Raw genomic sequence first — 138,464 nt, 5'->3', positions numbered from 1 at the left:
ATTTCAGTGACTGTTGTACTATTTTCCTTCTGGGTTTCTTTGGAGTCAAAAATATAAATAGCATATGTTTTGCAAATTAGAAGTTGGATTCACTTAGGGTTCCAGAATGTTGAGCTGCAATTTTCCATGGCATTTATTTATGATGATGCCTCTGTTCAATATATTTATATGTAATTAAAGAACGAGCACATTGAAATCAATATAATTCTCATTGATTAAAACTTTTTTTGTTCCTCAAAACTCCAAATTGCTTAACTTGTCAAAACCAATAATTTTATTTAATTTGTATTTTCATTTAACTTATGCATATGATGTGCCAGTAGATTTGTCCTTTTATGTGATCACTCATTCATTTTTTTTTCTTTGTTGGATTATGTACTTCATATAACCATGTTTATTTATGGCCGCAGAGCATGATTGGTCGAAGAATGTTAGAAATCCAACTTAGAAGGATTGGTGTTTTTGGTGCAGAAGAAACAATTAGCTCACATCCAAATTTTGATGAAAGCTTTAAAATATGTGAGTACATTCATATTTTCTACTTGCTTTTTGAGAACAATTATGAAGCTCACTAGTTATCCAGCATCTTTATAGTTGTCTACTACTGTTAACACAGTTTCTAATGTTCTACTGTTTTCTGCCTTCAGTGTGGGCCAATCATGGGGATGACATAAGCATTCAATATTCTGGAACTCCTGCTTTAAAAGGAGATTTTGTAAGGTACATTTCTGTGGTTCTATTCAAAAGTTTTGTATGCAAAATACATACGTATTCTTATGCCAAATTTACTGAAAACCAGTGGCACAAAGCTTTTTGAAATTTTCCTAAAATGGCATTTGCAGATGCATGTTGTTCTCATCTTTTGACTTTATTTATATTGGTGTGAGTTAGTGTTTGTATGCAAGTTGGTCAGGCTTATGCTGCTGTCTAGTAGAAGTAATTGTTCTATTCTCAAGCATTTTTTTTTTCATTGTCTATTGTAAGTAAATCTTCTGAGTAGAGGAAACAGAAAATTTAAATTTTTTTTTTCTTTTTACAAGAAACTGTAGATGTCATGATTAAAACATTTGGTTTGGTATATTGAGCTATTTTATGCATAATATCTAAACATAAGTTCAAGAAAACTTGCCAAAACGGTACTAGAATATTAATTAGATGAAACTTCATAGTGCTATAATAATGCAAAAAGTTCCTGTCCCTTCAGTGTCAAGGCATTAAAACCACATGATACTTTTCTACTCTTTTCGTCATTTCTCTTTGATGCACTATGTTGACTAGTGCAGTGTTTATGAGGTGCACTTACAGTTAATTGTTTATGGCAATTTTTCTATTTCATATAATTTATTCTATTATGTTCTCCGTTTTGGATATATATGTATTTTGTGCTTTATCTTTTCCTGCTATTAGTGTTTTTAGTCGTTGAGGAGTGATACTGAGACCTACTGGTATCATCAATATTCATCATTTAGTTCATGGATCTCTAAAAAATGTGGGAGACCTAGAAGTCTGATTTTTCTAAAATGCAGTGCGCCAATTTCATAATGACACCCTGCATATTCTCTTTTTGCTTATTGCAATTCTTCCTACTTTTGATGCTTTTGGTAAAAAAAGCTTCATTACATTCTTCAGTCTTTGCAGTAATTATGACGGCCATATTTGCTTGCATTGATATATTTTTTTTTCCTCTTATGCTTTGCTAAGTTTTTTTGCTCGTGTTGAATTGCAGATGTGGCCAGAGGACAGCCCAAGGGATCCTTAAAGATGGTTGGAATGCACTTGCTCGCTATTATTTCAATAACTTCTCTGATGGTATAAAACAGGTGGGTATCCTTCATTCAAATCAAGATAAATTGGCAATTGAAGAGATGCTGGAGCATTAATCATAAAATTTTCCCCTTGTGCATGTGTGTGTGTGTGACAAGTTAATTAAAGAAATGAAGCTTTTCTGCTCATTAATTGGTAATAATCTTTTGTGTTGAAACTCCGGTGAGCTAATTTTAATAATCAATATATTCTATTAACGTGCTTTGCTTGGATGATAATTTGTTTTATAAAAGCAGTAAGTTGTTTTAAAGCTTTGCTGGTCATTAGTTGGTTATTACCTTTTGTGTCAAAACTCCAATGTGTTCTATTAACAAGCTTTGCTTGATTGATAATGTATTTATTTATTTTATAGTAGTAATTTATTGTACTTGATTTTGGATTTCTTGCTAATGCCTAATTTTTAAATATATATATATTTCTTGGATGAAAGCTACCTTGAACTACAAGAGGTGTCTTCTGAATGGGATTATCTCTTCTATAAAATTCTCAATGGTTTACTGACTGATTTTCATTTTTGGCCTGCATGCGAAGGATGCAATTGATCTCTTACATGGACATTACATTGTTTCTGTGAGCAGAGATATGACCCCTCCATCTCAAACAGGAGGCCTTGAGAATATTGCTGTGAGTATAAGTCAAATTAATAATTTATTTTTGAAAATATATTTTAAACATCTCTTGGGATTTTCAGTATCCTTGTTAATAAAGCTTACAACATGGAACACATGAAAATATCAAAGTTGTGCTAAACTGTTGCATTTCATTGTTGAGCATATCCCAAGTCTGGAAACAAGTACAACATTAAGTTCACCTTGATGATGGACTATTAATTGCTCTCTCCCAAAATAGTCGTCATAACTTCCCTTGACATTTTTAGCCCATGCAGTCGATTCTGGATGTGGACAAGATTCTTATGTCTGTAACTTTAATAGAATGTGTATGTTGTTACTTAGACTACCTAGCTCAGACTATAACCTCAAACTCCCTTTGCAGTCTTTTCCGCTGGCTTTATCATTGGTCTTGGCTGGGTTCTTTTTTTCCATGATGTCACTCTGGCAAGGTGAGTTGACTGGTACTACTAGTCATATTTATTGTTTGTAGTGCTTTTGTGCTGTGATTCACATAAGAGGGTTGGAAGCAACATGCACCCAAAGGAGATGCAAGGTCAAAAACCAACTTAATTAAATCATGTGTATATATAGATGGAAGTCCATTATCTCAGTTTCAAGAAATTCTAGGGAAAAAAAAAGTTTCAAGAAGCTTAGTTATTGGATAAAATATTTAGTTTCACATTTGACCTTAAGCCTGAGAAAGGTTTCTTATAGATGATCTTCACCCATAATTGTGAATGGCCTGGATGCACCTTGCATGTAGGATTAACATTTGTGAATGTTGAGGTTTAATTCACCTTGCTTTTTCCTTTTGATAAATTTACCATAGTGACATGGTTGTCCCTAACTCCCTGTACATGCACATACGTGGGTAAGTGCAATTACACAGACGGATGAGGGGGGAGAGAGAGAGAGAGAGAGAGAGAGAGAGAGAGAGAGAGAGAGATTCTGTGAAATATGTATGCAGATTTAATGGTTGTGGGTGTTTACTTTCTGGTGTAGGTTTAACTTGTTTTCTCCACTTATTTCTTTAGTTTAATATTATTTCTATATCATCATAAGAATTATAAAAATCAAATAATTTTTTGTCCTTGCCATTGACGGTATCATTATTATAAGGTAGATTACAACCTAAAGATGATCTAGTTTTAAAGTTGAGGTATATAAGCTTCTAAATTTGTTTATTTTAAAATCTATCCACTCTGAAGAATGTATGTTATTATATAAATGTTTTGTTTACTGGTTTTACTGGAAATCAGACAAGTCAAAATGATGGAAAGTAAAAAAATGTTCGGATAGAAAATATAGTTGACATGCAATTTAAGGCGATATTTGTGTCTAAGAGAGAGAGAGAGAGAGAGAAAGAGAAAGAAGGGTATTTACATGAAAGTTACAACAAGAACTCTCTTGCATAGTTCCCAAACTTTATATATGATTTATTTTTGACAAATTAACTGTTGGATTTTATCTCTATTCATCTAGATGATGCATATAGAATTTTAAGTCAACTGATGGATTTATGTCCTTTTTTTATTGGCATAAATATTTAATGTTTAAATTTTACTTGATATATTTATGAATAAAATTACCAAAATATATAATATTTGATAAAATTTGAAATGCATAATCTACATAAAACGTGCATCAAATGCATTGCTCAATTATTAAATGTTCAAAAAGTTTCTGTTATTAAAATTTGTATATTTGTGTAAAATGGATCCCTTTCCTATATGTGTGTGTGCACATATGCACGCGTGTATAATGGTAAAAGTACCTTGGTTAACAGTTAGGATATAGATATGGAAAATATTAGTTTGATTTAGCCACTCAGAGAAGCAAATCTTGCTTATTGGTCTTTTTTGTCAATTATTTCTTCCCGTGAATAATAAGATTGTTGTTGGGCTTGGACTGAAGGAATATTAAGTTACCCATCTCTTGTGCAGTTCGATATGATCTTCGGCACTTGTTCTTCTCGATTATATGGGCAAGCATTACTGTTGCTATTGCAGCATTTGTGAGGGCCAATGGACGGATTTTCTGCAATCGGCCACGTCTGCATAAACCTCGGCATTGATTATAGGTTCAGAATGCTCTGGCATATATGACTTTCCTGTGAATTCTTAGGTGGTGCTTATTTTTTGTTCTTCCATAATTTTGTTTGGTCTCCTCTACATAGCTTTGATACGCGATAAATTCATGCATTTGTTGGCCTGAAAGGCAATTTCTTTTTTGTTGTATTTCATTTTTATTGTGTCATGTATTATTGGATTTTCTTTATGGTTCAAGCTCAAAATATTTAGGTGGTAGGGTTAGAGGAATTGTTTACAGCTTGAACCTTTCTGTATCAAACCTACCATGGCCAAAATTGGTAGTAATTATAACTTTGTATAATGGTTGGTGCCTATTTTATATTTAAAGCAATTAAGAAGTTTGAGCTTTAGCCCCTTTTTTTAATTGAATTTGAATCCATGAATATTTGGAAGTTCATCAGTGGCCTTGCTTTATTGTGCTATTTGCATTGTGGAAAATTTTATTTTGGGTCAGCTCTTTGACCAATGGATGACCCAGAATCAGGGGAAGAGAGAGATTGACGTTTGATAAATAATGTAATTATATATTTTCCAATTTCCATGCTAAAATAAAACAGAGTACAAAATGAATAATGGTGAACATGATAAGAAAAATACAGTCATTAATTATTTGAATATGTTGTTGATTTTGGATTTTGAGTTTGCCGTTTAGGCTGAATGAACTTGCTCTGCATATGGAGGCCAGTACAGGTGAAATTCAATCTTGTAGACAACAGTGAGGCCAACGAGATCCACCGGAGAAGATGTTACATAGCCTTGTACAAACATGAAGTCACCAGTGCCTCCCACAACAGGATGATCAGCAGGTTTGACATTATGCGTACCTCCAACGATGGAGATTGACCCTTTGTGGTTTTTCAAACTTAAAGTGATCTTAGCAGTAGAAATGCTGGTTAGCCCATCGAGACTAGATGTTATGGAATTTCCTTCTGCGATGCCAACGACTTTGGAAGTTCGGTTGGCTGTAACTGTCATGGGATCCTGGAAAACAAATAAGGTACCGAAAGGCAGTGCGAGTTGACTGAGGTTTGCTCCTGCAACACCATTCACTATGATATATCCAGTTTTGTTGATGGTTTCATGTTGGTAAAGTGAAAAATGGAGGGACTTGAGTTGGTGGTGGTGGTGGTGTGCGGCGGAGGTACCCTTCAGTGAAAGAACTAAAAGCAAAGCAGCAAGAGCATAGGGGCATAGAGATTGAGCCATGGCTGTGTCTTCTAGCCAGAGCTTGTTAATTAAGAGCAAGTGACTGGTGCAAGCAAGAGCATGAATGATCAGGTTCATTTATAGGGCTGTCTGAAAGACTTGACTGACTTTAGCCTGTAGGGACTTGGAATTGAGATGGGGACATAGATTACTTTGTTTAGGGAGAGAGGCTGAATCAGTCAACAACAAATCTACCCTTAGATATAGATGCATACAAGCATCATAAACGGACTAGAGTGGATGAAGTGTTTGAATGATCAAAATAGGTGAGACTTCATTTTCAATTGTACAAGTGTAATGAGGGGAAATTTATGCAGCAAACCATAAGTCCAGTCAAAAGCAACGCATTAGAAATAACTTTGCATAGACTCCGCAAATTCAGACCCCAAAATGTTAGAAGGGATAACATTTGGAAAGGTTGCAAGCAGCCCTTTTGATTGACTATTCTTCCTTTCACACTTTATCTTGCAGACAACATTTTAAATAATTTAGTTACATAATTTGAAGCACCAAGGAAAACTTCACTGAAATAAGTGTATTTTAAAGAAAATCTAAAATGAATTTATGCAACTTCGGAATTACGCTTCATCTGCTTTTGTTTCAAAGAAAATCTTGACGGACTGTTGTTTGTTCAGGTCCCAAGGGAATGCAACCATAATCTGATATATGCTACATTTGTACAAAAATTATTTTAATTTTTTTTTCTATTATACTTTAAAATTTTCAAATTCTAAACGATTTATGTGTTACCCATTCAAGAAATTTTATTTTGTTAATATTCAAGTCATTTTAATAATTTGGTTTTAAAAAAAAAGTAATTTTAATAATTTAATTGTTCAAATAAAGTTACCTACATCATAATAAAAGGTCAATAGTGTTACATATTTTATATAATATTGAATATATATTTAAGTTAATACTTTATTTAATCCTTTGAACCGATTCCAAAGTTAGCTGGACTGAATTTGAAAACCTTGATCATGGCATCGGATGAAGTTTCTCGATATGATTTGCAGCTGCTGTTTCATTTTAGCAACTTATCGATTGATTAATTAATTTATCCAAGATTTATTGGATAGCTGTGGAAAAGGCATCAAATTGGAATAAAATATGCATCTTTATTTACTGCTGCTCATTGGCAAAGGAATCTACTCTTCAAGTTACTCTACAACTTCATTTCAAGGCCCAATACATGCCATCTATAATCAAGTGGACAGATTGTAGAATATTCCAGGCCTGCAGGCAATAACGTAAGTTTCCAAAGAGCCTCATCCTCATTCTGCACAAAAGCGATTTGTGAACAGATGAGCCTGCATTTTTTAGTTCTAATCATATACGTAGGCACTTGAGTCTTCTCAAGCATCAGAGTTCTGTAGTTGTTAATACGTATACAGAGAAATGGTTTCTGATAGCTTAAATTCATGCCTTTTCCCCCTTAACATACACATATTTGATTGCAAATTCAAGCTCAAATTCAAGAATTGTCATGATAATACAAAATTAGTATAAGTTTCATCGAAGGAAGGTTCTTATCGTTTCAATGGTTAACTGGCCTGTGCTGAACTAATCCAAGCTTGATGCCCATGCTTGAAAATTTAAGCCTTCTGTCTCACATCCTTGAGCTTACCAGCTTCCGGAAGACTGTAGTGGCAAGTACACGATGACTGGGGATGAGCCCCATCGATAGAACGCAAAATATGCACAGAAAGATATGGAAGCAGTAGCATGATATTATGAAAGTGCTCAAATGAAAAATATAAACATATTCAGATGAAAATAATAAAACTGCTCCAATGTACAAGAGTTACGTGAAAGTATGGAAGTATTTAACTACTTTCAATATCAAGTTAAGCTTTTAGAATTATGTGTTTTGTTCTTTATTGCTAATCCTCGGATTCAATCAGTAAATGGGTCATAATATTGATAATTGATATTGTATCATAAATTATACAGTAGATTATGGACAGATCATTTAAGTAAGCTTAACCCACGTAACTAACTGCGGCAATGTAACAGATACCCGCAAGGATAACTTCAGCAACACAATTCTCAACCTCAGATCAAAAGTTACATCACTCAAAATTAAAATTTCCACCAACAATATATTGCAATGGATGAACTATCATAGGTGAAAGAAAGCATAGAAGAGCTATTATTCACAACAAGATTTCTGAGTTCAATCTAACCTTTATGCCCACAATCTGTCTAAAAAAGAAAAGAGACCACATCGGTGAGCCAAATATCTATGCAGTTAAGCATGTAGAGAGAGATGGAGATTCAAATTAGCTTTATCTTCAACCTCCGTCCAGTGAAATAAGATTGAATGACAAATAGCAAGTCATGAGCATATTTGGGTTACCTTTGATCTCCCCAGATTAAAGCAAACAAGGAAAGAATCAGTAATTCCTAGGCAACTGGACTTTGAAATCTGGGAATTTCATCTAATATCCGATACATATTGGTTTCATTAGCCACAAGAATTGATTTTAAAGAGCAGAAATGCCCATCAGAGTTTGGACAAACAGGGACTTGTTTAATAATTGGTAGTAAAGAAAACATAGAGTCGTAGACCTTCAAAAATATTGAATTTGAGGCTCATTTCTGGAATTGTTTTATTACTGTGGCAGCTGATGCGGAAATATCAAATGGGCAATGGTGTCTCTGTCAGAATTGCAGTGAAAGGAGAGACCTTTCCACCGTGGATATAATAGTGCCTTTGCCCAGCTCCTGCCAAGCCCACAAGTTTCAGGATTTGTTTTTCTGCTTCCTTTTTATTTTTTTTTAACTTTTTTTCGAAGAATACACTTTTTCTAGGACATTGTAGTAATTCAAATATATATATATCATGTAAATGAAATTTAAAATGATGAAATATTTGAATTTGAAATTATATTAAAATTATAATTTCTAACTTAAAATACATTTTTAAATTCAAATTTATTTCAAATGTACCCAATGCCTATCCAAATGCACCTTCATATTACAAGTCATTACTTCATTATTTCACATAAAAGTAACTTTTTACTTAGGTGCTAATCACGACAGTATTAATTCTGGGGGCAACTCTTGACTATTCCAAAATAAATATTTGTACATATGTTTTGCAAATTTGTGCATACAATATATTTTTGTAAATTACAACTTGCACGTATCCCCAATTATGATAGGAGGGGTATCACCCTTGTACAATTTATACTCGTGCATATATCATACATAAACGGAGTATTCTTTACAAATGATACATTATACATATATGATTCTTTAGATGGTACCCTATGATGATGAGATCATCAGACTATCGTTGTTATCAAATGGAATTGCTTTTGGACTTGGGAAGCCGATCACAATTTGCAGGCACCCACCCAATCACTTGCTTCTCATTATTGTAAATCACCATTCTGTCTTGCATTGATATGTCTAGCAGAACAATGAAGAAGAAAATCAGTTCAGATGCAGGGCTGAAATTTTCATTTCATCAAGTTATGCTTCAGATTATATAAGAAACATTTTTACCTCCAATGACATTTAGATCGCCCAGCCCTACTTCTGTACCATTTAGAATTCCCAAGCAGGCATTTCCCTTGGACTGGCAAACAGAAGCAGCGTTATTAGCAACCAAATAGCAAGTGTTCCAATTGCACTTTAAGTTACATTTGCTAAGATGTAATATGATGTAATGTACTTAATTCCAGGATCAAACGAATGATATGACGTAATGTAATACGATATAATTATCATTTTATTCTCATATTTTGTTTACAAAAATAAAAATGCATGTAATGTAATATAATGATAATTTTTATTTTAATATTTAATTTATTTATGGTGGTAAATGGTAATAACAATTGAGTGGTAGCAATGGTTGTGACTGACAGTGGCAGCGGCAGCAGTAGCTATGGAGGTGACCAAATGGTGGTATTGGTGGTGACAACAGTGGCAATGTTCGAGTGCTAGTGATGGCTGAATAGCATCAATTGTGATGGTGGCTACACGGTGGTAGTAACTAAATGGTGGTAATTGTGATGGTGGCTACACGGTAGTAGTAACTAAATGGTGGTAATTGTGATGGTGCCCAGGAGGACGTGGTGGTGATGGTGGTGGTGTTGGTGGCGATGACGAGGTGGTGGTAGTGATGACCGATTAGTGGTGGTAGTGGCAGTGAGATGATTGTGAATGGTGGCAGTGGTAGGAGGGATGATGACAATTAACACTTGCGGGTAGTGATTGTGACAAAAAAATTGTGATAACCAAACAAGCAAATATGATTATATATATTTTTGTAAGTGCGTCTATTACATTAGTCAAAATATAATTAATTATATAATAAATTATCATTTTATTATATTAAATTTTTATTGTGTATGTAAACAATGTAATGAAATATTCAATGTATTTGCAATTTTATTACAGTTTTGATTGACAAAATTGCAGAATAAAAGGTAGGAGAAAGTTAAAGGCTTGACGCCTTGACTTACTGATATTATCAGATACGCTTCTGGGGAGAATTCCAACTTTGTTTTAGTCCTGCCACCACTTGTGAAGCTCAATGCAAAGGTCTTGAAGTATTTCTTGACATCACGAATGCTTTTAAACGGCTTCTTCCCTTTCCAACAAAGAGGCAGTGTTTGGTCTGATGTTTCACTTAAGGGCTTTCCTGATAATTCTTTCTTCAACTATAAAGAAATATGCCATAAATGATACGAGATATTAAGACTTGAGAATGGTTTAATAATGGAAATAATTGATGTTTCAAATTAAATTTATAGTGTGAATTGTTTTAATCATGGGCAGGAGTCAATGAAGAATATTTCTTCTTTTTTTTTGTGCGTGTGCGTCTCCGTGCATGTTTGTGTTTTTCTGAGAGAGAGAGAGAGATATTCATGTGAGGAAAGAAGCATCTTTCCCCAGTACAGACGAATTTCACTGTTCATTACGATTATAGGTATAGACAAGTATTTTGCAAATGCATGATGCTGTCTGCTAGACATTCTAAGCCAATTTTCTTAGTTATTTTTGGCATGCACAATGAAGTTGCTTCCTACTCACCAAAAATAATAATCCTTGATATGCCTGTGAATTCAGGTAAGAATAAGAGCTCCCACTGTCAAAAACTGTAGGTAAATTTCTAATCCCAGTTGATTTCCCATCAAATATTAATTCCGCAAATCCAGGTGAATAGTATTTGCTGGCATAAGAGATGATTGGTTAAGTATAAAATAAGTAAAGTAAAGCTAGATTTTCAAAAGATGAATGGAAATTCGTAAGGTTTAATTACGAAATATCGCGTGACATTGGTGTCCAGGCCACTCGAGATGAATCATAGATATCATCTCCAAAGAAGAGAAATCCTCCACCACGCCCACTTAAACAGTGGCCGATTACATTTTGCACCAAACCTTGGCTACTAAGCTGCGATGGGATGCTGGATATTCCCTTGCCAAGGCCAAGTATTCCATCTAAGGGATGAAGATCTCTACCTGGAAGCTGATCGTACCCACATCTGTAAAACAAAAGAAAATAGAGGAAAGTACTAATTTAGATAAAAATGAGTAGTAAAGCGACATTAAGAATAATTTCTATTTACTAATTTTAAGTCATATGCAAATGATGCAGAAAAGAGATGGATGCAGTTACCTACATATTTTTCAGGATGTTAAAATGGGCTACTAAACTTAGAAGATAAGACTCTACTTCAGAAAAAAAAAAAAAAATGGCAACCGCCCTTTAATGTGAAAAATTGTAAGGACTAAAGCTTTAAAGAGTCATAGATGATAATCAGGCCCATCTTGATTGGTTCTCTCATACTGTCCCCTTGGTCCACCACTGCGTGGAGTTCGGCCATTATGCTTTAGCCCTGAGACATGGGTGTCCATCTCGATGTGGTGCCCCTGTTCCCCACCCCAGCTAACAACCATCTTCTTAGTCATTGGCTATGTCAATTGCCATAAGGGAAGGGGGGGAACCAAAGAAAATGTCCTATTGCTACTGGAACTCATTCATCCTCAAATTCAACAGGATCTCCGCTATTGCATCAAAGGTTTAATGTCAATCTCATCCAAAGGCTTCCATAAGACTATCTAAAGTCCTAAATACACAGCAAGCCATTAAAGAAAAAAAAAAAAAAAAAAAACCTGCATAGTCCAGTAGAACTAAGAAAATGAAGGAAAGCAAAGAAAAGAACCCGAGGGCCAGAAGAGGATTAAGCCGCTTTCCATTTGTAAAGTTCAGAAGAAAGACATCCTTGACAAGAACACCAAGAGATGATCCACCATCCGCATACTCAACCTCATAGTCACACTGCTCTGGGTCTAGACATTTGTGGTCACCAGGCGGCTGCAAAGATGCACAGAGGGGATCATTGCAAGCCACTAGGTTGTTGCTGGGTTGGTAAAGTGGATGAGGTGCCTGCAAAGACCACAGTTAACCTTAATTAAGATAATTATCATAGTGGCATTAGCAAATATGGTATTTTACCGGCAATAATATTCAGCTTTTATTTTGAGTGCATCAAAGAGAAATTATTAAAATGATTTGTAAGACCTAAAATTAAATTAACTAGGTATGACGTTATGTTGAGACTTTGCGAATGAACTGAAATGGGAAGAACAATTAGGGGGTCATATCCAATTATGATAAAAGCATTCTATGCCCTTTCAGGTTTAGATAAGGCATAATCACAGTTGTACTGGTTAAGAAAACTGAATTGCAGAAAACCAGTGATGATGGGTATACCTCAGTACAATGGTGACAGGGAGCATCACATTGGAGCCATGTGAGGTCACTTCCTGTGTCTATATCAAGAAAGTAGGGCTTTGGTGGCTGCCCAATATTTAGAGTAACATTATAATATCTGCAAAATGGAACTCTATGACATTAGAAAAGAAATATGCTCAGCAAAATTATACTATGAACGCTACAACAAAATCTCCATAGACTTATTGCATAATTAGCATCAATGGTGGTATATAGAATATAGAAACTTATGAAGCTTGACATAGAGCTAAAATCTGAGGCAAAGAATTAACAAGGATAATACCCCGCTTTTGTATCTTATGTACGTACCCAGCAGGATATACATTCCCATGAAGTGGAAAAACAATGGACGATCCAACTCTATTGAGCATCATTGATGACGACATTTCTCCTGATAGCATTGCTTTTCTCCACCTTTGCTGCCTATCATCACTAGAAGCAGATGAAGACCCCAAAATCAGACCTACTAGGACCAACAACGCCATCACCGAAAAGCCCACTTTCCCTTTTCCCATCTCTCTCTGTCTGATATCGATGTATCACTGAATGTTTTAGAATTTTTGGTTTTCAATGCAATCTAATTATCTAATGTATTATTCTATGCTGTGCTATGTGTTTGTTAAAATGACTGAATGGAGACGAAAAAACACCGCTACAATTTTTTCTAGTGTCTTGTTTGGGGAGCTGGGTTTGTTGGTTTATGAAAAGCTCATGTCTGTCCAAAATTGGTTTTTAATGTGAAGGTGACTTTGAAACCTGGGATTGGTATTGAGAATAGCATTGCTTCACAATTAAGCATTCGTTCATGGAGGAATTGACATGCACATTGCTTGGTTCTTTAAATGTCCCTTAATTGGTTTTCCCTTTCTTTTGCACTGGGATTACTGGGGAATCATCCTAACCTCCAAATTGAAGTTGAGATTTCTTCTAATGTTTGTGTAGTGAGATGTTTATTCTTTTCCTCCTCTGAGGTGGGAGGGATAAGTAAGTGTTCGATCAAATACACACGGAAGAGTAGTGATTAAACAAAAGAAACCCCTTGCAGGAGTATAATAATAATAATAATAATAATAATAAATCAAACCTGAGATTCTTGAAATGCTGACATACTCTTTTTTCAATTCCTTGGAAGTAAACACCATCTCAGTGCGAGTGTTTTGAGAGAGCAAAAACACTCCTCCAATCTATCCATACCCGGAAGACTTTTCACCGGAATTGTGTTGCCCCACGCGTCAGCCTCAGATAAGGTGGTCAAGGAGACCAGAATTGCTAAATACAGAAGATATCAAGGAAATTTTGCACCCAAACAAAATTGCCAATAGTCTCTTTTTTTTTTTTTTTTTTTTAAATGCGAAGTGTTTGTCGTTTCTACACTCATTCATACTATATATATAAAGGCTATTTTACTATTCCATCCTTGAATGTTATCTTTGTTAACACTTGTGTCCTTTAATTTTGAAAATTATAATATATCAACTTACAATTTAATTCTGTCAAAATTAAAGATCTCTCCATTCAATTTATCGTTAATCTTATTTACTTCAATGGTCCGAGTTCTGTCTCTCCTATTTATTTGTCTCCCTTTCTCTCGCTTTCGCCACTTATTTTTTCACTTCTCCACTGCCACCTTCCGGAGTAGACCGTGAACCTCCAGCCAACAACAGTCTCTGACCACCTTCCCTTCTTATTTATTACATCAAAATCAAATATTCAGCGATGATTAAGAATTAAAATGTAATTTAACATTCAAAGTTAACCAATCTCATGCACCTCTCTCTCCCCTCTGTATTATGTACAGCCAATTTTTGAGATAAATTGGCTCAGTGAACTGATGTAAATTTTATATTAAACTTTGTTGTCAAATTCATGAACAAATTGTTATTTATTTAAAAAAATATAAAATATTTAATATATAGCTCAACCACGATTGAGTTTATAATCCGATCGATATAATATAAAATTAAAATCTATCAAAATTAAATTAATCAAAATCGACAATGAATTAAATTAAAATTAATTAATTTAATCTAATTTTAGATAAAATAAATTTATTTGAATAAATAAAAATTTTTAATATTTCAGTCATTAAATTTAATTAAATCGAATCAAAGCTATATTAAAACAAAATTAAAACTGAAAGTGACCTTGTCCAATTTTTTTAAAATTTTATATCAAAATCATTAATTTCAAGTTAAATCAGGCTTATAGTTAGGGGTGAGCATTATTCGATTCACATTGAATAAATTCAGTCGAACCGCTTTAATTCGATTCGGTTCGGTTTTATATTATAAAAAATTAGATTATTTTAATTCGGTTCGATTTTGAAGAGAAAAAATCTGCTAAACCATATCGAACCGAATATGTTTATTAATTTTTGAATTGATTTATTTTTATGGGAAATTTATGAATTATATGTAATTATATATATAATTTGTTTAATTTCATTGATTAATGGTTATTAGGTTCAAACCAATATCAAAATTAAACCAAATAACTTGAAAATTAAGTTTAAATTAAAAAATCAATAAAAAATAAAACCGATCGATTTGAACTAAACCGAATCGAAATAGAGCTATTTGATTCGATTCGATTTTTCATCTTTTTCTGTTCAGTTTGATTTTTTAAAATATGTAATTCGATTTTCATGATTTGATTCGATTCCGTTCAGTTTGAACCGAATGCTTATCCCTACTGATAGCCGATGTTGCTACTATATATATATAGTTTCTTATTTAATTATAGAAATTTAATTTTTTGACTAGATGAGATATATCAATTTAAACTATTTTATAATTAAAATTTAATTAATTATTTTTTTTGTAATAATCATAAAATAATTATGTAAAGTGCAGATTTGCAAATTAATTTATACTAATTTATTTGTTTAAATTATTAAAATCATAAAATATTTTTTAAAATTACATTTTTAATAATATAAAAATGATATTTTATAATAATTTTTTTTAGTTATGAACCTTTATATTAAAAGTAATTTCAATGTAATTATAGTTTATAGAGATTTTTTTAAATAAATAATTTACACAGTATTAATAAATTAATATTAATAAAAATTTAATTATATTAGCTAGTATTGATTTAGTTGACAAAATTCTTATTAGATCGAAAATTCGAATCTTATTAACGGTCCTTAACCTTGAACTGAAAACTTACATCCTTTTTTTTTTTTAATAAAAAGTAACCACCTGATTGGTTAATAGAGACAGATAAATCTATATTTTATTACAAATATTAACTGGGATATAGAAGAGAATCTGCATTTATTAAGTTTAATTTAATTTAACAAAATAATATGAAAATAGTTATTATTTTACTAAAATATCAGAAGATTTTATTAATTAATAGAAAATTACAAAATGCAATTTTTAGATATATCTTCTTTTAGTAGGTTAATAAATATGCTAAATGTTTTTTAATTACTTCTCACTTCCTTATTCTATTTTTATTTAATAATAAAAGTAAAAAATAAAAATAAAAAAGTGCAAAAAACACAGAATAATTAAAATATAAATTAAATCTGTAGGGTGTTAGATTTCAATTTAAACCATATTATAATTTTTAAAGATTGTTTAAATTTTAAATCAATTATAAAATAAATCTCAAAAAGAGTTATTGAAATACTAAACCACCTAATCAAATTGGAAAAAAAACTAACCGTAAATACAACCCTACGCGAACGCTACACGACAGAGTGAATAGACAGCCTCCGTTTCGGTTATAAGGAGAGAGCAACATCTCGTCGTCGCAGCCGACACTGTCACTGTCACCGCCGCCTATTGATCGGAAATCTGACGTCATGTCCTTCAATACCCACTGCTGTAGCTCCGCCGGCCCTTTCCAGTGCTTCCTGCAAGCTATATCCACCGCGATTACCCCTACAATTTCCACCATTATCACCATCACGGTTCACTAAGAAAAAGTCGCAATCTTTAATCTATACGTTTCAGCTCTTGAAAGTTTTGTTTGGTATTCTGTGTTTCAGTAGAGGAGGAGAAAACATAAGATATGGCTGCTTTGAGTAGCAGTAGTATGTGCTTGAGGGATTCTACTTGCCAACTTCCACGTTCTGTTTCCACCAATTACTACAAGAGGTTGAATCTGATTTTGCTTTTAATTAATCTTTTTGTTTTGTGGCTCTTGTAGCCTTTCTTATGTGATATTAGTCGATGTATCTGTTTTGGCAATATTTTTTTGTCCAGATCTTCTCTGAAGGTGCTTCCCTATTTTCTGAAACAGGAGGAGTGCAAAATGGAGGTCTCCTCAAGCTGCTGTAATACCCAATTTGCATCTTCCTATGCGAAGTTTTGAAGTTAAAAACAGGTAGTCAATAGTATATGATGCACTCTTATTTGGAATGAACTATTCTTTTCTGGTTCCGAGTCATACCTGACTATTGCTTGTGTGCTATAAGATAGATTTTTTTTGTTGTAGTGCTATAGCTAAAGAAAGTGTTCTCTGTCTCTATTATGTTGGACGACTACGTAGGAAATTCTCAATTTCAACTATTGATGCAATTAGTGATGTTGAAAGTCTGATTTTATATCAATGATTGGTGCAATTAGTGATAGTTGACAGTCTGATATTTATCTGGCTTCTTGGTGAAGAGTTTCCTTCATTTATGGATAGACAAGCTAAAAACATGGAAAGAAAGGAAGCTGGTTTGTTCAGCGGAAACATGCAAGACTAGACCAATATATTTGAACATATTCAAAAGAGTAAAATCAAGGGTAGTCAGACACATAGTGTTGGTAATAAGTATACATTGTAAATGATTCCTAGGAAAGCTGGTTTGGTCAACGGAAACATGCAAGACTAGACCAATATATTCGAACATATTCAAAAGAGAAAAATCAAGGGTAGTCAGACACATAGTGTTAGTAATAAGTATACATTGTAAATGATTCATAGTGTTTGTTTTGATGGATGAATTAGAATGTTGAATTTAAGAGTGTGATAAGTAGCCCTAAGCTAGCTACTCGAAGTATAGATGATCAAACACTTTCATTTTGCTGGTAGGCATATATACAATTAAAATCTCTTTATATTCTTATTGTGGTTTGAGTGATAATGGCCTCAATAACACATAAACTATAGTTACAATGTCTTATTCCCTTGAATGTGGAAAGGCATGGCACAAATTAAAAAAGACAGAACCTAAAATATATTAGATAAAAGCATGAACTCTGAATATACTTGGTCCAAATAGCTGATGACTCAAATGATCTGAATGATTCCTTAGAAAGATTCTAAACCAAATGATGAGTGCCATAAAGATTGGTGGAAACCATTTTTCTGTGGTATAATATATCTTGATCAAGTGTAAAATATTTAGTTTGATGTCTTGGTGACGGTTTTTTTATATGTTAATGGATTGGTAGAACAAAGCTTGCCTCTTTAATGTGCACATGGCTGGTTTGATGTTATTTTTGGTGAGCTCAACTCGGTGTTGAGGGACTACTCGTTGATAAAGTGCTTGTTTGATTCAAGAATTGATGCTACAGATTATGGTTGTCAAAACCAGCCTGGCCTGGCTGGTCTGGTTTAGATAGAAAACCTTGTTTTTTCTAGAAATTAAGGTTGACCCAGTTAACCTGGCTGCATATAAATCAAGCGAATCATCTTATTAAAAAAATTTTAATGCATTGTTGAATAATGTACTTTAAAGTTTATTGCCATTTGATCTGCCCCATAAATTTGTCATATTTTTCTTCATATATATATATATATATATATATATATATATATATATATATATATATATATATATATATATATATATATATATGTAAACTATGAACATACGAGAATTACAAAGAAAATGAAGATTCATAAATTTCATCAACTTGTGACTTGCATAATTAATGATGTCAATATTTATTGTATTAGCATATTAATTTGAATTATTAATTATTTTCTATTTTATAATCTTTTATATTATAAAAAACATGTATAGTTTTCTCTGTTTATTGATTTATGAAATTTTAATATATCAAAACTTTTCTTTGTTGATATAAATAAATATATTATTATAAAAATTTAGGGCATGGGATGGGCTATGCTTTAAAATACTTTTTATTGCCACGTACAATTATATGTGCTCTTTTGGTGTTTGCAGGACATCACCAGAGGATATAAAATCCCTTAGATTGATAAAAGCCATCAAAACTCCATATTTACCCGATGGTAGATTTGATCTTGAAGCATATGATGTCTTGGTCAACATGCAAATTGTTAATGGTGCTGAAGGTGTGATTGTTGGTGGCACAACTGGTGAAGGTCAGTTGATGAGCTGGGATGAACATATAATGCTTATTGGCCACACAGTTAACTGTTTTGGTGGTTCAATCAAGGTAATTGGAAACACTGGAAGCAACTCTACAAGGGAAGCAATTCATGCCACAGAGCAAGGCTTTGCTGTTGGTATGCATGCTGCTCTTCATATCAATCCGTACTATGGCAAAACCTCTGTGGAGGGTTTGATTTCTCACTTTGATACTGTGCTACCCATGGGTCCTGCTATTATTTATAATGTGCCTTCACGAACTGGTCAAGATATTCCCCCGCGTGTGATACACACTGTAGCACAGAGTCCTAACTTGGCAGGTGTTAAGGAATGTGTAGGTAATGATCGGGTGGAACAGTACACAGAGAAAGGAATTGTGGTGTGGAGTGGGAATGATGATCAATGCCATGATGCTAGGTGGAACCATGGGGCAACAGGAGTGATTTCTGTAACTAGTAACTTAGTCCCAGGCTTAATGCAGAAACTTATGTTTGAGGGGAAGGACCCTGCACTGAATTCAAAACTATTGCCTCTCATAGATTGGCTTTTCAAGGAGCCAAACCCCATTGCACTGAACACTGCTCTTGTACAACTTGGAGTTGTGAGACCAGTTTTCAGGCTCCCATATGTACCTCTTCCTCTGCCAAAGAGGGTAGAATTTGTGAATTTGGTCAAGTCAATTGGGCGGGAGAATTTTGTAGGAGAAAAAGATGTTCAGGTACTTGACGATGATGACTTCATATTGGTAGGTCGGTATTAGTCACTTTTTGTGGTCCAAGATATTTAGCAGGGGTTTTCAATGACTAGTCTGTTTTTTCATTTTCAGTTACAGTTTACAAATAAGGCTCTTTTTTTCCCTCTTCAGTGAATGCAAAAATAAGGCGTTCTTGATAGTTGATACCTTGTTAAACATGGAGATGGGAATGTATTCTTTGACTTCTTGTTGCTGATATTATGCTAAATGTAGCGCGCTTTTAATGTTAAAAATATTTCATTTGGGTATGGCTGATTGCAAATCATTTAGCTCGTGGATGAGAAAAATTGGTTAAACAACTGTTTTTTCAAATTAAACAATTGTATGGAGTTGTAGGACCGTTGCTGGCTGCTGCAGCATTGCCACAAGACTGGAAGGTGACTCTGTTGGAATGAAAGTTTGCGTGAAGAATTGGAGTTCTGCAAATTGCGGTTGAAGTTGCTTAAGCAGTTTTATTTGTTTCCAAAGTTTCATGGAAATTGAAGTGCCCATTGTCTTCTGCTGAGGATGTGAGATGATTACTCCCATTTTCATGATGAGCAGAAACAAAGCCCAAAGTTTGGGTCCAGGGTGAGGTGGGATTAACGGGTTTGGGGAAATGAAAGTATTCACAAAGAAAGGTAATATTTCTTAATGACAAGTTGGAATATATATCACAATGGTTATAGTTTAGACGTTTTGTGCAATTACATGTAATTCAATAATAAAATAAAAAATATATATTGAAAAAAAAAAAATTTGCATTTAGTTCGATATGCATTTCTCTCTTAATAAAAAAAATGCCACATAAAAAAAAAAAACTATACTATGTATGGCTTTGGAGAGCTAAGTTCCCAGCAAGCCATGTTCAAATGGGCATGCAAAGAGAGCACGTGTATGTGTATGGAGATCATGTATGCTTCATGTTATGACTTGCAGCACTAATCATCTCAGAGCATAAATCACAACTATGACAAAATTTGCTACAAACTAAAAGAAATCACTAAAAAATGAAGATCATTTAATCACAAGTTCAAACAAATAAAAAATAACCGCATTTCATGATTTTGTCAAAGCACAGAACTTGTTGGATCCAACATATGTTTTACCTTCTCTTTTGTCACTCACAATGACATCCTGCTTACTACTAGGTGTCATGCGGCTTCAAGTGGAATGGAGAACGACGATGGGATGATTGGTGAGAAGCTGAAGAACCTAACGAACCAGAAGTAGTACTTCTGGTCCCCCTTTTTTTTTCTTTGATTGCATCTATTTGTTCCAATTCGTCCACAACTTCTTTCATGGAGGGACGGCTTTTAGGATCTGATTCCAGGCATTTTAAAGTAAGTTGTGCCGCTTGTAACATTGCTTTTGAAGAGTATTGGCCTTCTATTCTCACATCCATGATGGGTTTTAACTTTCTTTTCTGTGGAAGAGTAGGCTTCAACCAATCAACCAAATTTTGCTGCCCATTTGGACGCTTTGTATCAAGTGCCCTTAAGCCTGTCAGCATTTCAAGCAGCACCACTCCGAACCCATACACATCACTCTTAACATATAAATGACCTGATTAATAGTAAAAACAGCATGTCAGCAGATTCATATAGCTATATTTATGCATTGCTCTCAATGACAAAAACCAATTTGAACACCATTTTAAATATCCTATTCATTTTGTCTTGTCCATGAAACCCATAGTTAAGTATATAGACAGAATTCCTGATGCTCAATGAGCTCAACTTGATTCATGTCTTTAAGATCACTTACAATAGTAAAAATGTTCATTTCTTTAAAATGAAAATTTACATTTTCACTTGTATGAGGGTTAATTTTTGAAAAATTGATGCAGAATTGGTTTCAAATAAGGCTAAATGGTGAAAAATGATCCACCTAGCATAGCAAACCCCAACTAGTTTGGGATTAAGGCTATCCTGACCAACTATATATAATTTAACAATGTTTCTTGCAAATAGATTTGAAGTTTCACAATTTGCCACTTATAATATTACCTGTTGCAATGTACTCAGGAGCAGCATAGCCATATGTTCCCATAACTCTAGTTGTCACATGTGAGTCGCCACCTGAAGGCCCAAATTTTGCCAAGCCAAAATCTGATATTTTTGCATTGTAATTCTGTAAACAGACAGGAAACGAAGAAAAAGAAAATGCAATGTCACTAAAATATCCACATAGAATAAATATCAACGACAAGTAATAGGTGCCTACACCTATAAACAAAACTTCCTATAACTCCATGTTCCTTTACTCTTCTTGTTTAAACTTTGTAGTACATTGAAAGGAAAACAACCTTCATTTGTTTTTGGAGGCTCACTAAGTTCGGTCCTGTTGCTATTAAAGTATCTATATAGCAAGTCAAGTGCAGAAAGATTCGAGATCTCATCAAGTACCAAAAGAAAGAGAAGGAAACATAGAATCCTTGAAATGGCAGTCAAACTGCAAACTAGTCATCTGCAATTAAATAACAAGTATTTGCCTATCCTCTTTAGCACGATGCTCCATTTAGCAGCTTCAAAAAATTGATGGAAATGGAAGTTTAGATCACAAGGGTACTAATTCTATAGCATTCCATGGTTACAAAATAGCATATTTCTGTTTATTTTTATCATAAAATTCTAGTATTGAGCCCCAGTTGGTAGCAATAACAATCTAAAAGAAAAGGGAAATTATGAATCATAAAAGTTCCACCCACAATCAGTATGGCTTCCATATTTCTATAACTGTCTCTAATTCTTTTATCTTTTCAAGAAACAAATAGAGGATTTCAAATTAGGCCTAGATTTCTTTTGAAAAAAGAATAGAGATGACATATAAACTAACCCCATCAAGCAGTATATTTGAGGCCTTGAAATCTCTGTAAATGACTTTCTTATCTGAAGTATGAAGAAAAGCAAGACCTCGAGCTGCTCCAATAGCTATCTTGAGCCGTAAGTCCCAAGACAAGGGTTCAATAGCAGGATTCCCTGCACAAATAAACAATCCAATAATCAATTAATTTACCTAGGACATGGTTAAATCATTGCCTTTCTTCCTCTTCTTCTTCTTCTTCTTCCTTTATTTTTATTTTTTTCTTTTTTTCTTTTTCCCTCTTCTTACTCTTTTCCATCAATGCTTACTTCTGAAAAGATGATTCTCCAAGCTTCCCCTCTGCATGAACTCATACACAAGGAGTAGCTCTTTATCCTCCAAACAATATCCCAATAATTTAACCAGGTTGGGATGTGACAACCTCCCTAGAAAGTTCACCTCTGACTGCATTATCAGAAAAAGAAATGAAAGAAATGAAGATGGTTAGCATCAATAAGAAGGGCTATATTGCATAGAATTAAAATGTCACAAACACCAAGCTATTGGACTACTGCCAAATGGTTAAGCAACTGCCCCATTTTGTAGGAACTAAAGGTTTCAAACCCAGGCTTCTCCTTCCCTCTCCCATGAACATAAATAAATAAATAAATAAATAAATATGATTAAAAAAAAAAATCCAAGCACCAAGCTAGTGTCACTTTATTTAAGCTCGTAAATATGATCATTCAGGAATCATTGCAAAGCGGTGTCACTTCCCCAAAAGAGTTGTAATTGATATACAGATATGATTGCAAAGGCAACAATGTAGAAATGGCACCTTTTCTCCTTCAACTACCATGGCACCTGTATGAAGGTGACCTTATGAGGAAGGCACCTTCCATCAATTATTACACTAGTGGAATTCCGGTCAATAGCAAAAAATATGTCAGTAGGTGGGACCCGTCTCCGAAAATGATTGAAGCCAACAACAAACATAACTCTTGCTTTTTTTTTTCCCCCTTTCCCCTCCTTTATTCCTTCTTTTCTTTTTGTGGTCACAGACTCGGTATAAATAAGTTTCGTTTTTTTTTTTTTTTTAAAGGATAATAGTAGAATTGAAATTAGAAATCAATACCTGCCACTCTTGAAGCCCTTGCATACTTTCTGGGTTTAATTTCTTGATTGCAACGACCATCCCAATGCCAGTTTTGGAGGGTGCCAAAGTCTTTTCATCTATCCATCCTTTGAAGACTTTACCAAAACCACCTTCACCCAACAAAGTGTCTGGTTTGAAATTCTTTGTAGCACTCTTCAAATCAGCAAAGGTAAACTCCTTCAAGTTTGCCGCTTCCAAAATTTGACCGTTTAGATTTGCCTCATCATTCCCTTCGCTTACTGCAGCAGAGAATTGACTTTTACCTGCACTGCTGCTTGTAGCTGAGAAATCCATGGTGGTGTTGTTATTTGATGACCCTTTAGCACCAAAAGAACAAAATTCAACAGATCAGCTTCAAAAGCAAATAAGTAACATACAACTCTTGAAAACCCAAAACTAAGAAAAAGCAAACAAACAAACAAAGATACCTGGGGTGGGAGGATTGGTAGTGGTGAAAGAGGCGCTAGGAATAGAATCCTGAGAGGGAGATCCAAAGCAATTGCCCATGTTGACTTCTTTAAGTGTCTCTTCTCTTAGATGCTACCACAAGTAGTTAGATCAAGAAAACATGTTGTTGCAGAGTTATATATGTAGAAGCAAAAGCAGAGGAACTCATAGAGGGGAAAAAAAAAAGAACAAAAAAAAAAAAAAGAATTGCTTTAGCCTTTAAGCTTTGGGATGATGTTTTCTTTTTTTTATCTTCTTTAGAGTATTGGTGGGAGGACGAGGAAAGCCCGCAACTTTCTTTCCTCGCAGTTGCCAAGAGCCCACTTTTCTTTTTTCATATTTTGTCGCCTGCTTTGTATTTTCTTATTTGTAGGCTAAGGAATAGAGATTTTTCTTTTCTTTTAACAAACAAAACTCACTGCCTCTGCTATTTTGCTACGACACATGTTTAGTAGTGTATATAGTCAACAGCCGTGTGTTCTGTTCCCATCTCTTCTCTGCAAGGCTTGAACCATGGCCAGCCTAGTACGTGTAGCCCAGTGCTGATTACTTAAAAATACAGTCAAAATATAATCATATTTTTATAATTTTGCATTGGTATTAAGAAATTTCTTTTATTGAAATATAATTGAAACTACACTAGCTGAAAACGACTCAAGAAAATGCCCATTGACTGAGATGAGATAACAAATTTTAATGATGAAGTTATATTTTTTTAATTATATTTGACATTTTCATTGAATATTTCAAAAAAAAAATTGAACTAATTGAATCATTGATTTGATTGGTGATTAATTAAATGAAAGAGCTTTTAGAAATATTAAATAGCTATAAGCTTAATGTTATAGAAATACACTCGCAATTTATATTATAATTTATAAGAATTAGAACATATTTTCTAAAATTTTTATGGGAGTATATATAGTAAATCATAATATAAATCATCGTTGTTTAAATTTTAATGATTTTTTTTATAAAATTTACTTGTATATAAGAAATTAAAAAAATAATAATTTAAATTTAATTTTATCAGATGATTAATATATCGTTAATCTTGAAATAAATTGCACTAGTCATTACCCCTGATTTCTTAGTTGCTTGGAAGGTCACTATCTCTATACGTGAGAATTCATCATACAAATCACTATTACTTACGTAGTTATATCTCAATTTGGTATCCATGACGACTAATTCTGTGTTGAAAAATTCTCCAAATTCTGAAGCAAACGAACTACTCGATTGAACAATATTGACAATCATTCAATAATTAATTAAATTGTGATTTTTGCATTTAATTTGTAGAGAGGATGTTTGGAGAATTTTTTAGCATGGGCGTTTAATGAATAGTGGTGATGAGGAAATTGAAGATGATGGTCAAACAGGCCGTGTCACTCGGTTTTGAAGACCAACGTGTGGTGCCAATTTATTGTTTAATTGAACTTCCCTTCCTCCTTGTGGAAATTTATCAGATAAGGAATGCTGCGACTATCTCTAATAATATTCATCATATTATTAGTCTATATTAGATTAATATGATAAATGTTATTGGAGATGGTAGCTCGTATTCATTTTATTTGATATTTTCGGTACACTAATTTTTAGTATATCATATATCTATAAATTTTTAATTATTCTATGTTTTAAAGAGTGTGGATCCCATCTCAACGTAAGAGAATAAGCATATGCTCGACGACACCCAATAAAACCTCAGCTTCTTATTTCCTGTTAGGAAAGACAATCCTTCACATCTATTCTCAACAACCCTCTTCTTCATTGAATATAACACTCCTATTTGCATAGCCTGGTATATATCACTATTTCAGTGATCGATGTTGGTCCAGATAATTAAGAGAATTAGAATCACGTCTAAGACAGTTAGTTAAGCCTTAAACACAAATAATTAGTAATTGCCAAATAGTTAAGTATAAAGAAGAAAAACATAACACAAAAGTTAAATGAGTTGGGAGTCACAGCGATGGGTGACCTTCTCGGAAATGACTGCGAGGTCAGTCTAAACTCAAATTTCGAACAGTAAAATGTGACACCGCGGTCCTTAGGACCATTGCGAACACAGTGGAAAAGAAAAAATCATGAAAAAGAATTGTTAAGCAGGTCAAATAATATCGAATAACTAGCAAACCGAATCGAATTAGCGAGGGGCAATTTGATCAATTCACCCCTAAAGCTGACTCTTGACCTAACTGTCTAATAAAATCGGAGAAAAGAAAATTTTGGGATCAAGAATTAAATTAAAGAATTAATGAAAAAATAAAAAAAGAAAAAAAGAGAAAAGAAAAAGTTTTGTTACCTCATGTTGATGACATCAATTATGATGTCAAAATTTATTTTTAATTTCCCATATTTTTTGACCAATTCAAATGCACTAAATAAGACCTAAAATGACATTAAAAAAAAAAAAAGTAAAACATTCTCATCTTCCTCCCAAATCAGCCCACTCCCTCTCTCCTTCACTTCACCATTAAAATAACTTCCATGGAAGCTTGATCAAAGCTTTTCAAAACCTCACTTTGTCCCCAAAATTCTTATTAGACCTTGTTAACTTTACTTGAGAAGAAGCTTGAGCAAGAAAAGAAAAGAGAAAAAGGAAAGAATTGAGGAAGTGGAACTCCAAAGTTGAGGTAAGAATTTAAATTGGAATTTTTAATTTAAAACACATGTTTTGAGTTAATTTAACTTAGATTTCAACTTAAAAATCAAAACAAAACAATTGTTGGGGGAGTAAATAGGAAATTCGTCCAGCTAGGGTTAGGGTTTGTTATGAATGAGTTTGATGGTTTTGAATGCCTATTTGAGGTGAATTAGGTGTGTAGAACATGAATACACACTTTAAATTGCATTAGATTGAGCTTTGTGTGTAGTTAGGGTTTTGAGCATGTGAAAATTGAAAAAAAATTTGAGAATTGGCCAAATGATGTTACTGACCTTATTTGAGATGAGAAATGATCAATTGTGACTATTTGTGGTATGTATGAATTTTTTGAAATAAGTTTAAATTCGGATTAGAGAGGGTCAATCTATAGGTAGCATGACCTAAGTCCCTTTTAGGGACCAAAACTAAAAATTTACCAACCCAATTGGTATGAGGCCAATTGAAAATGAAACTAGACACAAAATGTCACATTTTTCATTTAGGAATCATGCCCAGAAAGTGACCATAATCTAGTGAACAATTTGGCCAAATTCGAATTGGGTAAACTGACCTGTACAAAAATATCCAAATGAATAGTAGTTACGTAAATGACCATAACTTGGTCTAGGAAGATCCAAATGACCTGAAATTTTACCAGTAGAAAGTTGAGACATAGCCCTACAATTTTTATAAAGAAAATAAATCCAAATTTTGACTATAACCTATTTGAAAATCTACTTGCAGTCAATCACAAAAATTACCAAAATCCAGAATTTGCCCAGAATTCTGGATAACCCCAAATCCGGCCAGCCATGTTCAAATGGCTATAACTTAGATTACAAAATTCCAAATGAAGTGATTCAAAAGGGAAAATAAAGTTAAGACAATAAGGAACAAATTCTATGAAGAAAATTTAGCCAAATTATCACAGCGACATGACCAATGGAACAGTGCAAAACTGAACATCAAAAGTGAAAATTTAAAATTTGTGCCTAAGGGACTTGAAGTTTGAGAAAACAACCAAAACCAACAAATTAAGTAACCAAAATGTGATATGTGGATAAAATTAGAATTTCCATACATATTAAGCATTAGAAAGTCAACAAATTAACTTAAACAGTATCATGAATAGTAACCCCGAAATACAAATTTTAAAGAACGTCAAGTTTAGCATATTAAAACTTGGTATAAATAGATTTAAATTTATTTTTGGACTTATGATAAATTGTGATACGGAAACACTGTGAAACTGTGTGTTTCAGTTGAAAAGAATACCGGGAAATAACCTGAAGCATCGAGTCAAGGCCAAGAGGCGACTCGCTTAAGGTTTGTGCACAACATCAATATTCTTTAAAATTCATTTACAAAGTTCATAAAATGAATTACTTATATTGCAAAATGTGTATTATGCTTTTATCTTAAATTGTTGAAAGTTTACTTGTATGTGGTTAAAATGGCAATAAATGTTTAGTAAATTGTTAAGATAGTTTTGAAACCATAGTGTCATGACCATATATTTGAATACCTCACTAGCATGACTAGTGTGAAGAAATAGTTTCAAATTTTGATTCCCTCTTTGGTTGAAGTGTTGAGGTGTATACCGGTAGAGGAAGAAATTGAATGAGTACCCATTATTTTTGCTAGCTAGTCTTGTGATTTCTCATAAGCCTCCGATTATTGAGATGAATATATTTCAAATGGCATGATATAACTGTGTGTTTTTATGAAATTCATTTTGAGACTTTCAAAATGAAATTGTTTGGACTAAAAGTTCATAAATCATATTTTGTATCTGTCTTTCATTTTCAGTATCGTATTTGAATAAGTGTGATTTAAATTATGCATAAATATTATTTTAGTATGTTGTACACCACTGAGTTATAGTACTCAGCGATGGCTGTTATTGCTGTCACAGATATAGAGACTAGAGAAGCAGCAGAGTGAGCTGCTGAGGATCTTGGAGCTAGCTCCCTGAAGTTCTGTCGGATATATTTTATACCCTAATTGTAATATTTATTTTGATGTATGTAAATGCATGTATATGTATAAACTAGTTATGAGCAGTTTTATAGAGTTTGTAATAATATTATTTTGGATTTGCTAATGTAAAGTTTGATTGATGAATGTAAATTGTTTTTACTTTAATGAAAAATGAATGAAATTATTGTGTATTATTTTGATGACAATTGAATTGAGAAATAATATTGAATTGTGTTGAGGTGGTAGTGAGCTTGATGAAAAAGAATTATTTGAAGTGTTTTTACAAGTTTTTGAAGAACTGTTTTCTTAAAATACAGACGGCTCTCTGCCGAAATTTTTCCAAATTTTGAATAAAAATAAAAATAGATAAAAATTTTAACTAGTTTTCAAACTATAATTAAATGTTTTTATTACCTATTAGAAAATGCTCACAATTTTCAAAAAGTAAGAAAATTGTTTTAAAATCCCTTGTAGGGTACTTAATGAGTTATCGGTAGGTGAAGTTCGGTAATTCATCAGGTATTCTACAAGATATGTTATGTCTTACAGAGGGATAAGGTGTGACATTGAATTTGCCGCCTTCATTTTTCTCACCTTCTTTGCTGCACATCATGTTTCTCTACTAGATCACTCCCTACCTCTGCATGTTACCACAAAAATAGTGAGTATAATCACACATCTATGTTTATTGAACACCTTTATGTTTGATTCCACCTATAATTCATAGTGTACATATATTGAACTCACCCTAGTTCCTAATTTGGAACAGGACACATAAAATCTCAACGTTTTATCAGTTGACCAAAATGTCAAGACATGATCTCAACAAACACTATGCAAGTGACTGCATGCAGTTGCAGTGCTGGTTGACATTCCAGGGGTGTGGGATAAACATGGAAGCAGGAAAAACCAGAGAGGAGAATTCAATGCCCATAGGAACTAAAACCACTTGTTGACCTCCAAGTTGACCTTGTATATTTATTTGTCTTCTCTCCATGTGCTTAATGCAGTCATTGGAGGATAAAAATAAAAATAAAAAAACACAGCAACTTATTCCATGAAATCAGTTAAAGTGCAGCTTCTTTTGAATCAAAATAAAAATAAAAATAAAAAACACTGCAACTTATTCCATGAAATCAGTTAAAGTGCTGCTTCTTTTGAATCAAAAAAAGGAGGACAAGGGTTAAAAAGAATGAAGGAAAAAGAAAAGATAACACCACCATGTAGATTTATAAGTAAAAAAAAAAAGAAAAAAGTTATGTCAAGTTTAGGGCCCATTCTACAAGCAGAGAAGACATACAAAACTGAGCTACAAAAGCCTACCAGATGCCTCAGATGGCATGACAATAGAAAAACCATAAAATGAGATTCCAACAGCCACCGTTAGCATTAGAAGCACAACTATACATATGGTATGATGTTTGTGAACTTTTTAAATAAATAATTTTGTTCCTGTAATCCATTTCTTCCCAATCCTCTAGGCTGAGAGAGACTCATAGACCCTGGTTTTTAAGAGCTCTAGCTCTGTGCCTTCTCTTGAAAACATCTTGCCTGAATCTCTTGGTCTCACTTTGTATTTCCATGAAAGGCTTCCTCTCTATAGTTTCTTTTTCGCTCTCCAGCATCCTTTGCCTCTTCGCCACAGCCATGGCAGCATCCTCATTCTCTTGCTTTTGACGTTCTGCCTCTTCCTACACAAAACTTTTCTGTTAACAAACAAGTATTCATGTGTGCATCAAATGAATGCGCACATAAATGCATATGTTAACACTGATCAAATGAAAGAGCCCTCCACAATCGTTCAGCAATCTATAAAGCTAGTAAAACATGATGCTGTCCACACAATGTGATATTCCACGCAGATACTTTGATTAGTTCTATCTGAAAACATGGAAGGAGGTAGCTCATATAACATGAATAACCTTCAGAAAATAGAAATCAGACCAAGCAAATATGATGATATTAAACTCACAAGCTATGCAGTGAAATTCGATATGGTAAAACACAGAGAAAAAGAAAGAACCTGGAGATTACGGATAAGACTGTCAAGGGATTTGATCTTCCTATGTGGCCAACGGGGAATACCAAATTCCCTACACTTCCTCTTCAGCACTGTTAGTCCAACTTTCAGATTTCTTGAAGCTTCAACAATAGGAAGATCAAAGTATTTAACAAGATCTTCTAAAGCAATTCTAGCTATGTCTTCTGTGGCTGCTCTTTTTTTCTTCTTTGATATGACAACTGCAATTTTCCACCGCATAAAGAATGGACGCTATAGTCAATTAAAGAAAACCATGAAGTTGAGAAGAAATTAAACATATATACTCTCTACAGCCAATAAAATAATCAGTTTCCTGAAATTTACTGAAAGAAAAAAGTAAAGTCTTTTAGCAAAATATAACTATAACCTCCAGGCAAAAGCAACTACCATTCTATTAAAATGAGTTTGTAGAGTCATCAATTAGAAAGTAATCATTCTTATAATGAGAAGACACAAATGCCTTTAATAAACATCTTTTTCATTATTATTATTATTATTATTATTATTATTATTATTATTATTATTATTATTATTATCTCATTATTGAAGAGGTTTCTCTGGAATAGAACCTGGTGCACATGGTTCATTTTGTTGACTTTTTGATAGTTCAGACGTAGCAACTGAATGAGGAAGACAGTTTAGATCCTGATCTAATACAGGCAGACTTTTCTTAGACTGATAGCGATCATCTTTGATCCTTCTATATTTTTCTGCGGATAAAAATTGCAATGGCTCTTCATCTGCTGTTCTGCTAATCAGCTTGAAAATAAATTGGAGATCATTGGCCAGTGTTGGGACTGACTTCAGCTTGGGGTTTCTGAAACAGAAAAAATAAATAGAGATGAACACATTGTGAGGAGTATATCAAATTTAAAGAGTTCTGAAACATAGTGTGAAGTTTAAGAGACTCAATACTCCTGTTAGTAGTGGTCTAACTCAGGTTACGGTTGAAATCCTTTCAGACATAACAAGCCAATTCTTTTATGACAAAAAGCATAATGAAGCAGGAACTGAATTTGAAATAATTAGAATAGTGTTAAGAATCAAACCATTTAGTAAACTGCTTTAATTTCCTTGAATGGCAGAATTTACTTTTTTTATGTTCTAATTAGCCATTTTACAACTTAGTTGTAGACTTGCACATGTGTCCCAAACTTAAGAATGTAAAGATGTACAGATTCAATTACATGTAACTAAAACATAATATTTTCACTTGATGTCCAAGCAAGCCCTTCTTATAGGGCATCTACCTACGATATGGAATCTAGATAGTCATAACATGAAAGCTGAACCATGAAAACAAGTCACCTAACTGGTGAAATGCATTACTCAAGTGTTTTCCTCAACAAAAGAAGCACAAATTTAATACGAATTCAATAAGCCATAGCAGAATTGGGGTAAATTCTTGTTGATGAGAAAGCATCAATCATCAAGGAGAAGAAGGCATTGGCACCCAAATTCCTGGGTGGAATCTTCACCGCATTGAAATTTAAAAATTCCTAGCCCTAAAATATACTACTTCAAAACCTTCAATTGTTAGTGTCTTTATCAACTACAGTTCTGCTGTTATTATTTAAAGAAATCCTTCAGAATAGGCAATCTTTTGCCGGAAAGACTATTGGTTTTCTTGGGGGTCATTGGATCACCCCTATACTTGCGTCCCTTCTCAAGCAGAAAGGGGGCTTCTAAGGCCTGTCTCTTTCCATAAATTCAAGCCAAAAGCAAAGTGAATTGACCAGATAATTGAACAAGACGGGGCAGTACAGGAGCCTATAACTTAGTTCTATCACTTCCTTTAGCCACTTAATCCCACTGTTCTATGTACCATACTATCTTGGACACCAATATACTTCTTGATCAACATTTTACCATCAAAGCACTTCTAAATTCAATATAAGCATAATCAAGTCAGTAAATTTCACCTTCTGAATGCACCAAATATCAAAATTATTGACCATATTCTTGCTTTTCATAGTTATAAGACAAAATGCCCTAGCAGCCAATCAATAGAATTTACATAATATGACCCTAGCACACATATTAATCCCAAATGAAGAGACACAGGACTACTAGAAAATGACATTGGGGATTGGAGGAAGTGGAAGAAGAATTGGAAAAGGTATAAGATTAAAGTAATTGGAAAAATGGGTTACCTAGAAATTGAGAGCAAAGAAGGAATGTGGCTCAAATGAGAGGAGTGATGAGCATGAAATGCAAAAATGCAGCGCCATAAACCGATCACTTGGCCTTCAAAAAGCTCCATACCCCGAAATCTGCCCAACCTAAGAAGTGACTTAGTTGCCATTTCAACATATGGACCATCCACAGAGAAGAGAAACTCCCTCTCAACCTCCCTGTCCTTCCCATCCTTTAATTGGTACACATGCAAACTCCTGATAAACTCTGCAAACTCAAAAAGAAAAAAAAAATTAAAAATAAAGAAGAAGAAAGCAAACATTAAGAAAGAAAAAATCAATCGCAGTTTTGGAATAAAGATGTATGTTTTTGAAAGGAGAACACTGGACAGGATTGCAGTTTGACCTCTGTTGATGGTGTTCTCAAAGACAAAGAGAGCTGTTAAGGAATAGTCTTGAGAAAAGTCCATGAGATCATGGTGAGAGAAGGGAAAGCAATAAACAGAAATCCAGTGGGAAGATGATGGAGAGTTAATTGAACGAAGCACAAAATGAGACTCTATAACAAGTTTGCATGATCTTTTGGCTGGTTTTCCCCCTGCAGGTCCAGCCAACTCAAAATAAATACCACTCCCTTTCTCCTTATTGAGCTCTCAATATATTTATATATTTTTTTCTTTTTCAATTTATATATTTATTTATTACGTTTTCTTAAAATTATAACTTTATAATCAATGGGAATTATTATTATTATTATTTTTTTTTTTGAAAAAAGAATTAACTAATTTCTTTTTGATCAAGCAGTTTCCAATATTAATTAATTTTATATTTAGATAAATTATATATATATTTTGTTTGACGAAGTGTTTAGGACACTAAGAGAAAATACTCAATAAAAAATATTTTATTAATCAAAACAAAAACTAATTAATTTTTAAAGAAAATAACTTCATATTTTGAAAAGAAAAAAATCATTTTCTAGGCATATAAAAACCCCTATACATATATAGTAGAAATATTATAATTAAATAATAAAAAATATTTTTATATTTTCTTTACAAATAATTTTTACAAAAAATATTTTTTATATATAAATTATTTTTCATAAAATAAATAAAATTTTGTGAATTTTAATTTTTAATTACTATTTTAATAGATAATATGGTATTTTTGTTTTGTGATATGAATTATTTTGTTGTGTTGCTTAGACGACCTTTAACTGCTTCCCAGCAAATCCATTTCAAAATTTCATTATTTTATTTAGTTTTCATATGCATAATACCATAAGGAAAGTGATTTTGCATATGTGCTCTTATATTAATTTGTCGTAATCATTTAATTTCACATATATAAATGACTACCATTTATGAGCATCACATTTATTTTTTTTTTCCCTATTTTTTAGAAGCCATAGTTGTACTGTATTGAAGGAATTTTATTTTTCTTAAATATGGCCTCGTTTTTTCTTTTATAAAAAAAAATTTATTGGCTAATTTTTTAAATATTTAATTATTAAAATATGTGAAAAATATTTTTTACTGAACAAACAGAAACTTAAAAAATTATTTGCCACCAGATTTACGCGCTAAACAGAATTATTCACCTTTTTAACTATTAATTTAAGAAATCTTTATTTTTTTTATAGAATTTTTAACTCAAAATGTGTTGTTAATTGAATACACTTTATTAAAAAAGAAAAAAAAAATCAAAATCTTCATTTTGACGCTCTTAAAGGCAAGCACTTTTTTTTTTTTTTTTAAAAAGAACACTTCTTTGATTATTTTATTTTTAATATTATAAGAAATCACATCCTCCAAATATAGTCACTGTCGATTGATTAAAAATTTAAATTACATACTTATAAGTTATTTTTCACTATTTATAAATATTTTAATTAAGCATATAATAACTTTAAAATTTTAAATATTTATAACTCAAATTTACTTATAAGTTATTTTTTTTTTTTTACAAGCTAAATGAAGCACAGTTTTGATCATTTTGGACTTTATTTTGAGTTAAATGGAAATTATTTGGATTAAAAAGGAAAAGGACGGGAGTGGGTTTTTTTTTTTTTTTTTTTTTGCAAAGAAGAGTGGGTTAGTTTGAGTTAGCTTTGTCAGGAGTTGCAGCAGAGACTACGAGGTTTTTAACTTTTTCCTATATCTTATTACACGCTAACTATCACTCTGTTCCTTTGGATTTTACTGCCCAAAAACAAAATACCTATTCTGCCACCAAAATACCCTTAAACACATGCGAGTTAGAAAGGGTGTTTGGGTCAAAAATCGAAAAGAAAAGAACAACAGGCGCACGAAAGCCTTACCAATGACCGAGCCGCATGTTTGAGAAGTGGCAAAAATAAGTTAGCAATGGGAAAAGTCACATTGGACTACCTCGTTTGAAGAGCTTGGACCGTTGGAATTTTCACTCAGTAGTCTTTCGTCTTGTATTGTAGCAGATTGTCGTTTTGCTTTTTTGGCAAAGGCGAAGGAGGGATGAGCATTGACATACACATACCCTTTCTCGTCATCTCACTAATCGGTGTTTTCGACCGAATTATGCTTTAAGTTACTTATGGGATTCAAGGCCCAACTTCAAGTGTCCAAACCCATCCAACATCCTCACATTAAAGAATTAATGTTCTCTTCTGCGAAGTTATGTTCAATCACGATAAGCTCCATATCAGCTCTTTTCTACTTTACAACAAAAACTGAAGCTTGGCCGGTGCTATCCAGCAAATAAAATAACCTCTGAAGTTTCTCACCCTAACCCTATTCAGGAAATGCATCTACTAAAGTAAAAGCATTGTTGCATTAGTAGACATTATGGTTGTATACTCTTTAACATTACAGGCAACAGGTAAAGTGTATGTTCCAGAAAAACACTTCCACCTCTACGTCTCCAAGCTGAGCTCATCATCTTGCTCACAATTCTCAGGCGAGGTTGTGTCTGGGAAGAACTCTTCATTTGGATACATCTTCTGATACAGCTGTGAAGTGCATGAACCACCAAAAATTATTGTCAGCACAAAAAAAGGTAGATAAATTTTCAATCTCAGTAAACACACTTACATGAAAACAAAAATGCAATTAAACCAGAAAGGTGCATGCACTAGTTTGTTCAGTCATTTTCATTCATTTTCCTCTTAAAAATATTATTGAAAAATGACACGATCACACACAGAAAGCTTGTTGATGGGAATACATTAAAGTGAGAACAAATATAAATAAAGATTTTTGCATAATGAAACCTTATTCATCATATAAAGTGAAACAGAAAATAAAGTACCTTCATAGCTGAATCTAAGATATCATTGTGGTCTAGATTTCCACTAGGCATGGGAGTGGAGCTGATAGAATCAAAATGACCCTGAAATATAAAAAGACTATCCAGGTCAAGCCCATATCAATTTCAGTGAAGCCAGATCTACAAACACTTCCAAGACTTCAGCAACGCTTATATATATATGAAGAGAGAGAGAGAGAGAGAGAGAGAGAGAGAGAGAGAGATCTGAAAGAAGATTCTCTTGTGCAATTAGTAAATAACTATATATTCCATACAAGTTCCCTGTTGTCATGTTGGCCCCCAAAATAATTTTTTAAGGGCAGTTAAATTGACCAATAATCAATACAAATCAGTTGAATGGATCCCCCGACTTACTAGAGGTACTGAGAAAAAAGAGGCATTTGTCAGTCAAACAACACACCACCCCAATACGCACCCATCCATACCGACTCCCGAAACACTGAGAGCTTCAACCACATAGAACATGTGGAAATAGAAAATGGTAAATAAGTGCATCATAGATAATGAGACAGAACAAAATTCTAGGTATCAAATTAGATTGCAGAGCCTAGGATAATAAAACTAGGAACCAGCAACAATCAGCAAGTTGCATAAGCAGAAGTCAAATGCAGGTACTTCAATCCAACTTAAAACTATAAGCTTAAAACAAATATACAGAAAGCCAAAGTTAATATTTGAATTTCAATTAAACCATTGAGTTCTTTTCATCCAGCTTAGAAATGATAATAAGATAAACTGAAAATAAGTTGAGAAAGACAAGATGTGCATAGCTGGTACTTGAAAGTTAGAGAATCATATAAACAATGGTTGACGTCACTTTGACAAGCTTCAACTACCCAAGACAATAAGAAATAACAATATTTTACTGACTTACTTCAAAAAAAAAAAAAAGACTACCTGGCAACTGAATCCTGACAACTAAGCTACCCCACTAACAGACAATCAAGTATATCAGGATCCTCATAACTATTAAGGTTCACCTCATAGTTACGTATATCTATGAATGTCATACTCAATACACACCAAGAACATATATGCCAAGAAAAGTCAAGAAGCAAACCATTGTAAGCTCCTGAATATACAATGCTCTCCAAAGTAAAGTGGATTTTGGTCCTGAATTCTCAATTTGATCTGTAGAAATACTTTCGGGATTTACAGAATCAGGACAAGTGAGAAGGGCATTCATGGCTGCATTTAATAACTTCTTCCCCTCATGGGCATCATCACACAAAGCTGAAACATACAGCACAAACCTGAAACGAAAGAATTATAAAGGGTAGAAAAAGAAACAGCAAATTGTCAAGTCAATCATCATAATTTTCTTGAGGAGATGAAGAACGGGGGGTCATAGCAAAACAAACAGTGGACCTCACCTAGTCCATTCTCATTGTATTAACTTAGAGGAAAAATAAATAAACGATAATGATTTTGTCTATCAATAAGTATAATTACTGTTCCCATATCATCTTTTCATATGTCCCAATGCTAGTCTCAGAAAGGGTAAATATTAGCTAGGCATTTCCTAAATCTCACAATCTTTTGGATGAAGCAGCCTACTCACAGGACTTAAAAGAAGAATTCAATATCATAAAAGCAGTTTGGAATCATAATTCCTTCTTTCCAGCTAAAATTTAAATATCACAGTTAAAAATATACGTAAGTGTATAAATTGAGGAAGGGTCAAGTCTTCCATATCTATTTTCAGATTTATATTTCTTGATTCATTTAATATAAGGTTAAAGACCCAAAAAAGAAAAGGAACTTTGGCATTTTTAGAGTTGTGTTTAGTTCTTTTAATTTATAATTTAGGTCATAAAATTCAATGGATTTTACAATTGTGTCCTCCATTAGCTTTTGCTCAAAACTATTGTTAATTTGTCAAAGTGCTACATGGGACTTCAGGAATTATGGGAGCACAAAATGTTGAAGAGTGATATGGCATAAACTCCACTTCCTGAAGCATATATGCCTCAACCAAATCAAATGGACTACCGCCAAGAACATTTTCCACTTCCAAGTCATGCGTGTTCTGAGTCTGTAATGTGGAGTTCATGCCACGTTAACTTCTTCTCAGCAGAATGTGAGCTCTATAGCTCTTGTTTAGTCTCCTTTTTAAAAAAAAAAAAAAAAAAAAAAAACAAACTTTTTTTTTAAAAAAAAAGGCTTGCAGGTATACAATTGCAAAACTAACTAAAGCTTATGACCGAAAATGATAAAATTAAGAGAATTGCAGATAATTGTAAAAAGTTCCATAGTTCATGATTTCTCTTCTATCTCTTCAGCAAGAGCCTTGCTTTTGGATTATGACAAATAATTGCCACAGCATATTTATTTAACCATACTACACGCTTAACTGTATAAACAGAAACTCAAAAGAAACATGAAAAATTTGGCACACAGATGGTAATATGAATCCTCCAAAGGACTACAAACTTACATGCCTGGAGGACAAACAGCTAAATTGCCACCTAACTGGAGAGCTCGAATTGATGTAATCTGCTCAGGATACAATGCTAAAAAAAAAAAGAGAAGAATTAAAAAGCAGAAGAAAACAATTTCTTTTATTCAAAAAACTGCATCAAACTAAAAGAGAAAAACTAGATATTAATCTTACATCGAGGTGGATATACAACCAGGAAATTTGATACGTCTGGCTTCAATGAACTTCTGATAATGCATATTCCCCTAGCCACCTTCTGTTTAACATCTCTCAAGCATAGAAAATGAAAACGTTCATGGAAAGAATCCAATGGAGAAGATGAGGCTGATAGAACTGTTAAGGATGGATTCAGAACTAGCTTCTGGCTAAATATGTCCTGACCAGAAGCCAATCTTATGCCTTTGTACATGCCACTACTCTGAAAAAAGTTTAAAGCAATAAGAGATTTGTACCTCAAAAGTAGCTACACTAATTTAATATTATCCATATATAAGCGAACCATTAACATATTTTAGCACCTTGTCCATAAGCAAAGCAATCACTTGCATTCGCAAAACCTGTACAGCAGAAGTTTCAAACAGAGATAAGCAATATTAGCAAAACTTTCAATATCAAAATTCCATAATTTAGGGTGCACCATTTTCAAATTCATTATATTTTCCAGTCACTGGGGGATAGCTATTTGATTAACATATATCTGAAAATCCAAATGCACAAAGAAGCACTAATATCCACACAACCCAAGGATATTAGAGAGTAAGGATATTCACTTGATTGCAAAGAAAAGGCATTATTGACCAAAATTAGAGTCCATATTTCACCAAGTAAGAAAGAAAAAATATAGTCATAGCACCATTAACTACAACTTACATAAACACAGCCTTTGACTGCAGCACGACGACAAAAGGCTGGTGGCATTTCCCCTTGACCATAAATAGGATATATAAAAGCCCCAAGTGCATTTGTCAACCTAAAAGGGACAATAATAGTTAAGAAAGAATAACAATAATTTGATTTAACTTGCTTGCCTACTATAAGAACCACAATGCCTACTCTTCTTTTAGAATACACCAAATGGGAGAAAGTGATGTGATCAAGAAGTTATACAATATGTATTTCTGCCATCAATATAACACTAGCAGCATAACCGTGAAACTACTCAATCTTAAAAAGAGCACAATTTTAAAATAGAGGATAAATGGCCTCAGCTATGAATAAGAAGGCAGCATGAACCTGCCAACTGACGATTGATAAAGAGCCAAGCGGGCTATTCCATCTTTTGTCTTGAGTAGATCTTTACATTCCTCTTTGTTGTCCTGGTCAAAATCTGCCATGGCTATAGCATACAGGATAATCCTGCAGAGAGCAAGATGGATAAAATATGAATCACCAGACTGAATTGTACAAATAGCTAACATCTAATCTACGAGAAACAGAGCAATCCCAATAATATTTTGAACACATGTTCATCAAGAGTAGAAGGACAATGGATCACCAAAAACAAATAGAAAGACCTCATCCAGTAAATGTTAAAAAGTAAAGACATTCTTCAGCATCTTTTCTGATTGTTAATAGCTAGTTGAAAGAATCTGTTGCAGACAAAGACGGAGAAAGTAGGATTGCATTAGTAATTCTCATCAAATAGGGAATTCGATAAACAAACCCAAAAATTTTAGTTTGGACATAAGAAAAGCCGCAATTTCACTAAAATTCATTGAGGATTAGGATATAGAAGAATATAAAAATGGCAACAGCTATAAAAATAACTCTCACTATCAGATAGATAAAGATGACAGCAGTCTGTACGATTTAATCTTGGAAGGCAACTTCATTTTAGTCATGAACTCAACAAATGGACGCTCCAAATCTTCCTCTGAAATTCCCGGACTCTCTGATTCTTGTTCTTCTTCTTTATTCTCATTTACTCGATCTCCGCCAGAAGAAGCAGCCAATTGTCCCTGCACCAGCTTAAAGAACCTCATCAACCGATTCTTCTCCATCAAGCTCAAGCTCTTGTCTTTAAATATAGCAGCCCTAGAATCCGGCACATTCCACAGCTTCCCATTCTCATCGCCCAAGAAGCTCGCATCTATGCTCTTGAATTCCACGTACTGACTTGCTCCAGACTTTATCAAAAAATCGATGGACCTATCCGCACAAAATAAAACCCTAGGTCCCGATAAATCGAGATAGAACTTATTAGAGTTTTCTTCCAAAAGTTGATTGGAAAATGAGGAAATCTCGACGTCTGAATAGAGAGGCCGGGTGGTAAGATTTTCGACGGAGAAATCGTCGCTGCTGGTTACGGTGTTCGAGGAGGACGGCGGCGGTAGAGAAGTAGAATTGGCATTGAGGAAAGAGGTGAGTTGTGGGATAGTGAGAGAGGCGAAGTGGGATCCATAGAAGTTGTTTTGGTCGATGTGAAGTACGGATTTTCCGGAAGCTGAGGCTGCGGCGGCGATCACGGACTCTGGTAGGCCGGTTCCGACGACAATAAGGTCGAAGGTCGTTGGATCAATTGGCGGATACAATGGAGGTTCATTCATGGCGGCACAAGAGAGGGAGTCGTTGGGTGATAGTCGCCAACAGCCACGGCTCGCAAGAACAAGAAGAACCGTTGCTGTTGATTGCTACCTAATTCGTAATAATAAAAAATGCCTGAGTTTTCTATAGTTTACTTTTAATATTTGATAACAAAATATTCAAATTAAATGAAATTGTGCAATCATACACATAGGGTGTTTATTAATTTAAATGATCTATTTAAATCTCTTGATAATTATTTTTAGAATTAAATTAATTTTTATTGATTCATTTAAGTCTTAATAATTATTATTATAATTAAATAAATTTTATCAATTTAATTAATTCATTCAAAATTTGATAATTACTCTTGTGTTACAACGTTAAAAATTTAGATCAAAAAGTCATAATTTTTATCACGTGACTTATATATGGATAGATATTTATTTGATATTTATTTTTATTTTATAATTTAAGAGCTAAATTCTATATTGCTCTCTCATTCTCTATGTGTGACTTAATTTCATTAAAAAAAGATAAATAATTAAAAATTATATACTATTATTGTTATTCAATATGCTCCGTGTTAAATTTAGTACTTTTTTACATGTCCCGTGCTGAATGTAGAAGAGGAGTTTCAGGTACTGCATGACTTAATGGCATTGGACATGTTTGAATTACGTTTAACAGAGCAAACACAACATCAAATGGAGACTTATAAAAGTGAATTTTCAATTTATAGCGATTTAAATGAATCAATTAAATAGACAATAATTTATTTGACTCTAAGCATAATTATCAGAAATTTAAAAGGATAAACTAAATTGATAATAATTTATTTGACTCTAAGAGTGATCATCAGATACTTAAAAAAATTAACTAAATTGATAAAAAATTATTTAATTTTAAGAATAATTGTTAGGAACTTAAAAAAATAATTAAATTGATAAAAATTTATTTAACTCTAAAAGTAATTATTAGGAGCTTAAAAATTTTTTTTTACCTTATAACCTTATATTCACAAAAAATCTGTGTTATTTCTTCAAATAGAAAAGATAAATTTCATGTATATTTAGTATTTTCTATTTATGTATAATGTATTTATTATAATTATTGATGATGTCAATCCATATAAAATCTATATAATTAATTATTATAATAAAATCATTTCCCATTACTAGATGCTGCTTCTAAGTCCAGCTGCTCGCTTCCTCTCTTAACATCTCCACCGATATTGCCATTGCATTTCCGTCCGGCATTGTCGATCCCCCTTCATTGCAAATAGCTAAATCGCATAAAATTAGCAATAGCCAACTCACCAAGTCATGCACTTTCACTGTGCTTAGCAGCGTAGGCATAGTGCCGAGTCAATTCAGTTGTGAAGCACTAAAATAGAACTGGAGGATTATTCGCTGCAACCTCCAACAACGCCTTTTTAGAGACCTTAATCTCGAGGTTCATAGTTCTCAATTTTTTCCATTTTCATATGGACAACTTTTTCCATAGAGTTTAATATTGAGGGTAAGGGCGTTCAACTCCAAGAGTATCACGCCAGTTGAGAATCATTGATTTGATGGCTAAATTAAGGATTATAGAACTAAACTAAAATTTTGTCAGTTGAATCAAATCGAAGTGGGAGTTAAATCGAACCGATCCAAAAAATGTTGATTTGGACCTCCATATGGCAATTGATATTTCAGAAATCCGAAATCATAAATGACAAAAAAAAAGAAAAGAAAATGATGAACAAAAATTAAACGAATCCAAAATTCACAACCATAATAAATTGTCATTCTCAATTATAAAACCACAACTTAATATTGACATTTTTTTTTCTATAGCTCAAACCCTTAAAGTTCACATTGTCGCCATATATCCTTCTATTATAATTTCCGTAGAATCTCTACTATTATCACCAAACAAAATGAGTAGACAACAAAAGTCTGTAACTTGTGCTCTTCTTATTTAGCTTGTTTCTTTTTCAGATCAGAAGCTGGGCAAGTGAAGGGTATAAAATATTATTCCTTCAATAGATTAACACTGCAAGGCATTAAGCGTTTAGGGCAAAACCCAAACAGCATTATCAAAAAAATCCCTAACACCTTGTTTGATAGGTGAAAAAAGGAAAGGAAGGAAAATAACTGTAACACCCCAAAATTTTAAATTTTATTATTTTATGAGTATTTTTTGGTATTTTAATTTTATTTAAATTTTAGGAATTTTTTTGAGATTTTTCGAATTTTAAAAATCAGGTTCGATTTTTCGAAAATATAAACTTTGATGATTTTTAAAAATTAATTTAAAGACCACGTGGCAAAACTAAAAATATATTTAGAGTCTACGAATTTTTCTGAGTTTTCTAAAATTTTTTCGAAATTTTTGGACCTCGTTTTCGGTCCCAATGCAGAGTAAAAATTCAAAATTTTATATTTCGAATCGAACCGGCCAAATCGAAACGGACCGATCGAATCGGACCGGCTCCTTTTTCTTCTTTCCTTTTCTTTCGCGCGTCCCGACCTCCTCCCCTTCTCTCTCTCTCTTCTCTCTCCTCCCTCCTCCCCTTGCCGTGCCGCCACCTCCCCTGCCTCCCCACCTCGCCGGCGCGCCACCTCAGCCCTCCCCCACGGTAGGCCGCTGGAGCAGCCGAAGCGGCTTGAGCGGCAGCTCGTAGCGCGACCGTTCACCTTCCCGGCCAAAATTTGGCCGATCCGGCCACCAATTGGACCGGGTCTTGTGTCTAAACTCATCTACTCGTCGAGAGCTTTCCATAGACACCAAGAACACCGAAATCCATTGAGCGGTTTGTCCAATTTTTGCCCGGGAAGTTTTAGCCCATTTTGACTTTCGGGCTAGATTTCTCACAAACCGTGAATCCCACGAGAAAACCGAGAGTACCAGAGCGCTCCACTCGTCGAGAGCTTCGTGGCGACATAAATTTCGAATTTTTCCGACACCATTTTTTGGTGGGTCCCACGGAACGTCGCAGTATTTTTCCGAACATTAAATGAGCTTAGAAAATTCTAAAAAATTTATGTACTAACCCCCGTGTTGTGGGCTTCGTGTAGGTATCCTCAATTCGCGGAAATTCGATGATTGGCCAAGATCGCAAATTTCGAGCAGATGGACTGTTCTGGAAAAGTCTACGAATTGGACCGAGGTTTTGGCTACCCCCCCATTGTCAGACATCCCGAGCACGTTCCTGAAGTCGGAATCGGCAAAGGTAAACCCGAACCTTGCTTTTTTGTAATTTTCTAGTGCTTAAATAGGATTAAAAATCTATAAAATATTCATGGTAGCTCAGAAAATTATGATTCTTTTTGCAATAGCCTAGTAATATTGCTAAGGACCGTGGGGCAAAGTTTTAGAATTTTTAGAGCTTGTTTGGGTAGTTTTTGCAAAAATGATCAATTATAAGGACTAAATTGAAAATTTTCATATTGTGATGGATGACTGATTTGATGGGCCCAGGAGGGGCTGTGTGATGTGATTGAGTTGTGGATATATGGATTATGAATATAGAAGTGTGTTTTGAGCCATTTTGCAGGTTGGATAGGTCCTAGGTATAGGGGAGATTCTGCCGGATTTTCGGCACGACTTAGGACGTATTTGGTCTTTTGTTGATTGTATTGAGTCATTTGTGTTAAATAATTGTAATGTAATTGTCAGGTGAGTCGGGACAACCTTCTTCCTCCGCCTAGCAGCCACAGTGACCTTTGTCAAGTCTGTGAGTAAAATATTAATTTAATTGTAATTTCACTATTATTATATGTTCAAGCATGCCCATGCATCACTTATGTGCATTTATCTATGTAGATAAACTTCAGGCACGATTTATGTTGCATTCATAACTGTGAAAGTGCCATGTATGTTGTTGTGGTAATTTGGAGCAGTGTGTGTGCGTTGGCGTGCGTGTGATGTAGTGTGGACTATGGATAGGACGGGTAGTCACAGCTTGAGATCTTCGCTGGGGCCCGATCCTTCGAGGGGTAGTCACGGCTTGAGTTCTTCGCTGGGACCCCCGATTTGGTTTATTAAGCGAAAGTCCGGCTTGAGTTCTTCTCTGGCACCAGGTTGGATTTAAGAGAGATGTATAGGGGATCAGCTCCCATATATTATGATTGATATCACCGGGTGTGTGAGTGCTCCAAATTACCTTTTGATGTTATGATGTGAAAATGTTGTTGATGTTGCATTTTACTCTACAGGATGCATTAGTTTTAGATAGTTATAGAGATTATGGTTAAAATTGATATTTTACTCTCTGAGTCGAACGCTCACTCCTGTTCAAAATTTTTTCAGGCTACAGGAGGATTTTATTGTGGTTAACCTGCTTTTCTTCTTCGCAGGTTGTTATTCAATATTGGTGTAATTTTATTTACTCCTAGATTTTCCGCATGTGTTATAATTATTTAAATGATTCGGGTCTGTAATATAATTATTATGTGAACCTGTAAAATTATCATATGCATGTTTGATGGACTGGATGAGGGAGCTGAGCTCCCATTTATCTTTATGTTGATTTGAGTATGTGGAGGGTGAGCTGAGCTCCCCAAGTGATGATATATTTTGTTTACAGGTCGGGTGAGTCAAAAACTCCCCGTTGAAAGGTCCACTTTATGGCCGGACTCCATCCGGTTGTTTTCTTGATATTGGGCCCAAATGGGCCTTAGAGTTGGGTTAAGTGAATAGTTAGGCTTACTACGGGCCTCGGGGGCTTTAGGCTGGCCCAGGTCCTAGTGCCGGTCCGGCCCATAGGTTGGGTCGTGACAAATGTGGTATCAGAGCTTAGGCTCCAGATTCTTAGGGAATGTTTGTCTAAAGTGTTGGGAAGAGTCTACTAGGGGTCACATGCTGAAAATAGGGTTCACATTCGTCTTGCATTGTCATCTTTGCTTCTAGTTTCTGCTCCATATATTGTGTATAAATATGAGTCTATAGAGTTGTGTAACGTGCAGTTTGAATTTTGTGGGCTAATGCTGCTGAATTTCAGGAAAATGCGTAGAAGCAGGAGAGCTGCCACTGCACCAGAACCAGATGTGCCTGACGAGGTGTCAGCACAGGATGAGGTGCCTGCCCCGAGGAGGCGGGGTAGGAGGCCTAGAGCTGCTCAAGTAGAAGAGCAGCTGCCAACAGTTCAGGATCAGTCTTTCATGGCACAGGGTCCCATGGACCCCATGGCAGCTACTCTAGCTGGATTGCAGAGAACCATCGATATGATGGTGCAGTATATTGTCCACCCTCCACAGCAGCAGCAGTCCACCGCACCAAGAGGAGAACCTTACAAACAGATCATAAATTTCAAGAAATTGGTGCCTGGTACTTATGATGTGTCAGACGATGCATATCGGTTTTTGGATTCCTGCAGACAGGCAGGAACAGAATTGCAGTTGACTGATAGAAGACTAATAGAGTGTATACAGCATGTCATGGGGCCTATGCCTAGACAATGGATGAATGACAATGTGTTACCTCGGATGGAGGGTTTGTCGTGGACTCAGTTTGTGGAACTGTTCATCAATCGGTTTGTGCCAGAAAGCTTCAGAGATCAGAAGCAGTGGGCCTTTGAGGCCTTAAGACAGAATGGCTGTAACACCCCCGTTGCATAGCCTGGTATATTTCACTGTTCCGGTGACCGGTGTCGGTCCGGACAATTAATGAGATTAGGGCCACACTTAAGATAATTTGAAAAGCCATAAACACAAATAATTAGTAATGTTTAATTAGTTAACTATAAATAAGAAAAATAAAACATAAGAGGTTAAACGAGCCGAGAGTCACAGTGATGAGTGACCTCCTCGGGAACGACTGCGAAGTCGTTTTAAACTCAAATTTCTAACCGTAAAAAGTGACGCTGCTGTCCTTAAGACCCTTATAAACACAGTGGAAAAGAGAAAATCACGAAAAAGAACTGTTAAGCCAGTCAAATAATTAGGTCAGGGAGCCAGAAGAAATATTGGATTATTTGCAAACCGGGATAAACCGGCGAGGGGCAATTTGGTCAATTGACCCCGAGAGCTGACTCCTGACCTAACTGTCCAATAAAATCGGAGAAAAGAAAATTTCAGAATTGAGAATTAAATTAAAGAACTAATAGAAAAAAATAAATAAAAAAAAAGAAAAAGAAAAAGAAAAAGATGGAAAAGTCAAAGTTGATGACATCATGAATGATGTCATAAACAAATTAATTAAGTGAATTATTAAATTGGAATTTTTGGCCTTCTAAAAGGGATAAAGATGAAAGAAAATAAAGAAAAAAAAAACAAAAAATTCCTTTCTTCTTCTTCTCTCTTTGCCCCCCCCATTTCTTCCTCTCATCTCCATGAAAGCTTCTTCCATTTAAGCTTACTTTTAAGCTTGAATTTCTTCACCCAATCCACATAACTCCCCTAAAAACTTCATTAGACCTTGCAATCTCAACCTAGGAACAAGAAAGAAGGAGGAAAGGAAAAGAGAAAGTGAAGAATTGGCATTTAAGTTAAGGTTAGTATGTTTAACTTCTTATTTCTTCACTTAAATGCATGATTAATGGTTGAAATGAACTTAGGATTAAGGAAATGAAATAAAAATATGGGGGAAGGACAAACTGAATTTTTGGCCAGCATTGTGAAGAGTGTAATTTGCATGGCTTGATTGGCTTGGATAGGAATATGAACCTTAATGAGTTAAGTGATGTTAGTTAAAGGCATTGAAATGGTTAAATGCAAGAGTTAATGAGATTAGGGTTTCAATGCTAGGGTTTATGAACCAAAATTTGGAGAAATGCATAAATGGCATGTTTGAACTATTGTGAAATGAAATAATGGTCAATTATGACCAAATAAGTTGTGTGGGAATTGTTGGAATAAAAACCAAATTCGTAGGTCCAATGGTCATGCTGGTGGCAGCATGACCAAACCCACTTTGAAGGACCAAAACTCAAATTTTACAAGTCCAATTGATATGCCACAAATTGGGGATGAAAATAGACATAAAAGAGCACAATTTTCATTAAGGAACCATGCCCAAAAACTGGGTGAAGCAATTGACCAAAGTGAAATGAGAGCAGGCTGCCACTGCACCAAACTGACCAAATGAATAGTAACTGTTCATTTGGTCATAACTCGAGTTAGGAGGGTCAAAATGACCTGAAATTTTACCAGCAATTAGATAAGACATAGATCTAAAACTTTCATGGAGAACATCACCCCAAATTATGCCATTAACCCATTCAAATTATTGAGCAAATTTAAGTTACCAAACCTGCAACTCTGCAGAAATTTCATTGAGCAGCAATGTTTGAAGGGTTATAACTCTCTCTACAAAACTCGGATTTAGGCGATTCTTGAACCGATGGAAACATAAGACATAGTAGAACATTTCATATGAAGAAAGTTAGACCAAATTATGAACTTAACTTGATCAAATTACTGACCAAAGTTGGATCAAAATCTGCCAGAACCCAAGATACCAGTATGAATAGTGTAGTGAATAGTAGCCCGAAACACAAAAACTTTGAGAATGTCGAATTTAACGCAATAGAGCTAGTTAAAGTGAAGTTAAATTTTATTTTTGGACTTATGTTAAGTTATGGTACTGAAACACTATGAAATTGTGTGTTTCAGCTGAAAAAGACTTGGAAACTCGGAGAGACTGAGTCAAGGCCTAGATGCGACTCTAGTCAGGTTTGTGCACAATAAATTTATGTAATTGTTTTCCAATTGAAAATTTGAGTTGCTATACTTTATAAAATCGCTGTGTTATTTATGAATTGTGTTGCCACTTTGTGAATACAAAAATGACTTTGAAAATTGTTTGGGATCTCTCATAAATTATTGAAAATAATTGTTTTAAATTGATTTTGGATTCACACTTAGCATGACAGTATCACATTTCCTCCTTCATTTATGGGGTTGAGATCGTTTATTTTCCTCCCTCTCTAGTTTGCCAGTTGAGGTTGTAGATCGGATGAGTACTCATTAGCTAGCTAGCCACCTCTCTCATTGATTTCGATTAATGGGGTTGTAGATTGCTTTGTCGTGGTATACAACGCGGCATTGATCGGAAATTTTGTGTCATGGCTTAAGTTGTGTATGATTTTGGCAACACTGTGTTTATGAGATTGTTTGACTAAACTGTGTTTAATATATTATTTGACAAAAGGAGTTGTTATGAGCTTTGATATTTGTGAAATGTGATTGTGAAGTATTCAAATTATGTTTCAACAAGAAATGATTTATGTATCGCATTTTAAATTTTTATTGTGCACCATTGAGTATGTTTATACTCAGTGATAGTTTAATTTACTGTCGCAGATAAGAGCAAGGAGAAAGCAGCAAAGTGAGCTGCGGGATTGACAAGAACTTCTTGATCCCTTTTGTACGGGTATTGTTTTATACCCTTATGGTTATTTTGATGTAAATACTGTAATGTCATAAGTATCAATGTAAATTGAGCAGTTGTAAATAAATTGTAATAATATTATTTTGGGTTGCTTCTGTAAATTTAATATTTGTAAATATGAATTTTCTGCTTTATGCCTTGTTAATGAAGTATTAAAAATTTTGTGTGATGACCAAATTTGATTAAATTGTGGAAATTGCTTTGAAGTGATTTGAATTGGGTTGATTTGAGTTTTATTGAAGATTGAGAGTTGTGAAAAACTTTTGGAAGTGCTTTTTACAGGTCTTTGAAGAACTGGTTTCTCAAAATATAGAGGGAACTCTGTCAAAATTTTTATAAAATTTGCGGCAAAATTAAAATGGACAAAAATTTTTACTAGTATTTAAACTTGAATAAATGGTTTTTAATTCCCACTAAAATGCTCACCACTTCCAAAATGTAAGAAAATTGTTTTAAAATCCCTTGTAGAGTATTTAATGAGTTATCGGTAGGTGAAGTTCGGTAGTTCATTAAGTATTCTACGGGATCATGTTATGCCTTACGGAGGGGTAAGGTGTGACATGTTTTAGTGGTATCAGAGCATGGTTTTTCAATAAATTTTGACTATGTGTATGAACATTTTATTGATAAGTACAACTGCTCAAGTGTCTTTAATTGATACATATGACATATTTACATCATGAATATGCACTAATGGAGGCCAACCTCCTTGTGTTTGATCTCAGGAAGTAGAAAATTTGAGAAAACGGAATGGAAGGAGGAGATCATTCCGAAGAACAATCTGTTGAGGCTGAGGTTCAAGAGGAAGCCCGACACTCGAGCGTGAGTGGGTCGACCACTCCGGCTCTGCTCGGCACCACAGTTTCCTGCTCAATTTATGCAGCAGATGGCTGCCTTCTTCCAGCAAATGGTGGGTAATGTGCCACCCCAAGCTCAGATGCCAATACCTGTAGCCCAATCATAGCCCTCAGCTCGGCAGTATGAAAAATTGATGAAATTTGGGGCCACTGAGTTTAAAGGCACTGTGGATCCACTGGAGGCAGAACAGTGGATGGAAAGAATGGAATGAGTTTTCAGAAAGCTGCAATGTACGGAAGAGCTGAAGTTTGAATATTCTGTTTCCTTGTTGCAAGGGGATGCGTTTGAATAGTGGAAGACCATCCCCCACAGCCTGGTTGAGCCACCTGTGCTGACATGGACAGACTTTTTGAGGGAGTTCCGACAGAAATGGGTTCCCAATGTATATGTGGACATGAAGTTGCAAGAATTCTTGAGTTTAAAACAAGGGAACCGAACTGTAGCAGAATATGAGAGATATTTCTCAAGGCTAAGCCACTATGCTGGAAGCTTAGTCTCCACCCCCAGAGACAGATGCAAGAGGTTTAAGTTTGGGCTAAGGCAGAGTCTGAGAATGCAAGTTGTGGGTTTCAGACATCAGAATTTTGCTGAATTGATCTCACAAGCCTTGGAATTAGAAAGGATAGAATCCGAAGGGGCAGTGAAGAAGGGTTCACAAGAGAAAGAGAAAACTGAAAAGACTACTGAACAAGCATCCGAAGTGGTTCGGGAAGAGGAAGCAGCTTTGGGGATCTAGCTCAGAGAGACAGAGGCAGATTTTCTGCCCAAAGACCACCTCGGTCTGGTCAGCCGACCCAACAAGCTTCTCGAGGATCTCTATCGGTCCGGCAGTGTGAAACGTGTGGTAGAACTTATGGTGGGGTTTGTTTTAAGGCTACTGGTGCATGTTTTAACTGTGGAGGAAGCGGACATTTTGCTAAGGATTCCACTAGTCCGCGCCGGTCTGGATCTTTTGCCACATCTGAAGGATCAACCCAAGTCTCTGCACCTGCAGGGTCACGATCACCGCTAGAGGTAGAGGCAGAGGTAGGGGTCCTGGTAACACCCCTGGAAGTCAGAGCACTGTTAACCAGCCAGCATCCAGTGGCACACTAGTCAGAGTGTATACCATGCGTCAGAGGGAAGAGGCTGAAACATCAGATGTTGTAGCTGGTATTTTCTCCATCCTTGACCAAGATGTATATGTGTTATTTGATCCTGGCTCCACACATTCGTATGTTAGTGCTAGTGTGATGTGTCCTACTGCTATTCAGTGTGTACCAATGGACTATGATGTGCTAGTAACTAGTCCATTAGGCCAGGAGGTCAGGGTAAATAGGCTATATAGAGATTGTCCTTTGGTGATCCAAGGACACACTTTTCTGTCTGACTTAATTAAAATGCCCTTCAGAGATTATGACATTATCTTGGGCATGGATTGGTTAGCCAGGCATCACGCCATGATTGACTGTAGACTGAAGACAGTCACTTTTGGCCTTCCTCAGTATGGCGATGTAGTAATACATGGGGAAAGACAGTTATTGCCTTCAAACATTATTTCAGCTGCACTGGCCAGGAAAATGATTAGAAAAGGGTGTGAGGCGTACTTGGCACATGTGATAGACACCCAAGTGGGGAGTCCAACATTGGAGGACATTCCTACTGTATGTGACTTTCCGGATGTATTTCCTGAAGAATTGCCAGGATTACCTCCAGAAAGAGAAGTGCAGTTTGAAATTAATGTTATGCCTGGTGTGGACCCAGTCTCCATAACACCATACAGAATGGCACCAGCAGAACTAAAAGAATTGAAAGTGCAGTTGCAAGAGTTGCTTGATAAGGGCTTTATCCGCCCTAGTGTGTCACCTTGGGGAGCGCCAGTGTTGTTTGTAAAGAAGAAAGATGGCACTCTCCGTTTGTGTATTGATTATCGGCAGTTGAATAAGGTGACAATAAAGAACAGATACCCATTACCCCGTATTGACGACTTGTTTGATCAGTTGAGAGGTGCAGCTGTGTTCTCCAAAATTGACCTGAGATCAGATTATTATCAGCTGAAAGTACAAGAGCAGAGTATTTCTAAAACTGCTTTCAGAACCCGCTATGGCCATTATGAGTTCTTAGTCATGCCATTCGGGTTAACTAATGCTCCGGCTGCTTTTATGGATCTGATGAACACTATCTTCAGACCATACCTCGATCAGTTTGTTGTGATATTTATCTATGATATATTGGTTTATTCGAGGAATGCAGAAGAGCATGATAGACATCTGCAGATTGTACTGCAGACTTTGAGGGAGAAACAGCTATATGCCAAATTGTCGAAGTGTGAATTTTGGCTGAAGGAAATATCTTTCTTGGGGCATGTAGTATCAGAAGAGGGCATTAAGGTAGATCCAAGTAAGATTGAAGCTGTCCTTAATTGGAAACCACCCAGAAATGTTACAGAAATTCCCAGTTTTCTGGGGTTAGCTGGATACTACCGTCGATTTGTGAAGGGATTCTCCATGTTGGCATCTCCATTGACTAAGCTACTTAGAAAGGATGTGAAATTTCAGTGGACGGACAAATGCCAGCAAAGTTTTGATGAATTGAAAAGATGTTTGACAGAGGCTCCAGTCCTGACTTTACCCACACCGGGTAAAGAATATACGATTCTGATGCTTCTCACAACGGGTTAGGTTGTGTGTTGATGCAAGATCGAAATGTCATTGCCTATGCATCACGCTAGCTAAAACCGCATGAGAGGAATTATCCGACACATGATTTGGAGCTTGCAACCATTGTGTTTGCTCTTAAGATCTGGAGACATTATTTGTATGGGGAGAAATGTTACATCTACACAGATCATAAGAGTTTGAAGTATTTGGGCACCCAGAAAGAGTTGAATTTGAGACAGAGGAGATGGTTAGAATTGATAAAAGACTATGATTGTCTGATAGACTATCAGCCAGGGAAAGCTAATGTTGTGGCTGATGCCCTAAGTCGCAAGACTATTGCAAGTCTACAAGTTACTCCTTTGTCTTTGATACATGGGTTGAGATCATTACATGCCAGTTTAGAGATTAATGATGAGGAGCAGACAGCAGTTGCATGGCATGTACAGCCAGTGTTGATTGATCAGATTAGAATGGCTGCTCAGAATGATAAGAAGTATCAGAAGCTGATGGAAGAAGTCCAGCAGAGTAAGAAACCAGAGTTCTCAATCAGAGATGATGGTTTACTGTTACACCAAGGCAGAATTTGTGTTCCTAATGATGTTGAATTGAGGCATATCATTTTGAAGGAAGCACATGAGTCTCCTTTTGCTATGCACCCTGGTGGTACAAAAATGTATAGAGGGCTAAAGGAGCATTACTGGTGGATGGGTATGAAGAGAGATGTGGCAGAGTTTGTGTCAAAATGCCTAACTTGTCAGCAAGTAAAGGCAGAGCATCAAGTATCAACTGGGTTGTTACATCCACTACCAGTGCCAGAATGGAAATGGGAAAGAATAACAATGGATTTTGTGATGGGACTTCCGAGAACACAGAAGAGTCATGATGCAATATGGGTCATTGTCGACAGACTAACTAAGTCTGCTCATTTTCTGCCAGTTCGGATGGACTACAGTTTAGAAAGATTGGCCAAGTTATACATCGATGAGATTGTGAGACTGCATGGAGTGCCAGTATCCATTGTATCAGACAGAGATCTTAGGTTCACTTCTAGATTCTGGGGTAGTCTTCAGAGAGCCCTAGGAACTAGATTGAACTTCATCGCATTCCACCCACGCATGCATGGCCACCGAGAGGGTAATTCAGATCTTGGAGGACATGCTACGGGCTTGTGTGATTGAGTTTGAGGGCAGTTGGGATACACACTTGCCTTTGATTGAGTTTGCTTACAACAACAGCTACCAATCAAGCATTGGGATGCCTCCATATGAAGCTTTGTATGGCAGAAAATGTAGAACCCCATTGTGTTGGGATGACGTGGGTGAAAGAAAAATGATTGGACCCCAAATAGTTCAACAGACTGAAGAGAAAATCAGGGTGATCAGAGATCGACTTAAATCTGCATCAGACCGTTAGAAGTCCTATATTGATTTGAAAAGAAGGGATATTGAGTATGCAGTGGGTGAGAAAGTTTTTCTCAAGGTTTCTCCTTGGAAGAGGATTATGAGATTTGGCAGAAAGGGGAAACTAAGTCCTCGTTTTATCGGGCCATATGAGGTTCTGGAAAGAGTGGGTCCTTTGGCATATCGGTTGGCACTACCTCCAAAGTTGGAGAAGATACATAATGTCTTCCATGTGTCTATGTTGAGGAGGTACCGATCAGACCCATCTCATGTACTACCAATAGAAGAAATAGAAGTGAATCTAGACCTCACATATGAAGAAGAACCCATAAAGATTCTGGCTTATGAGGTGAAGCAGCTACGGAATAAGCAGATACCGTTGGTAAAAGTGCTGTGGAACCATCATTCGGGCTAAGAAGCTACTTGGGAACGAGAAGAGGACATGAGGAGACAACACCCACAGCTGTTCAGAGATTGATACCAGGTAAAAATTTCGAGACGAAATTTATTTAAGGGGGGGAGAATTGTAACACCCCCGTTGCATAGCCTGGTATATTTCACTGTTCCGGTGACCGGTGTCGATCCGGACAATTAATGGGATTAGGGCTACACTTAAGACAATTTGAAAAGCCATAAACACAAATAATTAGTAATGTTTAATTAGTTAACTATAAATAAGAAAAATAGAACATAAGAGGTTAAACGAGCCGAGAGTCACAGTGATGAGTGACCTCCTCGGGAACGACTACGAAGTCATTTTAAACTCAAATTTCGAACCGTAAAAAGTGACGTTGCGGTCCTTAAGACCCTTATAAACACAATGGAAAAGAGAAAATCACGAAAAAGAACTATTAAGCCAGTCAAATAATTAGGTCAGGGAGCCGGAAGAAATATTGGATTATTTGCAAACCGGGATGAACCGGCGAGGGGCAATTTGGTCAATTGACCCCGAGAGTTGACTCCTGACCTAACTGTCTAATAAAATCGGAGAAAAGAAAATTTTAAAATCGAAAATTAAATTAAAGAACTAATAGAAAAAAACAAATAAAAAAAAAAGAAAAGAAAAAGATGGAAAAGTCAAAGTTGATGACATCATGAATGATGTCATAAACAAATTAATTAAGTGAATTATTAAATTGGAATTTTTGGTCTTCTAAAAGGGATAAAGATGAAAGAAAATAAAGAAAAAAAAAAAGAAAAAATTCCTTTCTTCTTCTTCTCTCTTTGCCGCCCCATTTCTTCCTCTCATCTCCATGAAAGCTTCTTCCATTTAAGCTTACTTTTAAGCTTGAATTTCTTCACCCAATCCACATAACTCCCCTAAAAACTTCATTAGACCTTGCAATCTCAACCTAGGAACAAGAAAGAAGGAGGAAAGGAAAAGAGAAAGTGAAGAATTGGCATTTAAGTTAAGGTTAGTATGTTAAACTTCTTATTTCTTCACTTAAATGCATGATTAATGGTTGAAATGAACTTAGGATTAAGGAACTGAAATAAAAATATGGGGGAAGGACAAACTGAATTTTTGGCCAGCATTGTAAAGAGTGTAATTTGCATGGCTTGATTGGCTTGGATAGGAATATGAACCTTAATGAGTTAAGTGATGTTAGTTAAAGGCATTGAAATGGTTAAATGCAAGAGTTAATGAGATTAGGGTTTCAATGCTAGGGTTTATGAACCAAAATTTGGAGAAATGCATAAATGGCATGTTTGAACTATTGTGAAATGAAATAATGGTCAATTATGACCAAATAAGTTGTGTGGGAATTGTTGGAATAAAAACCAAATTCGTAGGTCCAATGGTCATGCTGGTGGCAGCATGACCAAACCCACTTTGAAGGACCAAAACTCAAATTTTACAAGTCCAATTGATATGCCACAAATTGGGGATGAAAATAGACATAAAAGAGCACAATTTTCATTAAGGAACCATGCCCAAAAACTGACCAAAACTGGGTGAAACAATTGACCAAAGTGAAATGAGAGCAAGCTGCCATCGCATTAAATCGACCAAATGAACAAGAATCGCTCATTTGGTCATAACTCGAGTTAGGAGGGTCAAAATGACCTGAATTTTACCAACAATTAGATAAGATATAGATCTAAAACTTTCATGAAGAACATCACCCCAAATTATGCTATTAACCCATTCAAATTATTGAGCAAAGTTAAGTTACCAAACCTGCAACTCTGCAGAAATTTCATTAAGCAGCAATGTTTGAAGCGTTATAACTCTCTCTACAAAACTCGGATTTAGGCGATTCTTGAACCGATGGAAACATAAGACATAGTAGAACATTTCATATGAAGAAAGTTAGACCAAATTATGAATTAACTTGATCAAATTACTGATCAAAGTTGGATCAAAATCTGCCAGAACCCAAGATACCAGTATGAATAGTGTAGTGAATAGTAACCCGAAACACAAAAACTTTGAGAACGTCGAATTTAACGCAATAGAGCTAGTTAAAGTGAAGTTAAATTTTATTTTTGGACTTATGTTAAGTTATGGTACTGAAACACTATAAAATTGTGTGTTTCAGCTGAAAAAGACTTGGAAACTCGGAGAGACTGAGTCAAGGCCTAGAGGCGACTCTAGTCAGGTTTGTGCACAATAAATTTATGTAATTGTTTTCCAATTGAAAATTTGAGTTGCTATACTTTATGAACTCGCTGTGTTATTTATGAATTGTGTTGCCACTTTGTGAATACAAAAATGACTTTGAAAATTGTTTGGGATCTCTCATAAATTATTGAAAATAATTGTTTTAAATTGATTTTGGATTCACACTTAGCATGACAGTATCACATTTCCTCCTTCATTTATGGGGTTGAGATCGTTTATTTTCCTCCCTCTCTAGTTTGCCAGTTGAGGTTGTAGATCGGATGAGTACTCATTAGCTAGCTAGCCACCTCCCTCATTGATTTCGATTAATGGGGTTGTAGATTGCTTTGTCGTGGTGTACAACGAGGCATTGATCGAAAATTTTGTGTCATGACTTAAGTTGTGTATGATTTTGGCAACAATGTGTTTATGAGATTGTTTGACTAAACTTTGTTTAATATATTATTTGACAAAATGAGTTGTTATGAGCTTTGATATTTGTGAAATGTGATTGTGAAGTATTCAAATTATGTTTCAACAAGAAATGATTTATGTATCGCATTTTAAATTTTTATTGTGCACCACTGAGTATGTTTATACTCAGCGATAGTTTAATTTACTGTCGCAGATAAGAGCAAGGAGAAAGCAGCAGAGTGAGCTGCGGGATTGACAAGAACTTCTTGATCCCTTTTATACGGGTATTGTTTTATACCCTTATGGTTATTTTGATGTAAATACTGTAATGTCATAAGTATCAATGTAAATTGAGCAGTTGTAAATAAATTGTAATAATATTATTTTGGGTTGCTTCTGTAAATTTAATATTTGTAAATATGAATTTTCTGCTTTATGCCTTGTTAATGAAGTATTAAAAATTTTGTGTGATGACCAAATTTGATTAAATTGTGGAAATTGCTTTGAAGTGATTTGAATTGAGTTGATTTGAGTTTTATTGGAGATTGGGAGTTGTGGAAAACTTTTGGAAGTGCTTTTTACAGGTCTTTGAAGAACTGGTTTCTCAAAATACAGAGAGAACTCTGTCAAAATTTTTATAAAATTTGCGGCAAAATTAAAATGGACAAAATTTTTTACTAGTATTTAAACTTGAATAAATGATTTTTAATTCCCACTAAAATGCTCACCACTTCCAAAATGTAAGAAAATTGTTTTAAAATCCCTTGTAGAGTACTTAATGAGTTATCGGTAGGTGAAGTTCGGTAGTTCATTAAGTATTCTACGGGATCATGTTATGCTTTACGGAGGGGTAAGGTGTGACAATGGCAGGTCTTGTAACACCCCCGTTGCATAGCCTGGTAGATTTTACTGTTCCGGTGACCGGTGTCGGTCCGGACAATTAATGGGATTAGGGCCACACTTAAGACAACATGAGAAGCCATAAACACAAATAATTAGTAATGTTTAATTAGTTAACTATAAATAAGAAAAACAGAACATAAGAGGTTAAACGAGCCGAGAGTCACAGCGATGAGTGACCTCCTCGGGAACGACTGCGAAGTCGTTTTAAACTCAAATTTCGAACCGTAAAAAGTGACGCTGCGGTCCTTAGGACCCTTATGGACACAGTGGAAAAGAGAAAATCACGAAAAAGAACTGTTAAGTCAGTCAAATAATTAGGTCAGGAAGCCGGAAGAAATATTGGATTATTTACAAACCGGGATGAACCGGCGAGGGGCAATTTGGTCAATTGACCCCGGGAGCTGACTCCTGACCTAACTGTCAAATAAAATTGGAGAAAAGAAAATTTTGGAATCGAGAATTAAATTAAAGAACTAATAGAAAAAAAAAAAGAAAAAAAAAAGAAGAAGATAGAAAAGTTAAAGATGATGACATCATGAATGATGTCAATAAGAAATTAATTAAGTTATTTATTAAATGGGATTTTGTCGTCTTCCATCAACTAAAATAAATTAAGAAAAGAAAAAAAATTAACAAAAAGTCATCTTCATCTTCTCAAAAACGTCACTCTCTTCTCTCCCTCACAAAACCACCATGAAAGCTCATTTTTGAGCTTGAAAAACTAAAATCCAACCATACAAAATTGTCCTACCATAAGTAGACCTTGTTTGGGCAACTAAGAAAGAAGATTCAAGGAAAAGAAAGAAGAAAAATTTGAAGAAAAGGAGGAAGAAAATTCTGCTCAAGGTATAGTACTATAAACTTCAATTTTTATTGTTTAATTAGTGTTAGTGTGGCATCAAGAGCTTGTAAATAAACTTGAAATGAAATAAAATCATGGGAGAAGGACTAAACTGAAATTTTGGCTTGGTTGATGGGAGTATGATTGGTATGGTTTGATGTGTTTAAAGGGAATTAAAGATGTTAATAAACTTACATTAGTATGGTGTTAAGATGGAAATGCACCAATTGTGATTGAATGAGTGAGTTAGGGTTTGAATATTAGGGTTTGTGAACCAAAAATTTGGAGAAATGCATAAATGATATTTTTGACCAATTGTGGACTGAAAAATGGTCAATAATGACCAAATGAATTGTGTGGGAATGGTGGAAAATTTAGCTAAATTCGTAGGTCAATGGTCATGCTGCTGGCAGCATGACCAAACTTACTTTGAAGGACCAAAACTCAAATTTTACAAGCCTAGTGGATATGCCACCAATTGGAGATGAAAATAGACATAAAAGAGCACAACTTTCATTAAGGAACCATGACCAAAAACTGACTAAAACTTGGTGAAACAATTGACCAAAGTGAGTTGATAGCAGGCTGCCCTGCACCAAACTGACCAAATGAACAGTAACTGTTCATTTGGTCATAACTCGAGCTAGGTAGGTCAAATTGACCTGAAATTTTACCAGCAATTAGATATGATATAGACCTAAAACTTTCATGAAGAACACCAACCCAAATTAGGCCATTAACTCATTCAAATCATTGAGCAAAGTTAAAATTTCTGTACTGAAATTCTGCAGATTTTTAGTTGAGCAGCAATGTTTGGATAGCTATAACTCTCTCTAGAAAACTCGGATTTAGGCGATTCTTGAACCGATGGAAACCTAAGACATAGTACAACATTTCATATGAAGAAAGTGAGACCAAATTATGAACTTAACTTGATCAAATTATTAACCAAAGTTGGACCAAAAATCTGCTAGCACCAAAATCTCAGTATGAACAGTACACGTGAACAGTAAACTTATTTTGGCCATAACTTGAGCTACAAAACTCCGATTGGGGTGATCCAAAAATGAGAATACACTTAAGACAATAAGGAACATTTTCTATGAAGGAAGTTTTGTCAAATTCCAACAGTAGATCGACCAATGAAACAGTGCAACTTCGGAGAACCAAAACCGAAAATTGGCAATTTTGCCAAAATGACCTAAGCTTTAAACAAATGACCAAAACCAACAAGTTTGGTGACCAAAATGTGGTATGTGGGTGAAGTTGGAGTTCCCATACCTATTAAGCCTTAGAAAGTCAATAATTTGACTTGAATAGTGCAGTGAATAGTAACCCGAAACACAAAATTTCGAGAACGTCGAATTTAACACGTTAGAGTTAGGTAAATGTGAAGCTAAGTTTATTTTGAATTTATTTTAAGTTCAAGTACTGAAACATTGGAAAATTGTGTGTTTCAGTTGAAAAGAATATCGGGAAGGAACCCGAGGAACCGAGTCGAGGCTAAAGGACAACTCGTTTGAGGTTTGTGCACAATATTACTATGCTTTAAAAAAAAAATTCATTGATTAAATGAATGAAATATGCATTTTATTAGTTGCTTTGAATTGTTGAAAGTATTGTGACCTTATGATGTTTTGATTCAAATTGTGAAATTTATTGTGTATATTTGAAATGACAATGTTTAGCAAATTGTTAAGATAAGTTTTGAAACCACAGTATCATGACCATATATTTGAACACCTCACTAGCACGACTAGTGGGGGTAATTAGTTTCGAATTTTGATTCCTTCTCTGGAGAAGTGTTGAGGTGTGCCAGTAGAAGAGGATGTGAATGGATATCCATATATTTGAGCTAGCTAGCCTTGTGATATGATTTCTCTTTAGCCTCTGGCTATCGAGATTCATGTGATTTCTCTTAGCCTCTGGCTATTGAGATTCTATTTGTTTCGAATGGCATGATTTAACTGTGGGTTTTATGAAATGTGTTTTGATACTTTGAAATAAACTTGGTTTACATGTAAAATCTTACAATGCATAATTGTATTAAATTTTCATGTTTAGCCAAATTTTTGAATGTATGTGCTTTAAGTTTTGCATAAAGATTATTTTAGTATATTGTGCACCACTGAGTCTTAGTACTCAACGATAGCTTTTATTCTTTGTCAGAATCTGAGATTAGAGGAGCAGCGATGATTTCTTGAGGTGTGTGAAGTCATCAGCTTGAAGTCTTTGGGTATAATTTATACCCTAACTGTAAATATTTCTTTTGATGTATATATTGCACATAAATGTATGGACATGTACATGGGTCTTGAGCAGTTTGTACAAAGTTTGTATAAAAGTTGTAATAAATTTTAATTTGGACTTTTTGAATGTAAATTTTTGTATGATGAATATATAAATTGTTTATCTTGAATGGAATATGAATAAATGATATTGATGGACAGTATTTTGAGAATTTTTGAACTTGTGAATTTTGAGAAATTGGTTGAGATTGAGTATAAATTTGAAGCAGTGGTTAGATAATTATTGGAAGTGCTTTTATTTCAGGTATTTGAAGAATGGTTTTCTCAAAATACAGAGGAAACTCTGTCAAAATTTTTATAAAATTTGCGGAAAACCAAAATGGCCAAAAATATTAATTAGTTTTAATTTCAACATAAATGTTTTAAACATTTATTAGAAATGCTCACCACTTATCAAAAATAGGAAAATTGTTTTAAAATCCCTTGTAGGGTACTTAATGAGTTATCGGTAGGTGAAGTGCGGTAGTTCATTAGGTATTCTACGGGATCATGTGATGCCTTACAGAGGGGTAAGGTGTGACAGGTCTGTAGATGAATATGCTACAAAATTTCTGGAACTGAGCAGGTATGCCCCTACCGCAGTAGCTACAGAAACTATGAAGGTGAAGAGATTCCTAAAGGGGCTTGACAGGAGGTATGCAAACCTGGCCATGATGTCGGATCAGTCTTTTGATGTGGTGGTTGATCGAGCCAGACAGATAGAGATTAGCTATGCTGTGGATGACAGCGGAAGAGCAAAGAAAAACAGAGCAGAGGGTTCTACTGGTGTTCCCCAAATGGGTACTCTGCATGGTGGTGGCGAGTAATTACAGGAAAAAGTAGGAATAAGAAGAGTGGTTTTAGACACAAACCTCGAGGTTCGGACCGTGATCAGATCGGATCCAGCGGTGATCACAGGATTACAGTGCAGCCTGGGTGCAGTTCAGATCCTCCTTGGCACCTTGTGCACAGTGTGGAAGAGGACATTCAGGACCTTGTATGATGGGTTCAGGAGTATGCTTCAGGTGTGGCCAACCAGGTCACTTTGCTAGGGAATGCCCCGTGTTCAGTGAGCCACAGATGGGGTCACAAGGTTCTGTTGCAAATGTTCCTCGTCAGATGTATCCGGGTGCTTCCAGCATGGCAAGCAGTAAGTTCAGTGGCCAACTGGGCCGAGGACAAGGGGGACGTGGATTTGGAGGCAGATAAGGAGGTAGAAGTCAGTAGCAGGGTTCTGCCACTCAAGGTAGGGGTCAAGCTCTGGTTTTCACCCAATACCATCAGGATGCTCAGGCTTCAAATGCAGTTGTGGCAGGTATTCTTCTGGTTTGTTCCTATGAGGCTCGTGTTTTAATAGATTCGGGTGCTATGCACTCATTTGTCTCCCATGTTTGCCATGAGGTTGGGTAGAAACCCTACAACCTTAGAATGTCCTTTGTCGGTAGCTACCCCACTTAGTGACAACATAGATGTAGATATGGTTTTTCCGGGTAGCCCAGTAGTAGTGGATGAAAAGATCCTCTCAGCAGACTTGGTTCCTTTACCAGTGATGGATTTCGATGTAATCTTAGGGATGGATTGGTTGGCAACTCATTATGCCACTTTAGACTGCAGGAACAAAAAGGTGCATTTTCACATACCTGGTATGGAAGAGTTTAGCTTTGATGGTGACAGGAGTATGGCTCCATATAACTTGGTGTCAGTGATTAGTGCTAGAAAAATGTTGAGGAGTGGATGCCAAGGGTATTTGGTATTGGTGAGAGATACCTCTGTAGAAGGTGTCAACATGAAAAATGTTCCTGTTGTCAGAGAATTCTTCCCTGAAGAGCTTACAGGGTTGCCACCAGAAAGGGGAATAGAGTTCTGCATTGATGTTGTTCCGGGTACAAACCCCATATGAATGCCACCTTACAGGATGGCCCCAGCAGAATTGAAAGAGTTAAAGGAGCAACTACAGGAGCTGTTGGATAAAGGTTTCATACGTCCGAGCACTTCACCCTGGGGTGCTCCTGTTCTATTTGTGAGAAAGAAGGATGGGTCATTGAGGTTGTGTATTGACTATAGACAGCTGAACAAGGTGACTGTGAAGAACAAGTATCCACTTCCTCGGATCGACGATCTGTTTGATAAGCTCCAAGGGGCTAGATTCTTTTCCAAGATAGACCTGCGATCAGGCTACCATCAGTTGAGAATCAGGAATAAGGATGTGTCCAAAACGGCATTCAGGACAAGATATGGTCATTAAGAGTTCTTGATGATGTCTTTTGGACTCACTAATGCACCAGCAGCCTTCATGGACTTGATGAATAGGGTGTTCAAGCCATTTTTGGACCGCTTTGTCATCGTATTCATAGATGACATTTTGGTATACTCTCGGACCGAGGAGGAACACGTGTGGCACTTGAGAATGGTGTTGCAGACTTTGAGGGAGCACCAGCTATATGCCAAATTTTCAAAATGTGAATTTTGGCTAGAAAGCATCTCATTCTTGGGACATGTGGTTTCTAGTGACGGCATTCAATTGGATCCCAAGAAAATTGAAGCTGTAACTGATTGGCTTAGGCCTACAACAGTCACTGAGGTGCGAAGTTTTTTGGGTCTAGCTGGCTACTATAGGCGTTTTGTGTAAGATTTTTCCAGGATAGCGACTCCCTTAACTAAGTTAACTCGGAAGAATGTTCCATTCATTTGGACAGATAACTGTGAGAAGAGCTTCCAGAAGCTTAAGGAGTGTCTAACTACCGCCCCTGTGTTGACACTACCTATGAGTGGTGAAGGATACACTGTGTACTGTGACGCCTCCAGAGTTGGCCTAGGGTGTGTTTTGATGCAGAATGGAAAAGTAGTGGCTTATGCTTCAAGACAGCTGAAGAGGCATGAGCAGAACTATCCCACCCATGATTTGGAAATGGCGGCTGTAGTCTTTGCACTAAAAATCTGGAGACACTACCTGTATGGTGAAGTGTGCGAGATATACACCGACCACAAGAGTTTGAAGTACATCTTCCAACAGAGGAATTTAAACTTGAGACAGAGGATATGGATGGAGCTTCTGAAAGACTATGATTGCACCATCCAGTACCACCCTGGGAAGGCCAATGTAGTGGCAGATGCTTTGAGCAAGAAGTCTTCTGGCAGTTTGGCGCACATTTCAGTGGAGAAGAGACCGTTGATTCGGGAAGTACATGAGTTAATGGATCAAGGTTCAATCCTAGATCTTTCAGATGAGGGGGTATTGTTGGCTCATTTTTCAGTGAGGCCAGACCTGCGGGACAGAGTTAGAGTTTCCCAGCACAGAGACCAACAATTGATGAAGATCATAGAAAGAGTACAGCAAGGTGAAGGTGGTGAGTTTGGATTTGCCAATGATGGCGCCCTAGTGCATGGTTCTAGGATATGTGTGCCCGATGTGGACAATCTCAGAAATGAAATCATACAAGAGGCACACTATACCCTGTACAATGTCCACCCAGGTTCCACCAAGATGTACCATGATGTGAAAGATAGCTACTAGTGGAATGGCATGAAGAGAGACATAGCAGACTTTGTGTCCAAGTGCTTGACTTGTCAGAAGGTGAAGTTTGAACACCAGAGACCGTCAGGGAAGCTGCAAGAGCTCCCTATCCCAGAATGGAAGTGGGAAATGATCACTATGGATTTTGTGACTGGGTTGCCTTGTACCACGCGAGGATATGATTCGATATGGGTAATTGTAGACCGCCTAACCAAATCAGCTCACTTCTTGCCTGTGAAGACTACATATTCGGTGGCACAGTATGCCCGACTCTACATTCGAGAAATAGTCAGATTGCATGGAATTCCGGCTTCCATAATATCTGATAGAGGGCCCCAGTTCACTTCTCGATTTTGGAGGAAGTTGCAGGAGGCACTTGGCACACAGTTGAACTTTAGTACGGCTTTCCACCCTCGCATGACAGACGATGCGAAAGGACAATCCAAACACTGGAAGACATGCTTCGCATGAGTGTCTTGGATTTTGGAGGTCAATGGGATGATCAGCTAGCTTTGGTGGAGTTTGCCTACAACAAGAGTTACCATTTCAGCATAGAGATGGCACCCTATGAGGCACTATATGGAAGAAAGTGTAGGTCTCCTCTGTGTTGGACAGAAATGGGGGAAGCGAAGATGCATGATGTAGACCTAGTGCAATACACTTCAGAGGTAGTTCCTTTAATCAGGGAACGATTAAAAACAGCTTTTAGTAGGTAGAAGAGTTATGCAGACCCCAGACGAAGAGATGTAGAGTTTGCAGTAGGCGACTATGTATTCCTGAAGGTTTCTCCAATGAAGGGAGTCATGAGATTTGGAAAGAAGGGCAAGTTGGCACCTCGGTATATCGGACCTTTTGAGGTTACGGATAGAGTTGGAGCAGTTGCCTACCGGTTGGAGCTACCACCCAACCTTTCTCACGTTCATCCCGTATTTCACATCTCCATGCTCAGGAAATACATTCCAGATCCTTCTCATGTACTACAACCAGATGTAATAGACCTAAAAGAGAACTTGACATTTGAGGAGCAACCTGTAGCCATAGTGGACTACCAAGTGAGACAGCTAAGATCAAAACAGATCCCTATGGTGAAGGTCTTGTGGAGGAGCCAGTCAGTGGAAGAGTGCACCTGGGAGTCAGAACAGGACATGCGTAGCAAGTACCCTTATCTGTTTAATGTATAATCATGTGCTTTATTCTGCCTTGTGTAAAATTCGAAGACGAATTTTCTGTAAGGGGGGAAGAATGTAACACCCCAAAATTTTAAATTTTATTATTTTATGAGCATTTTTGGTATTTTAATTTTATTTAAATTTTAGGAATTTTTTTGAGATTTTTCGGATTTTAAAAATCGGGTTCGATTTTTCGAAAATATAAACTTTGATGATTTTTAAAAATTAATTTAAAGACCACATGGCAAAACTAAAAATATATTTAGAGTCTACGAATTTTTCTGAGTTTTCTGGAATTTTTTCGAAATTTTTGGACCTCGTTTTCGGTCCCGAGGCAGAGTAGAAATTCAAAATTTTATATTCCGAATCGAACCGGTCGAATCGAACTGGACCGGATCGGACCGGTCGAATCGGACCGGCTCCTTTTTCTTCTTCCCTTTTCTTCCGCGTGTCCCGACCTCCTCCCCTTCTCTCTCTCTTTTCTCTCTCCTCCCTCCTCCCCTTATCGCGCCGCCACCTCCCCTGCCTCCCCACCTCGCCGGCGCGCCACCTCAGCCCTCCCCCACGGTCGGCCGCCACCTGGAACACAGGAAAATGGCTCCAGAAGCGACGCACAGCACGCGCGCGACCGTTCACCTTTCCGGCCAAAATCCGGCCGATCTGGCCACCAATCGGACCGGGTCTTGTGTCTAAACTCATCTACTCGTCGAGAGCTTTCCATAGACGAACACCGAAATCCATAGAGCGGTTTGTCCAATTTTTGCTCGGGAAGTTTTAGCCAATTTTGACTTTCGGGCTAGATTTCTCACAAACCGTGAATCCCACGAGAAAACCGAGAGTACCAGAGCGCTCCACTCGTCGAGAGCTTCGCGGCGACATAAATTTTGAATTTTTCCGACACCATTTTTCGGTGGGTCCCACGGAACTTCGCAGTATTTTTCCGAACATTAAATGAGCTTAGAAAATTCTGAAAAATTTATGTATTAACCCCCGTGTTGTGGGTTCATGTAGGTATCCTTAATTTTCCGGAAATTCGACAGTTGACGGGTCTGCAAATTTCGGGCCAGACAGACCCGTTACCGAAAAAGTCTCCGAATTGGTTTTGGCTACCCCCCCATTGTCAGACATCCCGAGCGCGTTCCCGAAGTCGGAATCGGCAAAGGTAAACCCGAACATTGCTTTTTCGTAATTTTCTAGTGCTTAAATAGGATTAAAAATCCATAAAATATTCGTGGTAGCTCAGAAAATTATGATTCTTTTTGCAATAGCCTAGTAATATTGCTAAGGACCGCGGGGCAAAGTTTTAGAATTTTTAGAGCTTGTTTGGGTAGTTTTTGCAAAAATGATCAATTATAAGGACTAAATTGAAATTTTTCATATTGTAATGGATGACTGATTTGATAGGCTCAGGAGGGTCTGTGTGATGTGATTGAGTTTTGGATATATGGATTGTGAATATAGAAGTGTGTTTTGAGCCATTTTGCAGGTTGGGTAGGTCCTAGGTATAGGGGAGACTCTGCCGGATTTTCGGCACGACTTAGGACGTATTTGGTCTTTTCTTGATTGTATTGAGTCATTTGTATTAAATAATTATAATGTAATTGTCAGGTGAGCCGAGACAACCTTCTTCCTCCGCCCAGCCGCCACAGTGACCGTTGTCAAGTTTGTGAGTAAAATATTAATTTTAATTATAATTTCACTATTATTATATGTTCAAGCATGCCTATGCATCACTTATGTGCATATATCTATGTAGATAAACTTCAGGCACGATTTATGTTGCATTCATAACTGTGAAAGTGCCATGTATGTTGCTGTGGTAATTTGGAGCAGTGTGCGTGCGTTGGCGTGCGTGTGATGTGGTGTGGACTATGGATAGGACGGGTAGTCACGACTTGAGATCTTCGCTGGGGCCCGATCCTTCGGGGGGTAGTCACGGCTTGAGTTCTTCGCTGGGACCCCCGATTTGGTTTATTAAGCGAAAGTCCGGCTTGAGTTCTTCGCTGGCATCAGGTTGGATTTAAGAGAGCTGTATAGGGGATCAGCTCCCATATATTATGATTGATATCACTGGGTGTGTGAGTGCTCCAAATTACCTTTTGATGTTATGATGTGAAAATGTTGTTGATGTTGCATTTCACTCTACAGGATGCATTAGTTTTAGATAGTTATAGAGATTATGGTTAAAATTGATATTTTACTCTCTGAGTCGAACGCTCACTCTTGTTCAATATTTTTTCAGGCTACAGGAGGATTTTATTGTGGTTAACCTGCTTTTCTTCTTCGCAGGTTGTTATTTAATATTGGTGTAATTTTATTTACTCATAGATTTTTCGCATGTGTTAGAATTATTTAAATGATTCGGGTCTGTAATATAATTGTTATGTGGACCTGTAAAATTATCATATGCATGTTTGATGGACTGGATGAGGGAGCTGAGCTCCCATTTATCTTTATGTTGATTTGAGTATGTGGAGGGTGAGCTGAGCTCCCCAAGTGATGATATATTTTGTTTACAAGTCGGGTGAGTCAAAAACTCCCCGTTGAAAGGTCCACTTTATGGCCGAACTCCGTCCGGTTATTTTCTTGATATTGGGCCCAAATGGGCCTTAGAGTTGGGTTAAGTGAATAGTTAGGCTTACTATGGGCCTCGGGGGCTTTAGGCTGGCCCAGGTCCTAGTGCCGGTCCTGCCCATAGGTTGGGTCGTAACAATAACAAGAAGAAAATAAGTTTGAAAAGATATTTTCCCTTATTTAGATTGAAGAAAAATAATAAAAAAGGAAGAAAATTTATCTTATTTTTTTATTTATTTTTATTCAATTTGAAAAGAAAATAAAAAATCAAAGAGGAAAAGTAGTTTACTTTTTGTTATTTTTTATTTTTCATCTTTTATTTTTTATTTATTTAAATACAAAAAGGAAAAATAAATAATAAAAAACTAAAACAAATTTTCCTTCTTTTATATTTCTTTTTCTCCAATAATTTATCCAAACTTAATGTCAATTTTAGGGAAGATGGAGTTAGCGAATTGAGCCTTCACCTTAAAGCAAAGGCGAGAGAGAAACTGCGAGTAAGAAGACCAAACAGATAAAAAAAAAATAAAATAAAATAACAAGGCGAGAGAGAGAAGTGAAGGGGTTGTGATAATGTCTGCGTGATCGTGTCTTGGACTTTCAGGCTGAACTTCAGGGACACTTTTGCCCGGGCTGGAGAAGAGCTCATAACTTATTCACAATCAGCTGGTTAAAAAAAAAATGTCAAAAAAACAAAAAATGCTAACTGAACTAAACTTAAAATGTGAACTCGAAGTAGAACCGTTCAATTTTCCCAGTTATAATCGATATCTGCCCAACCTTAATCAAACTGTGAGTTTTGAGAATTTTTTTTCCCCTTAAACCCATCAGCATCCTTTCCATAGCATTAGGACCAGCTATTCATATGCTATAACAAATCATAAAAAAAGCTTAAATTTAAGACTTTTTTTTTTATTATAGACCTAAATTAAATTTAATAAATTATAAACAATAATATTTTTATAAGCATTTATTTATTTATTTTTTTTAAATTCCCATTCCAACTCTCCTTTTAGAATTATTATTACATTAAATCTTTATTTATCAGATTAAATCCTCTATTACATTGAAATCAATTTGGCCTCAAAAACGATTTTGCTGTACTTCAATAAAATATAAAAAGAACAAAACACAGAACCAACACGATGACCAAAACACATGTTGGACCCAACTAAAAAACAAAAAGAGCCTACAAGCATACTTGTAACACACCAGTGAGACTTTATTCTATTCTCTTTGGTTATCCCATTGGCAAGAACAAAGGGCAAGCCAATAGAGCAACATCATTGAATGGTCAGTTTTTAGAACATCTGATATCAACCAATCTCCAATGCATACTCAAAAGCATATATAACTAAAACTACTAGCTTGCAGAAAAAAAAGTTATGCAAAACATAATCACAACGTCACTTGTCCCCATATTAAAACTCAAATACAACATTCAAAAAACAGGTATATGAATATTTTATGCATAACACTAGAAAGTGGTAAGCTTTAGCATCACAACTGATTCATGTAAAGATGGAAGTGAACAACAGTCAGCACAAAATTCTCCAGCCACCTCTGACTCTTCACTGCCTTGATCTTGACTCGGCTCTTCTAGCTTCATCTGGTGTTGAAGGAAACAACTCAACATACCTTGACCCAATTGTCATCTTATCTTTGTTCATAGCTCTTTTAGCTTCCTCAACAGAAACAAACTCCACATATGCTTCTCCAGTTGCTTTCCCATCTGGGCGGCATGCAATGTGTATCCTCTCTTCAATCAGCTTGAATTCTTTAAAAAATTCAATTATTTGAGGTTTTTTCACAGAGAATGGGAGCCCTCGCATCTTCAAAATCTCAGTGTATTCCAATTGATCCTTATCACTGAACCTCTTTGCTTTAGATGGTGGAGGACTTCCATGATAATCAGTGTCATAGATTCCTTCATAACTCACCTCTGCAGCAACAGCATTGTAATAATCCTGCCTCTTGCACCTAAAAACTTCCACATACCTACGCCCCATGTTCTGTCGATCTCTCTGTAAAGCAAACTCAACCTGCATTGACCCTGCAAAGACGACAAAAGCCTCTCCTGTGAACCGTCCATTCTTATTGACCAGCACCACATCAACGATGTCCAGCCCAGCAAAGAACTTGAAGATGTCTATATCAGTGCAGTTGAAAGGAAGCCCCCTCAGACGAACCACAGGAAAGGCAGGGGGCTGAAATCCACCACCATAGCTGTAGGGTTGAAAGCCACTAGGACCACTGCTCACTGCGAAGTAGGGATTTGATTCCATCATTCTTTGTCTCTTTGAGCCGACCTCGTACCCATCCGAAACCCCCCCGCTTCCCAACATTGCCCTTCATTTATCCATACCCAAAAGAAAGAAAATCCCCACTCAACCTGTTAATAAAACCAAACCCAACCCACACTTCCCTGACACCTAATATTCCTACATTTTTTTTCTTTAAAAAAGGAGGTAAAATATTTAACATCCCTCCTAAAAGAAACTACAGATAAACCCAAATGCAAAGCAAGACAATAGCACATAATCACCAATGGCAGTAACAAAATGCAATTAGCAAAGTTCAGCAAATAGTGTACCACGTATGTAAGATATGCATGATTACTTCTGCAGACTTGTTTTTTTATCCATTTGACACCAAAGAAGCACTCTATCAATATAATACAACAAATCACAATTCCAATCAATAACCTTAGTGACACGCCATATACGAGATTTATATAGAGGAAAGCAAAGCCATTGTCCACAGACATACACTGTAATTCCACAACCACTCTATACACTGTAATTCCATAAACACTGAAAGTTAAAAACAGTTGATTATTGATTTGGATATATATATATATATATATATATATATATATATATATATATATATATATATATATATATATATATTGTAGAAAATAGAGAATTTGGAAAATTATCTTTTATGTTTCTTCATACTAAAATGATTTACAAGCATTCTAATTTATATACAAAGGCTAGGACTAACTAAGAAACTAATAATAGCTAAGAAATACAATGATTCCTAATTATATTCTAACTTACAACTAATTTACACTGATTAAGGGATTTACACCAATTAAGGGATTCTAACACTCCCTCTCAAGTTAGTTCATGTATGTTGCACATGCCCAACTTGCAAACTAGGGTATGAAACCCCTTACAACTTAATCCCTTAGTGAACACATCAGCTAATTGATCTTTCGACCCGACGTAAGATATACTTAAGGAACCATGGACAACTTTTTCTTTTATGAAGTGTCTCACAATCTCTACATGCTTGATTCGATAATGATGAACTGGATTGTGAACTATATTGATAGTAGCTTTGATATCACAGAACAAGGACAAACCACTAGTTTCCAGTAATTTTAATTCCTCCATCAACTTTCGTAACTATAATAGTTCAGAAATACCTTGAGCCACTACTCTAAACTCAGCCTTTGCACTAGATCTAGCTGTCACATTTTGCTTTTAGCTTCTCCAAGTGACTAGATTACCACCAACAAAAGTATAGTAACCAGATATCGATCTCCTATCATCAAAAGATCCACCCCAATCTGCATCTGTAAATAGGGATGAGCATTCGGTTCAAACCGAACCGAACCAAATTAAATTATAAAAATTGAATTTTAAATTTTAGAAACCGAACCGAAATGAGTGAAAAATCGAATCGAACCAAACCGCTCTATTTCGGTTCGGTTCGGTTCGATTTAAACAGATCGTTTTGATTTTTGATTGATTTTTCAATTTAGACTTGATTTTCAAGTTATTTGGTTTAATTTTGACTTTGGTTTGAACCTAATAACCATTTATCAATGAAATTAAACAATTAATATATATAAAATTAAATATAATTTATAAATTTTTCATAAAAATAAGTCAATTCAAAAATCAATTCGGTTCGATTGAGTTCGATTTGAACATATAGATTACTATTCAATTCGGTTCGATTTAACCGAATTTTTTCTCTTCAAAATCGAACCGAACCGAAATAACCAAAATTTTTATAATGTAAAACCGAACTGAGCCGATTGAATTTTAAAACCGAACCGATTGAACCAAATTGACTTGGTTCGGTTCAGTTCAATTTTTTGGTTTGAACCGAATTCTGCTCAGCCATATCTGTAAAGGCCTTAATCTGAAGATGGCCATGCTTTGAGAAAAGAAGTCATTTCCCAGGTGTAGATTTTAAGTATCGCAAGATGCGGAAAATGGCCTCCAAATGAGGGTCACGAGGATCATGTATATACTGACTCACTAGACCCACTGTATATGCTATATCTGGTCTGGTATGCGAAAGGTTAATCAATCTGCCAACCAACTTCTGATATCTCCCAATATCCACAGATTCTCCAACTCCAGCTTGCAATTTGTGATTTGCCTCAATGGGAGACTCTGCCGGTTTACAACCTAGCATTCTTGTTTCCTCCAACAGATCTAGTATGTATTTCCTTTGAGAAATAAATATTCCTTTATCTGATCTGGCAACCTCTATTCCAAGAAAGTATTTTAGCATTCCCAAATCTTTGATTTCAAACTCCTATACTAGTTATTCCTTTAGATGAATTATTTCTTCCCTATCATCACCAGTTACCACAATATCATCCACATAGACAATAAATAGAGTATAGTGTTTTATAAACAAGGTGTGATCAGCGTTGCTTTGGCAGTATCCAAAAGAAACCATAGCCTTACTAAACCTGTCAAACCATGCCCTAGGTAACTGTTTTAAATCATACAGTGCTTTCTTCAATCTGCAAACTTTTCCTTTGGTCTTCCCATTCTCAAAACCAGGAGAGATTTCCATATATACTTCTTCTTCTAAATCACCACGTAGAAAGGCATTTTTTACATCAAACTGTTGCAAATCCCACTCAAGATTTACTGCACATGATAATAAAATTCTGATGGTATTCATTTTAGCAACAGAAGCAAACATTTCCTGCTAATCTAACCCATACGTCTGTGTGAAGCCTTTTGCTACTAGCTTAGCCTTATACCTTTCAATTGAACCATTTGCTCTGTGTTTCACAGTGAACACCCACTTGCATCCAATTGGTTTTTTCCCCAGTGGAAGAGTAACAAGTTCCCATGTCTCATTATTTGCTAGAGCTTTCATCTCTTCCACCATGGCTGCCTTCCATTTTGGATCAAGGCATGCTTTCTTCCAATCCTGTGAAATAGAAACAGAGGAAACAGACAATAGAAAGGCTCTATAGGATAGAGACAAAGAATCATAGGAAATGAAGTTAGAGATAGGATGTTTAGTACAGGGTCTAACACCTTTTCTGAGAGCAATAGAAATATCAAGATCATTATTAGAAGAAGGAAGAGTAGATTGAGAATTGAAATTAGACTCCTTAGGAACCAAAGGAGACTCATCAAATACCTCAGGATATTTAGGAATTGAATCCAGATATTCCGGTTGATCAGCAGTCTCCTGCTCGATGGCTATATCTGTCTTGTTCCGCCGAGTATAGATTCTCAAATCTGGTCCATTCAGTCTCCCTCGAGATTTAGGTGACTCTCCCTGAGTATCATTATTAGGAATAGGCTTTAGACCCAGATTTTCCCTTTGAAGTTGAAAGTTGGGAGAGCACAAAGAAGAAGGGAAAGGAAAAGACACCTCTTCTTCCTTCCTATGCTCCCCCTGAAGAGGTGGATGGAAATAAGATTCAGATTCCCTAAAGGTAACATCCATGCTCATAACATATTTTCGTGCAGGAGGGTGGTAACACTTATACCCTTTCTGAATACTGGAATAACCAACAAAGACACACTTGAGGGCTCGAGATTCTAACTTCCCCCTATTAGGCTGATGAACAAAGCAAACACAACCAAAGACCTTTGGAGGAATAGTATATGAATTTTTACCTTGCAAAACCTCTAAAGGACTCTTAAACTCTAAAGTTCGGAGTGGCATCCTGTTAAGAAGATATGCAGCAGAAAGAATTGCATCCCCCTTGTAAGGTTTGGGAATATTCATTATAAACATAAGAGACCCATCAATCTCAAATAAATGTCTATTTTTTCTCTTAGACACTCCATTTTGAGCACTAGTGTTAACGCAACTAGTTTGATGCAAAGTTCCGTGTGACTTCAAATATTCCTGAAAAACTCCATTCATATACTCTGTGCCATTATCAGTTCTCAGTATTTTAACATAAGCATCAAACTGGGTGCTAATCATTTTGTTAAACTGCTGAAAACATAAAAATACTTTATTTTTACCTTTCATCAGATATACCCAAGTTAACCTACTGCAACAATCAATAAATGTCACAAACCATCTATAACCTGATAAAGACACAGTTTGAGTAGGCCCCCACACATCAGAATGGATAGTCATAAAAAGAACTGAAGATGTATTATTTATTGCAGAATAAGATTGTCTAGTATGTTTGGCAAACTCACAAGCATCACATACTAAAAATTCAATTTTGCATTGCTTAAATAAAAGAGGATAAAGTTTCTCTAAAACAGTAAATGAAGGATGTCCAAGTCTCATATGCCACTGAATAATTTCTTCCTCAGCACCCATAGATTGTCCCAACATGGCTTGATCAACACAATCATTCAATAGATATAGCCCATCTTGCAGTCTACCACTGCCAATCATTCTCCCTTTTATCAACTCCTGAAACACACAATGAGTGAAAAAAAATTCAATTTTGCAGTTGAGAGCTTTTGTGATAGAGCTGACAGACAAAAGGTTTATAGGAAGACTAGGCACATGTAAGACTAGAACTAAGACTTATAATAGGAGAGCATTTAACAAACAGAAATATTAGATAAGGATCCATCCGCAATGCGGACTTTTTCTTTGCCTGAATATAGAGAATAGGATATGAATTTATTTGAAGAGCCTATCTTATGTTTGTTTGCTCCAGAATCTATAATCCAAAATGAACTATTATGATTAGAAAGAAAAGCATTACCTGAGTTGACAAAGCTAAAAGAGGCAACTGTAGTGGATTGTGATTCAAGCTGTGATAGGAATCATCTCAGAATCTGTACCTCTTCAATGGAAAACATCACAGTGATAGTAGTATCTTCAGAAACACTCACAGCCTCAGATACATTTGCTTGTGATCTAGTAGAGCCCATCCTTTTTCCTCCATGCCTTTTAGTTGGGCGGCTGTGCAGCTTCTAACATTGTTCTTTAGTGTCCCAAGATTTCCCAAAGTAGTCACAATGCAAGTGATCCTTATCTGATGGACCATATGACTGTTCTCGTAAGGAGTTAGCAGCCAGTCCAGCCTTATCAATAGCTGTATAATTGATCATGACACTCATTCTGCTCTCCTCCTGCTAAACATAAGAGTATGTCTGCCTTAAGGTGGGCAAAGGATCCTTATCAAGCACTTGAACCCGAATCTGATCATACTCCACATTTAGCCCAGCAAGAAAATCATATATCCGCTCCTTCTCAACCAATTTCTAGAATTTAACTGCATCAGCCAGACATGAAGCCCGAAAGTCCTGATAGAAATCCAACTCTTGCCACAGACCACTCAGTTCCGCATAATACTGTGCAACAGTCAACTCACCTTGTGTCATTCCATGAACCTTGTTCCTAAGCTCATAAACTTGTGCATTATCCCCAACTTGAGGATAAGTCTGAGAAACAGCACTCCAAATGGTAGCGGCACTGTCCAACAGTAAATACTCATGAGCTATATGAGGTTGCATAGAATTGATGAGCCATGACATAACAAGAGAGTTCTCCAACTCCCACTGGCTGTAAGTAGAACTAGTACTTTTTGGCTTTTTTTTTTTTTTCTCCAGTGATATACCCCTACAGTCATCTAGCCTGAATGAACAGTAGACAAGATCTAGACTATGCCAAATAATTAGTTCCATCCAACTTTACAAGACTAATTTGTAAAGAGGGATTATCACCAACAAATCCAGCCTTTGTTTCAGGGGTTTTTTTCTTTTCTTCAATCATTTTTCAATTAAAGAAATAGGTACTGAGACAGAAAGTAAGAAACTGGGCAACAGAAGATACAAAAAAAAAATTGTGCAAACCAGGTGTGAAAACATGTTGGTTAGAGGCGCGTCGGACAGGGAAAGTCGTCGGCAAAAGGCGCGGTCGGAGAAATTACGAAAAAAAAGGGGTGCACGCGCTAGCGTGTGAAGAACTATGCGAGACTTCTAGAGGCGTGTGAGTTCACGCGCTTCACCAGAAGGCAGCGGGACTCCAGGCATAGGCCGATTGGCTGGTGTCCTTCCTCTTCAAGTGGGTGGTGACAGTCACCTCCCTTCCTAGAACGACGTCTAAACTTGAACAAAAAAAAAATTACTCAGAACTACACTGTTCACGCCAATAAATTTTGGCACTGCTCTGATGTCATGTAGAAAACAGAGAATTTAAAAAATTTTCTTTTATATTTCTTCATACTAAAATGATTTACAAGCATTCTAATTTATATACAAAGGTTAGGACTAACCAGGAAACTAATAATAGCTAATAAATACAACGATTCCTAATTTTATTTTAATTTACAGCTAATTTATACTGATTAAGGGATTTACACTAATTGAGGGATTCTAACATATATATATATATATATATATATATATATATATATATATAAAGCTTGTCAAAACCGTCTTGCAAAATAAGACTCTAATACCCATTTTAGAGAACAGCAAAAGGCGTTCTCTATAGTTTGTTGACTGGCACTGCTATCAGGTATTTTACAGAAAAATAAATAAATTATCTCAAAAATTATAATACCTACACAGTTATTTGAGGAAAAATAATAATAGGAGAAATCTAAGTTTTTATTTTTTCAATTTCATTGACCCTAAAATACGCAAAAACAATGGAATCCTTCTAGGAAATTTCAAATTGTTTCTTTAAATTGGAAAATTTATTTTCCCTTGCAACACTAAAATATAAAACATTAGACCAATACAAAATCAAATTTCACAAATGATAAAAAAGGAAAGTAACTAATCGACAAATTCACTACAGAATTAATTTTCGATTTCTTAACAATCAATTCTGATTTCACAAACATGTACACCAGCAGCAGCAACAACAACAACAAATCAGCAGCAGATTACAGACAAATAAAAAAAAAGGAAAGTTTTATACACTTACCCTCTGGATCCGTACATGGTTTCGTGTCTTTTAAATCTTCAGCAATCTCGTTCGAATCCCACGAGGAAATAGAGAGATTTGAAAAATCTGAGGTTAAACTGCGTGTATTTGTACCCAAATTTCGAATCCCTAACCAATTTCGCTCGTTCGTTGGCTGGTTGAGAAATGAAGAAATTAACCCTAGCTGGGGTTCTTACAAACGAGTAGGATAATTTTCGCCCGCCTCCCTACTGATATTTTGTTTCCCAATTTAGGTAAATTATATTTTACACCTTACAGTTTGTCATTAATTACAAAACGCGACTTTTTTTTTTCTTTATTTCAGGTAAATTCTAAAATAAATAGATAAAAAAAAAGTCTGAATTTTCTTATTTTCTTTACAAAATCAATGAAATTAATCTTATTAAAAATATATAATTCAACTTAGCATTTTGTCATGTAAAATAAGAATAGTTTTTACATTTTGTTTGCATTATCTATAATTACTTTCATGACATGATATTTATATTTAAAAATATTCTTGGAGTATAAAATAACTTAGATAAATTTTAAAAGTTTTATAAATGCCATGTATGATTTCAGAAAACTTTTTCCTAATTTTTTTTTTATAATAATTCTCTCTAAAAATGTTTGAACCATTTAAAGGTTTAACACCAAAAAAATTTGACAAATTTTATAGCATTTTAAGAAACATTTGGTTGTTTATTTAAAAAAAAAACCATATAATAACCTCCAATTTCAAATTCAATTTATCATTATTATTATTATTATTATTATTATTATTATTATTATTATATAATTGATTCTCAATGAAATTCTAACTGATATCTCATAGATTTAGAGATCTTCCAATACCACCGATGAAAGATCCATTCAGTAGAGTCTAGGTAGTACGAATTTAGAAACAATAGTCATCAATCAGCCACACCCAAAGCACATCCCTAAGTTTTTCAGAAGAAGAAAGAATGTGTTACAAGAGGCTGATTTTCCAATTACTACCACCAAAATTGAATTTACAGAGACCAAATAAAACAATAAATGTTCAAGACATGCAGGGACAAACGGCGTCAAAGTCATCAGCCTTCTTCTCTGTTGGAATATAAACTGAACCACACCATTGCCTTTTCTTTTTCTTCGTCCGACCAAGATATGCACATCATTTACAATCCTCATTCTACTGGAAAACTCGATTGATAAATTTGCTAACCCTTGTAGATAATATCAACCATGGTATAATGCCAACCTGCAGTTATATCAGAACAATATGAAAAAAACCAAGTCCATCTGATTACATGCTTAAAATTCCATTTAACTCTTAACACCTATTATGCAGTCTGACTTGGGAAAATTTTAATCCCAAACCCTATGCATTCATCTAGGCTATAGAAAGATCAAGTAAACCTCAAAAGAAAGATTTAGTTGAGCTTGAGTTAAATTCTTAAACATGATATCTCCACAACAATTTTAATAAAGTCTAGGCTGGAAATTTTGTCAATCTTCTCCACAATTTTATTTTATGATGGCTAATTAATAACAGGGAAACAAGGTGCTAAACACTATTCCTAAATAAACATTAGCAAGTAGAGGTTTTAACCAAAATACAAACAAGTGTTGTGTTGTGTGCTATCCTTTGGATTCTGCTGGTTGAGCTTGGAAGCCCTATTTGGACATTTCCCATGCTGGTATGCATTCTTCCACAGAGAATGTTGTTTATTTTTCAATTGCAAATTATTCTATCACTACTATTTAGGATATTAGTTGCTATTATTTTTCTCTTATTACTCCATATATCTTAGGGCATGTGAAATCTTTTGTACATGTTTATGATTTGGGAAAACCCTCGACTTGTTATCCAGTAAAAGACTTTCTCCAGGATATGGACACGCGCACACACACACACAAAATAAATAAATAAAAATACGAGGAGGCTTTTGTTGGGGGGGTAGGCGGGGTGGGGTGTGGGTAGTTGGTGGTTTGCTGTAAAGCAAAACAGAATTGAAAAACATTACCAATACATTATCATTTAAACAACCTCCAGCACCCCAAGATAGTAACTTTCCTGCACAATCAAATATATCAAGTCAACACAATCAAAATATCACATTATTGGAAATATTGTCTACAATTCCTTTACTAATGATATATTCCACTCCAGTTGTCCACTGATTGTATTATCTTTCTTGTTGTCCTTCCCCCTTATCTCCACATAGATCAATTAAATTAAGAAGAGAGAAAAACCTAAAAATTGATGGCTCAGAAAATTAAAAACAGGAAAAGTGATACATCTCATCATGATTTAGAGACTAGTGAATGTAATGGATTACCAAAGGGCTGCACCAATTGCTGAGATATTGCAGTAACAGGAGTCCTCCAAAACCAGCAAATCAGCATGAAGTATGTCACAATCTGTATGCCAAATAATTATTCAGGCCTCGTTGTAGGAAACAAATAAACTCATAGACAACTATAATGTACTCACTGCTACCTTTAAGATAAATATTAGTTTGAGGTATAAATCATGAGAAAGCTTGATCTGCTTGTTGTGCATTTCTTCACCTGGAAGGTAAATGCAGAAGTTAGAAGCTTCTATTCACATGGATGATGCAGAGCTTAAAACTACCAGGTTTAAATGGGTACAACAGCTTAATACTACCAAGCAACAAATTAGGAACACCATATCAGTCATAAACATCTCTCTCAGTCTCTCTCTCCTATTCATGGGGATAAATGAAATACAGATATTAGAACTAAAATTTGAGAAAATGCAAAAAAATATAATAGCAGAGATGCAAACAACAAAGAGAATCTCTGGAAGACATGACTCAGGATTTTGGATTTTCTAATTTCACAATATAAGGTGACGTAACTCAATCTTCAATTAATCCTAAATTAAAGGAAATTTACAATTTAGCTCTTCAATTAATCCTAAAATTAAAGGAAAATTTATAATTTAGCTCCAAAATAACTAGGGAAATTGACAAGATCATTTTAAGAAGGCTATGAAACAGAATTGGTGGGAGAACATCAGAATACTACACCACCTAATCAATATATAACAAGAAATTGCCACGACTATTAGCAGGAGTAGATAGAGAACACAGAGCTTCAAACATCTGTGGTCTGGCAGGGATATGTGTTTGCAAACATGAAGCATACCCATAGTAGATGTATACACTTGCAGACATACAGAGAAAGATAAAACCTGAACAATAAATATTTTGCAAATGTATCATTAACTGTTCCATAGATTTATGCAATACATACAAATAGATGGCTTGAGAAATTATTGTTATTTAGACCATTGCAATAATTATGTCAGCATTTATGTAAAAGGAAATAAATGACTGCAACAGCAAATAGGCTTACGATTTGTAAGTTCCTTCTCCTTTGCAGCTGCTAACCTCCTAAGTTTTGCAGCCTGAGCAAATGTTGATGGCCTGTAACCAACATTGAGTCAATCATACAGAAGAACAAGGACAAAACATTTTCCTACTAGTGACAAATAGAAATAGTTAAGTCCACATGCTTGTGGAACATAATATACTTTCTTTCTACTTTATTGCAGGCTTTCAATTGTATTTATGGAGCTTGAAGTTATTGTTTATGTATTAAATCCTAAATATTTGGCATTCAATGCAGACAGAAGCACACACTGCCTAGCATTAAAACAAAATTTTAACCATTTTTTTGATGAAAATAATGGATAAGAGAAACATTAATAACGAAGCACTCACTCTGAAAAGGCGCTCGCCTCTTTCAAGAGCTGCTTTATTTCTGCACGCAACTGAACTTCTGTAGCATTCTTAGATGCTTTCTGAAAATAGAGAACAATATCCTTCAGAAAAAGAATCTTCAACTATAAAAGAATTTCTACAGAAAATAAAGTGCCTAAATTCTAATGTTAATCCAGATTTTCTTCAAGGAGTGGCAAAATGAAATATGTTGTGAGGATACCAATCCAGTTATCAACTAAGTGAGTCCAATTAGTTGGCAATTAAGTTCTGGTCAGTATTAGTTCTTTTAAGCTTGTTAGTCTAACCATGTGACCAGTCAAGATTCAGATTAACATTGTGGCTCAATGCTGATAAAACCCTGCATCAGATCATGAATGAGCAACATTAAAATCAGTTACCTCTCTGAACTCTCTGTCTCTCCTCTGCATCTTCCACTAATACCACTGGATACAAGAATTAATCATACCAAAATACATAACCGATATTGTCCTATATATAAGACACTGTCTCTCTGCAAATCGTGCAATGGAATTCAAATAGAAGGAAGCAATTCTTATTCACAAAAACCTGATCAAGGAGAAAATAATACATCACGCACTAGGCACTGAATAGTTTTTAATAGCACTGAATAGTTTTTAATTCCACTCGATAACAAAATGTATCCTGTAAAGTTTAAAGTGCAGATAAATAGCCAGATCCTTCTTGTTGTGTGCATAGCATATAAATCCAGCAATTCAAGCATAAATCAAATAGCAAAATCTTGCTTGAATGCACATAATCCAAGCTAAAACAATCCCCAAAACCTGGAAATCAAAGAATTCCCATAATGATAGTTGAATATTGATAAATAGTATTAAAGGTACCTTCTTTAAGTGCTCAAGCCGCATGGAGATGAACTGGAAAAACACAATGATGAGAAAGATGACAGGAGCTGCAAGACAGCTTCCTTGCTCTCCTCCTAGGGTTTCTTCCTCTCCCATACTAATGTCTTTATGGTCTTGTCTTCAGTAATGCAGAGATTGTTGATAAATTTGATGAAATTGACTCTACAGTCTACATGGTGATTTAAGAAAAGAGTAAAGTGAGATTTTGATCTTTTTCTGTAAAAGTAAAATTTATAACCAAATATGATTTTTTTGTTTTTTGAACTAGGAATTAGAATTATTCATGTTTTTGTTGTGAAGCAGCTTTAAAGATGATAGCAACTTCTCTCACATGATGCAATAGAAGTTCAAAATTCACATAAAACAATCCAATATCTCAAATTCAAAATAAATTACTTCACCCACCGCAACCACAACATAATTATTCTTTCTCAAGCTAAATGGATATACCTGATAAGACCTCATAACCCAATTCAGTTTAAGTTCACAATTGGATTATCTCAAATTTTCCCCAGAAACACAATTAAAAGAGGGGCATAGTAGACTTAACAGGTTTAGGCCGTTGATCCTTCATTCTCAGCCCCAGCACTCAGTATTAACCAGTCCCATCCAACAAAAAAGGTTACAAATGACACCAAATACAATCATGAAAAAACAAATTATGCATCGAGAATAAGAAATAATGTTTGGGATTAACTTAGCTTCAAAAAATGAATTTTAATTTCAAAATCCCAATAAAATAATCCTAATGATTCCCAATTAACCAGTGGAAGGAGAAAGGTAAAAACAAATGAAATTCTTCCATGAAAATATTGAATCTCTAACTTGAAGCCATTTTTATCAATACAAATAAAAAAAAATCAATAAACGATATAATAAGTACCATTCACCAATTAAAAATAACTTAATAAAAAAATGCAATTGAAATTATTTGCTAAAAAAGCTGCAACATTTCATACATAGGCAATGATAGAGAAAGACCAAGAAAGAGAGAATTCGATACCTAATTAACAAAATCGAAAGCTGGAGTTTCACCAATAGATCGCCATCTGCAATGCAAAGAGGGAAAATTATTAAAAAAAAAAAATCAAATGCCCAGATTGCAAAAAAAAAAAAAAAAGATAATTGAAATTAACAGCGACAATGCAAAAAAGTAAACCTAATATCATGAGATATTATATTTTTGATGTTATCGTAAACATGGAGATGATAATATAATATGCAGCCTACGTACGTTGAAGTTTGGAACCTCCGCCTATTTCATCGCTTTAAGCTAGCTCTGATTTTAACCATATTTCCATTTTAAAATGTTAAATATATTATGATTTCCAGAAAATATCTCCTCAAAAGTTGATTTACACATTTGACCTCCTGCGCGCGGACATTAATCAATGTAGAATGGTTATGATCCGAGGCTAATTTCGTTATTTCATAGTGAAAACTACACGCCCGGGAAAACAGCCAAAGCGAAGAACTGTTCAAGAGCAGTGAACCAATAGAGGGAGAGAAAGATCGCGCGCATGGAGCCATGACGTGGCCAAATATTTTGACATCCCGCCTAAACCCAGAGACTTGAATTTCTCTTTTATTTTTTTAAAAAAATCCTTTTACTTATCTCGGCCGAAAAGGCATTTTTGACATTGGCCTTCTTCTCAGCGGCTCTTCAGTCTCTGCGTCTCCTCCTCTTCGTTACGTCTGAAATCCGTAAGATAAACTTGGTGGGAGCCCTTGCGGAGCTGACTCGGACCTAGTTGTGCTATTTCTCGCTGATTTAACCGATTCTCATGTGATTCTAATCTTTTTTTTTTTTTTTCTTTACAGCGTTAACCATGAAAGGTGGGAAATCCAATGCTAATACCAGCATGTTCGACACTAAGTGAGTGCTTTTGAGTTTTGAATCATGCGTGTGAAGCCGATTTGCAATTGAATTTTAAAATTTATTTTGAATTTTGGATTTGTTGTTAGGCTGAAGGTAAATGGTGCAGGCGGTGGCCAAAAAGCATCGAAGAAGACGGCTAAGGATCCTAACAAGCCAAAGAGGCCCGCAAGTGCTTTCTTCGTTTTCATGTAACGTGATATTCTTAAATCTTAAATCATCCTCCATACAATGTATCTTATGCCTTTTTTTTTTATTAATTTTTTGTGTTTTTTTTTATTAATTTTTTGTGTTTTTTTTTTTTAATTTTATAAAAGGGAGGAATTTAGGCAGGAGTATAAGGAGAAGCATCCTAAAAATAAATCTGTCGCTGTAGTGAGTATTATTATAATTTAATTACATTTTCCGTTTTTTAAATGACAATTTTATTATTATTTTTTTAATCGGCGTAATGAGTCTGAAATGAATCAGGTTGGTAAGGCTGGTGGAGATAAGTGGAAATCTATGTCAGAGGATGTAAGTATTTGAAGGGAATTTTTGCTTGTGAATTTTTTTTTTTTTTTGAATTTAAGGTTTCTGATACTTGAATGATGTGATTTGTATTTTTTTTCCAATTTTAAATAATATCAGGAGAAAGCTCCATATGTTGCAAAAGCAAAGAAAAGGAAGAATGAATACAATAAAAACATGGAAGCTTACAATAAAAGAATGGTATAACTTAATTGTTTATAGTTTCCCCAGTTAATTGGTTCTCTTAAACCATTCTTTGTTTATCAATTTTGTTGAAATTGTTATGGTAATAGGGCAATGGAGGAAATGCTGATGAAGAATCTGACAAGTCTAAATCTGAAGTGAATGATGAGGAGGAAGAAGAAGATGAGTAATGGGAGGAACTACTTATGTAGAATTTGCTTTTAGAGTACGACTTTAATTTTTAGATTTAAATGGTTCCTTAATTTCCGTAGTTAGACTAGTTTTAGAAAAAACAAAAAGTCAATTAGTTTCAGCATTTCAGAATCTACATTGGAGCTCGCATGGCTATTTACTTAAATCTCCTTAAGGCTAATGTGGCTAATGTTTTATTTTGATATACAATATATATGCTTTTCTATCATGTGCTTCATTTTCTTTTCAAAGTTTACAAATCTACGTCAAGAAATAGTGAGAATAAGAGATTTTTTTTCTACGTAGCTGAAGACGAAAAGGTCAAAAGGAAGAAACAAGAACTGGCAATAATAGGCTATAGTTCGGGAAACACCCATTTACATTACTGTTCAAATTGCTCATTGAAAACCACTATACACCGACCTCTGTAAATCAAGCCCTATAATTACAGAACAATCAAAATGAATTTACGAGGGAAATAACTTATGAAAAGTTTCTTCTTTTTTGAAAAAAATAATAATAAATGAATACGGAATTACTAATTTCATATACACGAAGTCAATAGGGTTATGAGCTTCATTTATCCTTTTCTGCAGTTCGAAGCAACTCTCTAGCCATGGCAGAGAATGACTTGGCTGTGTCTTGCATCTCTGTGGCTCTTTGATTGATACCCTGTCAAATTAAGAATTTAAAAAATAACTAGTTACAAGGAATTTAAGGATGAGTAAATTGAAATCAACATAAAATGAAAGCCATTGCCAATCTATTCTGCCCTTCTAAGTTTCCTTAACAATAAGGTTTTCATAATGCAGGATACAACTTTGTTTTGGCATCACCTAACTTAAACAAGTAGTAAAATGTCTTGACACGCTCACAAAGTACATGGAGATCATATGCGGAAAAGGATACCTGCAATTTCCTCACGTTCTCATGCAACTTGCTTTCAGCCATTTTTGCAGCACTTGTCTCCTGCAGCCAAAGACAAAAGAGTGATGCTACTGTACCCTTATGTAATTGAAAGGTGAGGAAAGCTTTGTGAACATAAGAAATAATCATTATCGACATCGCGCAGTGCATACAGTGGAAGCCCTTTTTTTCTGGCTTAGCTTGAATCCTACCAAGTTTACTGATATTTCTTTTGTGGCAAAAGAGTTTACCATTGTTTCAGGTAAAGATTCATGTTCTGAATTTTTAAGAAATCATAGTATCTCGTGTGCATGTGCATGGAAGGGCAGTCTGGACACGAAACATTATGGTATATGTTGATTAACGCAGAGCGATTCTTCTGCCAAAGAAATTATCTATTATAGTAACAAAAAACTTATCACAAAAAGTAAGCATAAATAATACTTACGCTAGATGAAGAAAACCCATATTTCTTCTTGATTTGATCAACGGCACCAGCCTTCTCATCCTGTTCCTCTTCCTTGTTGATGTTTTTTTCATTCTTAACCTTCATATGTTTTATTTTCCCTAAAACAAAGTTTACATGAATGAGCACATCTAGTTGAATGTTTTGTTCAGCAACTTCAAGCCATATTAGACAACACCAATTCTATCTTCTCAAGCATTTTTCTATATTTAAGAGAATACTCTTGAAGGTAAATCATTGAACTTTAATGGGTTGCATCCAAGCAACAAATATCATCATAAACTGACCTAGAAGTTTGCTTGCCAATTTCTGCTTATTAAGAGCTGCCAAGATATTCTGATCCTTGGGTCTCTCTTCATGTTCATCAAGGTCAATATCATCTTTCAGACCAGAAATCAAAAACAAAATGAACAACCATGTGACTGATTATTGCAATAGTGCCTTGAATATGGAAGAAGCTAAAATAATGGGGATAATAGATTGAGACTTGAGAGTGAACTAAGCTACTTTTGAAAATTTTAATCATAATTCCAACTATGAACTCCTAAGTGCCAGCGTCAGCATAACAAATATTCTGTTAATTCATATAGGGATGGCATGAAGCACCACATCACAATGAAATCCATGGGCAAAGATATTTGCATATAATATCCATAAAGAACATACATACCTATGTCCAAGTCATTCCGATCTGTGTCTATGACAATGCTATTGCTATTTTCAGCATTACAAGCAAAGTTAGCTGTTGAAAAGATCATTGAAAGTTCTTCAATACTTTCTTTTGTATCCTCTGTTTCCACCTCAGAAACTTGCTTTGGTTTACTTCCTTTGATATCCTTAATCACAGAGCTAAATATACCCTAGCACACCAAGCAAGAAACCATAATTACATAACTACTGAGTCACAACCAAAATTATGAAGCTACAAGCCACAACATACCTTTTTCTTTTCCTTTTGTGCCATAGCTCCAGAGGCAAACCCTTCTTGTAATGGCATTAGATCTCTTCTATAGACTTGGCTGAAACAGTCCAAAAACCTGAAAAAAGTAAAGTGAAAGGTAACAAATCAGCATGCTTGAATGAGAATGACTGTATTCAAAATGCATTTTCCTAAAGCAATTTTCATCTTTCTTGCTTCACCAAAAGATCACAAATTAACAATTATTCAATATGACTTGAATTTCAATTTCAGTGAGAAAGAGTGTGTCGCATAATGAACAAACTAACAAAATCTAGATTTCTCTTCCCAGTAAATGCAAGTCAGGAGAAGTTCCACTTTACAATTAGTACCTTCTCCAAATTAAAACTCCAAAGTGGATAAACTAGTTAATGCCCAGAATTCTCATTGCATAATTCAGATTTTCATTCATTTGTTGTATACATAAAATTTTGTTAGAAAAATACCCAGCTGGTAAAAGACATTAGCCTTCTACAGAAATAAATAAAATGATGGCAAAAGTTCTCTCTCTCTCAATAGCTATGGATTAAAGACATAATTTTCGGCGACCACAACAGGAATAATGATAAAATAATCTCAAGTAAATGTATATACCTGAATTGTTCATTTTGAAGCAAAACTGATACCAAAAACATTTCTTGATCACCATTCACCTGCAAAAGAAGATAGTACAGTGTTCATATAAATGTTTCTCTCCTTAAGCAACAATTTGAAGGAGAAATTCAGGCTAGCTGTACCATAACAAGTTCTCCATCATGTGAACAACATATTGAACTATCTGGCAAGGAGTTCAGCTTTGGTGAAGCATAAGTGAAACCTCTCATTGAGGATTCCCTTATTAATGATAAGTCTGGCAGAGACCTTGCATTTCAAACAATTCATAGGATGTGACATGCATTAGATAACTTTTGAGTACATCTGGCTCTACTTCACACACATAAGGAAATACAACTGTTAAAGTTAAGAGAATGTATCAACTATGACACATTGCTTATTCTTTTGTTGGAAGATCAAGATTTTCCTTCAAAAAAGAACCTTGTTAAACTACCATACAACATAATTCCCATACTGCGATTATTTTTAATCTATCATAAACTTGCCCACGAAGATGCATTCTGTTGCTATGTTCGCATATAAAATAGTAATTTCCATTATCCTAATCCACTTCAACATTAAATTTGTTTTCTTCATATGAAAATGCAATTTCCATATTTAACAGAAGCACATTGCATGAAAATGCCAAGATGATGTGGCAAGTACAATACACCAAAAAAATGACACAACTGGTATTGCTTGACCTGAATTAGACTCGTCAAAGCAGAGCACCTTTGCTTTTCTAATTAAAAAGTACATTAATATTGAAGTCGTCCCATGTTTATTCTAAAGGTCAATGTTATGTAATTTGAATGGACTTCATTATGTTGCACTATCCTGTCCATATTATAGCGATGGAAACTAAAGAATAAACTGAGAAAATCGCCACCTTATTTCAATTTTCCCAGTAGTGAAAAGGAGCACAAGGCCAACATCTGATGCACCACAAAATACTGAAGCCCAGCAACATAAAGAGGAATGGAACTTCTTTTTGTAGTAAACCTTCTTGACTCCCTGACACAAAATAAAGGAATAGAAGAATAAAAAACAGCACGTCAGTTCAAGTTGTCCCCTAAAACTTTAGTTATTAAATGAATAAAACAGTGGTTACCTGAACAGCATGGTTTAATGAATAGACATACACGGCTTTCTCAGAACATATAAGTAGAGAAGACTGCTTTGGTGAATCCTCAACAGGATTCCCTTCGCTCAGATCTGAACCATTTGACACATTTGATCCTCCAGCCAACACATCCTGCTGGCCTGTAAAACATTAATTAGTTATTCTTTTAGTCTAATTCTTAGATGGTGCCAAAAATAGATTGAGTAATCCTCAAAGAGACCATATTTTAGGTTTCCCACATGCATGCATTGACCACTGTGCCAAATATAAAACAAAAAACATGAAAAAGGTAGAGCCTACCCAAAATCTGCATAAATAAAGCTTTAGATGGTTTCTTAGGATGCACTGTGCTAGTGCTCAGCATGTTTCCAGTATTGACATCAACAGCCAAAACCGATGAATCCTTTGTTGCTACCACTAAAGCATTCTTCTCAAAACCATGCAGATTGCAGGTCTCAAACTGCAGAGAGATGATTCCAGTGGAAATTTCACTTGCAATATGTTTTTGATACAGTAGTGTTGGTCCTTCTACATCAATTAGTGAAACCTGTACATTCATCACAACAATTTGAACCACAGTTAGTTGCTCCTGACACAAGGGACAAGACAAGATTTATCACCCAACTTTCAGCCGTTAAATGATGTTTTGGGCACAACAATATTTAACAATTAACTTATAATATCTTCCATATATATCCGTAACATGCCAATTGTAAAGAAAAGCTCAAATATGATTATCTTCTTTCGAAATTTATTCTTAGACTGCCTTCAATAATGTTTAAGTTCAACAATTTACAATATATAGCATTGAAAAAACTTGTTGACAGTCACCTTAACCTAAAACAGTATTTGAGCTCTGAACTAATACAACAGATGCTCTATTGGCAAACATAGAAAGGAACCATTAAACAAGAAAGAAGAAAAGGCTTACATATCCTTGATCAGACCCGACTGCAAGATGTCCTGAGTTGTGGCTTATGTTCATAGAAAGTACAGAACCATTTACCTTCACAAGTTTGAGACTCTGGATGATATGGTGGTTTCCTCTTTTGGAACTTCCTGGAATGAAAGGGATGCAGAAATACTGGTAGTTAAAGAAATTTCACTGTCCGACAGATATGCATGAAAGAAGTTATAGCTAGCTCCACAAAATGGTAAGTGTTTGTTAGATTTATAACCCAAAATCCTAGTTGATTTGGAAGACCTTTTCCACAATTGGGTGAGATTCCTAATTAGATTAGGATTGAGGGAATTAACACAATAAATAAGAGAATGATAGAAAGGTTATTTGGCTTTGCCCATGGAGAGTGGCTTTGCCTATGGAGGGTGACTTTCAGCACTCATGGAGTAGGGCTATCGCCCATTGTAGGGAGAGGCTTTGTCAATTACTGAGAATTTGGCGCTGCCCATTGCAGTCCCATGAAGGGATAGAGGCTTTGGCTAAAGGTAGAGAAGGGCATAATCCAAGAGGAAAGTTATGTCTAGAGGAAACTGAAAAGACTAACTAATGTATTTACTATGAGTTTGTAATGAATGTTTATATTTGAAGATAGTAGAAGATGGCATGCTCGTGGATGGAACCTTACGTTGAAAGGGTAAACCACGTAAATAACAATGACATAATGCAGCATGATCTTGAATGACTGACATGCAAAATTCATGATGATCTCAAGGTTAAAAGGCAAAAATGCAATTTAACATCAACAATTTAATCATTTACTTGGATCATATATTTGCTTAAAAATACCTGGGAAAGACATAAAACTGTTCTCTGTGGCATACGGCTCAGGTTTAAATTTAAAAATGCGAACCTGCAAATCATATTTACAGTAAAACAACAGATAACATTCTAGAAAAACAAAATTCAGTTTGCAAATGTGTAAGTTATACATGTAGGTATCATGTATATTTTTTATTATTTCTAAGTTTGTGTGGGATGTGTAAAATCCAACAGAAACAACATTTCACCATTCCACTCTGATCCCCTGAAATAAGAATCCGAGAATTGCCATCAAAATACAAGGCCGTTAGTGCTATACCACTTAAAGAAAGATCATCTTCACTCTGCATAAAAAATTTTTAAATAAAGTAAGTATGGTAGGAAAAGAAAAGGAAATTGAAATATGTAGAGGACAACCATTAACTATTATCCCTAGAAGTATGTTGTTTGCTCACTTTTAAAAAATAAATAAATAAAATAAATAAAATAAAAAAGAAGAAGAAGAATGAATGAAAGGATGAAAAAAAAAGTACAGATCAATGTTAAGAAGAATTAATAAATGTTCATTTCTTTCAGAAATCATTTCCAAATGTTCCTCTAATTCTTCATTTCCATACATCCTAAAGTGAATTTTGTCTGCCAAGTAAAAAGCTATCCGGAATTGATAAAGCCTAGACAATCTCAATAAAGGAAGAAAATCAGTAACTAAGAACTCACTGGTTTATCTTTCTTTCCGAAACTGTTACTTAAAAAGAAAAAAACAATTAAGGGCTTATACAATTTACCTGTTGTTTTAACGATACAATGGGAATAAAAAATGGACAAGATGCATGCCAAAAATTAATGGCTCCATCACTATGTCCAGTTATGTACAGGTTTTTAATCTTTGCAAACCCACTGAAGGGGACAGGATTTGTGGGAGTTCCATCTTTTGTGTTTGCTTCAAAAGGAAAAAGAGATGGAGTGTTTTTGGAAAAGAGAAGGTAATCCTGCATTACCATAAATTCATAGTCACCAAACTTGACTATAAAGAATAATTAAGATAATTCAATGCTAAAGCTTTACTCTTGAAATTACCTTATCTCCAAAACTCAACATACAAGGGTTCTGAGTGATGAATTTTGCTACAGTTATGCTTGAGTCAGCAAATGGCATCTTCACCATGACCTGCTTTGGTAACGAGGGAGAACCCCTAGATTGGGTTTGTAGAAGATACTTTTCAATCTGACAATCATCATAAAGATAAATATGCCCTGATTTTCCAAGGACAAGAAATGAATCCTGTTTATGTTTGCTTTGATCGCCAGAGTTTGAAATGATCTCCATGTCAATGCAAGGCTCAGACAAATGAAGACCTAACTTGATTGTGGGAGTTTCAGTATGCTCATTCAACAAGATAACCTGCCCCAACAGAATAAAACTCGTATACTTTCACCTCAAAAGCAAGAAAAAGACTGTTATCTACTATATAGTGAAGAGCTGAAGTTTGTCAACCAGAATCTCGGATAAATTTTTCTCAATGAAGTCAAAGAGCAACCAATTTGGAATTACAGTATTTAAGAACCACAAACAGTTTCAATGAGACTTGAAACAAAAGTTAAGCATATTTGTTTCATTGGTAGAAGATATAACACAAAATCAACCTACCTGCAACAAGTTGGTGGATGCCAAGTCAGACGCACCCATAATATAGAGTCGACTTGCTTTCCCATCAGCCTGAAGCCATTTTAGTGATGCTATAGGAATTTTGTCAGATTTATATCCCAGATTGAGTTTATATAGAGGAGCACTCTGAGTGATGCTGTCTGATGTTATTTCAGTACTTGAATTAGGGGTAGCAGGAATACTCCAGATAAAAATCTCCCCATTACTATACCCAACAGCAAGTTTACTTCCAAAAGGACATGCCCAGCATGCGGAAGTTACTTTCTTTGTTCCGTTATATTGTGAATGCAACAAGCTTCCACCTGTTGTAAAAATGGACTTGCTTTCTCGAATTTCCCACAATGTAATTAGACCATCTGTAAATACTATAAGAACCCTGCATTTTCCAAATGACAAGTAAAAAGGAATGAGGTCTCTGAGAATGATGCCATATAAGGAAAATAAACTATACTAGTTGATTTATCAAGAGTAGAAAATAACCCAGACTTGTACAAACAAAGGCAGTAGAGTTTAATAAACAAATGGAAAGTTGTCTCTATTTTCATGATTAGTTGCTTATTCTTTTAATATCTTTCATCATTTTTTATTGGAATCTTCAGCTGTTGGAACTGGAAATAAGAGTATGTTGAAATAAAAAGAGGATAGCTTGTACCATTTTGAAAATTTATTTTCTCAATCTCACCTGTTTTTTTCCTTGCTATGTATTCTACTCTCACTCCATGAAAATTCAGTACTAAATATATTTTCTCATTTTTCTTAATTGGGAGTTCACTATAAGGCCAGATCAATAGAAAACAACCTGACACGACACTTTTTTCTCCATTTTAAGAAATGGTGACAGTTGTGCAGGATATTTAGGCAGCTAGAACTTACCGTAAGAAAGATTGCCATTTTGAAAAAACAAAATGCACCATGTGCAGGATAGAGCTATCACTGCCAATATCAGACCAATTAAGCATAAAATCAACAAGGGAATGAGACTACCTCTTACTTTCAGCTTTTGGTTGAGGTAGTATGTGCAATACAGCAGCATTGCTAGTAGCTTCAGCTGGGTTCCCTAAATGCAATCATTGATCAGGTTACTTATCACAGCTGGTGTACTTGGTGAAATAAACTGACACAATGTTATTTTTCAAAAACTGAACAGGTATATCAAATAGGGCACGTGCTTCACACTTGAAATTTTGCTTATGGACAAGGATAACTGGAAAATAATATAATGCTCTACGAGCATTTTTCTTTCCCTTATCCTAGTAGTTTAAATGAGAACAAAAGTGACAGTCATGTCCAAGTTTAAGGACATCATCTTGCGCAATTCATATGGCTCTCTAAGGCCCTTCAGAATAGGCGATGTCTAGTGTAGTAATTACACAGTATCTCAACAAGTTTCAATAGGCAATCTTAAAAATTGCTCAAACTTCTAAATCAGCATTAGAGAATACTTCACAATATATGCCATCCTTAACTACTTTATGCAATTTAACAAGCAATGAAAGTAACCTCCACAACCACACTAACAGTAAATAGTAACCTTGATCAGCCTTTTTCTCAAGGAGATAAAAATGCATAAGGGAGAGGAAAATAAAAATAATAAAAACTAACAGCAGCAACAGCAACAAATTAAGGCACAAGAATTTATCTCACCATGAGAAGCAGGGAGAGGTATAGTGTATTTCATTGGTTCTATAGCACATGTTTCTTCATCAAGCTTCAATACTAATATATTACCAACAGCATCTCCAAGATACCTGTCAGTAGATATCTTGAACTTATGTGAAAGGAATTCACGCAGATAACTTATTCTTCCGCATAAGAATTTGAGAAACACTTACATGTAGGGACAATGTTGCATTACTGTAAATGAGGTAATGTCTTCTTTAAAAACATGCACTTTACACAACAACTTCTTGTTCACGTCCCAAACCTAAATTATAATTTTACTTTCAAAGATCAACACCCCATATGACTATCAAATTTACAATGGAAACATCCAAACACACACACACACACACATGTCAGTTAGAAGCAAGCATATGATAAGGAAGACAAAGAGATGAGTCAGAAAAATTTTGGAAGTGAATATACCAGAATTTGGAGAAATTTTACCTCAATGTGGTTCTTGGAAGTTACATTTAGAAGGATGCCTTTATTCTGAATGAACTGATAATTCAGAAAACAAAAACCGTGACTAATATTAGTCCATTAATAGACTCTAAACAATTTACAGGTGATCGTATTTTTGAGATTGTGTATGTATGATAGATTTGTGAAGTGCAAGTAAAAAAGTAAAGGGACATGAAACCTGTAAAAACTTGCTTGGCGCTGCCTCAGGACATTCAAGCAAAATTTGAGTGTTGCCTTTCCCAAATAATTTGATTCTTCCATCTCTATGTTTAAGCCAAACCAATTATGCATATCAAATTATTTTATCAAAAAATCGAAGAAGTAACCAAGTAAGAAAGAATGTATTGCATATGAACTGAATAACAAGGAGACTAACCGGGTAGAAATAGCAAGAATCTTTTGAATAGAGTCATAAGCCAACATGTTTGCTCCTGATGGTATCCCATAATGGAATGTCAGGCGTGGCTCTACGTCGTTGGGTTTTAAACCTTCCGAATTCCCCCCAGGCTAAGGCAAAAAGCCAAAATCAAAGTCGCATTTACATTTGATAGCTCTAAATTTCTTATGAGAAATAGATAAGCCAATAATAAAATTTCCAACTGCAATCCTCATTTGGCATGTGCATGACATTGCCAATCCTAGACCTTGGGTAGTATCTTAGGGGTCTCAGCTTGTGCTAATTATTATTAAGATTTAAATAAAATAAAATAAAATAGAATATAACCCGAAAGTAGGAGATCACGACCCAGTTCAGACAGGTTTTTTCATCAAGTCCATGAAAGCAACGTGCAGCTGAGAGTTGAACGTTGAAACAAGAATAAATATGATGGGCAGTTTAGACTTAAGACCGTGCCATCAGGGGCATCAGCAGTGGACCCGGGTGTCTCACTAACATGGATTAACTTTCATGGGCCCATACAATCCCCTTATCCATACAATCCCCTTGCAACAAAATACCACCGTCCAAAAAAAAAAAAGCCACCGTCCATCGCATGGATTTGTAATCCAGTCAAATGTTAATAGAATCTGGTCACTAGGTTTGGTCAAGTATTAAGATGGTTAAGATTCCAACTTCTATGTTCACAACTATTCTGCAATAAAATTAATAATTAAAAAATTATAATAATTAAAAATTTGTTAAGCACAGTAAAAATAGATTTCTATTTCTGAAAGATGATTTAATACTGTATGTTAAAGGTTAATTTGTGGCATCATTTATACATATAAAAAAGGGAAGATACTATTTTACTCTTTGTTGACTAACCAACCGACACCATATCTAAAGTTAGGACTAATTTCTTTTTATTTCCTTAGAGGCTCGGCCGTTAGCTTCATGTTTCAATTTTATGTTAGGATAATGGCGATGATCAATTGGTCATTAATCGTTACTAAAGATAATAAAAGGGGATCCAAGGTTTGGATAAAGAAAACTTAAAACCTACGCTTATCTGTCGAGAAATTCTTAGATTAATATGGATGGACCATAAAAGGAGGTTCAAGCAAAGTAGCGCACACAAGCATGCGGCGTTGGCAAACGCATTAAGAGGAGAATTGCCAAAGAACATATATACAAGGATGTTATTTATGTTATTGGATACGTTCTTTGGCAACATATTACATGAGTTTAACGCGGCATTTCTGCCTTTGAAGGAATCATAATAAAATGCCATAAATTGATGTGAAATATTCGTCAAAAAAAATACTGATGTGAAATAAAAGTGAAAGAAATGCATTATTTATGGTATTTTCCAGCTCAGTAAATTATTAGATCTGTACTAAACGACCATATTCATGACTTTTATATGCTATTTTTCTTTTCTTTTTCAATATTTGCCGTGTCAGAAATTGAAAATTCTAGTTTGGGAGGTATTAAGGAAAAAAAGGAAAGAGGAGAAGAAAAAAAAATCAAGCTTCAGTTTTAAATCATAATTCAGAAAAACAATAAAATCAGAAGCCAAGGTCGATTGGATTTACAAAATATAATCAGCAATGCATGATAATGACATAAAACTATATCAGAAAGCTCAAATTCAATTCAAAATGCTGGCTTTTGCTGACCAAAAGGAAAATCTTCGTAACTGCACACATATATAACATCAAAATCAACGAAAGAGAGAAAAGATCAAAGAACTGAAACAGAACAGAAATCAGAGTTCAGATCAGAGGAGAATAGCAATTTCGCAGAGATGCGAAGCAATCGATGCATTTCCAATTCAAAGAAAGAAATAGATAGATCATGATCATAAGTTACCTTCTTTAAACTCGAAGCCTTCTCCACAAGCTTCTTTACAAACATATTCCAATCTTCTTCCAAAAAACTACTGCTGAAATTGGATTCACCGCCAGAAGGCAAACTACGCTGCAAAAGACGACGAGACAGAGAGAAGAAAGAGAAGGAAGATGAATTAGTTAATTGTTATGGAGTAGTTAGTGACTGTAAAGCGAGCAGTTTTCTCATATGGCAAAGATCAAGGGCTTCGATTATGTAACGGTGATCAGGTGATCCAATCAAGACAAAATCGTTTTGACTAGCATGATATGATTTCAAAAACGAAAAAAATGGCAAAGCGAAACGCAGTTAAAGCCATTTATTTTATTTTTATTTGAATAACCTATGACTGTGACCTTCTCGGGCAAGTTAAATAACGACACGTCACGCGACGCTGATTTCTTTGTTTGAACCGACGCTCTGTCCCTGCTGCCTTAGGAAATCAAAATTGATGAAGAATGCTAGTAAACGAGCGACTGTATCCAGAGTTCCCTGAGCTCTAGCTAATAGCCGTTGATATTGATCAACAATTTGAAAAAGGTTTCCACTTGGACAAATTGGATGTTGAAACGTGGCAATGGTCAAATCCAAGTGGGGTCTACCATGATTGGCAGAAATTTTGGTGGGGTACGTGGAGGAACCGAAAGCAGCTTGGTTCTTTTCCTGTTTGCGATTTTATATATATATATATATATATATATATACTTTTTTTTTTTTTTGAAAGCTTTACTTTTTCAAATATTTTATTTTCTTTTTCCTCCATTTTATTAATTCTATCTCATTATCAAATTTCACATATTATTTTTAAATTTAAAGTACTTAATATAAAATTTTCAATTTTAATGCATAATCTAAAACTCATTTTTAATATTAATTTAATAAACATAAAAATTCCTTTAGCTCTATAAGTAATTTTTCGATCACAATATAATAAAGTAATATAAATAACTTTTAAAAAGATGTCTTTTATTATTACTTCATTTTTATGTATAAAATAAGACTTTATTAAAAACCAAGTAATCACATAATTTTTCTTTTAAAAAATAAAAAATACTTAAAATTTTATTTAGATCTATGACAAAAATAAGAATATAAAATAGAAGAATTTTATAATTTTCTTTTTAAAAAATAAAAACTAACTTAACACTCTGATTAGATTAGTGCAAAAAAAATAAGAATATAAAATGAAAATTTTTTTTCACTCTTTACATGTTTGGAAATAAAGAAAATAAGAAAAGAAAGTAAAATAAGTTATAAAAATATTATGCGGATCAAATTCTCTTAAAATTAAAGAGAAATAGAAGATAAATGAAATTATATTTCTCTCTTTATAATCATTAATTTTGATTATAAATAAAAAATAAATATTTAACATCCAAAATTACTTTTCTCTCTTATTTTCTTTCCTATTCAAACAAAGAAAGAAAAATAATTGTCTTTATTTGCTCCCTTTATTTTCTTTACGATCTAAAAGGTTTCTCAAACATAATGTAAATGTAAATGCTACCCACTTGTTGCTATCATATGTGATTATGAACTTCAAAATCTATAATAAATAATTAAATAAATTTATTATCAAAATATGTCTAATCAATAGATATTCCATAAACATTTTGTATTATTCATCTAATATTTATAATTTAATAGTTAATGTGATAAAATTAACAATAATGAGAATGAATATTAAAAAATGAATTTTAATAAAAATTTCCATTATTAAAATAAAATATATAAAATGTTATAATAATAAGTTGATAAATTTATTTGAGATGAGTCTAATATAAACACAATATTATATGAGAATGAATTTAATAATTATTAAATTAAATATTTATATTAATATTTATTTAAAATTTATTAAATTTAATTTTATAATAAATATATAAATTTTAATATAAATATTTAATTTAATAATTATTAAATTTATTTTTTATATAAATTCAATTTATAATAGTTGCATTTAATTAATTAATATATGTTGTTAAATAATGGGCTGGATTTAGGGGTTGCAATATGGGTTTCTCTTTGCAGTTAACCTATCTCGCCTCCGCACTCAATGTTGAGCGGGTTTGGCGTGGACCGTGGATGAAAACCTCAGCTAGTGCAAGAGCCTCTAATAAAGGACAAAGTAACCTCCGTCATCCTTGAACCTCTTCAGCCATTGTAGCTGCAAGTCCTTACTCTTCTAGTATTTAGTACCTACTTGTAAACCTACAGGCCTAGTCAATAGCATGATCTGGGTTGTACACAAGCCCAAATTCAACTACTACAGAGAAGGGAAACAACCACATACGAGGATCATAAAACATTGCAGCTCGAGGCTTTATCATTTGTCTACAAAAGCTTGGCTGTGGGATTGGGATAGAAACAGTTGGTCCACCAGGCTCCCTAACAGCAGAGAAGCCGCCTCAAAAATAATAGCTAGACTGTAACTTTACCAACCAAAAACTTGTCCCAACTCCCCAGTCCTAACCACGTGGTACCAGTGAAAAGTTGCCCACGCCTTGGTCCCCAACAGCAACAAGTGAGGCCCAGCACCACTACTGGGTCTTACTACTCCATCATCAACAAATGCTGCTTTGTAATCATTCTATATTTACTTCTTCAGTTTGCAGATTCTATCTTATTATCATCAAGGTATCAGCCACATGCCTATCCCCCTCTCTCCATCATTAGATAAAGAGTCGCTTTACAACTAAAGCTAGTAGTATCCATGCAAGTGCTTCATCTTCATGAGTTGTATCATCACTTTGCCTTTTCTTTTCTTTTCTTTTCTTTTCTCTCCCTTTTATAGGGAACCTCACTTTTAACAACTTCAGTGACCCAAAACAAAAACACTAGTAGTATTTATTTGGAAGCCTCCCATGTGGATTAGGGTAGTCTTTGGACCATCCTTAATTAACTTTGGATCTTAATTCTTTCAGGAGCAACCTTGGCTTCCATGGAGCTTGTATCATATGCAATGATACATTAAAGATTTTAATTCATGTGATACTTTGGAAACAACTCTTGGTATTTGACTTTAAGTGATTGCTTAACAAACTTGACTATTGGAATAGAGTTTCAAAATTTAATGATCAATAATTATGACTAAAATATTGTAAGGTAAAATATTTAACTATTATTTAAAAAAAAATTTGAGCCACTAAATGATGATGACTAACATCTAGCAACATCTACTAATAATTTGATTGTACTCATTGAAAAAAACAGGTAACCCATTGTTTATATTAAGCAAGAGGAAAGGTAAATAAGATTTCCATGTTACTTTAATGTGCAAATTGTTATACAAAGATGTTTTTCTTGCAAGTATCAACAATATCAAAATGGAGAAAAGTTATTTCTTTAATACTATGGAATAAAGCAACATGTTTTTATAAGAATGCCTCTATCCCATAAAGGAAGGCAGCTGCTTTTGATTAATTGGTAGAATTTTGATAAAACGAACCAAAATCAGCGCCTAAAAAAAAAAAAAGAATTCTTGACACATTCTCTGTGTGGCTCTCAAACTATATGCAGATGGCAAGTACACATAAGCAGGAGCTTATAATAAAGAATGAAATCAGGCAATTTCTATGAAATATTTGAAAGGCATCGTGCCCGTCTAATGTGGCGCCAAATGGAGGAGTCGTGGGCATGAGCAACTGTCCATGAACTGTTAGTTGCTGCAATACAACCGCTTCTCTCTCTCTCTCTCTCTCCCATCTTTTTTAATCATTCTCTTTCCTTTTCAATCCATCCTGGAATTTTATTTTATTAAAGTTACCATCAACTTTGAATCAAATTCCAGCTTTTTCAACCTAGATAAGAAAAAAAATTCTGATATTATTATCATTATTGTTATTGTAAATGAGCTCAATGGTGGACGGTCTTTGAGAATTTTTGTACTAAACTGGCATCATCATTGACATCTGTATTAGAAGATTAAGACTACTTAAGCCACTTAGTCTAAAGTCAAGGCTGTGGAGTTGTGATCTAACCTAATAGTTATACTGTAAAAATGGGGCATGCAAATAAATAGTTCAATCAATAATAATAATAATAATAATAACCCTAAAAAAATAATAATATATAGAAAAACAAAAGTATAATTACAGAATTAAGTAAAAATATCAGACGGAAGGTTCGCTTTCCGGTCATTTATTCCAGGCAATTGCCTTCTCCATGCATCATTATCATCATTCTTTTAATTCTTAATTATTATCTTCTTTTGGGCTCCTACATTACACAAATTTCATCTTTAACAATTTGACTTTTCTTCTCCTTTCAAACTCTCGCTCCTGTTCCTTTAGATTAACCAAGATTCTCTGCGTCTTCACTTCGTTGCTTGTTTATTTTCAGTTCAAGAACGGTTTTTACTTGGAGTTTCTGCATTTTCTTCATGAGGTTGCATTTGGGTTGTTGCCATTTCTCTCAAAGGTACGCCGGAAGATGATTATCTTTGGTTTTGGTATTTTGGGTACTGCTTGTTTGGCTGCTGTTAAGAGTACTGTACAGGAAAAGCAAAAGGAAAATGAAAGTTCCAAATTTCTGTGTTTTCATGTCAGTTGCTTTTTTTCTTTTTTAATGAAACTGTGAAGATAATAATTGAAAGTGACTGAAACTGAGCCATTTTCAGTTATGTCAGGCTCAGTTAAGTGAAGGTTTTGTTCCTTTTTTTTCAATTAGAAAAATTAAGAATTAAACTTTTTTGTTCTCTAAAGTTATTCTCACCTTGCAAAACAGAGCACAAAAGCTCTGTTTGCTGATAGGCATGAACTTGCTCTATTTATTTTCAAAGCTTTTCTTTTGAGATCACGTGCCTGTGTACGTCCTGATTCTTCGTCAAGAATTCAAATATGAGCTGAGCTTCTGAAATTGCTTAATTCTAATGCCAAATACAGCGATTTATCTGCAGTTCTTAGATCTTTTGATTGTATTAAGTTCTTTCTGGATCTTTTTGTGGTATCAAGTTCTTTCATAATGGTGTTCGAAGTAAAGCTGGTTCGCATACGAATGTCGGCGTGGAATTTTCTCGAAATTTAAGACCCACCATCTACTGCAGTCCCTCTAGTTTTTCCCTTTTACTTTACACATCAGAATTTTTAAGTTTGAGGGTGCAGAGCTAATTCTTAATTTCCCTAATTTCATGGCGAAAACTCTATCAATTTGCACATGGCGAAAGATAAGTCTAAACCTAAAATACATAAAAGTTACAGGTTATTATCTGTAACTCAAGTTGTTAAAAATCCATAGTTCTTGATCTTTGAATAGCCTTATAACCATAATATTTGCATATTAGCCTATAGATACTTGAGTGGATTTCCCTGGTTGGCTTTTGGTGGAAGTAAACTGATGGCAAAAATATCAGGTTTTATTTTATTTTCTTATACTTCTGATATTGTGATAAACTTGTTGTTGACCTTGCAGGTTGTAACAAAGTGTGTGTTATATTAAAAGGATAATATTTTTGGCTTTCAATGGGGTGAAGCAGATGCATTACTGAGGAAGTGACAGAATTTTGGTAGATAACTTCGCCGCATGGGAAGATTCTTTCATTTTTTTGGCTTCAATCAGGGCAGCATGGCTAGGAAAATTCTTGCACGCAAAAGACATGTTGATGGTAATTTTAATTATTGATTATTATCATTTTATTGGATGCACATGGGGAACTGAGCACACCAATTTGTTAACTATATTTCAAATCTGAATTATAAGAGACCATTGGAGTGCCCTTTGCTGCCAAATGGGTGATTCTCTCTTATTTAGTGGTTTCAGGGTTGTCATGCTATGAGCCATTTAACATTAAGCATCTTCTTGATGTGAACTTTGTTGATTCTTACACAGAATTTCCACTAATTTGTAATAGTGTGAGTTAAATGAAGGCAATACAAAGTTGGTTCTGTAGGCAGTAAACTAAAAATTTTAACTTATTGTCTTGGATTTGAATGAGGTCTGCCCAATTTGAGTTGAAGGGAGATGCTCATTTGATGCCTACCGAGACAGTCCTGGACTCTTTTAGTCTGCAAGTTCCTGATTCCTTATGCCATTAGACCTAATAGGTGCCAGGCTCAGACAAATCCCTTGTACAATTACATGAGTGATTAAATGCAATTATGCCAACTAATTTTATTTTCTATCCAGCTTGACAAGTAATGCACATTCAACTACTCTGCAGGATTAGAAGCTCCTCGAAATAGCTTGGAACTGCAAGCGGAAACTTCTCAGAGCTGTTGTGCCGCTGGGGATGTACCGGTAATTATTCTGAATCACATAACTTAGAACTCATTAGTGTTTTTTTTTTTCCTCTAATTTTATCTTTTTTTTTTTTATGCATTCCTATAAACATAGCTAAAAATTTACATTACCCTCATCAGGTTGAAGAAGACTGGTCTGAAAAGAACTGCTATCCAATTGAAGCATCAATGAAGAAGTTGATTAAAGAGGAAATTTCCAAGCAACCTAACAACAGGAAAAATGTGCCAAGCATTGTGGCCCGGCTGATGGGTGTAGACATGTTACCATTGGATACTACATATGTAGTTCAGCCAGTTGATAAAAAGAGTACAGGCATGGTAACCAAGCACTTGAAAAGGGAGAAAAATGAAAGGAGCTCAGTCAATAATTGCCCTTCTGATTCAAAGTCTTCCAGGCATATGGAAATTGATTCACTTTGCCATAGTAAAGAAAGGGATGTTGACAGATGGAGGAATGGCCAGAAGTTAGGAAAACCAAGGCCTCGAGAACATCCTCAAGAGGAGGAACTACAGAAGTTCAAAAAAGAATTTGAAGCATGGCAAGCTGCCAGGTTTAAGGAATGTTCTAAGGTTGTTGAAATTGGCAGCAATCCTGATCAGTTGCTTGTGCAAGAGAACATCAACAAGCAGAAAATGGTACTGGATGCAAATTCTGTAATGTCAAAAAGTGAAAAGCCTATAGAATACAAGGGTCCTGTGTTAAAAGCAATGTCGAGGGAAAAGGCTAACTTGCATCATAGACATAATCTGGAACTCTTCCCAGCAGAACAGAAGGAATCGTTTTCTTCAAGAAACAGAAGTATAAATAGAAACTATGAGCACTCCTCAATAAATTATGATCAGAAAATGGATACGTATTCTGCTCCCCCAAGGATAGTAATCCTGAAGCCTGGTCCTGATAGAATTTGTGACCCTGAAGAGTGTTGGACTAGTTCTTCCAGCACTTTAGAGGACAGAGGTAGTATAGAAGATTTCCTTGAGGAGGTGAAGGAAAGGCTGAAACGTGAACTGCAAGGAAAAACACTTAAAAGAGGTTTTGCAGTTAGAGGAAGTGGAATTGAGACTCCTTTTAGTGAAAAGCCATCAGATCCAAAACAAATTGCTCAGCATATAGCAAAACATGTCAGAGAAAGTGTTACACAGGACCTTGGAATGAATCTGGTCCGATCAGAATCTACACGGTCATATAGAAGTGAGATTCAGTTCAGTGGACCTGATTCTCCTGAGTTCATCAACAGGGATGCTAGGAGATTCTTATCAGAGAGACTGAGGAATGTGCTCAAGAGAGAAACACATTCTCTGGATCTTCCTTTAGTTTTTAGTGGCAGGTCTGGATCATCTCTCTTAGATAATGAGAAAATCAGACTAGAAGTGGGAGATACCTCACAAGCTAGAATTTTGCCTAGCTACTGGGAAATTGTGAAAGATGATCAAGAAATGCGAATTAAATCTTTCAGGCATGGAGATGATGATGGATTGCTTCATAGAGAATTGTCTCCTAGGAACCTAATTAGGTCTTTATCAGCTCCTGTATCAGGAACATCATTTGGTAAGCTTCTTCTTGAGGACCGCCACATTTTAACTGGTGCTCATATCAGGAGGAAGCATGAATCCCTCGAAAATGTGACAATGGGGTTGAAAAAAAGGAAGAAAGAAAGATTTAATATCAAAGAAAAAGTTTCCAATTTCAGATACAGTTTCACTCTTAGGGGAAGGCTATTTGGCAAAAAGCTTCAATCAATGGTAGAATCACATGATTCTGAACAGGATTTTGTAAAGGATATCATGAGTGGACCAACAGTTGTTAGGAACTTTGGCAAAAGACACATAATGGTACCATTCAGTTATTATTTCATTATCTTCTATATCCGCTAGTTGTCCAATTGACTTATCTTTGATTGTCTGGTATTAGGAGAACTCAACTGAGGTGCCTCCTAGCCCTGCATCTGTCTGCAGCAGTGCTCAAGAAGAGTCCTGGAGGCCAGTGGATTATCTCAGCCCACTATCAACATCTGATGTCACTCCGGCGGACGATAGTAATATGCCACAGGTTTTTAAAGAGATTAGCTCTAATCTGAATGGTATGGAAACAATTGATATCTTCCTTCAATTCATGGTGTATGCATGAATTTATTTAAATCTTGAGTTTTCTGTGATGATTTTGTCAAAAAATTGTAGATTGTTAGATGAACTTTCCATTTTGTACAAAATTTGCGGTGGATTCACTTGAATTTCTTGTAATTTATACTGAGACATCGAGTATCAATTGATATATATTTTGAAAATCAGGACATTTGATACACAACTCAGTAAGATTGCGAATCTGAAATGTACCTTATTGTTACTGACAGCTTTTCCTATTTGTTGATCATGCAGAGCTGCAGAGGCAACTAAATCAACTCAAATCTAATGAGCCAGAAGACTCAACAATTGAACAGGAGCCTAGTGAGTGCATAATGGTTAATTTGGAGGATGAGGTAGAAGCTTACTTAAGGGATTTGCTTGTTGCTTCTGGTTTGTATGATGGATCATGCGATAAATGCTTTTCAAGATGGGATCCACTTGCAAAGCCTATCAGCAACTCAGTGTTTGAAAAAGTTGAAGAATCTTGTAAAAAATTGGCCAAGGATAATCGAAATAGCAATAGAGATGACAAGGACAAGAAGGTAGATCACAAAATTTTATATGATTTAATGAACGAAGCACTTTCAACTTTACTCGGACCGCCAGCGGCCATGTCTATGTTCAGAAGAAGGATCATAAGTTCCTTCATGTTGCCACCTCTACGTGGAAGGAAATTATTGGATTGTGTATGGGAGATGATCCGCGGGTATTTATATCACCCAGATGACAAACCTTACTATTCACTGGATAGTTTGGTGACCAGGAATCTGGGATGCACTCCATGGTCCAGCTTGATCAACGACGAGGTAAATGCTTTGGGAAAAGAGATGGAATGTCTGATTGTGGGAGATTTAATAGAGGAAATTGTGAATGATATTCATTTGTAATTGTGTTTGATTAGTACATTTTGCAGAGTGACCTCTATTATGATCAGCAGGTCGCTTGTTAGATGATATAGACAAGAAGTGGTGAGAGTTGTTGGTGAGTGGGAGTACATATGAAGACCAGGTTCCGAATGATTTACATGGCTATATCCCAACTTGGGGATGGCTATGTTTTCCTGCTATATATAGGTGACTGCATTTTTTTCATGATACATAGGTGACTGCTGGAGTAGGAGATTTCATGTTCATGTATATATATATATATATATATATATGTGTGTGTGTGTGTTCTTTTCTTTGTGGGTGTTTGATACAGAAGTAATTTCATATATGTAAATGAGTTAAAATTGAATGGTTTTTCTTTTTACTAATTTATCTCTGAATTTTTCGGTTTTTTTTTTTTAATTGAAATAAAAACTTCATTAATTTTAAGAGCAAAATAGGAGGTGGGCTGAGGGCCCAAGCCCAAAAACAAAAGGCAAAAAACTAAAAGTCCAAAGCCTACGAGGCCCAAACTGAGGACAAATCCAGAAACCTTAACTCGAAAAGCTTCTAGAGCCATCACCAAGTTCTGCCGTCGCATGCCCCGAACAGGGCAGAGGAAATGCCCCACAAGCGCAAACCTACAATCACCAACTCTGCAACCATGGCAGAACCAGAGCCAAGTCACTCAAGCTCCAGCCAAAATCAAACACAGAGAAAGCTCAAAGAACCGGAGAAATCGAAGATAGGCGGGCTAATAGCCAAGTCTTCATCTCCTCTGCCACCTAAGGGGATGAGGAGCGGGGAGCTTGACTCCAAAACCAAGCAAAGCAAGTTAAGCCCTCCCAGAAGCGACCAAAAGATGAGGAAAACACAAACCGCCACTTGCCATTCGTCAAAGGGGCTTTAAAGAACTAGAAGAACATCTAAAGAAAAATCGGAAGATATAAATTTAACAACTCCTTAAGAAAACAGAGGCATGTAGCACCAAAATAACTAGGGCAAAATAAGGAATAAATCCTCAATTGTAATTCAAATCTAATTAAAAATACTAAATAAAATAAATTAAGAAATTATAAAATTAATAAAAATAAAATTCTCATTAATCAAGAATAATTTGATTAGTCTTTTTACACCTTAAAAGTGAGATTATTCACTTTTCAACTTTCTTAGGCTTTAACATTTCCATATCTATGATGACAAGCAAGAAATGGATTCCATTGTTCAAAGTTCAATTACATGACAAATAGAATGAGAAGTAATCTCCAATTGGAGATGAAATTACAAAGATAATAAAAAGATCCGTTACCCTTATGAATTAGAGGCAAAAAGTAGTGGGCTTATACTTACTCACAATGACATTCTTCAAAGCAGGTAATTAAGAACAAAGTGGAAAATTCAACATGAACAGGATGATGAGCTATATAAGACAACTCAAACATATTATTTTTCATATTCAACAAAGCCTTATGGGTCACGAATGGGTTGTTTAATTTGCAGCCAAAACGAATCCAAGGGGGCCTATCATGAGTTGATTCGCAATCATTAAACACAGCAAGATGGCAAGGTTATACCAAAAAAAAAAAAAAAAAAGAATTGTAGCAGGTTCACTTGGCCCCCACATTCCACATTCTTGCAATTGTTATTAAAAAAATAATAATAATAAAATGAAAATTGTTATGGTTCCTTGTCAACTAAATCGTATTAGGCCTTTGAATTGGTGCCTAAGTTTGCACCAACTGCCACAATTAGTGCCGTGATTGATTCTTTATTAACTTCTAAGTTTTCCTAAAATTAATCATATACCCTTTCGACTAAAATCCTTGTCTTTCTTTCTCTTTTTAAGGATATATAATAGGCTGTAAATTTAGTTGGTTAATTTTTTAACTGAAAAAAAATTGAAAAAAATGTAATATCCCTAATTTTTAAATTAATTATTTTATGGATAGATATTAAAATTTTATTTTATTTAATTTTTAGAAAATTATTTGAAATTTTTGGAATTTTAGAAATCAGGTTTGATTTTCTGAAAATATAAAATTTTGATGATTTTTAAAAATTAATTTAAAGACCATGTGGTAAAACTAAAAATATATTTGAACTCTATAAATATTTCTGAGTTTTCTAAAATTTTTTCAAAATTTTTAGGCCTAGTTTTCGATCACAAGGCAGAGTAAAAATTTAAAATTTTATATCCTCAATTGGACCGGCCGAATCGAACCGAACCGAATCAAATCAGACCGGTCGAATCAGATCGGCCCATTTCCTTTTCTTCTTCCCTCCGTGCGCGCCCGACACTCTCTCTCTCTCTCTCTCTCTCTCTCTCTCTCTCTCTCCTCTCTCCTCCTCTCGCTGCCCCACTGCCGCCCCAGCCTTCCCAGCTCGCCCGCCCGCCACCCCAGCCTGTCCCCCTCGTCAGCCGTCGCCTGAAGCGCCGGAAAAACGGGCCTGAAGACTCCCCAACGCGCAGTGCGTTGATTTGGCTTCTCGGGCCGATTCCGGCAAATCCGGCCACCAATCGGACCAGGTCTTGTGCCAAACCTCATCTACACCTCGAGAGCTTTCCATAGACACTAATAACACCAAAATCCATTGAGCGGTTTGCCCAATTTTTGTCCTGGAAGTTTTAGCCCATTTTGACTTTTTGATAAAATTTCTCGCAAACCGTGAACCCAATGAGAAAACCGAGAGTACCGGAGTGCTCCACTCGTTGAGAGTTTCGTGGCAATACCAATTTTAAAATTTTCCAACACTATTTTTCGGTGGATCCGCGAAACTTTGTAGTATTTTTCCGAGCACTCAATGAGCTTAGAAAATTTCGTAAAAATTATTTACCAACCCCCATGTTGTGGGTTTCGTGTAGGTACCTTCAATTCACAAAAATTCAACGGTTGCCCGGGTCTGTAAATTTCGGGCTAGGTAGACAGGCTATCGAAAAAATTTTAGAATTGGGTCGAGATTTTGGCTACCCCACCACTATTGTCAGACATCCCGAGCGCGTTCCCAAGGTAGGAATCGGCATAAGTAAACCCGAACCTTATTTTTTCTTAATTATCTAACGCTTGAATTTGATTAAAAATCTATAAAATATTCGTGGTAGTTTAGAAAATTATAATTCTTTTTGCATTAGCTTAGTAATAATACCAAGGACCGTGAGGCAAAATTCTAAAATTTTTAGAGTTCATTTTGGTAGTTTTTGCAAAAATGGTTAATTATAAGGACTAAACTGTAATTTTTCACATTGTGATTGTTGACTTTTTGTATGGGCCCAGGAGGGGCTATGTGATGTGATTGAGTTGTGAATGTGTGATTTGTGGATATAGAAGTGCATTTTGAGCCCTTTTGCAGGTTTAGTAGGTCCTAGGTATAGGGGAGACTCTGCTGGATTTTCGGCATGACTTAGGACATCTTTGGCTTTTTCTTTGTTTGTATTGAGTCAAATGTATTAAATAATTGTAATAAAATTGTCAGGTGAGCCGGGACAGCCTTCCTCCTCCGCCTAGTCACCACAGTGACTTTGGTTAAGTCTGTGAGTAAAATATTAATTTTAATTGTAATTTCGATATTATTATATGTTCAAGCATTCCCATGTATCACTTATAGATAGTTAAATACTAGGCACGTTTTATATTGCATTCATAATTGTTGAAGTGCCATGGATATTGTTTGTTGTAATTTGGAGCAGTGTGTGTACATAGCGTGCGTGTGGTATGGTATTGGATATGGACAGGACGGGTAGACACAGCTTGAGAGACACTTGCTGGGACTCAGTCCTTCGGGGTAGACACGGCTTGAGAGACACTCGCTGGGACCCCGCATTTGGTTTATTAAGCGAAAGTCCAGCTTGAGAGACACTCGCTGGCAGAGGTTGGATTAAGAGGGCTGTATAGGGGATCAGCTCCCATATATGTATTGTTTGACAGTGTTGGGTGTGTGAGTGCTCCAAATTGCCTTTTTGCTGTTATAATGTGAAAATTATGACGATGTTGCATTTCACTCCACAGGGTGCATTAGCTTTAGATAGCTATAGAGATTATGGTTAAAATTGATATTTTACTCTCTGAGTCGAATGCTCACTCCTGTTCATCTATTTTTCCAGGCTACAGGAGGATTATTTGTTGTAACTAACCTGCTCTTCTTTTTGGCAGGTCCATTAATAGTATTTAATGTATTTTGTATAATTGAGTTAAATTTTAGACTCCGCATGTGTTAGAAGCACTTATTTTTATTTTTGGCTTGTGTTATAAAAGTTATGTTAGACCTGTAAAATTATTAACTGTATGCATGATGGGATTGGATGAGAGAGTTGAGCTCTCATTTGAGTTATGACATTTTGATTATGTGGAGGGTGAGCTGAGCTCCCCAATTTATTATATATTGTGTTTACAGGTCGGGCGAGTAAAAAACTTCCCGTTAAATGGTCCATTTTATGGCCAGACTATGTTCGGTTAAATTCTTGAAATTGGGCCCAAATGGGCCTTAGAGTTGGATTGAGGAATAGTTAGGCTTACTACGGGCCTCGAGAGCTTTAGGCTGGATCAGGTCCTAGTGTCGGTCCGGCCCATAGGTTGGGTCGTGATAAATGTGGTATCAGAGCTTAGGCTCCAGATTCATAGGGAATATTTGTCTAAAGTGTTGGGAAGAGTTTAATAGGAGTCACATGCGAAGAATAGGGTCTATATTCATCTTGCATTGTCATCTTTACTTCTAGTTTCTGCTTTATATAATTGTGTGTAAATATAAGTCTATAGAGCTGTGTAACATGTTGTTTTGAAATTTTGTGGGCTAATGCTGCTGAATTTCAAAAAAATGCGTAGAAGCAGAAGAGCTGCCACTGCACTAGAACCGAATGTGCTTGACGAGGTGTCGGCACAGGATGAGGGGCCTGTCTCGAGGAGGCGGGGTAGGAGGCCTAGAGCTGCTCAAGTAGAAGAGCAGTTGCCACCAGTTCAGGATCAGTCTTTTATGGCTCAGGGTCCCATGGATCCAATAGCAGCTACCTTAGCCGGATTACAGAGAACCATCGATATGATGGCATAGTATATGGTCAACCTTCCCAACAGCAGTAGTCTACCGCACCAAGAGGGGAACCTTACAAATAAATAATTAATTTTAAGAAGTTAATGCCTGGTACTTATAATGTGTCAGATGATGCCTATCAGTTTTTGGATTCCTACAAACAGGCAGGGATGGAGTTACAGTTGACTGATAGGAGGCTTATAGAGTGTGTGCAGCATGTATTAGGGCTAGTGCCAAGACAGTGGATGACAGACTACGTACTACCTCTTATTGAGGGATTATCTTGGACCCAATTTGTGTAACTATTTATCAATAGGTTTGTGCCAGAAAGTTTCAGAGATCAAAAGCAGTGGGCCTTTGAGTCCTTAAGGCAGAATGACAAATCTGTAGATGAATATGCTACAGAATTTCTAGAACTGAGCAGGTATGCCCCTACACCAGTGGCTACAGAAAGTATAAAGGTAAAAAAGTTCCTAAAGGGGCTGGACAGGAGGTATGCAAACCTGACCATGATCTCTGATGTAACACCCCTATTGGTATAGCCTGGTATATTTCACTGTTCCGGTGACCGGTGTCGGTCCGGACAATTAATGGGATTAGGGCCACACTTAAGACAACTTGAGAAGCCATAAACACAAATAATTAGTAATGTTTAACTAGTTAAGTATAAATAAGAAAAACAGAACATAAGAGGTTAAACGAGCCGAGAGTCACAACGATGAGTGACCTCTTCGGGAACGACTGCGAAGTCGTTTTAAACTCAAATTTCGAACCGTAAAAAGTGACGCTGCGGTCCTTAGGACTCTTATGAACATAGTGAAAAAGAGAAATCACGAAAAAGAACTGTTAAGCCAGTCAAATAATTAGGTCAGGGAGCCGGAAGAAATATGAAATTATTTACAAACCGGGTTGAACCGGCGAGGGGCAATTTGGTCAGTTGACCCCGAGAGCTGACTCCTGACCTAACTGTCAAATAAAATCAGAGAAAAGAAAACTTCGGGATCGAGAATTAAATTAAAGAACTAATAGAAAAAAATAAAAAAAAAAAAGAAAAAGATGGAAAAGTCAAAGGTGATGACATCATGAATGATGTCATAAAGAATTAATTAAGTTATTTATTAAATGGGATTTTGTGGTCTTCCATCAACTAAAATAAATTAAGAAAAGAAATGAAAAAAAAATCAATTTTGGTCTTCTTTTTCATATGGTGCCGCCTCACTCCCTCTCTCAACTCTCCCTCTCCACAAACTCCATTAAAGCTCAATTTTGAGCTTGTATATCATAAAATTTCACCATAGAAAAATTAGCCACCATAGTTAAAGCTTATCTAGGCAACTTGAGAAGAGGATTGGGCAAGGAAGAAAGAAGGAAAATTTGAAGAAAAGGAGGAAGAAAATTCTGCTCAAGGTTGGTAATACAAACCTCAATTTTTCTTGCTTAATTAGTGTTTATATGGCATTAAGAGCTTGTAAATAACCTTAAAATGAAATAAAAATATGTGAAGAGGAATAAACTGAAATTTTGGTCGGGTTGATGGGAGTATGATTGGTATGGTTTGATGTGTTTAAAGGGAATTAAAGATGTTAATAAACTTACATTAGTATGGTGTTAAGATGGAAATGCACCAATTGTGATTGAATGAGTGAGTTAGGGTTTGTGAACCAAATTTTGGAAAAATGCATAAATGATATCTTTGATCAATTGTGGACTGAAAAATGGTCAATAATGACCAAAGGAAATGTATGGGAAGTGTTAGAATGGAAGACAAATTCGTAGGTCAATTGGTCATGCTACCTACTTTGAAGGACCAAAACGGGAATTTTACAAGCCCAATTGATATGCCACCAATTGGAGATGAAAATAGACATAAAATAGCACAATTTTCATTAAGGAACCATGGCCAAAAACTGACTAAAACTTGGTGAAACAATTGACCAAAGTGAAATGAGAGCAGGCTGCCACTGCACCAAACTGACCAAATGAATAGTAACTGTTCATTTGGTCATAATTAGAGCTAGACAGGTCAAATTGACCTGAAATTTTACCAGAAATTAGATAAGATATATACCTAAAACTTTCATGAAGAACACCATCCTAAATTATGCCATTAACCTAGTCAAATTATTGAGCAAAGTGGAGTTACTGTACCTGCGATTCTGCAGAATTACCATTGAGCAGTAAAGTTCCAATGGCTATAACTCTCTCTAGAAAACTCCGATTTAGGTGAATCTTGAATCGATGGAAACCTAAGACATAGTAGAACATTTCATATGAAGAAAGTTAGACCAAATTATGAACTTAACTTGATCAAATTATTGAATGAAATTGGACCAAAAATCTGCCAGAACCAAAATTGCAGCATAAATAGTGCACGGGAACAGTAATTGTATTTTGGCTATAACTTGAGCTCTAAGGGGCTAGATTCTTTTCCAAAATAGACTTACGATCAGGCTACTATCAGTTGAGAATCAGGAATGAAGATGTGTCCAAGAAAACATTCAGGACAAGATATGGTCATTATGAGTTCTTGGTAATATCTTTTGTACTCACTAATACACCAGCGGCCTTCATGGACTTGATGAACAGGGTGTTTAGGCCATTCTTAGACCGTTTTGTCATCATATTCATAGATGACATTTTGGTATACTCTCGAACTGAGGAAGAACATGTGTGGCATTTGAGGATGGTGTTGCATGCTTTGAGGGCGCACTAGCTACATGCCAAATTTTCAAAATATGAATTTTGGCTAGAAAGCATCTCATTCTTGGGACACGTGGTTTCTAGTGAAGGCATTCAAGTGGATCCCAAGAAAATTGAGGCTGTAACTAATTGGCTTAGGCCTACAACGAATGTGTGGAGAATAACACATACGAATTTTTGTAGGATTTTGTGTAGCTGGCTACTATAGGCATTTTGTGTAGGATTTTTCTAGGATTGCAGCTCCCCTAACTAAGTTAACTCAGAAGAATGCTCTATTCATTTGGACAGATGATTGTGAGGAGAGTTTCCAGAAGCTTAAGGAGTGTCTAACCACCACCCCTGTGTTGACATTATCGATGAGTGGTGAGGGTGTGTTTTGATGCAGAATGGAAAAGTAGTGACTTATGCTTCAAGACAGCTAAAGAGGCATGAGCAAAACTACCCCACCCATTATTTGGAAATGGCGGCTATAGTCTTTGCACTAAAGATCTGAAGACACTACTTGTATGGTGAAATGTGAGAGATATACACCGACCACAAGAGTTTGAAGTACATCTTCCAATAGAGGGATTTAAATTTGAGACAGAGGAGATGGATGGAGCTTCTGAAGGACTATGATTGTACCATCCAGTACCACCCTGGGAAGGCCAATGTAGTAGCAGATGCTTTGAGCAGAAAATCTTCTGGCAGCTTAGCACACATATCAACAGAGAAGGGACCGTTGATTCAAGAAGTACATGAGTTGATGGATCAAGGTCTAATTTTAGATCTTTCTGACGAGGGGGTATTGTTGGCCCATTTTTCAGTGAGACCAGACCTGCGAGATAGAGTCAGAGTTTCCCAGCATAGAGACTAGCAATTGATGAAGATCATAGAAAGAGTGCAGCAGGGTGAAGGTGGTGAGTTTGGATTTGCTAATGATAGCGCCCTTATGCAAGGTTTTAGGATATGTGTGCCCGAAGTGGATAATCTCAGAAATGAAATCATGCAAGAGGCACACTATACACTGTACAATGTCCACCCAGGCTCCACCAAGATGTACCATGATGTGAAAGATAACTACTGGTGGAATGGCATAAATAGAGACATAGCAAACTTTGTGTCCAAAGCTTGACTTGTCAGAAGGTGAAGTTTGAACACCAGAGGCCGTCAGGGAAGCTGCAAGAGCTCTCTATCCCAGAATGGAAGTGGGAAATGATTACTATGGATTTTGTGACTGGGTTGCCTCGTACCACACGGGGATATGATTTGATATGGGTAATTGTAGACCGTCTAACTAAATCAGCTCATTTCTTGCCTGTGAAGACCACATATTCTGTTGCACAGTATGCCTGGCTCTATATTCGAGAAATAGTCGGATTGCATGGAGTTCTTACTTTCATAATATATGACAGAGGGCCCTAATTCACTTCTCGATTTTGGAGGAAGTTGCAGGAGACACTTGGCACACAATTGAACTTTAGTATCCCTTTTCACCCTCAGACAGATGGGCAATTCAAAAGGACAATCCAAACACTGGAAGACATGCTTCACATGCGTGTTTTGGATTTTGGAGGTCAATGGGATGATCAGCTACCCTTGGTGGAGTTTGCCTACAATAATAGTTATCATTCCAGCATAGGGATGGCATCCTATGAGGCACTATATGGTAGAAAGTGTAGGTTTCCTCTGTGTTGGATGGAAATGGGAGAAGCGAAGGTGCATGATATAGACCTAGTGCAGTACACTTCAGAGATGGTTCCTTTACTCAAGGAACGATTGAAAACAGCTTTCAGTAGGCAGAAAAGTTATGCAGACCCCAGACGAAGGGATATAGAGTTTGTAGTAGGCGATTACGTATTCTTGAAGGTTTCTCTAATGAAGGAAGTCATGAGATTTGGAAAGAAGAGCAAGTTGGCACCTTGATATATTGGACCTTTTGAGGTCACTGATAGAGTTGAAGCAGTTGCCTATCGGTTAAAGTTACCACCCAACCTTTCTCATGTTCATCCTATATTTCACATCTCCATGCTCAGGAAATACATACCTGATCCTTCTCATGTGTTACAACCGGATATTGTAGAGCTAAAGGTAGACTTGACGTTTGAGGAGCAACCTGTAGCCATAGTAGACTACCAAGTGAGACAGCTAAGATCAAAAACAGATTCCTATGGTTAAGGTTTTGTGGAGGAGCCAGTCAGTGAAAGAGTGCACCTGGGAGTCAGAGTGGGACATGCGTATCAAGTACCCTTATCTATTTAATGTGTAATTCTGATATTTTATTCTACCTTGTGTAAAATTCGAAAACGAATTTTTTGTAAGGGGGGAAGAATGTAACACCTCTAATTTTTAAATTAATTATTTTATGGATAGATATTAATATTTTATTTTGTTTAATTTTTAGGAAATTATTTGAAATTTTTCAGGTTTTAAAAATCGGGTTCGATTTATCAAAAATATAAAACTTTGATGATTTTTAAAAATTAATTTAAAGACCACGTGGCAAAACTAAAAATATATTTGGACTCTATGAATTTTTTTGAAATTTTTAGGTCTCGTTTTCGTTCTCAAGGCAGAGTAAAAATTTAAAATTTTGTATCATGAATCAGACCTGTCGAATCGAACCGGACCGGATAGGGCCGGTCCATTTCCTTTTCTTCTTCCCTCTGCGCGCGCCTGATACTCTCTCTCTCTCTCTCTCTCTCTCCTCCTCTCATTGCCCCACCGCCGCCCTAGCCTTCCCAGCTCGCCGGCGCGCCACCCCAGCTGTCCCCCTCTCCGGCCGTCACCTGAGGCGCCGGGAAAATGTGCCTGAAGATGCCCCAACACGCAGTGCACCGATTCGACTTCTCAGGCTAATTTCGGCTGATCCAGCCACCAATCGGACCAGGTCTTGTGCCAAACCTCATTTACACCTCGAGAACTTTTCATAGACACCAATAACACCAAAATTTATCTAGCAGTTTGCCCAATTTTTGTCGGGAAAGTTTTAGCCCATTTCGACTTTTGTGCTAAATTTCTCGCAAACCGTGAACCCAACGAGAAAACCGAGAGTACCGGAGTGCTTCACTCGTTGAGAGATTCGCGGCAATAGCAATTTCAAAATTTTTCGACACTATTTTTTGGTGGGTTCCGTGAAACTTCATATTATTTTTTCGAGTACTAAATGAGCTTAGAAAATTTTGTAAAAATTATATAGTAACCCCCGTATTGTGGGCTTCGTGTAGGTACCTTCAATTCGCGAAAATTTAACGGTTGCCCAGATCTGTAAATTTTGAGTCGGGCAGACAGACTACCAAAAAAGTCTTAGAATTGGGTCAAGATTTTAGCTGCCCCGTCGTTGTTAGATGTCTTGAGAGCATTCCAGGGGTTGGAATCGGCATAGGTAAACCCGAACCTTACTTTTTCTTAATTATATAGCGCTTGAATTTAATTAAAAATCTATAAAATATTCGTGGTAACTTATAAAATTATAATTCCTTTTGCATTAGCTTAGTAATAATGCCAAGGACCGTGGGACAAAATTTTAGAATTTTTAGAGTTCATTTGGATAGTTTTTGCAAAAAGGGTTAATTATAAGGACTAAACTGTAATTTTTCACAATATGATTGTTGACTGTTTAGATGGGCCCAGGAGGGGCTATGTGATGTGATTGAGTTGTGGATGTATGATTTGTGGACATAGAAGTGTATTTTGAGCCTTTTTGCAGGTTGGGTAGGTCCTAGGTATAGGGGAGACTCTGCCGGATTTTTAGCACGGCTTAGGATATCTTTGATCTTTTCTTAGTTTGTATTGAGTCAAATGTATTAAATAATTATAATAAAATTGTCAGCTGAGCCGGGACAGCTTTCTTCCTCCACCCAGCCGCCACAGTGACTTCGGTTAAGTCTGTGAGTAAAATATTAATTTTAATTGTAATTTTGATATTATTATATGTTCAAGCATGCATATGCATCACTTATAAATATATATCTATGTGGTTAAATACTAGGCACATTTTATATTATATTCATAATTATTGAAGTGTCATGGATGTTGTTTGTGGTAATTTGGAGCAGTGTGTTTGCGTGGCGTGCGTGTGGTATGGTATTGGATATGGACAGGACGGGTAGATACGGCTTGAGAGACACTCGTTGGGACCCCGCATTTGGTTTATTAAGCGAAAGTTCGGCTTGAGAGACACTCACTGGGACCCCACATTTGGTTTATTAAGTGAAAGTCCGGCTTGAGAGACACTGGTTGGCAGAGGTTGGATTAAGAGGGCTGTATAGGGGATCAGCTCCCATATATGTATTGTTTGACAGTGTTGGGTGTGCGAGTGCTCCAAATTGCCTTTTTGCTGTTATTAAATGAAATTTATGACGATGTTGCATTTCACTCCACATGGTGTATTAGCTTTAGATAGCTATAGAGATTATGATTAAAATTGATATTTTACTCTCTGAGTCGAACGCCCACTCCTGTTCATCTATTTTTTCAGGCTACAGAAGGATTATTTGTTGTAGCTAACCTGCTCTTCTTCTTCATAGGTCCATTAATAGTATTTAATGTATTTTGTACAATTGAGTTAAATTTTAGACTCTGCATGTGTCAGAAGCACTTATTTTTATTTTGGACCTGTATTATAAAAGTTATGTTGGACCTGTAAAATTATTAACTGTATGCGTGATGAGATTGGATGAGAGAGCTGAGCTCCCATTTGAGTAATGACATTTTGATTATGTGGAGGGTGAGCTGAGCCCCCCAATTTATTATATATTGTGTTTACAGACCGAGCGAGTCAAAAACTACCCGTTAAATGGTCTATTTTATGGCTGGACTCTGTCCGATTGAATTCTTAAAATTGAGTCCAAATGGGCCTTAAAGTTGGATTGAGGAATAGTTAGGCTTACTACGAGTCTTGGAAGCTTTAGGCTGGCTCAAGTTTTAGTGCCGATCCGGCCCATAGATTAGGTTGTGATAAAAAAATAAAGAAAATGATGAGATAATTTACTAACCGTTGAAATTAATGAAATAAAAATGAGATGAATTTGCTGTTGCTTTACATCTTTGACCCAAATGGTGATGGTGAAGTTGCACTTGCACATGGCCCTATTTAAACCTATAATTATAAAATTAATGTCCCGTCTTAAAAATAAGATAAACTTAATATAGACGAGAAATTAACAAGCAATGGATAATTATGAAAGATATATATATTAGGCTGGATTGTCTGCACGTAGACAATAACACCTAAGCCATGGATACTACAAGCTAATCTCATGTTGCCTTGCACATATATTGCATTCTGTTACACATGGGTTCACATGCATCTAATTTCAACTCTATTTGGAATTTTTATTTTATTTTATTTTAAATAAATAAATAATAATTAGTAGCATGTTCAAGTAATTGGCACAGTTATTGATACTGAAACAGCTATTAGTAAATTTGTATTAATACAATTAAACAAATTCATATATTGAAATGGATAATGCATTGAAATTGAAATGGGAAGAGGCAGTTGCCGACATATAGTGGCAGAGGCAGTACGGCGCTGCTACAGAAGCAGCTGCCCCCACCCTCTGCCTCTTTCTCCATTATTATTATTTTTTTTCTTCACTCAGAGAATGTTTTCGTTCTTTTCGGTTTTTGTGTTGGCTACTGTTTCATTTTTCGCTTTACATTTAGTACTCCGTACAACAAAATAGTGACAAAGTGCTTGAAATGAGGGAATAAATTTAATAATTATTAAATTAAATATTTATTTTAAAAATTTTATATAATTAATTAAAATTACGTAAAAATTTTTAAATAAATATTTAATTTAATAATTATTAAATTTATTTTTATATAAATTTAAAATTTTTCATATTTATACTAATTACTCTTCTCTTCACCCAATAGTGCTTTCGATTTTTTCAACCCATTTGAAAAAAAAAAAAAAAAAATCAGTTACATAATTATCGCCGTAAAATACAACTTCTCTAATTTCTCGTTAGCGGAGAAAATGAAGAACCGGAAGTAACGCAAACGAGATGCAGGAGATGCTAAAATACGCAGGGAGGATAGTATGACACACTGACCAAACCAAAGACCAGACCAACAGTGCACCGCCACCAACTTTGTTTACCAGCGCTTTTGTCTGTTTCTTTCTTTTTTTCTCGTTATCATTCTCTACTGTTCAATCCTGACTTTCTTTCTTTTCTTTTTCTTTTCTCTTGTTTTCTCTGTTTCTCTGAGAGAGAGTAGGGAGGAGAAGAGGGCTGTTCATGGTTTGAGTGAGTAAGAATGGAGTGGGAAAATAATCAAGAAAATCAACAGCAACAGCAAGAAAATCAGAATCAGAGAGAACACAGAAATGGAAATAATATCACCAGTGTTCATGGGAATAATGGGAATGGAGGAATGCTGTACGTCAAGGTCATGACAGATGAGCAACTTGAAACTCTTAGGAAGCAAATTGCTGTTTATGCCACCATTTGTGAGCAGCTTGTTGAGATGCACAAGACCCTCTCTGCCCAGCAAGATCTTGCAGGTCTTAACCTCTTTCTATCTCTGTTATATGTGGCAGTCAAATTTTGGTGCAAATGAAAATGACAAACTCTTATGTGCCTCTGTGTGCGTTTCTCTGTTTTCACTGTTGGGGAATTTAAGGTTTGATCAGCTTTCCTTGGTTCATTTATGGGTTTTTTTTTTTTTATGCAAGGGTTTTCTGCTGTACTCTTTTGTCATTTTCCACTTAAAGTAATACTGTATATTTTAGGGATTCATTTCATCTTTACTTTTGAAATTGTATATGTCTCTATGTAGTTTGAAACTTTTGAGCTACCTCTCTGATTTGTTGCTTCAGTGTAACCACGTAGCATTTGAATTGTATTCTTCTTCTTCTTCTTCTTCTTCTTCTTCTTCTTCTTCTTTGTACAATTGGGTTCAGGTAGACCTTAAAAGACTTGGCTAAGATTCCTCATTCATGGCATTTGGATAGTTTGTCTGCTCCATTTACTGGGATTTGTTATCAACTTACCAACAAGTGACCTGTAGATGCTGCACAATTCAGATTTGGATTTATTATTTGTTTGATTTGATTTTATACTTCTTCTGATGGGAGTTGAGCTGCAGTCTCAGCATTGAACTGCAAAGTACACTGTAATTGTGGTGTGTCAAAAAAGATTCCTTCGTGCAAAAAAGTCCTAGCTTTTTTAACTTCTTTTACTGGCTTTTTCCTTTGAAAGGTGAATCGGAACAGTGACGATCAGCCCTATTCTGTTTTCACCACTCAATTCATTCTGGAACACAAATAAGTCTTTTCCATTTATGAAATGTAAAATTCTTTATGAAATCTAAACTCCATTTTGACCAAAGTGTCATATACTATATATTTTTGAAGTTATATGATTTCAACATCAGTTGGTTACTCAAGCTCACCTAGTGCCTTGAAACCAGGTTGATGATGTACGAGATTATTGTACTTTATGGTGTGCCTAGATGCTTTATTTAGCCAATACCGATTCAGAAAATTGGAATACCAACTTATATCACTCCATGATCCTTAACTAGTTTGATTTAGTGGAAGAGACAGGTGATAATGTTTCTATGATATATGTTAAAACTTCTTGACTGAACAGAGTTATTGCCCTTACTAATGCAGGAGGCAGGCTAGGAAATCTGTACTGCGATCCATTAATGGCTTCTGGTGGACACAAAATTACTGCCAGACAGCGTTGGACTCCGACACCTGTGCAGCTTCAAATTCTGGAACGTATCTTTGATCAGGGGAATGGAACTCCAAGCAAGCAAAAGATTAAAGAGATAACCTCTGAACTCAGCCAGCATGGACAAATTTCTGAAACAAATGTGTACAATTGGTTCCAAAACAGGCGTGCACGATCAAAAAGAAAACAATTGGTTGCCTCATCTAACAATGCTGAATCAGAAGTGGAAACAGAAGTTGACTCACCGAATGAGAAGAAGACAAAACCAGAAATATTTCACTCCCAGCAAAACCCTCCAAGGGCCGACGATCTGTGCTTCCAGAGCCCTGAGATAAGCTCTGAATTGCATTTCTTGGGTGTGTTACCAAATCAAAGTACGTACATTTTAACTCTTTCATTTTCTTTTCAACATAAAAATATAATGTTGTAATGTTATGGCACAGATTAGAGTAGAAATGGTCTTAAAGATTAAAAAAATCAGTAGAACCATAACAAGAAATGGAAAAGTTAGCAGTTTCAGAACACCTTCAGTGCCTTGTGAAAGAATAATATAGTTGCCTTTTGATAAAATTTTGTCACATCCATGTTATGTCTTTTTCGGTAATGATGAAAGGTATCTGTAGACTACATGGATATCAAACTTTCCTTTTTATCGATGAATCTAGCAACTCAGGCCAGCTGAGGAAGACTTTCTGGAATCCTATTCTTCTTTCATAAAACATACTTTCTGCTGAAACCATGGATAGCATGTCCTTCTCTGTTGACTCTACCTAGGGCCTTTCCCTTATTGTTTTACTGCCTCACCATATCTGAACTTGTTGTATAGTGTATGCATTCAACAATTATACTAGGTTTGAATAGTGTTATTGTATTATTAGTAGAAAATACATAGAACTAAACTCCTTTCAAATGTTCCCTTTTACATTTTTAAAAGGATTTATTGATAGTGATAGATAATGGTGTCTATTAGATGTAGTCATTAGGTCCGGATGAATACTGCCCGTTCTTTTAAAGTGACTTGGTGTGGGGTGTGAATATGAACTTTGAATAGGTGATTTTGTTTGTTACCAAATCATTTGATGCAGGAGACGACCACCTAACTGGAAAGATGGGAGTACCGGGAAGCTACAATCTTTATGATCAGGCAGAGGACTATGGCATGGCAGGATGACAACCTTTTTGTGTGCTGATGCTAATTTGTTTGACGAACTTTTATCTTACTGGGAAGTCATGGCTTTCTAAGATAGGTTGTTCTCTTAACAATGAAAACAAGAGACGATTTATTCTGTTTGTAAGATAACACCATCCGTTAAAGTGTAGCAGAGTCAGTTATAGTTTTAATGATGGTTGTAAGTTGGAGAATGGACAGACATGTAGCGCATTATAATCTTATTTGGATTGTGTGTTAATAGATTTATGTTGAGGAGCTTCTTAAGTTTGTAAGTGAAAATGAGCTTCAAATGCTTATATTCGGTAATACAGTTGGCTAAAAAAAATGTACCAAAAATGTTGTCCTTTAAAACAGTAAGATATTTTAACTGAATTCGAAAAGTAAAATCCTTTCCTAGTCTTTCAATTCATTGGAGCAACATATGAACCTAACAAGTATTTCAGCAACCCCTCCGCATTGTCCTCATCTTTTTTCATGGAGCAGCTCATTCTTTTTTCTCTAAAATAACAATCTTAGAAGGCATGGGGTTGTCTTCTAAAGAAATGATATTTGCGATGAAGGTGAATTATAAGAGTCATGGAGGACACAGTCCACTGGTGGTGTTTCAAGACATATAAAAATGAATTTGGGGGTACTACAGGAGTTGGTTATAATATAATTTTGTACCGCCAATACAACGACCAACTACCTTGGACCTAGAACCCTTGTTGTCCATATTAGCAAACGGCCCAACAAATACTGCTCCCGTCAATTTCAGCTTCGGAGGTGGAAGAAATAAAAATTTGAAATGGTTTAATATCGGAAAATTGAAGTTTGAACACTTTGACCTCTATGTTTTGCAGGAAAACAGTATTTTGATGTTTAATAGTTGAAAGGCAAGATCTTGGGGAAAAAAAAAAAAAGAATAAACAGAATATGTATCCAATAAAATCTTAAGAATTTTTGTTTTTTGGTATACATATATATATATATATATATATATATATATATGTACTTTTTTAAATGTGACATTTCGTCCTCTATGCCGTCATATAGAATGTTGATTATTTACACAATACCTGGCCCTGTGGATGTGCATTTAAATATTAGAGAAGTGTTGATGAGAGAGTGCTTTCAGTTTATTGACCACAATTCGCATGAGATAATGTGGAATGCTTCATAAATATTCCAAGGTTGGAACCGTCCTTGACCAGTAATTCTAATGTCCCAATGTATCCATATTTTTGCTTTTACCCAAATAAATCAATGAGAAAATCGAAGAAATAGATTTGAACACACCACATGTATGTGCTTATTATACAGAATCAATGAAACAAATACCTCTCTACAGACATATTCACTATGATTATTACTCCAGTCGACAAAGAATGACTTTACAGTGAATGTATCTAATTAGATCCGCACAGAGATACCAAAATGATTCTAAAAAAGCAGTTATCAGTTTCTCATCAACAGCAACACTAACCTCTAGCTGTGCTTAATCGCTCTGCTGCGCGTTCGAAACTGAGCTCCTGCCGACACAGACCATGCCACAACTTACTTGAACCATCATCTAACACTCCAAGTTTGGCTATCTGTTTATGAAGTTCCTCCAAGTTGACGATTGGGGCAGTGGTTGGTCGCCCATGAGCGCACTTCATAAAACAGAAAATTCACATGTTATTTAACATGAGCTCTCCATCCCTCTTACACGACACAAATATGCATGCACACAGAGACCCACAAAATTCACTCCCAAACTTCTGTAAAATATGCATTTAAACATAGTACTTGAAAACAAAGTGAAGTCTGCTTTAGCTCCTCAACAATAAGTGCACATTCTGATGGTAGCAACGAATCTCCAAACATTATTGCACCTAAAAAGTGAAATGACACAGGAAACATCATTAAATGAACATAAATTTCTTCAAAGGACAAGTTCCAATGTCTCCAATAAGAATATAACAATTCAAAAAGGGGGGAAGAAAAGAAAGATTTTCCAGTGAGACGAGGCATTCACCTCTGCATGCTTTAAAATTTAGGACGCGAAGAACAGATGGAGGCATTGTAGAAGAGCCATCTGTATCAGCAAGCTACATATTGCAATATAAATATGAGTTGCAAAGACATTGGACTTGTTTAAATGGGGAGAGAGTAGGAGAAGAGAGGGGTGGGGCTGGCAATCACAGGGGTGAGGTAGTTCTAAATGCCAGAAGTCCATATTACCTGCTGAAGAAATTCTAGAAGGTCACTGTCAGATAAATTGACCCCTAAAATGCAGGGCACCTGCATACCATTCACATGAAAAAATCATAGCAGCACTAAAAAGGCTAGGATGTGACAGGAGTTGAACCTAGCAAATATGAATCCAAAATAAATTGGACGAAATGCCAACCAAACTTCAACATATCTTAAGAATGAATAGAAATTTTCTTTCAACATGTTTCAGGAAGCAAAATAATTAAATAGAAGTGAAACAGAAAAAAGTCTGTGCTTCACCGCAAGAAGAGTGACCACAGTTGGCTGCTGGTGGAGAACATTTAAATTTCTGTAGGAAGAGAAACCAAAATCAGTCAACAACAATGCTGAATATATAGAGATAATAGAAAGGCAAATCCAGTCAGAAGGCCAATAGCTATTTAGCACTTTTACAAACCAAAAATACATGGAGACATGCATGCACTCCACCTCAGCCGCTTTCAATCATCCCAGTTCATGTCCAACCAATGAATAAGTCTCAATTTAATTCACATATGAAATTTGTGGACTCGATTCTTTTACATATTAGCATGAAAGTTTTGCTAAAGAGAATTTGAAATTACATCTTAAAGCTACTAGAAGCTTGAGCTTCAATGTTGCAGATCCATCCCCAATCTCTTATTTGTTCAGCATAGCTATGAAGCAGCTGATACACCATCTCTGGAAGGATCTGTTGTTATAAAGTTCATAGTTATCTCAAACTCATAGAACTCCCATTAACTCCAGGGAATAGCAAAGCCCCAAAATAGCATATAAAAAAAAGGGAAGCAAAGAATACCAGCTCTTTTTCAGCATCCAAATAGGTAACTGTCTTAGCCTCCCCAGATATTACCTGGGCATTAAGGTGGTCCATGAGTTGTCTTATATAACATAAATGCAGATCAGAATTTAAACTAGCTTTAATTACCTTTAGACGAAGTTCCTCCAGTCTAATCCTTTCATCTGCAGCATGCTGTAATATAGTGCCACTATCAAAGTCATAAATATTGCCAAATACTCAAAACTTTCCTTTGAGATTGTATGAATGTGTCCGCGTATGTAGAAGTTATATAAATCCACATGCACATATGGACATCAAACTTGTGTGCTTCTACAGGTGAATTTACAGACATTAAGGATTAGCAGTCATTGCTCAGTGTTGAAAAAGATATTCATTAAGAATTTTTCATCTTGATTATTAACGGTAGTTCCATTAAAGATATACATATCAAATGCATATGAATTTTTGTTTAAAGCCTATATCTAAACGAAGGTATTCTTAACAAGCAAGAAGCTTGTTACATATGAAAAATTGCCTACCAGATAAAATAATGAGGTGACACTATGTAAGGCTCTCCAAATTGCAAGGAGGCAGTTTCTGTGGTTTGAACTAGTAACATCAAGGTCACAATGTGGGAGCCTTACAATTGCATGAAAGTTAATCCTCTGTGACACCCAAATAAGTGAAGAATAACATGGAAGGGAAATAAGATGTAGCCAATTAGCTAAACCTACAACAGTAATCACCTGGTCTATAACAGCAAGTGTCCCTCCAGCCACAATTGGGATGAATTTTTTGTCCACCTGCTGAAGAACTTTGGCATCCTCAAGGCAATTCCTATGCAAAGATTCTGGTACCAATGAATTGCCAGCAAGATGCAAGAATCCTGAAGAGATGTCAAGTATATTATGCTGATTGTCAATATTGTGCAATGCATTGTTGTTCTGCATAGAAGAGAACAAAAGAATAAAATCATTGTCAGAATTTAACTTGTACAATAAAGAAATTCATTAAAAGAAAAACCTTCAAAGTTGTGAAGCTACTCAACTGCAATTTGGAAACAGCCATTCCGCCATTTTGTCCCATAATCAGTTGAGTACTGAATTTCCTCTGGCGTGAGGCCTGAAAGAAGAGTTAGTTGATGTAGCAGTAGAACCAGAGGAACAAATTAGTTGATGTAGAAAACTGCAACCACTCATCCACTTGCACACAAATGCAACCACCCATATAAATGCACATATTTTTATACATGCATGTATGCTTTTACATATGAAAAAAAAAAGCATGCACAGATTCACATGGCCACAAGTAAATATGCAATCACAACTACATTTATGTGTGTGTGTATGTGATGCTGTAATGATGATGTTGAATATTAAAAAAACTTATATGTAATTTGTGGCAAAAAGACAAGCTAAATTAAAACTGTAAAATGTTTGATATGACAAAAGACACTGTCCAATGTGTTTCTCATTGACAAATAAGAAAAATCTGCATGCAGCATGCTTTGAAAGATATGAAAAATCGAGGTGTATAAAATATTCCATCTACGTATCAATACAACAATTGCCAAATGCATGGACCCCTTCCCCAAGAACCGAATGTAATTTCACTCCATCCTAAGCCCTTAAGCTGTTGCATAACCTGTTCCCTGGGAAGATGGAGTTACCTTCAACTGGAGAATCATGAGACTGGAGATATTGCAAGTGCCTGAAATTTTCATCTTGTTTAATATCTTTCACGTCCAGCATAATGCCTTGCCCATTCTTCACATTGGGCCTGAAAGCAAGCCTCAAAAAGAGGTTAGTTCTATTTTGGGGCATCAAACAAGCATGAGTTAGGGGAATTCAAAATTGTTATACCCAGTGCAGATCACTGAATCCTCTGCATAATTTGGCTGCAAATGTGGATGCTTCAAGTCATCAGTTTCTACAAAGATTACAGGCATATGAGTTGACTACTATCTGTAATGCACAAGGTTCAACATAACTATGAGTACCTGTAGAAGTACGGCCATCATGGAAGAACTGCACATTCCCCTCTGTCATCATAGAATGACGACTTAGGGAAATAAACCTCGTCTTGTGTCTGTAAAATGGAGGAGCCGATCGACTTCTTCTGGGTGGTTCTTTAGGAAAATGATCTTGTTTCCAATCTTGACATCCAAATTGATTTTCTTGACTTTCATACTTTTTATCACTTTTGCAACCTCTAAAAGGCAAATCTAGGGGTAACCAATCAATCTTACAAATTTTTGTATTAGAATGTTCTAGTGATGATTCATCATTTACATTATGACCTTGGAGGAATTTGCTGATATCTCTAGTGGTATCAGCATAATCCTTCAATTCTAACAGAGTACTTGAGATGAAGTTATCTTTGCTAGAGCTCTTTGATGCCATTTTGTAACTATGGTTTCCCTCCCTCTCTTGACTACCTGCATCAAGCCAATGATTGGTCATTTCACACAATCCTGCTCTCCATTCATGAGCATTATCATCTGGGAACTGTTCAACAGCCCAAGCTGCAGAATTAAATAAGGTAACTGAAGTTAGAGAAAACATTCAGAAGTTAAGGACTGGTAGCAGGAACCAGAGCCATTAATAATTGCAAATGAATCAGAGGCAAGACCTTTCTCTTCAGCAAAAACCTTTCCATGCAATGAAAATGAATTTGTAGAAGCTCGTGACAGACTGTCAAAATCTACGGGCATGTCAATTCCTATGCAATGTGAAGGAAACTTCTGAGAGCATGAAGCCTCATGCTGCTGCAAAGTTCCAGGATATATATCTAGTATGTCATTACTGGCATCAATCTTTAGGATGTCAACATTTTCATCGATGCAAACCCTTCTTCTTTTGGTCCTGAAACCATCAATTGGATATTCAAGATCTTCACTTGAAAACAAAGAACTATCAAGCATCAGGCTTGTTTGTGAGGAGCAACCCTGCAAGAAAGGTTTTCCTTTGTTCTTGCTAAACTCCAAGTAATTCCCAAATTTGTGACATTCCAAAGAAAATTCACTCCCAGAAGATTCATTTATTTCAACAGATGTAATTCTAGGGGGCTGATTTTCCCACTCTAAGCCCAAGATATTGCCCTCCTCATGATTGTTGAATCTTTCTCTAGCTGTGAATCTATTTTCCAGAAAATAATCATCTGGCAATAAAGAATTTCCAACAGATGTCAAGAGATGATCGTCACTCTTTTGGGCCACTGTGTAAACATGCTTAGAAAGGGAGCCATTCCATGATTGCATAGAGTAGTCACCATGACACAAAAATTCCATACCAGTTTCTGGTTCTTTGAATTCTGAAATGTTCATGCAAAACTGTTGACGTTGAATTTTGGCACTCTCTTCACTATAAATAGAGTCAACCTCTTTGTTTTGCATCTTAAAATGCGAATGGAGGTGAGAGGACTTGTGTTTTTGAATCTCACACTTCTTTGTTGCACATCTTGGATTCTTTGACAAATCTGCATCAAGAAAATCTAACAATGAAAAATGCTTTTTAGATGTGGACCTTTATCACTCCATAATTGATGAAAGCATGAGATATAGATAACATCAATGAAATTACATTTTTGTGCAAAAATGAAAACATATTTAATATGAACAGAATGAGAAAGTGGGAAGATTGGTAAGATAACAACCTTCCTTCCATGTTTCACCTTTCCTGCCTATATCAGTTACATGACCCAAGGATTCCCCTACAAACATTTAAGAGGTCAAAAAATTTCAGAAACCAACCTATCAAAACAATAGTCAAATAAAGAACCACATAGATGCAAGAGCATACCATAGTTCATATTTTCCATCCAAAGTTGTTGAATGCAATTCTCAATAAAATTAAGTATAGGAATCCAATCCTGGCAAAAAGAGGGCAGAGAAGCTCAGCATTGAAAATGAGGGATTAATAGATTTTCAGGATAAGAATTGCATCATGGTGACGATATAAAATGATTGAATATGACAGTGAGTTTAAGATAACAAGTCAAAGCATAGAACTTAAATATAGATGAACCTTAAGCAGCCTTTATGTACAGGGTTATTAAACTTGCTTTTGTCTTTTTAAGCCTATAATTGGTGAGGGGGCTTTCAGTTCAGATCGTAAAATTGACTCGTAAAATCATAACATTTTACATGCTATAGAAAACAATGTTTAAAAATATGGTTATACATGTAAGAAGTTATAGATAGCAACCTAGATCATACAAGGAATTACCTTGAATTCAACATATGTCTTTGAAGGCTCAAAGGTTAAATCATAGAGAGCCAAAGGGCAACTTAGATTTAGAATATAGGCTGGATATGCTTGAGTTTTATATCTCTTTCCTTTTTGATGCATGCTATTAGCTTTCCAAGGATCCAGACACTCAAATCTAGTGGCCAAGTGATTTAGCAATTTGTGTATTGGACCTTTGCAGACAAACTGTGAGTTGATATCTGCAATTGTCAAGGTCCAAAAAAAATGAAAATACCACTAAATCATCCCTGACCACAGATAACATGACCCAAAAATTGGTGCATTGTTTATGAAAATAGACAGAAGGATACAAACATATTGGAAAGCCTGCAGCAAAAAGAACATCCTCCAGTAAGAAATCAGAAGACTAAAAGAAGCATAAAAGACAAATTCAGTGCCAACATTGATATGAAGTTGCACCTTGACAGTTAAACTATCGCAAGGACTGGATATATATCCAGAAAGCTTTAATACACTATCACTAAAGTTCAATTCACGAAGAAAGCTGGAATCATTGAAGCCAAAGTGACTCATCAATAGTGACAATGCAGAAGAAGGACGTGTACATAGAAGCTCATTCTCGCTACATTTGAAGAATGACTGATGTCAAGAAACTAATAATAACCATAGAAACTTCAACTTGCTAATGTGATGAGTACACACCTTTCGATATCAACAACTTTGAAGCAAACTGTTGAATGCACAAGTGCAATCCGAAGAACACATTTTTTAACCGAGTCCAAAACCTTCTTGATGCTTCCAATTCAGCAAAGAAAATGCAAAAACACCAAGTCAATGTAAAGCAGAGAATTTAAAAGTGAACATCACTTCAAACTGCAACATAATTGAAAATGCACCAAAAAGAAACCTTGATTGCAAATACTTTCTCCGAACAGGTTGGTTGTAAAATAAATCACGAACAACAACTGCGAAATACATGAAGATGTTGGATGAGAAAAAGAGAGATTCTAACAAATAAAATGCTCAAAGAGACAGATATGCCAGTTGCCAGGGTTCATAATACATGAGTCCTCAAAACAATACTAGGCAAAAGTAGCGCATTACCTGTTGTGCCAACATCTTTCCGATCTTCATTGACTCCAAGATACAAACTTTTTGATCCCTGAAAAGTGTAAAGTAAATCACTAAAAAATGTATACCAACAGCAACATGAACTATCAATAAGAAAAGGAAAAGTAGAGTAGTGAAATTGAAGAAGTGGCAGACTGCACAGACCTTCAGAACTTTACGATATCCATTTGGCCTCCCACGAGCTTTTGATATAATTTCTAACAAGGAGACATCAGAAATAGAAGCCAATGCTTCTCCCCGGAAGCCAAAACTCCTTTTAGCAGCATGCATATCAGCTAGATGATGAAGTTTTGATGTCACTGTTCACACATTAGGAACACCCTAGATTACCCCATGGCTAGCTAAAATAAATTCATACAAAATGCATCTGGGGGCTATACATCTACATTTCTCCCACTGAAGTTTACTTTTTTAAACTGGTAACTATATTTACGTAGGACACAAACCTACCATCAAAAGCCATCATTCCACGTTCTACATCAAAAAGCTTGGAAAATTCCAGTCTGTAGATTTTCCATATCCTTTTTTTGGAGGGAGCCTAGTAAGAGGATCAATTATGTAACTTTTCTTGATTTTATGATCTTTCAATCAAAGAAAAGAATATAATGATAGTTTTCCAACCGAAAATTTGATCAACGTATACAATGACACAGACAAACCTCCAAAATCCACATAAACTTATTGCAAATTTTATCAGTCCAAACACATCATACAAAGTTCAAACATTTCAATTTGCAAGGATAATTTGCAATTCATATTCGAGGACATTCCAAGCATTAAGCATGTTTTCCCCATAAGTATATATATATATATATATATATATATATATATATATATATATATATATATATATACGGTTCTTAAATATCAAAACAGAGGTGAACTCCACAATGTACATAAATAAGTACTTGAACATTAATCTATATGCATCGACCAATAAAAACACTGACAAACCAAATGAAACAAATGATAACGCAAGTACCATGTCTTTCCCCCAACAAAACCAATCCATCCCGAGAGATGCCACATCCTGCAAGCACATAAGTCATAGCATTAACTACCAGCCATACTAGATCTACACAACACGGCTTTTACCTCGAAAATAATATCACTACTGACCATCATCCACTACTTTTACATAGCAGGTGCCAACACCCACATAGACCGATACCTGAAACAACAAATAATCGTCATTCTCATAAAACAACAAATTGCTCACAAATGCAGACCATATTTTCAGGACACAAAAAAAAAAAAAAAAAAACCCAATACATTGAAAATCAAGAGGAAAATGCTGTGCCCTATGGTGCATGGAATTATTTATTACCTTAGTAGCACCAGCATCCAAACTGTTAAAAACCAGCTCTTCGACCACCCGTGTCAAGTCAAACAATATAATCCCAGAACGCATCAAATTACGAACATCCACCGGCAAGGGCTTAATACTCCCCATAAGGGGGATAAAACAATTTAAGCGGTTGCTGTAAATTTATAAGCCAAACGCTTAATCAATTGGATTATTGAACAAAATTGCTCCATTTTAGTTCCTGAAACCAAAAAAAATGCAGACGAAAAATGGAACTGCATTGCCATTGCATGCCTGAGAAGGCGATTTTCGTTAGGGTTCTGCTAGAACGTCGACGTTTTCCACAGAATTATCAGAAAGTCAATTTTGCTTTTCTTTTCACAACCTGATGAAGAACTTTTCACAACCTGATGAAGAACCCAAAATGGCGGGACCTACGCGAGCCTGTAATATATAGGTGCCCTGAGGTGTTCTAACTTGCGCCGCAGAGTGACGAGTTGCTAGGGTGACACGTGAGGCGTTGGTTTTAAGGCTTTGGCTGACTGACACGTCGAAGCTTTGCCGGTGAAGTGACCGTCCATTCCTTTTGTTAACTTGGATGGATAGTGAATTAACCGTTTTCACTGTTACACAATTATTATATTATTATTATTGACTCTCACTAATATTGTAAATAATGTAAAAATTAAGAATATTTTATTTTTTTTAAATAATTAAAAATATTTTAATTAATTTATAAGTCTTTTAAATTTATCATAGAAAAAAAAAAAAAGAAGTTGAGTTTAAACATTGAGTTTAAAAAGAATGATTATTGATTAAGGTTTCAACAGATATATATATTTTTTTAACAAAAAGTAAAGTAAAACAAAGATAAAAATGAGTAATTATTAAAATTATAATAATTTTAATAATGTCTTTATTTATATATATTCTTAAAAAAACAGATTTTCTCAAGTAAAACAATAATTAATACATTACTATTTTATGCAAAGAACATTATTTGGCATTACATTAATAAGTAGATATTTACTAAATTGGACAAAAATTTTAGTTACATATTTGGTGCATTAATTAATAACAATAATAAATTATTTTTATGCTGATTTTTTTTTATCCATCGAACGCTAGATGGCTTATTCACTTTAATGGAATAAACATAAATAAATTCATATATTTTCTTTATTATATAAAAATAAACTTACTTTTTTATATCTGACTTAATTTATAAGGCATTTTTTATGAAATAATAATTTATTTATTAATTATTAATATATCTCTATTTAATGTATATTAAAAAATAAAATTTATTAATTTTGAAAATAATTTAATAAAATAAGTTATTTAAATTTTTAATAAAATAATATGAATAAATAATATATTAAAAAGTTTAAATAATATTTATTTTTTTAAATATATTAATTATAATTTTTAATATATATGAAAATAAAAATAATTTTAATTTATAAAAAATTTTAAAATAATTTATATAAACAAAATTATAATACTTTTTTGAAATAGTAAAATCCAAATAAAATGTTTAAAACTTTGTTAACTAATATTATTTATTAAATTTAAATTATCACTTTGAGCATATATTTAAGTAATTATATTTTATATATTTATTTAATGTATAAAAAACATTTTTTTTAATTTTTTTAAAATTTAATATAGTAAAATAAATTATTTTGTATTTATCATTTCTCTGGTCCCTCTCATTTGCCAAACATTTCTTCAAATTAATACGAGGGTGGTAATAACTTAATTTAAAAGCAAAATAACAACAAATAATTTTTTTTTTTTTTTTTTTAAAAAAAAGGGGGTTTAAGGGGATTTGTAGTTGTAGAACCAGAGCCAATAGAAAATTTTAAATGTGTTAATATATAAATGCATCTTGTGATTTCCTCTCCACCTGGATTTTCCTCCCCTACTTCTCTATATCCCCCCTTCCTTCTGCAACATCAACAGCAAAACAAACAAAAAAACCCTAATTTCAAGTCGCCGTTTCTTTCTTCTACCTTAAAATGAAGTGATCAGGTACTTAGAATTCGATTCAAATCCACCTCTTCTTATCTCTCTGTTTCCCTATCTATGCATGCGCCTTTCTAAATCCACGTACATGCCTTTTTCCTTTATTAGATTTGTATAATTCAAATGAATCGAGGTTCTTCCATTCTTGATTGATGTTTCTTTTGCGCTGATTCCTTGTTTTCTATTGTGATTCTCATTCTAATCGGGGAATTGTGTTACCAGACTTGATTTCAGAGGTGTATCGTTTTTTTCTTTCTTTCTTTCTTTTTTTTTTTTTTTTTTTTGTTGCTCCTTATCACTTTTTAATTTCGTTCTTTTGCTCTTTGTTTGTTTGGTCAATTGAATTTCAATGGTAGACTCTGTTTGGATGCCGAGAAAGACCAGAATTGAGAAACTTTGCCGGTCTTTGCATTGTATGTTTGATAGTTCTATTTTATCTGCTAGATGATTGTTTGTATCAGATTTAGTTAAATGAATCCAAAGAACAGAAATCCATAGGGTTTAGGTAGATTCATTTTGTAGTATCTTTTTTTTTTTTCATTTACAAACAAATGTTGCACATCTCTGAATTATGATCTGATTTCAAATAATGTTTCAACTGATTTTGTTTGTGAGAACCATTGGTTTTGATTTTGTGTAATTTTCTTTTTTCTCGGATTTAGGGTTTGTTGATAGGCTTTGATACTGAATTTGTAATCTTATTGTTATTGTTTTAGCTTGACTGTAGTTGGAGAGGTGGCATCATTCTGATACAGATTACAGTCATTCACTCTAAATACTTGATTTACAAGAGGAGTAATGGAAGCTAATATATGCGACATCAATCACTTGGATGCTGATGTTCTTTTGCCTCCTCGGAAGCGCCTGCTTGCAGGATTCAAGAAACAGAATTCTGATGGTGATGCTGCCTTGGCCCCTCCTGCAGTTGCTTCATCCTCATCCTCAGCATCGCCTTCTTCTCCTCCTCCCCCTACTCCATCTCCTTCATCCCCATCTCCGCCTTCGCCAACTCCTTGTTCTCCATCTTCAAGTGAATTTCAAGCCCGCCTCAACAATCTTTTGACTTCTCATTTTAATAATAACCGTAATCTTTCACCTGAGGAAATCGTAGAAGCCTCAAAATCAGCTGCTGATGCTGCTGTTAAGGCTGCTGAAGCTGCAAGAGCTACGGCTCAGGAGAAGGCTATTATTGCAGCAAAAGCTGTGACAGCTGCTAAAAGTGCATTAGCCTTAGTTGCGTCTTTTCCTGAAGAGGCAGCTAGCAAGGAGAGGAACTTACAAAGGAATAAGCTGAAGAAGCATGTCCAGGTTCAACTTTTGTACAAAAAGCACCAACCTATTGAGAATTATAGGGCTGATGAAGAATTAGCTCGTAAGCTGCATAGGGTTATGAACAGCTCTCCTAGAATTTCGAAGAACCCTTCCAGTTCTGATTTCAAGGGTCATAAAAATAAGAAGCCTAAGAGCTCACCGACTTCTGAGAGAACTAGGATTTCAAATGGAAGTGTAGCATTTGGAGGAAACCTATCTTCTATGTGCAACGGGCATGGTGTTGCAGGTGAATTGGATTCTGAAGGCTCCATTGGCGAGGTATGCACAAGTACAGCAAATGAGAAGACATCCAAATATGAAAAAGATACTCAATTAGATATGGATAATGGGGAAGCAGAATCAAGTCACTCAAAGGAGAAAATATGGGGAGATGCAGGTTCGCCCGGTAAAAAGAGGGGAAGACTGAAACTAAAGAAGTTGCCGTTAAGCATTTGTAGCTCTAGGGATCAAGCAAAACCCAAGGATGATATTTTTCCCAGAAGTTGCCCATTGACTGACAAGAACATGGGCAATTCTACTACTCGCAATAAGCCTTTGTTTTCTAAGGAGCCTTCAGGTGATAATCTGATGCCAATTGACGTTGCACCAATGCGGAAATGCCAGGAGTTCAAAGCACCTGCATGTGTTAAACAGAATAAAGTGATTCAATCATGATTGCCAAATCCTTCTAGAAACAGGTCGCGACTGTGATAGAAGTTCATAGCTGAGGTAGGATTCGTGATAATCTCTTTTTTTTCTAATCTTCTTTTTTTTTTTAATCTTCTTTTTTTTTTTAATAGAAACGGCTTTATTTGATTTATCTTTTTGTTCATCTTTGGTTTTGTAATGGACTTGAACTGAATTAAAAAAAAAAAAAATAGATGTATATTTTAAAAGCTCAATTGCTTGCTGGCAATTAGGTTCAAGTCCTTGATTTCCCTTCCTTCCCTTGAACTGAAAAAGGATTTCTCAATACAATCAAGGGTTGCTTCAGATGACGTCAAAGCTTCAAATGTTCCAGTAAACATTAAACAATATTTCTGTTTCGTTTTTTTATTTTTTTTAGCATATTGGTCCTGCGTCATGGCAAGTCGATTCTGTATTTGAATTTGAAGTGAAAACTATGTGAAATTGTTGTAGATATGAGGGTTGTTCCAGTCGAACGAAGCAAAATCTGTGCCAGCAATAAATGTTCTTTAGGCGTCCTGAATTAAGAGGCAGAGAAGCATCCGTTCAAAGTCCTAGCAGAAATCCCATTCCCGAGGTATAACAGTTGACAATTTATCACTTCCTGCATTCCAGTCTTTCCCTGGCTAAATGCTAACAGGTTACTATAAATAATTAAACATTTAAATCAGTTAGATGGTTGAAATTTCTACTTAAAAAAAAAAATTGCCAGATGTTTAATTGAGCTAATTTCTCGATTCTCGAAAATAAATAAAAAAATCCTCCAGGGACAAACGATTTTAATTGGTGTTAAATAATCATAAGTGCAATAAAGTATTATAACTTTAGGATAAAAGCATTAGAATAAATTATACTCACTTCATTCCAAAAAATATATTTATTTTTTTATCTATTCTAAATTATGAGTTATTTTCCTTTCTGAAATATTCCCTCAGTTTCAATTACTTTCTTTTTTTCATCCATCCCAAATTATAAGTTATTTTCTTTTTCGAAATAATATTTATTTATTAGTTTACTAATATATCTCTATTTAATAGACATTAAAAAAGTAAAATTTATTAATTTTGAAAATAATTTAGTAACATAAATTATTAATTTTTAATAGGGCAAGGGTATATTAAAAATGATTAAAAAGAAATTATTATTTTAACTATATTAATTATATTTTCTTAATCTATATGAAAAAAAGAAGTAAGCCTATCTTTGTAGTTTATCTATTAATTTATTAATATTCCCCTATTAATATGTATTAAAAATGTAAAATTTATTAGTTTAAAGAATAATTTTGTATTATTTAATTTTTAATGGAGCAATATAAGTGAAAGGTATATTAAGAAAAAAATTAAACAATATTTATTACTTTAACTATATTAAAGATAATTTTTTTTAAATAAACTATATTTTCTTGCTACGTGTATGAAAAATAGAAGTAATAGGAGTACATATTTAGTAAACCTTTTAATTTATAACATTTCATCTTGTGTCATATAATTATTTTAGAAAATAATAATAATAATAATAATAATAATAATAATAATAATCCATATTTAAAAAAAAAAGGGTTATTTAACGCTGAAATCTGAATTTAATATAAATAATTCAATTAGTAAAAAAAAAAAAGATTGAAGTGATTAATAGATATTTCTTTTAAATGTGTATTTACACTCGTTATATATATTCGTGTTATATATATATATATATATATATATATATATATATATATATATATATAAAATAAAGAATTCATTAAACATTTAAATTCTTAAAATTATAGTATTTGAAAGTATTAAGTTTAGTTCATCCTATTTTTTGTTAAAATTATATTTTTATTTAAATATAATTATTTTTATTAATGATAGTAATAAAGTTAATAATACTTCAATTTTATTTTTTTAAAAGTATATCTTATTTTGATAACAATTATTATTCAATAAATTATTAAATTTTAATTTATTTATAAAATTTATAAAGTAGAAAACAACATAACAATAGAACATAATTTTTATGTGAAATAAATTATTTATAATAACTCAAGACTTGTAAGAATTATTATGTAGAAAATGTGAGAATATAATAATATCA

The 138,464-nt window shown here is 35.2% G+C and overlaps 15 protein-coding genes and 3 long non-coding RNA genes across 37 annotated transcripts in view; 7 read left to right on the top strand and 11 right to left on the bottom strand.

Moving 5' to 3' along the window:
- The window catches only part of LOC110660637 (phosphoinositide phosphatase SAC6), a 9,887-nt gene extending 5,012 nt beyond the window's left edge, over positions 1–4,875 (top strand). For both annotated transcript variants that reach the window (XM_021819001.2, XM_021818993.2), the window contains exons 16-21: positions 411–519; positions 648–720; positions 1,727–1,820; positions 2,356–2,448; positions 2,818–2,884; positions 4,379–4,875. In XM_021819001.2, coding sequence (XP_021674693.2) covers positions 411–519; positions 648–720; positions 1,727–1,820; positions 2,356–2,448; positions 2,818–2,884; positions 4,379–4,509 — 567 coding nt within the window. In that variant the 3' untranslated portion in view covers positions 4,510–4,875. The remainder of the gene's footprint in view (positions 1–410; positions 520–647; positions 721–1,726; positions 1,821–2,355; positions 2,449–2,817; positions 2,885–4,378) is intronic.
- A 153-nt stretch (positions 4,876–5,028) lies between these two features.
- Positions 5,029–6,072, bottom strand: LOC110660647 (dirigent protein 19). Its single transcript, XM_021819013.2, has one exon. The coding sequence runs from the start codon at positions 5,807–5,809 to the stop codon at positions 5,174–5,176; it is 636 nt and encodes a 211-aa protein (XP_021674705.2). The 5' UTR covers positions 5,810–6,072; the 3' UTR covers positions 5,029–5,173.
- A 1,108-nt stretch (positions 6,073–7,180) lies between these two features.
- Positions 7,181–8,460, bottom strand: LOC110662107 (uncharacterized). 2 transcript variants are annotated; one of them, XR_002496255.2, is made up of 2 exons: positions 7,918–8,460; positions 7,181–7,395 (listed from the first exon to the last, which is right to left on the bottom strand). It is a non-coding gene; the product is annotated as an uncharacterized LOC110662107 (long non-coding RNA). The 2 variants fall into 2 exon arrangements; XR_009144837.1 differs by having other exon boundaries at positions 7,181–7,372.
- A 318-nt stretch (positions 8,461–8,778) lies between these two features.
- Positions 8,779–13,770, bottom strand: LOC110660657 (aspartic proteinase Asp1). 3 transcript variants are annotated; one of them, XM_021819031.2, is made up of 9 exons: positions 13,569–13,770; positions 12,794–13,009; positions 12,464–12,581; positions 11,913–12,136; positions 11,007–11,231; positions 10,778–10,916; positions 10,207–10,404; positions 9,245–9,317; positions 8,779–9,148 (listed from the first exon to the last, which is right to left on the bottom strand). In XM_021819031.2, the coding sequence occupies exons 2-9, from the start codon at positions 12,997–12,999 to the stop codon at positions 9,039–9,041; spliced, it is 1,293 nt and encodes a 430-aa protein (XP_021674723.1). In that variant the 5' UTR covers positions 13,000–13,009; positions 13,569–13,770; the 3' UTR covers positions 8,779–9,038. The 3 variants fall into 3 exon arrangements, with proteins under 3 accessions (XP_021674723.1, XP_021674731.1, XP_021674715.1); XM_021819039.2 differs by having other exon boundaries at positions 12,794–12,916; positions 13,569–13,763; XM_021819023.2 differs by lacking the exon at positions 13,569–13,770 and having other exon boundaries at positions 12,794–13,532.
- Positions 13,771–16,122: 2,352 nt separating this feature from the next.
- Positions 16,123–19,649, top strand: LOC110660671 (4-hydroxy-tetrahydrodipicolinate synthase, chloroplastic-like). Its single transcript, XM_058137772.1, has 3 exons — positions 16,123–16,593; positions 16,739–16,822; positions 18,618–19,649. Exons 1-3 carry the CDS (start codon positions 16,508–16,510, stop codon positions 19,543–19,545), a joined length of 1,098 nt encoding a protein of 365 aa, XP_057993755.1. The 5' UTR covers positions 16,123–16,507; the 3' UTR covers positions 19,546–19,649.
- Positions 19,650–20,497: 848 nt separating this feature from the next.
- Positions 20,498–24,317, bottom strand: LOC110660682 (probable serine/threonine-protein kinase PIX13). Its single transcript, XM_021819060.2, has 6 exons — positions 23,908–24,317; positions 23,459–23,796; positions 22,653–22,788; positions 22,357–22,499; positions 21,528–21,651; positions 20,498–21,084 (listed from the first exon to the last, which is right to left on the bottom strand). The coding sequence occupies exons 1-6, from the start codon at positions 23,984–23,986 to the stop codon at positions 20,666–20,668; spliced, it is 1,239 nt and encodes a 412-aa protein (XP_021674752.2). The 5' UTR covers positions 23,987–24,317; the 3' UTR covers positions 20,498–20,665.
- Positions 24,318–26,360: 2,043 nt separating this feature from the next.
- On the top strand, positions 26,361–28,669 carry LOC131174745 (uncharacterized). Its single transcript, XR_009144978.1, has 3 exons — positions 26,361–26,565; positions 27,839–27,902; positions 28,492–28,669. It is a non-coding gene; the product is annotated as an uncharacterized LOC131174745 (long non-coding RNA).
- A 1,091-nt stretch (positions 28,670–29,760) lies between these two features.
- Positions 29,761–33,357, bottom strand: LOC110662113 (protein RKD5). Its single transcript, XM_058138686.1, has 5 exons — positions 33,139–33,357; positions 32,751–33,000; positions 31,167–31,414; positions 30,580–30,797; positions 29,761–30,247 (listed from the first exon to the last, which is right to left on the bottom strand). Exons 1-5 carry the CDS (start codon positions 33,200–33,202, stop codon positions 30,050–30,052), a joined length of 978 nt encoding a protein of 325 aa, XP_057994669.1. The 5' UTR covers positions 33,203–33,357; the 3' UTR covers positions 29,761–30,049.
- A 1,968-nt stretch (positions 33,358–35,325) lies between these two features.
- Positions 35,326–41,150, bottom strand: LOC110660694 (rab escort protein 1). Its single transcript, XM_021819070.2, has 9 exons — positions 40,285–41,150; positions 39,712–39,834; positions 39,349–39,448; positions 38,997–39,035; positions 38,653–38,896; positions 38,476–38,551; positions 37,099–37,291; positions 36,021–36,101; positions 35,326–35,721 (listed from the first exon to the last, which is right to left on the bottom strand). The coding sequence occupies exons 1-9, from the start codon at positions 41,022–41,024 to the stop codon at positions 35,626–35,628; spliced, it is 1,692 nt and encodes a 563-aa protein (XP_021674762.2). The 5' UTR covers positions 41,025–41,150; the 3' UTR covers positions 35,326–35,625.
- Positions 41,151–69,980: 28,830 nt separating this feature from the next.
- Positions 69,981–77,945, bottom strand: LOC110660707 (uncharacterized). 3 transcript variants are annotated; one of them, XM_021819089.2, is made up of 2 exons: positions 77,721–77,945; positions 69,981–70,934 (listed from the first exon to the last, which is right to left on the bottom strand). In XM_021819089.2, exons 1-2 carry the CDS (start codon positions 77,735–77,737, stop codon positions 70,157–70,159), a joined length of 795 nt encoding a protein of 264 aa, XP_021674781.1. In that variant the 5' UTR covers positions 77,738–77,945; the 3' UTR covers positions 69,981–70,156. The 3 variants fall into 3 exon arrangements, with proteins under 3 accessions (XP_021674781.1, XP_021674787.1, XP_021674797.1); XM_021819095.2 differs by having other exon boundaries at positions 69,981–70,638; positions 77,721–77,944; XM_021819105.2 differs by having other exon boundaries at positions 69,981–70,845; positions 77,721–77,943.
- Positions 77,946–78,631: 686 nt separating this feature from the next.
- Positions 78,632–83,677, bottom strand: LOC110660725 (protein GET1). 3 transcript variants are annotated; one of them, XM_021819117.2, is made up of 9 exons: positions 83,573–83,677; positions 83,342–83,387; positions 82,318–82,507; positions 81,455–81,534; positions 81,087–81,157; positions 80,206–80,276; positions 80,045–80,126; positions 79,730–79,779; positions 78,632–78,963 (listed from the first exon to the last, which is right to left on the bottom strand). In XM_021819117.2, exons 3-9 carry the CDS (start codon positions 82,432–82,434, stop codon positions 78,895–78,897), a joined length of 540 nt encoding a protein of 179 aa, XP_021674809.2. In that variant the 5' UTR covers positions 82,435–82,507; positions 83,342–83,387; positions 83,573–83,677; the 3' UTR covers positions 78,632–78,894. The 3 variants fall into 3 exon arrangements, with proteins under 3 accessions (XP_021674809.2, XP_021674818.2, XP_021674834.2); XM_021819126.2 differs by having other exon boundaries at positions 83,498–83,635; XM_021819142.2 differs by lacking the exon at positions 79,730–79,779.
- A 265-nt stretch (positions 83,678–83,942) lies between these two features.
- LOC110660758 (high mobility group B protein 3) lies at positions 83,943–86,298 on the top strand. 3 transcript variants are annotated; one of them, XM_058138815.1, is made up of 8 exons: positions 83,943–84,042; positions 84,160–84,214; positions 84,304–84,405; positions 84,532–84,589; positions 84,686–84,730; positions 84,845–84,925; positions 85,018–85,133; positions 85,912–86,298. In XM_058138815.1, the coding sequence occupies exons 2-7, from the start codon at positions 84,168–84,170 to the stop codon at positions 85,096–85,098; spliced, it is 414 nt and encodes a 137-aa protein (XP_057994798.1). In that variant the 5' UTR covers positions 83,943–84,042; positions 84,160–84,167; the 3' UTR covers positions 85,099–85,133; positions 85,912–86,298. The 3 variants fall into 3 exon arrangements, with proteins under 3 accessions (XP_057994798.1, XP_021674881.2, XP_021674896.2); XM_021819189.2 differs by lacking the exon at positions 85,912–86,298 and having other exon boundaries at positions 85,018–85,265; XM_021819204.2 differs by lacking the exon at positions 85,912–86,298 and having other exon boundaries at positions 83,946–84,042; positions 84,324–84,405; positions 85,018–85,265.
- Positions 85,421–97,213, bottom strand: LOC110660741 (uncharacterized). Of its 3 annotated transcripts, none has more exons than XM_058138813.1 (24): positions 96,907–97,212; positions 95,032–95,162; positions 94,834–94,918; positions 94,638–94,691; positions 94,364–94,455; positions 94,176–94,279; positions 93,516–93,579; positions 92,514–92,907; positions 91,944–92,267; positions 91,652–91,855; positions 91,115–91,210; positions 90,894–90,957; positions 90,078–90,205; positions 89,447–89,693; positions 89,135–89,286; positions 88,913–89,037; positions 88,167–88,290; positions 88,024–88,082; positions 87,412–87,508; positions 87,142–87,331; positions 86,759–86,851; positions 86,454–86,572; positions 86,009–86,068; positions 85,421–85,771 (listed from the first exon to the last, which is right to left on the bottom strand). In XM_058138813.1, the coding sequence occupies exons 1-24, from the start codon at positions 96,949–96,951 to the stop codon at positions 85,676–85,678; spliced, it is 3,147 nt and encodes a 1,048-aa protein (XP_057994796.1). In that variant the 5' UTR covers positions 96,952–97,212; the 3' UTR covers positions 85,421–85,675. The 3 variants fall into 3 exon arrangements, with proteins under 3 accessions (XP_057994796.1, XP_057994795.1, XP_057994797.1); XM_058138812.1 differs by having other exon boundaries at positions 93,516–93,588; positions 96,907–97,211; XM_058138814.1 differs by lacking the exon at positions 86,759–86,851 and having other exon boundaries at positions 93,516–93,588; positions 96,907–97,213.
- Positions 97,214–101,138: 3,925 nt separating this feature from the next.
- Positions 101,139–106,539, top strand: LOC110660779 (uncharacterized). Of its 4 annotated transcripts, none has more exons than XM_021819216.2 (6): positions 101,139–101,343; positions 102,334–102,526; positions 103,082–103,158; positions 103,281–104,993; positions 105,073–105,241; positions 105,537–106,539. In XM_021819216.2, the coding sequence occupies exons 2-6, from the start codon at positions 102,445–102,447 to the stop codon at positions 106,169–106,171; spliced, it is 2,676 nt and encodes an 891-aa protein (XP_021674908.2). In that variant the 5' UTR covers positions 101,139–101,343; positions 102,334–102,444; the 3' UTR covers positions 106,172–106,539. The 4 variants fall into 4 exon arrangements, with proteins under 4 accessions (XP_021674908.2, XP_057993929.1, XP_057993928.1 ...); XM_058137946.1 differs by lacking the exon at positions 101,139–101,343 and adding an exon at positions 101,480–102,274 and having other exon boundaries at positions 102,398–102,526; XM_058137945.1 differs by lacking the exon at positions 101,139–101,343 and adding an exon at positions 101,481–101,730.
- On the bottom strand, positions 102,521–105,604 carry LOC131174475 (uncharacterized). The gene is made up of 2 exons (XR_009144790.1): positions 105,495–105,604; positions 102,521–103,167 (listed from the first exon to the last, which is right to left on the bottom strand). It is a non-coding gene; the product is annotated as an uncharacterized LOC131174475 (long non-coding RNA).
- A 13,427-nt stretch (positions 106,540–119,966) lies between the features above and the next one.
- On the top strand, positions 119,967–122,992 carry LOC110660795 (WUSCHEL-related homeobox 13). Its single transcript, XM_021819232.2, has 3 exons — positions 119,967–120,365; positions 121,479–121,916; positions 122,628–122,992. Exons 1-3 carry the CDS (start codon positions 120,119–120,121, stop codon positions 122,711–122,713), a joined length of 771 nt encoding a protein of 256 aa, XP_021674924.2. The 5' UTR covers positions 119,967–120,118; the 3' UTR covers positions 122,714–122,992.
- A 967-nt stretch (positions 122,993–123,959) lies between these two features.
- LOC110660802 (DNA mismatch repair protein MLH3) lies at positions 123,960–132,787 on the bottom strand. Of its 3 annotated transcripts, none has more exons than XM_058137518.1 (26): positions 132,378–132,787; positions 132,170–132,221; positions 132,033–132,080; positions 131,195–131,349; positions 131,024–131,081; positions 130,827–130,884; positions 130,622–130,714; positions 130,379–130,541; positions 130,270–130,285; positions 129,938–130,158; positions 129,512–129,581; positions 129,366–129,422; positions 128,343–129,203; positions 127,711–128,235; positions 127,574–127,640; positions 127,381–127,490; positions 126,760–126,833; positions 126,458–126,655; positions 125,859–125,903; positions 125,730–125,783; positions 125,515–125,621; positions 125,192–125,240; positions 124,919–124,978; positions 124,713–124,785; positions 124,484–124,569; positions 123,960–124,347 (listed from the first exon to the last, which is right to left on the bottom strand). In XM_058137518.1, the coding sequence occupies exons 1-26, from the start codon at positions 132,501–132,503 to the stop codon at positions 124,174–124,176; spliced, it is 3,600 nt and encodes a 1,199-aa protein (XP_057993501.1). In that variant the 5' UTR covers positions 132,504–132,787; the 3' UTR covers positions 123,960–124,173. The 3 variants fall into 3 exon arrangements, with proteins under 3 accessions (XP_057993501.1, XP_057993502.1, XP_057993503.1); XM_058137519.1 differs by having other exon boundaries at positions 128,343–129,188; XM_058137520.1 differs by lacking the exon at positions 130,379–130,541 and having other exon boundaries at positions 130,270–130,325.
- A 1,447-nt stretch (positions 132,788–134,234) lies between these two features.
- LOC110660808 (uncharacterized) lies at positions 134,235–137,052 on the top strand. Of its 3 annotated transcripts, none has more exons than XR_009144817.1 (3): positions 134,235–134,390; positions 135,101–136,424; positions 136,836–137,052. XR_009144817.1 is itself a non-coding variant. In XM_021819247.2 (2 exons), the coding sequence occupies exon 2, from the start codon at positions 135,183–135,185 to the stop codon at positions 136,368–136,370; it is 1,188 nt and encodes a 395-aa protein (XP_021674939.2). In that variant the 5' UTR covers positions 134,235–134,390; positions 135,101–135,182; the 3' UTR covers positions 136,371–136,693. The 3 variants fall into 3 exon arrangements, 1 of the variants encoding a protein (XP_021674939.2); XR_009144818.1 differs by having other exon boundaries at positions 134,245–134,390; positions 135,112–136,424; XM_021819247.2 differs by lacking the exon at positions 136,836–137,052 and having other exon boundaries at positions 135,101–136,693.
- Positions 137,053–138,464: the final 1,412 nt, after the last annotated feature.

Source organism: Hevea brasiliensis, chromosome 16, assembly GCF_030052815.1.
Source record: "Hevea brasiliensis isolate MT/VB/25A 57/8 chromosome 16, ASM3005281v1, whole genome shotgun sequence".
NCBI classification, from domain to species: Eukaryota; Viridiplantae; Streptophyta; class Magnoliopsida; order Malpighiales; family Euphorbiaceae; genus Hevea; species Hevea brasiliensis.
Note: the sequence above shows the minus strand (reverse complement) of the source record. Positions and strands in the feature narration are given on the sequence as shown.

Coding starts and splice junctions, on each gene's coding strand:
- LOC110660647 (XM_021819013.2), bottom strand. CDS start 5,809: ATGAACCTGATCATTCATGCTCTTGCTTGCACCAGTCACTTGCTCTTA.
- LOC110660657 (XM_021819031.2), bottom strand. CDS start 12,999: ATGGGAAAAGGGAAAGTGGGCTTTTCGGTGATGGCGTTGTTGGTCCTA. Junction 10,405..10,777: donor ATCAAGGATTATTATTTTTG/GTGAGTAGGAAG, acceptor ATTTCTTTATAG/TTGAAGAAAGAATTATCAGG. Junction 9,318..10,206: donor AAGCGTATCTGATAATATCA/GTAAGTCAAGGC, acceptor TCTGTTTGCCAG/TCCAAGGGAAATGCCTGCTT.
- LOC110660671 (XM_058137772.1), top strand. CDS start 16,508: ATGGCTGCTTTGAGTAGCAGTAGTATGTGCTTGAGGGATTCTACTTGC. Junction 16,594..16,738: donor TCCACCAATTACTACAAGAG/GTTGAATCTGAT, acceptor TTTCTGAAACAG/GAGGAGTGCAAAATGGAGGT. Junction 16,823..18,617: donor AGTTTTGAAGTTAAAAACAG/GTAGTCAATAGT, acceptor TGGTGTTTGCAG/GACATCACCAGAGGATATAA.
- LOC110660682 (XM_021819060.2), bottom strand. CDS start 23,986: ATGGGCAATTGCTTTGGATCTCCCTCTCAGGATTCTATTCCTAGCGCC. Junction 23,797..23,907: donor TACCAATCCTCCCACCCCAG/GTATCTTTGTTT, acceptor TTGGTGCTAAAG/GGTCATCAAATAACAACACC. Junction 21,652..22,356: donor CAAATATACTGCTTGATGGG/GTTAGTTTATAT, acceptor GTCTGTTTACAG/AATTACAATGCAAAAATATC.
- LOC110662113 (XM_058138686.1), bottom strand. CDS start 33,202: ATGGACTTTTCTCAAGACTATTCCTTAACAGCTCTCTTTGTCTTTGAG. Junction 33,001..33,138: donor TGAGAACACCATCAACAGAG/GTCAAACTGCAA, acceptor TTGAGTTTGCAG/AGTTTATCAGGAGTTTGCAT. Junction 31,415..32,750: donor TCTTTGCTCTCAATTTCTAG/GTAACCCATTTT, acceptor TTTCTGTTTCAG/AAACCCCAAGCTGAAGTCAG.
- LOC110660694 (XM_021819070.2), bottom strand. CDS start 41,024: ATGAATGAACCTCCATTGTATCCGCCAATTGATCCAACGACCTTCGAC. Junction 39,036..39,348: donor CAGTCAAAGGCTGTGTTTAT/GTAAGTTGTAGT, acceptor TCTGCTGTACAG/GTTTTGCGAATGCAAGTGAT. Junction 38,552..38,652: donor GGTTGTATATCCACCTCGAT/GTAAGATTAATA, acceptor TTTTTTTTTTAG/CATTGTATCCTGAGCAGATT.
- LOC110660725 (XM_021819117.2), bottom strand. CDS start 82,434: ATGGGAGAGGAAGAAACCCTAGGAGGAGAGCAAGGAAGCTGTCTTGCA. Junction 81,535..82,317: donor GGCTTGAGCACTTAAAGAAG/GTACCTTTAATA, acceptor CTCTATTTTCAG/AAAGCATCTAAGAATGCTAC. Junction 80,127..80,205: donor AACTAATATTTATCTTAAAG/GTAGCAGTGAGT, acceptor TTTGGCATACAG/ATTGTGACATACTTCATGCT.
- LOC110660758 (XM_058138815.1), top strand. CDS start 84,168: ATGAAAGGTGGGAAATCCAATGCTAATACCAGCATGTTCGACACTAA. Junction 84,215..84,303: donor ACCAGCATGTTCGACACTAA/GTGAGTGCTTTT, acceptor ATTTGTTGTTAG/GCTGAAGGTAAATGGTGCAG. Junction 84,406..84,531: donor AGTGCTTTCTTCGTTTTCAT/GTAACGTGATAT, acceptor ATTTTATAAAAG/GGAGGAATTTAGGCAGGAGT.
- LOC110660741 (XM_058138812.1), bottom strand. CDS start 96,951: ATGTTTGTAAAGAAGCTTGTGGAGAAGGCTTCGAGTTTAAAGAAG. Junction 91,856..91,943: donor TGTTGAGTTTTGGAGATAAG/GTAATTTCAAGA, acceptor ATGGTAATGCAG/GATTACCTTCTCTTTTCCAA. Junction 89,287..89,446: donor TTTATTTATGCAGATTTTGG/GTAGGCTCTACC, acceptor AATGTTTTACAG/GCCAGCAGGATGTGTTGGCT.
- LOC110660779 (XM_021819216.2), top strand. CDS start 102,445: ATGGGAAGATTCTTTCATTTTTTTGGCTTCAATCAGGGCAGCATGGCT. Junction 102,527..103,081: donor ACGCAAAAGACATGTTGATG/GTAATTTTAATT, acceptor ACTACTCTGCAG/GATTAGAAGCTCCTCGAAAT. Junction 104,994..105,072: donor TTGGCAAAAGACACATAATG/GTACCATTCAGT, acceptor GTCTGGTATTAG/GAGAACTCAACTGAGGTGCC.
- LOC110660795 (XM_021819232.2), top strand. CDS start 120,119: ATGGAGTGGGAAAATAATCAAGAAAATCAACAGCAACAGCAAGAAAAT. Junction 120,366..121,478: donor TGCCCAGCAAGATCTTGCAG/GTCTTAACCTCT, acceptor TTACTAATGCAG/GAGGCAGGCTAGGAAATCTG. Junction 121,917..122,627: donor GGGTGTGTTACCAAATCAAA/GTACGTACATTT, acceptor CATTTGATGCAG/GAGACGACCACCTAACTGGA.
- LOC110660802 (XM_058137518.1), bottom strand. CDS start 132,503: ATGGGGAGTATTAAGCCCTTGCCGGTGGATGTTCGTAATTTGATGCGT. Junction 132,222..132,377: donor TGGATGCTGGTGCTACTAAG/GTAATAAATAAT, acceptor TTGTTGTTTCAG/GTATCGGTCTATGTGGGTGT. Junction 131,350..132,032: donor TTTGTTGGGGGAAAGACATG/GTACTTGCGTTA, acceptor ATGTGTGAACAG/TGACATCAAAACTTCATCAT.
- LOC110660808 (XM_021819247.2), top strand. CDS start 135,183: ATGGAAGCTAATATATGCGACATCAATCACTTGGATGCTGATGTTCTT.